At 40.0% G+C, this 144,179-nt stretch overlaps 1 protein-coding gene across 1 annotated transcript; it reads right to left on the bottom strand.

Moving 5' to 3' along the window:
* Positions 1 to 71,847: 71,847 nt before the first annotated feature.
* On the bottom strand, positions 71,848 to 143,211 carry ANO6 (anoctamin 6). The gene is made up of 20 exons (XM_059471706.1): positions 143,045 to 143,211; positions 116,265 to 116,341; positions 106,940 to 107,068; positions 98,950 to 99,015; positions 97,102 to 97,380; positions 96,628 to 96,741; positions 94,658 to 94,773; positions 94,083 to 94,217; positions 92,699 to 92,804; positions 91,422 to 91,482; positions 88,497 to 88,642; positions 86,994 to 87,071; positions 85,311 to 85,536; positions 84,258 to 84,427; positions 83,616 to 83,713; positions 82,848 to 82,978; positions 81,838 to 82,043; positions 77,542 to 77,741; positions 76,979 to 77,084; positions 71,848 to 76,057 (listed from the first exon to the last, which is right to left on the bottom strand). The coding sequence occupies exons 1-20, from the start codon at positions 143,127 to 143,129 to the stop codon at positions 75,851 to 75,853; spliced, it is 2,736 nt and encodes a 911-aa protein (XP_059327689.1). The 5' UTR covers positions 143,130 to 143,211; the 3' UTR covers positions 71,848 to 75,850.
* Between the last annotated feature and the right edge of the window lie 968 nt (positions 143,212 to 144,179).

The raw sequence follows: 144,179 nt of genomic DNA, 5'->3' as shown, positions 1-144,179 counted from the left end.
AGCTGTGATCACCACATCCAGTTCTAACTTGTTACAGGACCACAGTCAAAGAACAGAACAGTTTTATTAACTAGCCAAATGGCATGGGAGAATTCCCAGAAGGTTACTTAGTTTGCTAATCTCTGCTCAAGAGGTTCTGGTGGCTCCATTGCTAGCAAAGGCTTAGCCTTGTAAGTACTGTCTGCCTTTTTAATTTCTATTTATTTGTTTAAGTTTTAAGGAAGGACTGGCTGATGAATGGCTAGCATTTGTTTGTTTTGTTCTCACTTTGCTACTACTGGATTCAGTCAGGTCTGAGAATGGTAGAAGAGCTTTACACAGCTGTATGCTTTATTTCTCCTTACCCCCTCCACATCTCATTGTCACAAAATGTTTGAGACATGTCTTGTGATTAGAACATCAAAGGCTACTCCATGGTCACATATGTCTTTCTTGATGGGGGGGGAACACAAAAAAAACCCAAAAAACCCCAGCCAAACAAGAAACCAACCAACCCCAAAAAGCACAAAAAAACCCCAAAATAAAAAAAAAAAAAAAAAACACCCCAAACCTATAGTTGTGGAAAGGGAAGAGTTTCTAGTTCCAGTATATGATCTTCATATGCACAATTACTGTAGAATAAAGAGGTTTATGGCTTGAATTCAATAATACTGTTATGTAAAAAAATCTTTTCATTGAATACTCCACTGGCTATTTTGATGATATTCTCAACATCTTGTTCCAGGGAAGAGGCAGAAAGAAGGACTTGCTTTTTGTTTGTTCTTGCTTGTTTCAATGACCAGTTGTGGTTCCTAAGTATAGAGGTCAGTGAAGCTGACTTCTATATGCCTGCAACTGGTTCAGTGCTGGCTGGAGGGAATCAGGCACTTCTCAAACAAATAGTTGAAGCAGCTTCAATATTCTTCACCATCTTTCCATGGAAAGTGAGAGGATGCGATGTTAGCAAATTTCTGAAGGAAAAATTGGCAGAGAGGATTCTAAATGGCCTTTTGGTAGCTCAGCACATCTCCCCCTGCCTTAGTATGACCAAACTCCACCAGAAAACATATGCGGTACAGTTGCCAGCATTTTATAAAGCTGTCATGCACATTGAAACACCACAGCTTTCTAGGTGTTTTGAAAGTGGTGTCCTGTTTGATGGAGTTTTGTCCATTGCCACACCATAGTACTGTGCACTGGATGTTATGAACAAATTTTAAAATAGCTAAAGCAAAGCCACTGATCACCTAATTGGTTTGCTACTGCCTTAGTAAAGCTTGCTGATCTTTAATATTGAGTAGCTGTAAATATTAACACCCACAGCTTTGTAAATGCAAATAAAGTTATGGGAAGTTTAACATTTGGAAAGGAAGTAAACAGGCATGTGTAGGAGCCTGGGTGTGTCAGGGGTAGAGGCCAGCTATCTTGGGTGGCACATTTGGAGCACAAACTATCAAACACAGCACTGTACCAGCCTGCTTGTGCACTGTTCTTTGTGCTGGTGCCCCCACCTATCAGCCAGAGAGCAGGAGCTCCTAAAGTCACAGCTTCCAGCATTACTTCCAAGACATGAACTCACTTACCTAAAGGAGGTTTGTATATACATGTATATCTGTTGGAACTGCAGTCCAGGAGTTGAGTGTCGTTTCTCAGAAAATGCTGGATCATCTCTTAAAACTGGAGTACTAGTGTTCTGTGTAATGTCTTATGGATGTTTAAAAGTAGTGAGGATTTAAGTACTGATTAAGCAGTTTGCTTTATCATCCTTCATTCATGTCAAAATTAGTTAGACAAAACTGCTGCCAATTCACTACTCAAAGATGGTAAGTAAAGATACTTGCAAAGAAGCTCACCAGTTGAGCTTATGTTCTACAGCAATGTTGCCAATTAACTTTTAGTAAGAGTTTACAACTTTAAAGTACTTCATATATATCTTGATCTCTAAAAAATGAGTTTTAAGCATTTTTGTAAAGATGGAAGAGAAAAATAGATTGTTAACATTTTTTGGTCTGAAAATAAGATAGAAAGCACAGTTTGAATGTATATACATTTGTAGTGTTTGATCCCAGAGTTTAGCCATACTGAGCTCTTTCTCATATACTCCATGATGAACCACTTAGACAAGAAGTAAGGGTGTGCGAAGAGGAGATGGCAGAACTGCAAGCAAGCAGTAATTGTGTTACTCCTTTGCACGTCAGTCACTTGTGAAAGTACACTGTAATTTCACTAGAACTTACCAGTGTTTTGCACATTGTTATATTGGTTTAAAAACATAAAAGCATTTTATACTTTTCAGTTGTTATTTAACTTACAGACATGAGCAATAAAGTTTTTTTTATTTGAACTTCTGCCTGATTGTAATGAAAGAAGAAGTACAAACTCTGCAAACAGATTTTATAGAAGTATGAAAACAGAGCCAGCAGTTTACACAATCTACAGAAATGACATGTCATTACCACAAACTAGCTACTACAGGAAGTAACTCTTGAGTTATGTGCCAGATTAGGTATTAACTTGAGACTCTGCATATATAAATTATTTGGGGACAAATATTCCATGTTGTTTAAGAGCCCCTTAAACCTCTGGGGAAGAAAAATCCTGGCAGACAACTCCTAACTCTTTTATTGGACAATTTTTGATATAAAAGCTCACATCTCAAAATATGGAATGTAATGTAACTAAGGAGGTAGTTGTTTCGTGGGATCACTTCTGAGACATGAAAGTATGTGTGCCGGGGTCCTCTTGACCAACATGGGTCTCTCACGGTGCTGTTTCCTTACAGGAACAACTGAGATTTTGGGTAAATCCCTGATGCTGAAAACCTGCAGATAAATAATTTAGATAATGATGTTGCTAACCTAATGCAGCAGTTGACTTGCCAAACTAGTAGCTTATGAATTTGTAGCCTTTCTAGTCTGGGTAGCTTCTGAATCTTAGTGATAGCTTTACCCTCCAGCAAAATGGCTTTCTGCAGTTATGCACTAAATACTCAAAACTGATGGCAGGATCTGGAATCACTCCTAGAAGTTAGGTAACAAGTTGTTCCACAATTTCTTAATAGCCTAAACTAGGTGCTGCCTCCAAAAAGAAGCACATCATGCATTTTTGTCCTCCGTTCCTTCCTCTTGGCATTAGCATTAACATTTCACACACCTGTACTGCAACATAGATGAAGATTCATTCAGCTGAAAATTTACAGAAAAAAATTGTCTTTTAAATGGACTTGCAACCACTGCGTAAAGGGCAGCATCAGTGCAAGAGAATGTAGAAATAAGAATCAGAGAAAGACAGGAGTCCTTCTTCCTCTAGTCCTCCTTCAAAGGCTCCAGCATCCACACTAATCAGATAACAACAGGACAGAATGCTGTCCCCCTTGTTATCACTGGTGAAAGAGTGGAAGAAATCTGAAGTCAAGGCAGTTAGGTGCTGCTGGCACTTCCTTGTTGCTCTTTAAAAGGATGATAAAGTGATGACTCTTTTGATAAATATTTCCTCTAGTTTGCTTAGCCCAGTTGTCACAGGCATTTTGAAAGGAGTGCACCTGGCTGAATTGTTAACTGTGCTCTTATTTCTTTTTCAGGGGGGTTGGGGTACAACTGTCATCTTGTGGTGTTTTTAAGAAAACAGAAATAGAAAACTAACTTTCATTTTATATGTAGCATGTCCGTGTGGGATGGACAGAGATGATACAAAAATGAGTTAGGAAAGGTTTTTTGGCTGATAACAACAGTGTTATATTTTCCTTCTGTTGCCAGCTTTGGGTCTGTTTGCCCCCAAACTTTGTGCTGCATCGAAAGACCTAAAATTTGGAGTCTGCAGGCCTTGGAGATGGAGAGAAGTTGAGCATAAAGTGAGTCTGCTGAGTATTTTCAAGACTGAGATTTGGAAAGAAGTTTCTCTCATCCACTTATGAAGAATCTAATATAGGACCTTTTGGAATATGGCACATCTATATTTAGATTTTTTTTTTAATCTATATCCTTTTTTCCCCCCTTTATTTTTATATGGACAAGTTTTAAAATAATTGCATATATGAAATAAATTCCACATCTAAAGTCTTGCAAATACGGGATGTTGTAGGAGTGGTATGCTTCCTACATGTTTTCATATAGATGAGAGGGACAGAGGACATGATATCATAGGCTTTATTTTGGTAAGATTAGTGTTTTCAGTCAATATTAAACCTGAATACTGAAATACCAAAACACTGCCTTGTCTGCTGCTGCCCTCCCATAGACCTATCAGTTTTAGCTCTCTGTACTTCTCATCCATTTTAGAGTTCTTTCCATCTTCCACTTCCTTGGCCTCTTCTCAGTAGCACTTTGCCACTGGAGCTACAGAATATCTATCTGGAGATTCATGACACCCCCATAAATGTGGAGGGGAGAAGGAAAGTGCAGTTAATCCCAGATTTAATTTTATGTTGCAAACAGTAAAGTTAAGCAACTGAAAAAGAAGTACAGACTTTTAACTGTTGATTTTCAATTAGAATTCCTTCCCTTCCCCATGCAATTATATCAAATCCATGCTGTACTTTAGGAAAATGGGAATAGGGAGAGATAGCTCTTCTAACAGCTCACAGTAGAATTTTTACCATTCCAGTGGTGCAGAAGGGTTTGTCTGGAGCCCAGAATAGTGCAGCAACAACATCCTCACACCTCCTCTGTCTTCAACAGCTAATGGCTCAGTTTTTGCAGAATAGTGCAATGGCTAATCCTGGGTAAGAGTCCCAGTACATGTGTGACTAAATTTCTTGAAAGCCTTGGAAGGCTCCAGAAGGACAAGTGAAATGCTTCTGCATATGTATGAAAAGATATGTGCAGTTTAGACCTTGAGACAAGCTCAGAGTAGTCAAAGTTAAGTAAATTAATGTTATTCAGTGAAAAACCTTAAGACATAAAAAAGAATCTGCATTTATTATGTGAGTAAAGCAGAGGATATGGGAAGTCGGGAATGGAAATGAAGAAACAGGATAATTTATATTTCCCTCTTTTAAAAGCAAAAATGTCATATTTTAGGTAAAAGTCCATACTTTTCTAGCCCAGCTGTTGTGCTTCACATGAAACTGAGAAATACTATATAAAGCACTTGCTGTTATGATAGGATTTCTCTCTTGCTTTACTGCAGTTCCCTTCTAAACCAGGGCCTAGTTCTGCAATTCATCTATAATAAAAGGAGCCAGGTGCTTCAGAACTGCCAAGACTGAATTGGGAGGGCGCATCACAATTTTTCTTTAGCTGTAGTCATTGGTGTTTCACATACAGTTAACATCCACTAAAGTTTTTAATTTCACTGAAGATCCTTCAAATAATTTTTATCTTTTTTTTTTCCAAATAGCAATTTGAAGTTTTATTTGTCTTAAGTGGTAGAAGAAAAATCAAGACCAGCTAATTATTAAAAATGGAGATACTAAACATGACTTTTCAACTGATACCAAACTCATTTTCACACAGAGTATTTTCCTATTTCAAGAGAACTTTCCTGTAATCTAAAAAAATAACTGCATATTTTGAAATCTTCAATAACATTATGGGATTTTTAATGTATAAAGTTGAGCATGGAAGTAACCGAAAGAGCTTCGCTTAAGAATGTAAATGCTTCCTGTCAGAGACTCTGTTAGCTTCAGGACCAACAATTTCCCATTACTCAAGCTCAGAGACTTTTCCCTTTTTTGTGTAGGATATGATTTAAGGAGCACCCCACACAAGTTTCTCTTGGGGACAGTGCTGAGGTGAGTATCAGACAGGAAAAGAGTTGTTTTCTGTTTATTAGGCATTCAAGATACGGATGTGCCTCTACAAGTTTTCTCCAAAGGCAACTTTTCACTCAGCCTGGCTAAAAAAGTCTGGGTCCTGCCATCTCCTGTGCAAACCAAGAGCCTTAACTGCTCAGAAGGTCATGTATTTCTGATAAATGTTTAGTTCATCATTATTTTAGAACAAGAAGAGTTCAGGAGCTTGAACAGCAGAATTACAGACTTAGAAAGTTATGTAGACATCATTAAATTCAGAATTCTATGGCCACATTAAATAGCAGGAGCTGTGAACTGACAAAACTCTTCATTGCGGAATCAATATGGGGCCATTTTCCTAAGGTGTCTTCCCTGAAGGAAGCAGCTCTAATTCTCACTATGTCAAGACTTCTTGGGCACGTGAAATTATAAAGGAAGCTCATTGGCAAGTGAAATATGCCAACAGGGAGTCATATCCAGTGCTGCTGCATCTGGTAAAAGCCTATGTGAAGTGACTGCAAATGTGCCAGCCTTGGCACTGGTGAGCCTTGGTGTGCTGTGTGTTCCACGCTGGTGAGTGGATAGGACTCAGTATGAATAAGGCTGCTCTACTCATCTCCAGAGCTAGCACCAACAACCTGAGAATGTCCCCTTAGTCTCCTTGTCCACTCCTAGCCTCAGTAGAGGCGGTGAAGGTAGCACCTGTCACAAGGGGCCTTGGCATCACATTTCTAACCTCCTTATCACATTTATCCTTGAGATATGTTACTAGCCCTTTGCATCAGAGCCACACTATTCCTCAGCACTACAGCTGTGGTAAAGGAACCTTCTCCCCAAGATTCTCTGTGGCAGGTGATAAGGGTATTCAGTTTTTGGAGGTGAAATGAGATCTCTGCTGTCAAAACAGTGAAAGTGCAACTCCTTATTCTATGGAACACCAGGTTCTAAAGATGTCAGCACTTGAACATGGTTTAAGTGCAGAAAATTCAATGACAGTTTCCTGACATAGGTGATTTGTGAGGTAACTAGAGGAGATGCCCTGGCTGAAATTACTTATTACTCATGAACAATCTGTCTGAGAGTGTAGAGGTTGAAGGCAGCTTTGGCTGCAACTCTGGGTTTTTATAGTTTAAAATCCTGAGATAAACAAGAAAACTAATAAAATTGCCAGTCTTGGCTTCCAAAGGACAAATTTCAGCTTGTTTGGGAATCTGTTGGACAGAATCACATGAGAAGCAATCAGGTGCCCTGGTGCAGCTAGTTGAACCTCAAGAACAACCTTCTCAAAACACAGAACTGGTCCCTTCCAAGTCAAGAAAGGTAAGCAAAGGTGATGCAAGGCTGGTATGGATGAACAGAGCACTCTAGACTGACTGCAAATACAAAATATAGCCAGTGGCAGCGTGAGTGTGCTACCTATCTACTTTACTGTGGTGAGAGGAGAGGTCCATGATGGTCAGAAGAAGCAAGTGTCATACCCATCATACCCAAGAAGGCTGAGAAAGAGGATCCAGGGAACTACAGGCTAAGAACTCTAACCTCTTCCAGTCACCTGGAAGATATTTCCTCCTGGAAACCACTTCTGAGCTTATGAACTGCAAGAAGGTGATTAAAAATAGGCAGCATGAATTTACCATGGGCAAATTGCCACTGATGAACCTGATTGATTGATCATTGTGAAGTGGACTGATTCCATGGAGGAGGGAAGAGTTGTGAATTTTGTTTACCTTGCCTTTAGCAGAGCTTTTCCCAAAGTCTTTGACAGTAACTTACCAGCCAAAATATGGACAGGATAAGCAGATTATAAAGTGGATGGAAAACTGGTTGAAATTCCAGGCCAGACAGGTTGTGAGTGGCAGTATAAAGTCCATCCCACAGCTGGTTGCTAGTGGCAGTCCTCCTCAGGGACAGATTCTGGGGTAAGTGCAGTTTGGTGTCTTCACTGCTAATGATCTGATCTAATGGGGGAGCTTGCACTATCAGCAGATTCATGGATCATACCAGCCTTCAGGGTAGGAGTTGATATGCCAGAGGGCAGGGCTGTTGCTTAGAGGGACCAAGACAAGCTGGCAGAATACATTTCCAGGAGTCTGACCAAGCTCAGCAAAGACAGGTGAGATGTCTTGCACATGCTGGAGATGAACTGACTGAAGAGCAGCTTTGTAGAAAGGGACCTGTGGTCCTGGTGGACACGATGAGCACAAGTTGGCAGTTGGGGCAAACAAGGTCAGCCTCATCCCACATTGTATTAGCAAGCTGTAACCAGCAGGTCTAGGGAAGTAATTGTTCCCTCTCTCTGGTGCTTGTGAGACTGCTTCTGGAGTACTGTTTTTGCTGCCCAGCACAAGAGACTGACACATGGTTTTGAGTGCAGCAAAGTCACTAAGATCACACAGGCTGAAGCACATGTGTATGACCTAGTGTGGTAGGGTGAGTAGAGGAAAGAGATCCAAACTCATCTTGGAGATGTATGGTGACAGGGGAAGAGCTAATGGACATAAGTCACAATAGAGGAAATTCTCCCTGTAAGGAAAAACATTTTCACTGTTAATATAATCAAATGCTGGAATGGACTTTAAGTCAATATTGTGGAATCTCAGACCCTGAAGAAATTCAAAACTTGACTAGTCAAGTTGCTTTAGTATGAGATGCTTTGAATGGGAAGTTGAACTAGCAGACCTCCAGGGATCACTTTCAACTTGTCCATCAGAGAAGAGGAGCAAAAACCAGCAAATGGCAGTAATTTACCACTGCAGACCTGCTCGAACCCTTACTGTCAGAGGACTCCAGTGCCAAAGATGAGTCACCTACACATTTCAACACTTAAACATGGCAGCTGAGTTTTCCTTTGAGAACTGCAAGTTTCAATGAAGAGCCCTAAGATCTGAATATCTTTTTGAATCTGGTTCTTAATAGTCAACTTAAAGTAGAATGGATGTGTTTTCAAAGAGTGCAGGCTTCTCTCCTGAAGACATGAAAGACATAAGAGGATGATTGAACAGGATTGCTTTGAGGGACGTTTTCTTTCCTGTTGTCCTAAAATGAGATTGGAGGTTGTAGGAAGTGGCAGATGTTTTGGAGAGGCCCTATTGTTTTCAGGACTTTAAATTGTTTTCCTTTGTGAGTTTCCTATCTGCTAAAATTAAATGCATACTTGTAGCTAGTGTACATGGTTACATTTGGCCCCTTTTTGGAGTTAGATGATAATTGTTTTCTAACTGGTGCTAATTTCCATTTTCAGACACTCTGCTTAACTTCAGCATTAGCAAAACTATATGAGAAGGTGATGTTGCTGTATTCTGTGCTGTGCAGGGCAGTAAATATAGGTATGCATTGCAGGAATAATTGTATAGGTTGAAAAGCTAATATACATTAGGACTTTGTTAAAAGTATGCACATTCAAAAGTATGCACTTTTTTTCCCAAGCACACATAGTGTTTGGGAAAAAAAGTCATTATCTCTTCATGACTGATCAAATTCTATACATTTTATGAGAAAATTTTTGTCACTAAAAATTAATAAACATGTTACATATTTAGTGGACTATATGATTTTTCCTTCTTCTAGTAAAATGATTCCCAGTTTTGTAGCAGCTTCCACAGGTGTAGGTAACAGGATAAGTGAGTGGATAATCGTAATCCTTATATTTAAGAAAAAATTCCTCCTTATTTTTAACATTTGGTAACTTGAAGATGTTTCTTGCATTTTGTCTTAAATACAGCATTTCATCATTAGTTTGATGCCTCTTTCTCTATGATAAAACAGTTAGAATATAGACCTTCTTCCTTTCCTCAGTGGTTTGTTAACAAATCAACATGCTGGCTTATATTTTATTAGAATTGTGGGGAAGGGGAAATGAGATTTGCCAAATGGGGAAGGAAAAAATATTTATCAGATTTCAACCCTTGGATTAAATTAGATCATGGTCTGTAAGAAAAATTATGTGGCTCTTCAGTTTTGTTTTAGCCGAGGTTCTGTGATCCAAAAACATGCTATATTCAGTGCATATACTAAAAGCATCACTCACATGCTGGTCACAAGAACATGGTTCTATTAAAAAAGTTGTCACTTATAAGTCTTTTTCCCTGTAGTTCAGAAAATAATTTCTATTTGAATAGCTTTGAAATTTCAAGATCAGAATATTTTTATAAGCAATAGTTTAAAGCCTGTGATATAATCTGAAAACTATCAAACATACGATCTTCCTAATGTGCCAGCACTTTGATTACATAAAAATACTTTGTTGATTTTTAGTGAATATTCATGAATGGTGTATATATGGTTGGTATGCATATGCACAGTATAAAACAACATTGTAAAAAACACATCTTCATACTTATGGAAAAATTTAAAAATAAACCATTCCTTTCTACCTCATTTTTCCCCCTCATTTTTAATTAATGCCTACTTAATGACTATCTATATTATCTCAGTATAATTTCTGCTCTGGTGATGTATCTGTAGAATCATTGATATTTCCTCTAAAATGAGAACTGGAAAACAGTCTATATTAGCTGCTAGTTTACTTGATCATGTCCTGGAATATCTCTAGCCTTCAGGCAAACTCATTGAATTTCTCTCCTGTTTTAGAGTGTGTAGAGGCAGCTGATAGGCTTGAAGTCATGGTCAATGGGGATCTAGTCAAAACAGTCAATATTATCCATAAAGTGAGTCAACTCATTTTAAAACAGGCATCTACTTTTAGTCAGATGAATCAGTCTCTAAACTTCATTGATGTAGATATGTCAAGGTGGATGAGATGGATCCCACCCTCACATTCCCTTGATATTTCTCCTCACTTGTTTGAGAGTGAATTGAAGCACTTAAAAAGAATTTTGCAATGCAGTTTGCATTGCATTTGCAATTGGGACAACAACTCTCAGCCTTGCTGAGTTAACTGTAAGTTACCAGCTTGGCAACGCCAGCTGTGTATGGGGACTCTACTACGTATGAACTGGTCATGGTCGATATGTGAGTCAGTGGTGCATTCAGCATTTAAATGCAATAAGTGCCTTTGGTGTTCTTACTGAAAAATGGCTCTAATGAGAGCCATATTTACACTTTAGCAAGCTTGCTTTCAGATAGCTCCAGAACTTTTAGATTGAGTTGGCTGACAGATTCTAAACAATTTTCCAAGTGTACCAAATCCATATTGGGTACATATTCTGACTGCATGTTATTATATAATGCATGCTAAGTTCCGTCTGTGAATTTGTTTACTGGCATGTGAACAGAGGAACAACCTCATCTTCTTATTCTGGACCTCCTAGCACTATGCTCCTTCTCAGGAGCAGAGAGGAACTTGAAAAGATTGGGTTGAAGCTGCAAACATACATTAGATAAAGGAGAGAGAAGATAGTTCTGATGAATCAACAGGTACAGGAAAGGGGAGAATGCTCCTGAACTTCTAAGCCATGTTGTTTTCTCCAAACATTGTGCCATTTTCTCTGTCCCTTGTATCAGTTGGTTGTTTGTATAATGCCCAATTCCACGTTTCCTTTAGCAGGTTGTTGGCAGGTAGGTGAAAATGACAAAAGAGTGGATGGCCCAAAGCAGTGGTGAGCAATTGTAGGTCCTTACAGCAACCACTAGCACCATGTTTTGGCACAGATGGAGTGGCCCTTGAAGGCTTTATCTTGCTGATGAAGATTAGAGAATAAATTAGCAGAAGCATTAAATGTAATTAATTGATATCCTGTTTGGTTGTCTGGATTTTTTTAAATCATCTCAAGTAGCATGAATTGGGATGGGAGCTATTCTTTCCTCTGGAGTTGTGTCAACAGGCAGGTCATGATAGGAATGCTTCCACCCCCACTTTATGACTGAAGTGCTGGAGACATGCTGGGTTATTTGTTCCTCTGCCCTGCATCACACTGCATAATTCTGGATGCCCTTTGCCTGGAGGAAGTCACAGCCCAGCTCAAGGTTCAGAGGCTTCCTTAGCAGTGTGGGAGGAGAAGTGGGAGTGGATTCCACAGAAACCTCTGATCAGGAAGCTGCCCAAGCAAGCTGGTGGGGAATGGCTGCATTCCAGGGGAGTTTCCTACTTGCTGTGCCACTGGGGCATGCTGAGGAGCATATCCTGGCCTGTGCCAAGTGCTCTTGTCTTCAGCTGCCTTTTTCCAAGCTGTTGATGGAGGGGTTGTGCAGCCTGCAGGTGAGGCAGGGTGGGAGCTTCCTGTAATGGGAATCTCATTTAGGCCTAAGACATGAGCTAGCAGATTTGAAGGGCTGTCAAGGTAATAAGGCTAAGATTCCTTGCCTTGTGGCAAAAGTGTCGGTTCATAGAAATGCAAGTAGCTACCAACAAGTGTCTCACTTGTTGGAGATGGTGAAGCTCTGCAGTACCTTTGAACCTTCCAAGAACTGGTGCCAAGTAAGAAAAATCTCTTGTATCTCTGCCTTGCTCCAAACCCACAGGTTAAAGCAGGTTGTACGCTTGCAGGAATATTTTTTCACTGCATGAATTCAGTAGGCTGGTTTTGCACCTGTAAGAAGCTGGTGTCCTACTTGCCTTTTCCCTGGTCTTTAACTAATTGCAATTTGAAAAACATTGTTTTATGGTGTCCTTAACATGGGCTTTATAGTAAGTAAACATTACATCCTGTTTACATGGTCACATCCAGTAAAACTCAAATATTGAAATTTCTGCAAATTCATCCCACATTTTATTTAGTTACATTATATGCATTCAATGTGTTTAAAGATTAAACAATGTTAAAACAATTTGTTACAGTGGTTTAAGCAAAACTTTATGGATTCTTTGTCCACAAACTTGTCTACTTTAGAAATTTGCCCCATTCAGTCTTAGGAAGAGACGTGAAAGAAGGAAAAAATGGTAGAAAATGTGATCTTGCTTCTTTATTGTTGGTGTGTAAATATCTTTATGGAATTAATATTATAAAGACAGAAGCTTACTTACACCAGATAATTTTATGGGTAGAACAGAACTGTTACATGCATAGGGAAAAAAGGCATACGAAGTGCCAGTGTTTCAAAAGTAAAGTGAAATTCAGATAGGAATGGTGTGGATTTTTTAAATAGTGTAACTACCAATCCTGTATCCATCTTCAAATAAGAACTCAAACATAAATATTGAAGTAATTACAGAAAGAGAGTCTGTAGTGTAGTCTGTTTGTGTAGATGTGAGACCAAAGTAACTTAGCAGCTTTATCTACCTCTAGAAACTTTGACTATATGTCCAGTTGAGACCTATTAAAAGGAGAAAAATTTCATAGTGAACAAGGTCTGTTTTGCTACACTGTATGTGGAGACACCACGTCTGGTAGCTGGATAAGATGGAATAGCTCATAAGTAGTAGTCTACTCCTCTCATGTGGCCAGCTTTGGTGGTGATGAAGCTTGCATTTTCCAACAATGAATAAATCTTGAGGCTGAGACACTTTTCTGTCTTTTTCCACTGCTATGTATTTGTCTGCCACTGCCTCCTCAACTTCTGTAACTCTGCTCTAGTACCTGTCCTTGTGTCTTACTCCCATTCTCCTAATTTAGTTGATAAGGTTCTTCATCTGGGCTTCTGTTTAACACCTTTTTATTTAGTAAGACCTTGATCTAGGAGCTTGAGGCTCCAGTCATTTTGCCAATCACTTCGAGTTCCTCCAGTCCTTATCTCTGTTCTTACATAGCCAAGACAAGCTGATTTTCTCTCTCACTATCGTATTTATCTCTTTCTGCCTGCTCTATTCTTCAGCCTGTTTTAGCAGCTTTGTCTCTGGTCTTGCTCTGATTTATTTGTCAGGTCAGTCACTGCTTGCTCTGTAGAAAATCTTTTCATGAGATTTTACACCTCTCCCATTTGGTCTCCTGGTTCCCATCCTTCACTGATCACATTATGTACTGTATTTTAAGTATCTAAACTCTGGCAAAGAAAAAAAGGGAGGCCATGTTGAATACCTAATGTTGGATAGTTGGTGGCAGAAATAACCTCCAAAGTTCCTCTATAATCACTAGGAACGAAGGTAGATGCTTTTGAAGAGGTGGTTCATAATAGCAAGACATCTTCTTGAAAGTTACAGTGTGTGTAGTCCTTAGTATCAAAATTACCAGAGTAACTAGAAGCAAATGTGACAATTCCTCAATAGGTTGAAGCAGTTTCTTAAGGCTGATGTACTGTTCAAGTTTCATGGCATTGTTCCTGAAATCCCCAGTATTCAATGTAACCTGAAATATCAAACGCATTTAAAAATAGTGATTTTATAAAATGTTGTCTGCTACAGAAGTTTTTCAAATTAAACCAAATAGAAATACTACTACCCTCTTACTTATTTATGACCAAAATCCTAGAGTCACAATCATAACTCCTGACCGTGGAATTGATATCATCATTGGTGACACAAGTATTCATTCCTTAGTCCTGCAGGAATGAATAAGTAGGCTGACCTTTTGTCTCACATAATGAATATCTTATGTAATCCTTGAGTGGATCCACCTATACACAACAGGATTTATTACTTAAACTACTATAAAAACAAAATAAAGGACAGCATGTTGAATGCAGGATCCGCATATATTTTTCTCTTGGGAGAAGAAAGAAAGAAAGGGAATAGATGTTCTCACATTCATGTCTCATTTAAAACTTTAAAATCCTTTAATACAACAGGAGCTCTAAAATCTCTACACCAAGATAGGGTGTAATAAGGCATTGTTTATATAGCTCACAACTGTTGCAAGGAAACCATGCAGTCTCTTTGAGAAGTAGGGCTTAGGAAATCATGCTGCTGTTTAGAATAGCTGGTGAGGTGGGCTCATGGTAGGGGCTGTTTTGTCAGTCAACAGAACTAGTAAAATCACAGCCTAATCCTGAATCAGCCATTAAAACCTGCACCAGCTGTTTATAGTCCAGTTGCTGTCACCTCCTGCTCCTTCTTCCCCCCGCTACTCCAGCTGTCATCCCTGAGGCTCATATCTGGGAAGCTTCCCTGTTTGTTTTTTTTTTTTTATGAATCTGGAAATATGCTCTTACAAGCAGATAGACAGCACTGAGGGAAAGACTTCATAGGAGTTTCACTTAGTGGACACCAGAAAGCTCATAGAAATAGTGTGATGCTAACAAACTTGAATCAGAGTTTGTGTTTTCTTAGATGTTTGGTCAGTCAGGCTTAAGACACAAATCCAAAAGGAAAACAAGCTTCCTTAGATTGATTTTCAATGAATTGTGCTTTAATTAATCTAACTTTTGACTTTGGTTTTCAGCAGGACAATTACTAGAATGAGAGCTTTGGTATCCTTCTCCTGGTAGATGATTAGCTTCATTATTTAAATAATTAGATGAAATCTGGTACTAACAAATCTTAATTTCGTACTGAATTTTAACACCATGTCCAGTTTTAGACACCATACTTGAGGAAAGAAGACAATTGAAAACAGTCCAAAGGAAAGTGACAAAAAAGACAGAACTGTAAAAATTATAACCTAAAAGGAAAAAAAAAATTATCTTAATTTAGTCTGACAGAAAAGATAGAATGAAGACACTATAATACAAGAGGTTGCTCCAAGGAGGAAAAGAACAATCTATTTCCTTTGCCTGTTGGATAGAACAAGAAGTAATAGGCTAAATTACAGCAGGGAAGATTTATTTTTAAAATTACAGAAAACTTTAATGGTGAGGATAGGGAATAGATTACTTGGCAAGCCTTTGGAGTTTCCATCTCAATTGGAGATCTGTAAGATCAGAGTCCTTGAAAAACTGCTTCCTGCAGGCAGGAGGATGTATTAGGTGTCATCTGGAGGTCCCTTCTAGTTCTTCTGTATATTTTATTCTTGTAGTAAAACTGTAGTTTAAAGGATAGGATTCATGTACACTTCTTACACTATCTTCTTCATGTCTTCAAGCAGTGATAAAATCCTTCTGTAGAAAGGAGAGAAAACAATGCTGTTTCTCCAGTGATCTTGTAATGAAAAATGGAAATGTATCTTGGAACAAAGTACTTTTTGATATACCTTCTTTTAGATAATTGCACAGGAGTACTTGGAAAGGTGGCTGTAATAGGGAAAAAACAGATAATGTGATAAAATTCATTTGTTTAAAATTACTTTTTGGCACCTGTTACTGTTGTACTGAATGATATCACTGTAGATCACTCATGTGGGAACCTCAGAAATCAATTGAATGTCCTAATTGCATTCAGAATGCTAAGTATAATTTTAGATTTTTATTTTATCATTCCTTCTATTTTAAAGATTTCATTTAACTGGAAATATTAGAAGTAGCACTTCAGTTCTCAAAAATTGTACATATCATGTGAAATCCATTAAAAATCTAAAAGGATAAAGTGTAGATTCTTCAGAGATAACTTTAAAAGTCCTTTTTACTGTATTAGTTGTATTTGCAGTTGAGTCTTCCAGAATAAAATGGTTGGGCCAGGGCAGCTGACTAACCACTTGTAAATCACAACTCTCAAACACATACTTGGGACACAAAGTTTAGAATTTATTTATTTGTTTTATTCTGGGCATTCTTTATTTTTCAGATTATAACTTGAATGCAGTTTCTTTACATTGCCTGTAATATGACTGGGACATAGCACTTCTACTGCAGAATGTCACAGAAATTTGACTTGACTATTCTGTTTCTTTCTCCTTCAGCTGCTTAGACCTCAGCAGATCTTGATCCTGAAGAAGGGCACCATCGACCATCAGGGCTGAGCAACAAACTGCACTTGGTGCCACTGGAACCATGCTCATCTGAATCCTGGGTCCTGACTCATGGGAAACACTGCCTGTCCTTCCTTGGGTTCTTCAGGTGTGCACCCTGGGAGACCACTGTCCCTACAGGTTCCAGATTCATGGAACTGAATTTGGCTGGCTGGACTCTTCACCTCACCCAGGCTTGTGTCAAACCTCATTCCTCCCTTCATCTTTCTCATTGGAGACAAGGGAAACAGATGCATACAATTGATATTTTTATTTGTCATTGAAATAGCTATGTTTGGGTCCAGTGATTTGTGAATTATGTGACTTTGCAAGCTGCAACAGTAGAGATTGATGCACTGTAAAGGTATAGGCACTTAATGAATGGGGAAAAGAGACAAAATTTTGGAGGCTTCACTGGACTGTAAATTCTAGACTTGGATACCTATGCTCCTGCATATATACATGCCCTATAGATTTCAGCACAGGGTAGAGGTTATCTGAAGTTAGCTTTAAATAATATTGGTCAGTTATTGGAATGGATCTGGCCTCAGTAACAGGCCACTCTGTCCATGGAACGTACTGGCAAGATGCTCTGCCTTCTCAAAATCGTGTAGCTTCTACTTTTTGCAGTCAGTTGCTTAAAGCAAGACCAATAGGACTGATATTTTTTCAGACTGTGACTCACAGCAAAGTCCTGGAACATATTACAACACTGAGTTGTAAGGCAAAAACTCATTGTTATCTGTAAAAAAAGATAAACAGTGGTCCAGCCCACTGAAAACTGCACCATCCAGCAACCTGTAGATGTACCTAAATTTTCCAAGGCTGTAGCTCTTTAGAATGTGTTTATATGAAAAACACAGTAAAATGAAAATAAGTTTGATAAACAGTCAATAATTTTTTTAAACTGAGAAGCTTGAAAGGAAATAGTTGCAAGAAGCAAAAATCCTCACAGATTTTTGTTACATTTTTAAAATCAGGACCTCTATTCTGGCCATTCATGTTCTCTAATGAAGCTCAGGCACATGTTCAGAGTGGTTTTACAGGTACATTTCCTTACATTCAATAGACACAATAGATTTTAAACAGTTTCATAGCAACAGATGGTTCATTATGACCATTAACCTAGATAAGTGAGTATCAATTTGGCACAGCCTTAATGGTCCATAGTGGTCTGTGGGTAAAAAAATATTTCTCTTCATCTGAGTACCTTCCTGAGAGATACTTTTTCAGTTTTGGTTTTGGCTCCACTCTTTTTCCCCCTTTGTTTTTACAAAGCATGTTCATGTGAATTCTTGCATTCAGGAAAAAAAATTGTACCCAAGAGCTTTGTGGTAAGAACATTTACCACAAAAAAAATATTTGTTTCTCTGAAATGTAGTAGCCATAGTATATCCTATCAGGTAATCAGAAATTTTAAATGTTGAATATATACCTTGACAGCAGCTAAACAGACATTCCTAGATAGCCGAGATTTTTAAATGATTGTTGCTACACCCATTGGAATTTAGAAAGGCTGTTTCATTTGCTGATTTTATTATTAAATCGCTCTATGCTGCTGGGACATGTCATAGCTCTTCTGTGAGACAAAAAATGCTATTAATGGCATGGTAGAGGAGGACCCCATGGCAATACCTAATGATGGAGCTAACACAAAGTTGGGAAGAGCAGAACCCCAGCATTCTGGGAAGTGCAGAACTGGGATATAAGGATCAGAGCTGGTTTGCTGTGTTCCCCAGAGCCACAAATATCTTGACACCAGGCCAGTTGTGTCAGCAGAGGCTGCTGATGGCGGCACGGTGCTGGCTGTTGGAGGAAGACAGCACATCTTGGAGGGAAGGACACCACCTCTCAAAGTGGCATAAGCCGCTGCCCCCTGCTCTTAGAGAGCATGGTAATCTAGTATGTATGAGTGTAATCTAGGGCTTATGATTTACTTACCCCACACATTTGCCATTGGTGATGTAGCTATGTAGGAAGACTTGCAGCACACATGTGGGCTTATTTCCATCCCTGAGATTCAGCTAGGGTTTACTATTAGTAACAGAAACCCTTGTTTGAAAAATAGTGCTTTAATATACTGTGGCACCCTACGTAATATTTCAGACTGATTCTATGGTGATGCATATTTGTGTGAATCTTAATGAGATCCCTTCTCTGTTGTCTCTTCTTCAAGCTAATCAAGCTCAACTTGCTCAGCCTATCCTCATAAGAGGCTAGTATCACTCCTGAATAATGCTCCATTTCTCTTGTCACCTTTGTAGCCCTCTGCTGGACCCTTTCTGGTAGTTGCTTGTCTTTCTCTTGTCCTTGTCTTTCTTGATTTGACATCAAGTATCTTCTTTCACATGGGTTTATCCGTTTGTTTGGGGATGCACATGTGTATGTGTGTTTGTGTATGTGTATGTGTGTCCATGTGTGGCTGAGGTTAATCAATTTTTTCTTGTTTCTACTTGGTCACCATCCACACCTATTCGTACCACGCACCAGGTTTGAATAGTGGCCGCCATGTAGCTGAAAATGAGCGGGGCTTTTAAGGAGCCTGCCTGTGCTAGACACTTTGTTGGCTACTGTGGGATAGTGAGGGATTGTCTTGGCCTCGCAAAAGGCATTTGTATTTGTTAGATGGAAAAAAGACAGTAAAACTTTCTAAAAGTTAATGTGTTGGATTTATGCGACTATAGAGGATCATGAGAACACTTTGGTCATAAGCAGTAAGGAACTTTTAATGAGACTTTTTCAAGTTAGTTTGGACTACAATTTTAATATCCTTAGTGAAGTCATCATGTTTTTAAAATAATTTAAAAAGTTTACTATGACCTTAGCACATTACTAAAATAGAATTATGTAAAAATAAATGAATTTATGTTGGACTGATGAAATAAGATATTTTAGAAGAGCAGTAGAATACACAAGTAGTATATAAGAATACTACTACACAAGTAGTATATAAGCAAAACAGTTTCAGTATGTTTAAGAAATAATTCTTCAGACTTTTCCCCAAGATGACACCTTTGCTTTCTGTGGATCACCTTCTCCTGTCAGTGTAAAGATGCTATGTCTTTAAACCATTTTTGGTGTTGTGGTCTAGGAATGGCATTTCCCAGTTTAGTGTTCTCATTGAAACACTCTAAACCATGTGCCACTCACTCATTCCCCTGTTCCCCTCTCCCTCCCCTCTGGTGGGATGGAGAGGAGAATTGGAAAAACAAAAGGTAAACATCACAGACTGAGAAAAGAACAATTTACTGGAAATGAAATTTAAATTTACTGGCAATGAAATTAAAAAAACACCCCTGCAATGAACTGTAACAATAGCAATATATGGTCACACATAAATGGTCACCATGCAGAGCCCCAACAACACCCAAGCACTCCCTCCAGCACACCAGGTGATCCAGAAGGGACCCATTTTCCCTGGGAAATCATGTGAGATGGTACCGAATAACCTGTGGGTCCTGCCCATGTCCCTCCTGATTACTGCAACAACTAAACCGGTCCCTTGCCAGAACCAGGACAAATGGGAGTGAGAAACCTCTTGCAATGCCCTACTTCCAGTCTACTTCTGGAGTTAGTTTTAGTGAGCAGGGACAGGTGCGACTAGCAGATGTAGCAAGTGTCCATTAAACTTCATACAATCTTAGTTGGATCTGGTGATCTAAAGTCTTTAACATCTCTATGACTTCCACTGTTCTAGATTTGTTTCAAATTGTCCAAGAGGTTGAAAAATTACCAGGGAAATTGGGGTAATAGTTGAGTGAATGGATAATGTGCCTGCATAAGCCTCATTTCCTTAGGACATTATACAACAAAATGAAAAATCTGCTGGATGGGGACATTTTCAATATTTAGCAGTATAGATGTTTTGTTTCAGCTGTTAATCTTACTGCTAGTTTGTGGAGAGAAGTTAAGTTTGCTTAACAGGAAATAGACCTAATCAGTCTTCATCATGCTTGGCTTTTTCTTTGGAAAACAAATAAGAGTTAAACCGACAATATTCTATCTCGAGTTATCTGTAGTTAGCATTTCTGATCAGAACATCCAGTTCTTTCTTCTCTCTTTCCTTTTAAAATTATGTTTTTATTTCAACCACTTTCTACCAGCAGGCAAAGCTGCTGTTACACTGTACCCAGCTGTGAAATCAATATGATTTTCATTACAAAGATAACAGAAACTCTCTTAGAAAGACTGTGAATTGCCAAAGGTCAAATAACAGTCAGTGGCACAGCTTAGAATTTAGATGCACTAATTAAAAAATTCTGTGGTATAAATATATTAATGAAATGCACCCTGAGAAATGTTTGCATTTAAGATGGCAACAATTTTAAGATATTACATTGTTTCTTCAATTACTGTAGTTCATGTAAGTCACATCAAACTGTGATGGGTTCTTTCTCTGGTTGATGATAATTTCTTATAAAAATAAGTATTAGCTCTTGTTTCCTGTTTTAATTCACAAATATTTGAGCTTGATTAGACTAGAAAGTGTAACAGGCACAGAAGACAGAACATATCGAGTATGATTTTTGTCATATTGAATTCTAAAAATTACACATACTCCAAATGAATGGAGTGAGATATGTGACTTCATTAGGAGCAAGAGGAAGTGCACCATCAAACTGAAAGCAGTACTTGAGTCTTTCAGCCGAAGCAGCCTGTTCTATTAAATTAAAATCCGGATTTTAAAATAAATGTTATTAGTCTTTCCAAGATCATCCTAGTCTCTTCTTTTAAACCTCAATTTTTTCAGCAGTTAAGTTGCATTTGCCTTATTACAAATGAAAATATCAGGAAATAAATTCTTTTACTGCTTGTATTTGTTTGACATTCCTCTCTCACATCTCTCTATTTTTAGTTAAATTCTGTCTCTTCCATGCCATGTGCTAAAACAGTAAACTCAGATTGCCAGTTATTGTGGGTTTTAATAGAAAATTTCCTCACCTTAGGGCTGAGGAATTTTTGCGTTACTGTGCTCCCTCTGCTGGATAGTACCTGATAATTTTTCGTTCCCTGAGCTGTACTAGTCTCCATGTTCTGTAAACAAGCAATCATGCTGCGTTAAAGAAAGAGGTATAAAAAGTGGGAATGCGTCATGTTGATCTCCGATAACATGGAAGGTGACATCTGTAGGCTAGGAAAAATCCTATTGTCGGGCAGCTCAAAAAGCCTTCAGCAGACATTTGAGGAATAGTAATTTACTATCTCTTGAGCAAAACCAGATGGACACTAAATAACCTTCTTTCATTTGTATAACTTAGAGAGGGTGACGTTGCTTCTCATACTTTGGTAAGTACAACCGTATCCTCAGATGTCCCTGTAATGTTATTAGTGTCTCAGTCTAGTGGCATGGTTCTCATAACTTGCTTCATCCTTTGGCAAATCTTACAGAGTCGCTGCTGGGCCAGTGTTTGCTCAGTGGAAAAAGCAAACATGCTCTCATGCTCAGTGCCAGCCCCACAGCAAGGTGGTGAGAATACGATCCTTTCCTGTCCCCACTGCAGTGGGGCAAAAAGGAGGAAGAGCAATACTTCAGTTTTGTTTCTAGAGGTGATTTTGGTCTTTGAGGCCTTTGACTTCATGGGGTGCTTTGGGCTTGTTCTCATGCCCACCTTTCTCTGGCTGCTGTCACACAGTGAACCTGGCTTTGTCTGTCCTTCCTTCCTTCCTGCCTCCCTCCCTCCCTTCCCAGTGGGATGTGGCTTGGGTGGGCACTCCCAACGTAACTGATTGAATGTCACAGTCATCTCTCATTTGACCCTGGAACCTCCTGGCACTCCACCCCCCCAGGGCCCACCCCCAGCTTCCCCACGGAGCACTGCCCAGATCAAACTGTGTTTCACAGCCTCCCAGCACTTAGCTCTGTGCTGGCTGACCCAGTTGGTTCTATGGAAAGGAAAAGGAAAGTCAACATCCACTTCAGTTGCAGGTGGATTTTCCCCATCTAAGCTACTTCTAACCAGATCTTGAGCCATGGTTTTGCAAGTAAGCCTGATACATTTGCAGTTTCCTTCAAATTTAATGTAATGTTATAAATGTATAATGTTATAAATGTTATAATTGTATAATGTTATAAATGCTACTGCATATTAGTAACAACAACTGGGATTGTCTGTTCAGCTTGGCATGACTGCCCTTATAGATTGGTCCACATTTCTCCCATATGTTAAAATATATCAGGCTGGTAGCTTATTAATGAAAATAAATAAAAAATTGCCAATTGTTAGGGACAGCAATTTATTTTGTTTAATTTACCATTTATTTAATTTACCATTATTATATAATGGTAACTTAAGTATCATTATTTACTGTTTATTTAATTTAATGTTGTTATATAATGGTAACTACTTGACTCCTGGTTCAACTAGGAGATTTGTTTTGGGAAAAGGCATTATGGGCAAATTCTAGTTAAGAATTTTTTTTCTAAGTTCAGTTTTAAATTTCAATATCTGGACATATAAATTAATTTTCCAGGTCTTTAAATCTCCCAAACAGTCTTACAGTGAAGTAATGAACCTAATTATTTTCTCTGATTCTCACTAATAAATTAAACCAACTTCCATCTACATGTACGCTTTCTTTTACAAAAGAAGGTGCTTTTAAAAACCATTTTTAAAAGAAAAAACTGGTTAGAAGAATAAATTTCCAATCCCTAAAACCTTCAGTTCTTCCTGTTTAGAAGAAAAGAGTTGCTTGGTACATTCTTCTTTTGCTAAATAATAAAAGCTTTTGCTGTCAAATAGATGTTTTTCCTTAATTTTGCAAGGCCTAAATAAAGTCAGCATTACTATTTGCACAACAATTTGTCCTAGGGTCAACTGATGACAGTTTTGCTGGTGGTGGGGCTGGGCTGAGGAGGCTGGGAAGGACTTCTGCAAAAGGAACCCTTAATGCTGAGGCTTCCAGGATGAGGCTGGAAATCTTTTGCCTCAGATGTCCATTGAGTTATAGCAACTAAAACACTTGACAGTGCTTGTCTCAGCATGAACATACACCATATGCTCTGGGACTATTCCCAAACAGAATTACTATCCTCCTAGTGCCACAGCAAGCTCATTAATACCCCAGTTACCCATTCAGTGGGACTAATCCTGCAGCCCAGAAGTCAGTGAGGAGATTCAAGTTATCTTTAGGATGCTTGAATAAAACCTTAGACTGCATTTGCATAATTTAAGTCACACCACAGGAATTATTTTCCAAAGTTTTAAATGCTTGCTAAGTTGCCAGTTTCTTTATTCCAAGGTTCTTGTTTTCCTCCATCTTATGAGGAGCAGTGATATGAACTGGAAAAGGGAATACATTTGTGTATTTGTATATTTCTGCTATTTTCCTATTTTCAAAACTGAGAGTACTTTTCGAGTACATAATTTTTTAAGTTTTTTCCAAAGAACCACTAGAATAAGCTTGCAATGGAATTGTAACTCAAATGCAAATATATATGTTAAACAAGTTTTTTTCTCCAAATATGTGACCAGTTCATGGAAAGATCTGTGGAAATTTCATACTTGATGTGCATAAAGAAAATGCCAGTTTAAGCTGCTGTAGTTCTCAGTCAATTCTAGTCATTCTTTATTGCTCTATGGCCACACAATAAATTTAATTAAAAATTAATCTTATTATATGTAAGAGAAGAAGAACTGGTATTTGCCAAAAAGAACCCCCCTTCAGGTCCCAATGTTTTTCCAGACTATGTTTCTTCATATGTTGGAAAATTTTCTTTTCACTCCTATGCATTTTAACAGCAGTTTTGAGGATTTTTTTGTTGGAAAAAAAGATAATTAGGTATGTGGGAAGTGAGAAGAAATGAACCTACAAGCTATACAGACAAAAGATACTATTTCATGTAAGTATATTTATGGTAGTGGGAGGGAAACTTAGATCAAACTTAGATCAAGAAGAAAAGACTGGAGAGGATCTACTCCAGATTCCACTGATGTGATAACAACTGCTATTACTGTACCCAGCTTTTTGAATTGAATATTGATAGAAATAAGTGAATAAAAGTCTGAGTAAACTGAAATGTGTGTTCTGTCTTTGTAAAGTGCACTTTTTTTCAGCATCTGGAGTACCAGAATCAACACCCTTTTATCCAATTAATAGTACTAAATAAGGACATCAGCTGACAGGAAATAAGAAAGTTCCTATGGCAACTAAAAATAAGCACAGGAGGAAAAATGCATCAAATGCTGTCAGCAGACAGCACAAAAAGTGGCTGTGTGTTGATAATACGATACAAGCAGAATTAAACCCTACTTGTAAATATGCACATTTTAATCGCTTTTAGTGGTACATTTGTTTTCTTTTGTTTTGTGTTTTCCCCCCCAAATCGGACTGTGATACCTTGGTTACGGAGTCTATTTGCCAATATCTCAGATTGGTTGCTGGCATAGGATCCTGGTTTTAAAGCCTACGACAAACAGGGACAGAGCCCTGCATCTTCAGGGGAGCAGCTGTATCCCCTCAGTTTTGGACACTGATCTAAGAAAGCCTTTTGGTGCTTTAAGTCACATGCACCTCTGGCAGTTTCTTTCCACATTACTCTTTGGTTCCTGCACACAAAATGTTTGAGAAAAATTTTGGGTAGAAGCAGAATGTCTGGTACAGCTGTGCCTTGTGGAAGGAATAGAATTGTATACCTCATGTAGATACTACTCACATTCATTTCAAGTTGCACTGAGCCTGAAAAGCTGTAGATGATGAAGTCCCTGGTGGAGGGGAAACCTGGGTATGCAGCTGCACAGCTGAGGCCACGTGCAAGCTGCTCCTTTCATCTCAGTGGGAGAATTAGTTTTAAGGACAGTTTAACTCTTGAAATTCCTGAGTTATCTGTTTTTCCTTCCTATCTAATCTTCCTACCTTCACCTCTCTCATAAAAAACAAACCCAAACCCCTCCCACCCCTACCAGACGTGTGCATGGCAGAGAATTCTGCATTGCTTCCTCTTTGCTCCCTGAAGTTGCTGCCCTTGCAGACACTTCCAGGCTCCCCCTTCTGATGCACAGATGTGCTTTTCATAGTAGAAGTCTTCTGCTGAGCAGCACAGGACCCTGCCAGAGTGCTTCTGTTCACCACAGCTTGTGGGGTTGACAAACCCACTATCAGTTTCTTGGCTAGCTCAGGAAACTTGGTTTCTGAGACAGAATATTCAGCCTTGCAGGTAGCAATGGGATTGTATTTCTCCCCAGTTATTTCTATCCTGTTAAGTGATAAAAATGTGAGAGGATGCCAAAGCAAGGCCAAAAGTAAAAACTGGAAGAAATATGGTAAGACTGTGTTAGTGCCAATGGACATCCCTATATTTACTCACAACTTCTGTAATTTCTGTTTTTTTATATGTCCATTCTGGTTGCTACCCAAATTTCAAATTCAGTACTCAAATTGTAAAAGGAATTCCATTTTTCCAAAGACAACTTCATTTTCAGTTTTAATGTTATACAACTCAGAGGACCTTCTGGGGTGGGAAGCCCACTCCTCATCTATGGTGAGCGGCTATGTCATATAATTGCTTCCATAAAACCATTTTGGGTGTGTTGCTGTATATATATTTATATATGCTTCCCAATCCTGTTCTGTGCTTATATGATAGTGTATGTGAGATGTAACCCATCATTATGTGACTCAGGCTGCAAGTCGACACTTGTAACCACAGGCATGTGGAGTATGAATAGATACCAGGCACTGATACTATTATAGCTTACTCTGCACTTTGGGTATGTACAGGCTGCTGTGAACAATACCAGCCCTCTGTGGACTACACTTGCACTGCCTGCATGTCACTGCATGCACAACTCCAGAGAAATTTAGGAACAGATCATTAGGTAGTCCACAAACAAAACATCAGAAACTATGTGATAGAATCACTCAAAGGGAATCACTTTCTCAAACTGGCTGACAAGAACAAGCGTAAACATGTTGTGTTTTTCTCTGGCACAATTAGCACAGCAAAGAAATTAGCTGTCTTCTGATTGAGTAAAGATGGATACTACACGTAAATACTCCAGCAAACAAAATGCTTCTGAAATTATCTGAACCACGATGTCACTGCAAAGGGAAATTACACATTATATTGTAACGGAAATTCAGGGGATGGCAGCTGGGTGTTGGCAATTACCTCTAGATTGATAACAAACTCATTGTTATTCGTGTCGTGGCTACTGGGGCAGAGCAGCCTGTGTCCGTGAGAGCTGCACGGCTTGTGATAGGAAACATTTGGTCTCTGAGCCACCCGTTCCTGGTAGCAGTGTCAGGCAGGTACAGCCTAAAGCAGGAGTACAATCTGTTCTGTCCTTCCCTCCTGTTTGTGAGCGCACTGTGCTCTTCAACAGATAGAGGAATTTATTGACCACTTGCCTGGTGCTGCTACGGAGCTGGGTAATTGCAGCGATTACAGTGATCAGATTACAATGCAGTTTTTCCTACTGTGCTTGTGAAATGCTGCAGCTCATCCCACCTTTTATTCATGGCAGATGGCAGATCTGCTGAGTGTACGAATGGGTGCTGCAGGACTAATCCTTTTTCCCCCACCCTGCCACAGCTAGGTTATATTCTTCACCTTGCGTGAACTAGCAGGGCAGTAAAACAGACAGCATGTCTACTTTGTTCAAGTCAGACTTGACATTCAGTTTATCCTCTCACGTTCAACAGCTCTCTGCTGAGTTGAAATAACAGCAACCAACAACAAGCAAAAAGAGCGTCAGCAACCTCATAATTTTTGTTCTTTAGGTGAACAGAAACTCTTGATTGGCTGAATCTAAAGACAAGTATTAAGAGAGAAGTAGAAGAAACAAAATGTGTAGTCTGAATATTTGCATCAAACAAGTTTTAAAGAATACATTGGGACATTGGAATTGCAAAGTTAAGTTGGGTTTTCTTTTGGTTTTGGGGTTTTTAAAATACATTTTTGAGGTAGAAAAGGCCACTGTATCTCTTACAAAATTTGCTTAGTTGTAACACAGAATGAACCAAGGTGTTGCACTTATACCTGTAAGACCTATACTAAAGGCTGCTTCTAGAGGCTCAGAACATGATTGTTGAAATGCTGACTGCTCAAAATGCCAAAATGTATGGAGGTTTAGGTCTTAAAAGTATCTACAAAGCACAAAAACCAGTTTTCAAATGAAAAATGTGCTTCAAACAATTGAAGTGCTAAAAGAATTTCATGTCTTATTTGTGGAAGGGCTAAATGAAATGTCTTTCCTCTCTGCTGTGACATTTGTCATCTTTTATTCTAGTAAAGTCTACCTCCACTGGACCTGGTGAACGTCTTCATAACATAAGTATTTGGCTTATTTATGCTCATAGAAAAATTTTCTCTTCTAGAAACAGCAACAACTCTTTTGACAAGTGCAGTCAGATTAGTCTGTCCAGCACTGGCCACTGTGTAGGCCCAGAAGATGAGAGGGAGCCTGCATTGATTATCAGTATTTCAGCAAAGTCCATTGTTGAAAATGTGTCTGGTGTCGAAGAGGGAAAGCAGAGGCACTCACAGAGGGTCTGAAGTTCAGGTAACTCCCACTGACCAAGAATGTGAGCAAACTCCTAAAAGAAAAACACTTTCCAGCTGGAAAGAAGTGAAGATGGGGAAAAAAGGGAGAAAACGGGAATGCCTTTGCAATATTAATGTGTAGTGTAATGGATTTTTCTTTATAATTACTCATGTTCTGAGAATTTCATACTAACAAATCTCATTTAGTAGAGCGCTTGCAGATTATGAATGGCAATTCTCTTTGTTTCGTTGATGAAAATGTCAACAAATTTTTATACAACAAAGTTATGCTAGTTATTTGTGGACATTATACTTGGAATAAAACATTTTATAGTGCCTTTGTGAGCACTTGGAACAAATCTTCTGATATAAAATTGGACAGTGTGCATACAAGAAGTCAGTTTGTGTTGTTATGGGAGATTGCTGAGAAACTGAAGGAAATTCTGAACTTGGCGGATCAAATGTTCTCTTTGTGTAGTCATCCTATTCCGTTGGAATTAACTTTTCTTATTAAAAACAAATGTAAAATTTTGCATGGAACTCTTTTTCAGCTAATTTAGAGAAGGATCTGTCATGTGCTTATTCCTAAGAATGGCAAAACACTTTTGGCTACTACTGAAATGAAGTCAAAGTTGTTTAGTACCTCATAGGACTGAGCTAAGAGCAATCAGGGGTGATTCCACATTCCTGGGACCTCAGGCAATGAAGTAATGTCATCTACTTAGTATAGATATAGCTGTCCCACAGGAAACTTATTGTATATGTTTAACCTCAGAATAATTAGAAATATTTTGTTTTATTAGTAAATTAAAACCAGGAATTCATTGCATTTTCAAAACTGAGAGTACTTTTCGAGTACATAATTTTTTTTCCTTGCTCAGCATGTTTCTGTTTCTTCAGCAAGTGTAATTTGGAAGAAGAAAAATACATGACTGATGCATTAAAATCAATCATGCTAGAGAATGCAATATTCAAGAAGTTGTCCAGTTACTCTGGGAAAAAATCTAAGTGATGACAGAATGTAGTGCAATGATTAGTACTCATTTGCCATACTGAAGGCAGAAATATTTGATAGTTTAATTTTACTCATGATTATAAATGCTTCTTGAATTCACTGGAAAGTCCAGCTATATCACAGCTTTTGAGATAACCAGGTTATCTTGCACATGCAGCTTAAGACACATGTGGCAGAAGGGCAAGTGACATGCATAAGTCACTGTCCTGAGCACAGTGCAGCATGTATCATTTGCATCTCACAAAACATGTTTGTCATTTTATGCTAATATATGGTAAGGAAACTTTTCAAAGAATTATAGCAGGAGTGTTTGAAATCTTCTTATTGTAAATCACTGGATTAATTTATTAAGCGTGGGCTCCAAATCCCTGTTCCAAGTTCAGGCCCTACAAGGGAAGGCACGCATGGGTGACAAGTGCCTGGGAATCTCTTGATGACAAAGGACACAGGACAGAGATGAAGCCGCCAGAAACCTCCATTTTGCTAAAGGCTGTGATGGTAAGAAGGATGAAAACCTTTGGGGCTTGTGTCCATAATCATCTACTGATGGTTTGAGCTGAGGAATGGGAGCTCCAAGGGTGCCAGCTTCCCCAATAAGAGGCATGAACTGGGAGACAGGAGCTAGGAAACCCTTAGCCCCTATTAGCAGTCTGGTCCCTCAGATGGCACAGGGTCCTTGGACTGCCCCTGCACTGCTAAACACAGTGAGACCAGAAGATGCTTGACCTATTGACCACTGGGCATAGGCCGCCCATGTCCACCCTACACTTGGCTCTACAGCTCTTCCAGCTGCCCTGTGGCTTTCCCATGACCCCAGCTCACTGCTGCTGTCTGAAGTGACGCTGTTGCCTTGCTGTGAAGATGAACTTTGGCTTCCCAAGGGCCATGGCATGGTACAGGGAGGCTGTCTGTCCAACAGTGGAGTCTTCTGGGACAGGAGTGGAGACCGTGTCCAGTGGAGGTAGTGCTGGGGGATGCTGGAAGCATTAAAATGTATGGGTGACCTCCAGCCTGGAACCTATTTACCAGGTAAGAGACTCTTAACCAAAGTCTTAGGTTTAGCCTGACTTTTTTTTCAGCTGTCACCTTGTGTTCATGGAAAACCTGCTGCTTAAGAGGATTGCTTTGTGAAATTGCATCAAGGATAGATTTTTACTGTTTGCCATTGGATTGTATTTCACTACTAAATCACATCAACTCCAGAAAGATCTCAGGAAAAATGGAAAAAGTTGCTGCCATCATCCCAAATTTCATTTGCATTTCTTTACATTAAAGCTCTGATTCTGCAAGAATTTTGAAGCTGATCTTGTTCTTGTATGTTCTAGGTTTCAGGAACATATTGTTAGGTACTAAATCATATCTTGGTTTTGCATGTACTATGTTTATGTATTGTAAAATCATCTAGTCTAAATGGTGTTCCTAGGGAAGCATATCAGCACTTCAAAAAATAAGATTATAATTTTCACTGTAGCCATTCTGCATTTTGTTGCTATTTGCATGTGTTAACATTATGTATTTTAAAAAGTGTTTAAAGGACACAAAGTTTAGAAAATCAAGCAGTAAAACATAATTCTGTTTCTTTCTGGCAGTAATCTGTGCAATTTTAACTAGCTTCCTTTGGATTTATGCACTGTGATTAGTCTTTAATTAAAAGAACACACATTTTTTTGTTCTTGTCAATGAACCTCTTCTACTGGAACTCTTTCAAGTCAGACCCCTGGCATGGAAGCATGTTTCATATAGATGGTCCATTAATGAACTCACTATTTGATTTTACCCTTGTCTTCAAGGAGCATCCAATGCTGATTCATTTCACATTGTGCAAGACTGATGTAATGCAGAATTATTTGTTTCCTTACAACTGTTTCTTTCATGTTCATCATTAGTGTACTCAGCTGTTTCACAAGCAGTAATGAACTTCCTGCCATACTTGTTTGCTGCAATGAAGAGTATTATTAGTCCCATTTTTCAGATAATAAGCTGAAGCAGACAAATATGAATAATAACTTTATTTACAAATTTTGGACACTGAGTTAAAAAACAATAGACAAGTATTATTCAGATTTTATTAGTTCACAGTACAGCCCTCCCTGGTGTCAGGTGTGGGTGTGAGAACCCCACACTTCTGCAAGACCGCCACAGTCTTTTTCTCAAGCTGATGCCTGGCTGAGGAAGGATGCTTCGGGGAATGGCTTTGTGAGGTTAGCTGGCTATAAGGCCTGGAAAGGAGATCCATGCCTTTCCTTTACCAACCACAGGGAGTGATCCCATTGATGCAACCACCTTGTGTAACATCCACCTTAGTTTGGTTGTGTCTTCTAGCACAGCACAGCTGGGAAAGGCAATTGTGGAGATAGCCTGGGCTTAGCCTCCCTTATCCTGGGGTCAGAAAGAAAATAGGCTTAGCATTGACAGAATCCTTGGAAATGCTATTTATCAACTGCTACTGAGCATATGCAATCAGATATTTTCTCATTTATTTATAACTTGTCTATATTTGCACATTATACATAGATGTGTACCATACACATAGATGCACAACAAAAGACTTACACATCACACAAAGACTATTCAATGCTTAATTCATTTCCTTGCCTCAAGACATCATACTGCCAGAAATTATTTACAGAACTGTTGAAGTAATCACTGGTAAATAGCATGATTGGCAAATAATATATTTTCTGTTGATTTTATTATTGAAAACAACAGGACAATTGATGCTAACACTCTTTTGGATATCAGACTTGGAACATTTCAGCCCCAACAGTTAAATTCTGGAAGAGTTTTTAACAACTGAAATGAAGGGTTTCTACTGGGAAGAGTTTGACAGCATTAACTCCAAAGAGCCTTCACCACTCAGTCTGTGATTGCTTCTCCCAAATTGTGAGTTGAAAATCATCTCCACCCCTAATTCTTGCCAGAGTTACAGTCCCTAGTAAGCAGGGAATGCAGAAGTTTTGATTTTTTTAATTGGATCATGGGGGTAGAGAGATTGAGTAGCTCTAGTATATAGTATTTGTATGAAGAGGTTGAGTAGCTCTAGTATATAGTGTTTGTATGAAGACCCCACTGCAAAAAGCATTTATGGAAGTATTTGATGACAAATTAAGAAGCAGAAATTATTTGTGTGTATAAAGTACACAATGCCTGTAATGAAATTTTTTAGTTTATTAATCTTTCTGGAATGAGTAGGAATAGTGTTATCTGTTATTTGCATAGCTGATAACTTCCAGCTGTAGAATCAGTGTGTTTACAGTTTTGGTTTGATTTGGTTTTAGTCATATGAATTTAATGTGAGAAAGACACAGACTTATGTTAACCTGAGTCCTGTCACAAATAAAAAACCCAGTGTGTACTTGTCAGGGCAAATAAGTTATAAAGACTGTATACAAAGGAGTATGCATCATTGTGATACAAATGGTTTCGGGGTTTTTTTTACTTTGTGCTCATAGAAATACCAGGTGCAACAATGCCATTACTTTTTTAATAAGGTTATCATTCTGGTAGTCTGGGCTTAAAAAGAAAACCAAAGGGCCTCACCTTTGAGGTGTTTCTTTAGCTTCAGTTAAGGGCAATACTTTGTAGAATCCATGCAGGAACTACTTTAACAGCCTGGGGTTAAAATGGGCTTATTTTTTCCATCTTTGAGAATTGTCAGTCATTTTCTATCTGTTTATTTCACAGTCACATTCCAGTTACAACAGGTCCATAAAAGCTGGAAAATGCAGCATGGAAGACATTATTGAGGTATTTATTAGAATATTTGGTGTGTCTATTTGGAAGGGGGTGAGGAAGAGCATCATCACGGAAGTGTTTTCCTTACACTTGCAGGACATGAGCCAGTGAACTTCTTGTGACTGGAAAGCTTATACCAGCACATTGCAGAGAACAGATTTTCACTATGAGCACAGTCATCCCCCAACTGCAGGTGTCAGGGGACAATAGAAAAGCCAGACTTTTGTGATTGATTATGCAAAATTGATTGGACATATCGTAAGAGTCAACATCCTCAATCATGTTTTACCAGTGTGGTGGTAAAATTATTGATATTTAAGAGTATTGATAGTTGAGAGCTCTGGCTAAGAAGTTCATCCTAAGTAAAAGAACAGTCCTTTCAACTAGGAGCTTGCAGCCTGTTTGTTTCCCCTCCCCTGTGCTAATTGTAGGAGATACAGGGTATACCTGATGGTATCAGCTCCATGTCCTTACCTTATTTACTGTGTGAGTCCTTCTTGGAGCCATGGCAGCCAGCAAGCTACTGAAGAAGTCTGTCCTCCTGTTGGAGATGGATACTGGAATTTGTTAACACCACAATGACCTTTTTTCTCACCTATTTTATTTATTTTTTTATTCCCTGACATAGCCTCTATTAGAATGATTACAGGCTGCAATAACTGAGCAGAGCCTATGGGAACAGTGAGGATGATACTGTTCACATGTTATCTCACTGTGATCATAGTTAATAAACTGTCTGACCTGTTCCAAACTGTACAAGTGTTATTACACACTTGGATTGTCCAGATCTCCCACTCCAACCTGTAGCCCCAATTTTTATGATAGAAAAATAAGAAAATCACTTGTATATTAAAAAGAAAAATCTGCTTTGTTTTCCCCTTCTCTTCTTCAGTTTTAAGTCTTTTAGAGGTCTTTGCATGGCATTCCAGTAATCTTTATCTTCAAGAATTCAAGCAGCTTTTTTAGCCCAAAGCAACAACTTTTAAAGGCACTATTTTTCTTAGCAAGACCACATCCACTCTGAACAGAAACATATTACTTGGAATTTATAATGTAATATTGTTTCTCTGAGTCATCATAATGAATCCACATTAGTTTATTATCACTTACACTCAGCCCAAACACATTATATAAATGTTGTTGAGTTGCTTGTGTATCTGAATACCAAAGTCTACTCCAATGTTTCTGTTGTCCTGTCCTGTGTTGATTAAGATATTAATTGCTGCTGCTCCTGGAGTAATGCTGTTGTCACTATACATGTACCTAAAACTGCACAACATCATCTACTCAGACAATATGGAACAGGCTACATTTAGATTTGTAGATATTATCACTTATGATTAAAATATTTGTAGTCTCAAGGTACAACCCATAAACATAAGAGTTTATGTTCATGCTTTTCAACATAAAAAAATCCATCCTTTGTTCTTTAAATCGAAAGGTCTTAGTTTAAAATAAGAACACTTTTCTTTAAAAATGCTATTTATATTCATGCCAATGACAGACTGTTCTAAGGCATAATTTTACTCTTACTATTCTCAGATGTTAATGAGTTCAAAAGTGCATTTGGCCTAATAAATCTTCACATTGTATAAGTCTCTCAGAAAAGAGGGTTTGTTTGGTGTGTTGTGGTTTGTTGATTTTTTTTAAACTTTGGAGCTTTTTCAGTTTCTGCTGCATTGGTTAAAGCTTTCCTGAATTACTTCCAGTGGAATTTTTAGTTGTGAGTTGCAAACACAATATTTTCTTCATTTGTGTTATTTCAGCTAAAGCTGATAGACTGAGTTAAAAAGGCAGAAAAAGGCGTTTCTGTCTTACAGTTTACAAACAAACTCCCAAATGGGCAAAAAATAATCAGTTGAATCTGAAAATTAAAGAATATATAGACATATTTGTGACAATATTCTTGCACGTATGGCTGCTTTTCAGAAGTGCCTCAGCATCTTAATGGCACTGATTTTGATGGGGAAAAAGCAGCTGGCCTATTGCAGCAATTCTGAAATCCCACAAAGTAATGAACTCCTTTATTAGGCAGGGAATACCTTTAGAAGTGAGGCCCATTTTGACCAGAAGCAATATGTTATTTCATTAACTGCAATTAATATTTCTTTTGCATAATAATGTCCTTTTAAATACAAAACATAGTTTAAAAGCTTCATTTTTATGGAACAGCAGTAAGGGGTCATTTATTTTACCTGTAGAAGCAATTTTAACAGGCTCTTTTCGTGTATTCTTAAAATTTTAGTTCTATCTTTCGTCTTAATACTGCTTATAAAAATCTTAAGACAAAATAATCACCAGGAGGTGTGTCCATCACTATTACCTGACATAAATAGATACATATACATAGACATAGACATAGACATAGACATGGACATGGACATGCACATACACATACACATACACATACACATATACACATACATCTATATATGTGTACAACTAATCATCTAAATAAATGTACGTGGGACAGATCAAAAATATGTAAACAGCTTAAAAATACTAAGTTCAACATAGCATAGCATAACATAACGTAACTATAACAAAAATTGAAAATGAACATGCCAACCAAGGAAAATGAAACTTTGTGGTCTGCTCTGGCAGTGCCCATAGTTGGAGCTGCTGTAGGATGCTGCCCAAGCAGGGTTGGAGCCCAGCTGTGCAGCCAGCAAGCCAGGACACTGCCAGTTGCATCCCCCTGGGCACAGAGAGCACAGCCTGTCATGGGGAAGGGCCTGGGTGGTCTGCATGATACACAGGCCTGTTGAATAACAAGCCAATTTTCACCTTTTAGCTTCAAAAGGTACTTTCTTCTTAGTAAACCGCTCAGGGGTTTTTTTGATATTTTATTCTTAGTGACATCTTTTTGGGGGGCACAGAAAGATAAAAATCAAGAGACATTTACTATTTGTACAAACACTCCATGCTTATTGCTCATAAGGAGCAATTTAAAATGATACATCATTATTCTATAAATCAGATATAGACAGACAACTTACTGGACTCCTTCCAATGTACACTGAGACATGCACCAAAATATCAGAGTGTAATTACTTTCATTATATATTCCAATTAATCTGAAAACAACTGAGTCTGTAAAGATTGCATCCTGCTAATCTTTTCTCACATAAACCCCAATATTATTTATAGAATTGGTTGTCCTCTGTTTACTTGATTAAAATATGGACTAATCAGGCACTGCTTTTCCAGAAATAGTTCTTGACTATGATAATTGGCTGTTTTCTGAAATTTTCTTTATTTAGCCAAAACACAAGTGCATATTTTACTTCATGTCAATACTTTAAACTTATCTCTGTCTTGGAACCAATGACTTAACTAAAAAAACCTAAATAAGAAAGCCATTTTAATATGTATCTGAAGGAATATTTTTTGTGTGAACCCCTGTTCTGATACTCCAAAGATGTTTTGTTGTTTGAGCACAGTTCTTTTCCAATAAGCATTATCAATTCCTTTATTTTGAAGATTATTTTATAATGAACTCTTCTTCACCTTTGACTTTGCTTCAGTCAGGAAAAGGATATGTGTCTGTTGCAGGCATATAACTGTTTCTGACCCTGTATTGTCAATGATTTAGACATTCTTCTTTGTCTTTCAAAAGCAATGACTTTTCTGTCTTTATTGATTGTTTCAAAATCTACTTCCTTCTTCCTTTAAAATGGAGATTCATTTTTGCCTATTTGGAGTTCTCCATAAAGGGGAAAGAAATTACATGAATCTTAAAATGTTGTAAGATATTAAAATGTTAGCTAAGAATATACTATTAATGTAGAATTTTTTTAATAAAAAGCCTTTAGCTCTCATAAAGGATTGGAAAGTTAAAGGAAGAGGCTCGATTGCACTTCCCTGTATAATATGTTGTGGTGATGGCAGGGAAGTGTATAGCAAAACCTGAGCCCTGGGATGATCAGATCAGGCCTTGGGGCAGTTGAGAAGGTGAGGTACAGACCTGATGACAGCTGGTGCAGAGTGCAGGCTCGAGCCAGCCCTCCTTTGGTAGCTGGGCTCTTCCTGGGCAAGCGGTACCTGCATGGAGAAGATCACTGAAAACAAGGATGTCTTGCCGTGGTGGCCAATGTGCAGCAGGCCATAGAGTTCTTCTGTGGAGGGAGGAAGGATAGAGCTTTTGCCTACTCCTAATCTCCCAGCTTCCTGAACACTGAATTAATTAATTATGCCTGTAATCCTCTCCTCCTCTGTCAGTTTCAGTCTTCTCTTCTGACCTTGTTCCTCCCTCTTGGCCCCTTCTTCACTGGCACCATGCTTCATTCAGTGCTTAATTACTCCGCTGCACTTTATATTCTCTAGTTCGAAGCCCCTGTTCTTTGTTTTGTCATATTCTGGTAATGCAAATAATCCTCTTCCTTTGAAGGTATTTGTATTCTGTGATCCTGTCTCCCCTGAGACTTCTCTTTGGCAGACTGCAGAAACTGAGTTTTGTCTGTCTAACCTAAGTCACTAGATACCTTTGAATGATGTTTTCTCTGTATGTGTTTTCTGCACTTTCATGGCACTTCCAAGCTGTGGGGAGCAGAATATACCCCAAAGAAGGTCCCAGCGCACTTACCTACATAAAGCATGCCATATCCCGTATTATTTTTACAAAAGAACAGTGTACAATCACTCATCCCCCTGGAACTTTTACTGCAGCTCTTCATGTGAAGGAAAGTACCAAGGAAAAGAGGTATCCATTAATCTACCAGCAATTTGTCAGTTTAAAATCTCTGCCCAGTCTAAAATCTGTAAGTCTATGATTCACCATGCAAGGCATTACTGAGGCAATAACTGTTCAGAGACCTTTTGGCTGTGCCTTGTCTGAAGTGCACTGGCTGAACACATTGATATTAATAAAGCTATTTGTGGCTTGCATTGACTGATGAGTCTTTTTGTCTTTCCTAAATATTTTATTACAGGTGCAAAGTTGATAGAGAGTTATGATTCATGGCAGTAAGGATACACTGGAGAAGATAACAACCAGAAGTTGTAGGGCTCCTTCATGTCCTGGATCCTTCTCAGCAAGGGACCGTGTAATAATGTACAGAATGAGTTAATTGAAGAAGCTATGGAAGTACAGTGAGCAGAAAATGTGCAATGGTCTCTGATGCACAAAGGTACTGTCTGCAAGCACTGATGCCTCAGCTGGTTTTCCTCCATTATCTGGTCTGCTATTTATTTTTGACCCTGATGGTTTAATCAGTGCCATGCAGATTGAATGCTTCAGGTACCTGGAGCTCATGGAGGGCTACAAGAGCAGGTGCAAAGAGGCTCATGGTAATGACTGCCATTCAGCTCTGTGCAATCTGGTTTTATTGGAAATTATTTGTTACAGATAAATATCTTGAATCATTAATCATTTTAAATCCCTTTTGTCCAAGGTATCTTGCATCCACTAGTAATGACTCCAAAAGTTAAAGAATAAAACTTGTGCCAAAAAATACTTAACTTTTTTTCTGTGTGTCTCATTGTTTAGAGAGTATTCCTGGAAAAAGTAAAAGTAAACTTAGGACAATGCTTTTTCTAGAATACTTGTTTATCTCAGTACATCCTCTTTTTGCTTTAATATCATAAGTGATAATTGCACCCCTAGGGTGCATCTTGGCTGATATCTAGACCACATCTAAAACTGTTTTCATTTTACTATGAAGAATTGTTTGAAATGAGAGGCTGTGGATGCTTTAATACCAGGGCCACAAAATGAGCTATCAATACATCTCTATCATTTAAAAAAGCTAAGTGATGATGAGATTTATTAAATACCAAATATAATTTCACTGCTACTGAATACCATGACCACATTCTGTTGCATTAAAAACAAAGGAGAAAATATAAAAATTATTTGCTTTATGCATTCAGAAATCTCATAGAGCCCAAATATAACTCTGGTCTTTACTTGGTAGTACACAAAGGATATACCCTGTGCCACAAGATTTCCCAAAAACTTCCTGCTATGAACAATGCTTAATGGCTTCAGTGGAAGGAAAGTTACTTTTTCCTGCTGTTATTGCAAAGTCTAAACCAAAGAACTTCGTTAAAATGACGTTGTGCTTTCCAGCACAAATGATGATATATTTTGCAGGCTTCTCCGTAAGAGGTAAGCAGCATGGATGGATCTTTCCTAGTCCTTACAGGAGACACAACTTGAGAATCCCACAATGTGCAGTAGGCATAGTACAATAAGTTGTAATTAATCATCTGCCAAGGAATGCCAATAGGCAAATACACTGGAAAACACCAGTGTGGCTCTAACACACATTTTGCTGTAACACAAGTCCTCAGGGGACAGGTAGGGAAAAAACGAAGGGAGCGCAACAGGTGAGTTCATATTTGCGAAACCAATCTCTTCCAAGCCTGGCTCTTGTGTCATAAAGAGTTCAGGATGTCCACAATTGCCTCACAAGCTTTGTGCAGGCTCTGCCCAGGAATGTGTTCAGTGTGAAGAAGATACTCTAAAATATAAATACTAATAATTAGTCTCAGTCCCTCTCTTCTAAAATTATAGGTGTTTCTAACTGAACAGGGTTGAAACAATCTTTACATGCTGGTCTACATAAATTCAGATTTACTATGGAAAAATATGAAGTCGCTTTTCCTTATGTACAAGATTTTGTGGATTCCAAGACAATGGTATGTAATTCCACATTCTGTTCCAAATTCCATTCTTCTAATATCAACACATTAATTGACTAGAACAGGTTGCAATCATTTCTCTTTCCTATCCTTCTCCTGGAGGAGGGGGATGAATAAGAAAACCCATGCAACCAAAGTTTATGGTTAAGTGTATTTTCTTTGACATGACATTTATTAATGGTTTTCCCGCATATCTTCACTTCTTCACTTGGAAGACAATTTTTTTCTTAATATTTCTGACAAGAGGTAAATGCAAAAGGTGGCTGAGCAGAGTTACTCCCCAGGATGTGGAAGCTGTAGATTGCTTTTCCTGCTAGAGCTGAGCCCAGGGTCAGCACGCTGCCAGTCAATTGGGTGCTGTCTGGCACTGCCCTGCAGTCCCAGCTCAGGGTGTCCATGCAGAGGAAGAACCTCTGCTTTTTGTGCTTTTTGGAATTAACTATTTTTTTGGTACAGGGTCCAAAACCATTACATTAAAAAAAAAATCCAAAAACACTTTTAAAATTTTATATCTTTAAATATTAAGCATTAGGTTTTGGTGAGCTGAATTACCAGAAAATTTGTGGATTTTTTCAACCCATTTTGTATGCAAGAAGATAGAAACTTGCATGTATCTGCTTGTATCTGATGTCAACAAGTTGCTTGGTGCAATGGGAAAACTTTGAAAATGTCTCTAGTCACAAATCTCAAGAATGCAAAAGGCACTCCCATCGATCTGCATCAGTGATGTAACAGTCCACTCTTTTTTTTTCTAAATAATAATATGTTTTATAGAAGCTAATCCAATGCATTCAACCATAAGAGTATGAAAGGAAAAAAAACAAAACAAGTATGGTATAAAATGTGTGCTGGGCAGTCTTCTGATGAGTGGGAAAAATGTGAAAAGAAAGTACAACTTTATATTCTGTGCATTCCAGTTCTTAAAAGCCATCTGAGCAAAATGTCTACTATTAGTTGCCCTATAAAGAAGAATGGGAAATGGGTGGGTAAAATATGTGAAAGGAACAATAGTCTAAAAGCTAATTGCTCTTATTTCCATATAATTCAAAAATATAAAATTGCCTTAGCAAAATTACTGAAGTGATTTATTCCTAGCCTGTGAATAACCTAAAGCTTACTTTTTCCCTATTCTAAAAATGCTTGTGTAGGAAAGCTGAAACAGGAAGATCGTGTACGCACTTCTCTCCAGGGTGAGGTTTGCCATTCAAAGATGGTAGGTAGCTCTCCAGCCTGAGCAGGGACAGGTGAATCTGGAGATGCATCCTTCCCTTGCACAGGCCTCAGACCCCCCACCACAGCTTAAGAGTCAGCACCCCCTTTTTATACAAGGAAGAACTACTGCTGTCCCCAAAATCATCCTGGAGAGGGTCTTTGCGCCAGAATATGTGCTGCACTGTCTCCCCCACAGCATGGGTGTTTGGAGTGACTGAGAAGCCAAAAGTTCATGGTGCCACAGCTTCCCTCAGCCGTGGTCCATCAACCTGATTTGCTGGACCTCTGCTTTGTCTCACCAGAGCAGAGGACAGCATCTCCTGCCTTAGCAGGAGACTCCAGTAGCAAGAAACACTGCTTTAACTGAAAGTAGCAATTGAACTCAATAATGGCAGTGCTACATAGCAGGACATCAAGCTTAATAGCTCAAAAGTTAGGACACTAAGCATCACTCACAAAAAAAGCACGCATCAAATGCATTTCTTGGAAAAACTAAAACAATTAATCTAAAATTACTGGGATAGAAAAAATTAATTAAATCTATAGAACTGAGTGAAAGGCAGTATTGTCACTGCTGTCATAGTATCGTAGATTCGTAGCATAATTCAGGGTGGAAAGGATCTCAGAAGGTCACTAGGCCAGCCTCCTGCTCAAAGCAGAGTCCCCTTGAGCCCAGACCAGTTTGCTCAGGAATATGCCCATTTGGGTCCTGAAGACCTCCAGAGATGGAGACTCTGCAGCCCCTCTAGGCAGCCTCTTCCACAGTGTGCTGGGGAATACCTGATGCCTTTCAACTAACCTGAGTGTCTCTATTTCAAATTCTGTCCCTTGTCTCTTGCTCTCCTTCCATGTACCACTCTGATGAGCCCAGACCTCTCCTCTTGCTAAGAACTCCCACAGAGGTGTTGGGGGGCTGCTCCTGGGTCCTCCTGTAGCTTTGTCTCTTCCAGGCTGACCAAGCTGGTTCCTTCACTCTGTTCCCAAGGGGAAAATGGTTCAGTCCCCACCCAGCCTAGGAGCCTCTGCTGAACTCAATCCAGTTTGCCCATGTCCTTCTTTACTCAGTATCTAGAACTACTGACTAATGCAGCCCAGGAGAGTTCCCAGTCACCTTCTCCTTCATGTGCCACTCCAAGAGTACTCACTGAATGATTTCCCAAGGAAACAACAGTAGGCTGAGCAGTCTGCAGTTCCCTAGGTAGGTATTTTTGCCCTTTTGAAGAGGAATGAAACAGTTCATGTCAAAGGAAGTGAGTAGAGGGAATAAAATAGAAGAATTTAAGCTCTGGCTTACTGTTTTTCAGCTTACAGATTTTCAGCTAGGTCAGAAAGAATCAGAACCAGAACCCTGAAAGATCTATTGTCTTCTGGAATATGAGAAGGACAAATTAGGTCAGATTATGACTGCTACATAATGCTAAATCTTACAGTGATCAGTGTAGGATGCCTAGGGTTTGAGTATTAGAAAGAGTATAAATGAAGGGTTCTCCTGTGTAGAGCACCATCTGGTACCCCAGGACACCATCTCATCTTCAGCAGTCACTGAGTTTGGACTGGTGGGGCTCTCAATTCCACCTAAACCGCTCTGCTAAACAGTCCTGGTAATCCCATTGTTTACAAACTCACTAAATTCCTTTATAGATCATTATAACTTTGGTAGCAATAAATTACATCATTAAATTCTCTGTTATGTTGGAAAAAATGTTTCCTTGTGTTTGACTTAAAGATAGAGTTGAGGCTGTCCCTTAGCTCTTGTGTACCAGGAAACAATGGGAAATGAACAATTCCCCATTCACCTTCTTTCCATGGTGTGCAGTTCTCTTGGGTCCCATCAAAGCTGCTCTTGAGCATTTTCTTTCCTGATGAACTTCCTTTGGGATACATTTCATATGTCCATCTGTCTCTCATCCCCTTCCCATGTGTCTCTCCCACAAACACCAGTTTGAGAACTGTTTACAAAACAGTCCACAGATCTCCTGGCAGACTCTTAAGAAAACACAGCCTCTAGCCAAAGTCTGTGTTTTGGAAACTGTTTTTCCTAAGTAAGTATAGTTTCATTTTTATTTTATTATCTCCATTTGCTAAATGAGGTTAGCTAGCATTTTACAACAGCTATATTTCATCAGCTGGAAAGAGAGGAGAGACTCTTGTGCTGTATTTGGAAATGGGAGTGAAACATGTCAGGAATGGCCTTCACCAAGGTCTTTCAAGTTTTTTGTATTCAGAGTGTTCCCCACATCCCATGTCAAGGTGACTGCCCCATGGAGGCCGTCGCTGCCACTCAGGAATTCAGGTGGGAGGCTTTGGAGGAGGGCTTGGAGACTGGAAGGGAGAGGCAGGACAAGGATGTTGGGATGTGAGTGCCTGCTCACAGTCCTGGCTGCCTCATTCCCTCAGGAGCTGGAATCATGCTTTTCACACCCCCTTTACCTTTTCTTGGGGTTGGGTGCAGCACCTTTGCTGTGCCAGCACTGGGTGCAACACTTCCTCTATCAGTGCTCCTGCAGAGCACAAGACAGTCTTAAAATATTACTCTTGGTGCAGTCAGTATTTTGGTTTTAGCAACCTTAGAATCAATAGTGATATAAAACAGAGGTGGAAAACTATTTCTTGCTGTGAAGGGAGAGTTTCAGCATACTGAGGTGATGGAGTAGCATGTCCTGGACTGACTGTACCCACAACTCCATGCACTGTTCTATAAGGCTTTAGCATCCATCATGTGGCAGAGAACCTCCTTTCCATTGTTTTTATCATATGGAACTGATAAGTTGCATTTTTCCTTTTATTAGCAAGCGAGGTCCACCAATAATTTTAATTCTGCGGGGAGAACTTACTTTAGGGGTAGTCATTCAGTTCAGAGCTGCACATGTTGTCCCTACAAAGCAAACTCCTTTCTCTGTGTCTCAGCCTGTCTCTGGTAAACACAAAGCCCACCAACTAGAGACATTAATCTAAATAGAGCTGGGAAAGGCTAATGTATTGTTTTTTCCTTACAGTGACAAATAATGGATATCAAGTATAAAAAAGAATAACAAGGCAAAGCTACTGATTCTGTCCTGGGTGATATTTGGTTTTAGTCTAGGCTTTGGAAAACTTAGAGCATTTTCCTCAAGTTTATTGTATTTTATGTGTATCTAACTTATTTCTCAGGTTTGCGTTTGAGCAAAAGTGTGGGCCTTCAAGACATGTTTGTAGTTTGTGGGTGGATAGAACCAATGGGGAACTTCCTCAGATGAAGCCTCTGAATTTTCTGTTTCAGGAGTCATACACTCTTTGACATTTCCTTTTTATGTAGTTTGGTGCAGTAAGGGTGGGGCTGCTCAGCCTGGAGAAGAGAAGGTTGTGGGGAGACCTCATCTCAGCCTCCCAGTATCTGAAGGGGGCCTGCAGGGGAGCTGGAGAAGAACACCTCCTCAGGAACTGCAGTGACAGGACAAGGGAGTAAAGGGGACAAATTGAAAGGCTTTAGGTTTAGATTAGATGTTAGAAAGAAAATCTTTACTGTGAGGATGGTGAGACCCTGGAACAGGTTGTCCAGAGAAGCTGTGGATGTCCCATCCCTGGAAGTGTTCAAGGACATGTTGGATGGGCTTTGAGCAATCTGGTCTAGTAGGAAGTGCCTGTGCCCATGGTGGTGGGGTTTGAACAAGATAATCATTGAGGTCCCTTCCAACTCAAACCATCCCAAGATTCTATGATTCTACATCAGCACTCCAGCACTTATGTTTTCTCTTCCACAAATAAAGCCTTTTGTTATCTAGCAGCTCCATTGCTGTGACAAGCCACACAGACAGATAGTGTCTGGATCTAGAAAATTGATACTTTTCTATTTTCCTGTCACAGTAAAAGGAGCAAGCTGAAGGTGCTTAATGAAGCTGATGTGCATTTTGTTTGGCAGTAGTGTCAATACTTTGAAGATCTTTCACTTTTATTTTTTTTATTCAGCCATTTAGTACATTGTATAAGTTTGCTTAAAACCATTGTGTGCTAGAATGTTTCTTCTTTTCTTATTCAGACTTCTCTTCTAATGGCCACAAGCCTTAACTGTGTAAAGAGAAGAGAAGGCCATAACACATTTGTTTAGCCAGTGCAGATAGCACACAGAAGATAAGAGCATTTACCTATGGCTTACTCCAGTGCAATCTCTTACAGACTGTGCTGAAAATATGCAGACAGGCAATCTGCATAAGGTTTCCGTGTGTGTTCTGGACAATATTTCTGACTAGATCCTCAGCTAATTTAAATCAGCATGCGTATGCTGACTTTAAAATTATGTCTGTTATGTGCAGTGAATATGTTTATCCCAAATTTAAACAAAGTTTAAAGATGGCCAAACATCACAAGCTCAATTAGCCAAGAACCCATTTATTCCTACTTGAGTGATAGAAATTTTAAAGCTGGTTAAAACTGTTATGCAGCCAAATGGTTTTCATTGGGCGAACTTAAAAACTTGATTCAGAAAAGCTTCCAGTGTATATTCAGTCTCTTTGCTACTCAGTAAAAAGGATTGATACAGTACAGAAAAGTTCCACAAGTTTCAAGAGAAAAAAACCCCATATTAATTCCACAGAATTCATATGGGGGAAAAAGAAAAAGTAGAATTTGATTTAAAATAAATTTTCATGTGACCCATAAAATTACAAACCCACCAGTGAAAGAAACAGACAAATACTTAAAATGTTCTTTCTGTAGGCAGTGTTTCAGATTATGATACTTTGTTTCAAAATTTGTCAGTTTGAAGTTACAATTCCTATGCACTCTTACTCTTTGTAGTAATTCTATTTTGCTACATTATGATGAACACTAATAGGATTACCATGGGTATTTTGAAAAATGTTCTCTATAGCTGTCTGTATTCCATTGTGTGTATTGTTACATCAGGTTAAATTCTGTTAAATACTATCTCATAACTCTACGGGTGATCTTATTTTCATTTATGATTAAAAATTATTGATGATTCCTGTTTTCAAAATTTTTCAAGACATAAATTTATAAACCCTAGTTCATATACATATTCATCTCTAGTACTAGGGTTATAATTCATTAACTAGAATAAATAATGTACACATTTATTTTGCATACTGTCTAATTACACTTACTTTATACAATCTAAATTACTTATGCTAATTTTTTTTCTCTGAGATATACATAACATTTATTTTCCGCTTTGGTTAGTTTTATTTAGCAAGTAACTATGACAGATTTTATTTATTCACACCTCTGTTTTTCAGTGAGGGTATTTTCCTCTCAAAACTACACTTAGACATTTTTTCATGTGTAGCTGTAGATGTACTTTTATTGCTGGATAAATCAGAAAAGTTGAGGTATTCTCCTTCATCAGTGTTCTTGGTGGGCATACTTTATTTTTAAAGGACCTGTGGAAAATGTGGATATAATTTAAGGAAAGAGTCAGTTTAGGACTTTGTTAGACATTGAAAAGAGTTTGAGGAAACTACAGTACTTAATCAAAGTTCTTGAAGATCCTATTTCCTGAAGTATGAGAAAAGAAAGAAATCAATATTTTATTAAATAAGCTGTTAACCACAAAGGTTTACATCATCCAGCATGAGTTTCTGAACAAGGGAAATGTAAAAAAAAAAGCAAAAATTCCCCTGCTTTACACCCCCGTGGAGGACGTGGGCAAATTCCTGCCTCCATGGTGAACATTTCCCTTGTGGCATGGTGGGAACTGAGAAAGCAGAGCCCCCAGAGCCAGTGCCACTGCCATTGCTGTGCCCCTGCCACTGCTGTGCCACTGCCACTGCTGTGCCACTGCCACTGCTGTGCCACTGACATTGCTGTGCCCCTGCCACTGCTGTGCCACTGCCACTGCTGTGCCCCTGCCACTGCTGTGCCACTGCCATTGCTGTGCCACTGCCACTGCTGTGCCCCTGCCACTGCTGTGCCACTGACATTGCTGTGCCACTGACATTGCTGTGCCCCTGCCACTGCTGTGCCACTGCCACTGCTGTGCCCCTGCCACTGCTGTGCCACTGCCACTGCTGTGCCACTGCCACTGCTGTGCCCCTGCCACTGCTGTGCCACTGCCACTGCTGTGCCCCTGTCACTGCTGTGCCACTGCCATTGCTGTGCCACTGCCACTGCTGTGCCCCTGCCACTGCTGTGCCACTGCCACTGTTGTGCCACTGCCACTGCTGTGCCACTGACATTGCTGTGCCCCTGCCACTGCTGTGCCACTGCCACTGCTGTGCCACTGCCACTGCTGTGCCACTGCCATTGCTGTGCCACTGCCACTGCTGTGCCACTGACATTGCTGTGCCCCTGCCACTGCTGTGCCACTGCCACTGCTGTGCCACTGCCACTGCTGTGCCCCTGCCACTGCTGTGCCACTGCCACTGCTGTGCCACTGCCATTGCTGTGCCACTGCCACTGCTGTGCCACTGCCACTGCTGTGCCACTGTCACTGCTGTGCCACTGCCATTGCTGTGCCACTGCCACTGCTGTGCCCCTGCCACTGCTGTGCCACTGCCACTGTCCCTCTGCCCCGTCCTCCTGCCCCTGCCTGGCTTCTGCTCCCTCTCCTGCTCTGGGAGCAAGTGATAGAAGGTCGATAAAGAAAACTGAGCTGGGCCTCTCTCCAGCAAGGATTACCTCTGCCTTTCTCCAGTCTCTGCAAAGGTTGTAGTTGAAACATTGTGTTTAAACCCACATGAGTACAGGACAGTTGAATATTTATCTGGCTCTATTTATTTTGAAGAAGGATAGAATAGAATCTGATGCATTTCTAAGTGATTGCAGTATCTGGAAATACTTCTTTCTTTCCTGCATGGAGCTGTTGTATATCCATTCTGAAGTACATGGAACAAGATTTCTGCTTCTTTCTAATTCTTCTTCTGACATTTTTCATAGTCTTACTGTTTCTGGAAAGTCTCCAATATGGAAACTGCTAATTCACAATTTTTTGTTGCGTGTTGTTAAATTTTTAGTTTTTGGCAGTTCTGAAGAATCAATCTTCAATCAACAGCTTAGACATTTTCCCCAATGCCTATATTCAGAACTGTTAAAATATTCTATATTTATATATAAATATATATTTATATCACATATGCTATATATCAAACATAATTCAGTTCTGCTGGGTTTTTCTCAGGTCATCTGCTGTGGAAAGTTCACAGTTCTGATCAATCTGTTAGATCTACAAGTCTTTCAGTGTTTTCTACCCTTTGTCATAGTTTTCAGTTTCACAGTGAGTTATTAGGACCCTTTTAAGCCTCTTCCCTTAAGCAATGCCCTAGGCTCCCTGTCCTTGTGCTAAAGCTAACTCTGGATGCTTAACCTCAGCAAGGGAATGTGCTTCCTTGAGATTCACACACAACAGCCCAGCAAGAATGCTCTCTTTCTATTTTGACACCATGCTGTTAGAGGGTTAAGAAACTATGTTTATTTGACTTATCTTCCATTACACGCAGGGATTCTCCAAAATCCACATATCTCTCAGCTCTCTGTTTGGATCCTTCACTGTGCACAGCCTTCCCGGCAGTTCCCTGCCTCTCCAGTCACGTGTTGTATGGTTTTAGCTCCTTTTAGCTTTCTGTTTGTTCTCTCAATCTCTAGTTTCCCCTAAAGGTTGGAACACGTTTATGATGTTCCCACCCACACCCTGCTCCTGGGATCTGGCTGCAGTGCCTCAGTGTTCCATGGTTAACACTACCCCATGTACCACATGGTGCTGTTGTCCACATGATGCCTGTGACAACAAGCCAGTTCTGACATTGATAGAATTGCAAGAATGAATAACCAGCATCTTGTCCATACCACTCCTCATTTCATTCCCCTTAAATATCTTTTTGCACATAATGAGTTCTGCTGGTTTAATATTTCCCCATTTGGAAGATATTCCCACTTCTGGACCATCCCCGCTGTGTTTCTCCTACACCTGTACCATCTCTATGATGATTTTTTAAATAGCTGGACCTGAACTGTCACCAGTAAGGGTAATTTTACCTCATCTCAAACACCATAATTTCTAGTTTTACTGTTATTCCTTTCTTACATATTGACATAGTCTCTAGGCTGGCTGGGTGCAATCACTCGGCAGAGCAGAGGGGAGCAGAGAGACCAATGCTGTCCAAATGTTTGTTCCCTGTGGTCATGGTTAATAAACTCCCCTCTGACCTGTCTTATGTTATACTTATGTTATGAAGCACTTGGTATCCCCAGATATGACACTTGACAAAACTATGTGTCATTCTGATTGCTATTAACAGTGAACTGAGCGCTTCCCACAGACCTACCAGCAGTGACTCCTAGGTCTCTGTTCTGTATGGTAATAGCCAATTTTAAGTCCATTAATTTATATATGCCTAGTTAAAATTGTTTGCCTCCATATTCATTGGTTTACATTTATTGCCATTGAATTTTTGTCTGTTATTTTACAGCCTGCATATCCAGAGCCTGTTCATCAGAATAAATGTAGGAAAACATCATCTGAGCCAGGTACCATGTGTTTCCATTATAGGCAGCAGAGAGAAAGAGGCATCTCCAGGGCCTTGATTCCTCCAAGTCTAATGTACATATCCCAAACAGACCAAGGGAATCCAGCCTGTTTCTCTCCACTGAGTACAAAACGAGCCTCTGGTGGTTCTTTGTTTCTCTAACAGCTACGCTGTTGTTAGGTAAAATAAATCCCACCTGTTGTGAGCTGTCTCTTTCACATTGCAGACAGCCCTTTTTCATATTGTCCTAAACTATTTTGTATCATCTACAAACACTTCTATGCTGCTATTTGCTTTTCTCAGGTGATTTTTGTGTGAATGGGACAGGCACACAAGTCCACAGATGCTGGTGGGACTGCCCTGGAAATGTTCCTTTAAAAAAACCCAAGAAAACCCCCATGACAATTTGTTCCTATCCTTTCTTTCCGACTGTAAGAGCTTTATCTATTTAACAATCTTTTAGGAAGGATGTTCTCAAAATCACTTCGGAAACACAAGCATGCTTCTTTAACAGCACCACCATAATCTTGCTCTCACTGACTATTTCCAAGGAGCTCAGTGGATTTATGATGTAAGATTTACTCCCTACAGAAGTTCTAGGCTTTCTTATATGTTTCCTATGTCGGTGTTCCTACATCAGCATTACACATCTATAGGTGTTTGAACCTTTTCTAATTTTCTTTTCAATACTGAGTTCACATTTACCTTTTAAGGGGAGGGTTGAGCAGTTTAAGCAGTTCTTTTACAATTCTGGGGAAATACCTTAGGGTTCTACTGATTCATTGCTACCTATTTTACTGTTCTGTCCTAAGTAGTCCCCTACTGCATTTGAGCTGCTCCTATCTGCTGTCATTAGGAAAGCCTATGCAGTGGGAATGTCCCTGAGTTATTCTTTGTGGTCACCAAGCCCACCTAGCTTTCCTCTTTCTGGAAACCCCATTGGCCCTATTGATTCCCTGATTGCCCACAGCAAATTTGAGAGATATTTCACTACATCTTTTGGATTTTTTTAGCAAATTGTCTTCAAAATGTTTTTCAGACTTGACTCCTTATGATCTTACCTTTTGCTTAGCAGAACACAATCCACACTTACTTCCTGGAGATTTGTCTTTGATGTTGTTAATATCAATAAAATATTTTTTGTTTTGTTTTGTAGAAAAAAACAATATTCCGATAATAGTGGATTAGATTAAGTGAAGCTGTGACCTATATTAGGCACATATCTGATTATTATGGTGAAGGTGTAGTTTGCCTATTTCTGCTCATGGTTGGTAGTTTTGGTAACAAGAAAGAGAGTACTTTCCATTAGTTTGGGATGGCCCAAGGTGGGCAGCAGAGGTATTTGTTCTTTGGTACCCATCTTTTTCATGGCATTTTTAGAATGCTCTCTGCTTCATTAAAAAAAGAAGAAACACCTTCCATTTTAAATTAATTGAGTTAATACTGTTTTCACGAGAGAGGAGATTCCTCAGAGGAAGGTCAATAACATAATTAGCAAAATATAATTAAGACGGGGGTGCTGAAGAACAAGAATCAAGCCACTGGCCAAATGCTTCCCTTAGTACAGCTGGTAGGCTGGTTCTGTCCTTCTGTCCTCTGGCTAAGGCTTGTGAAAAAGACAGAATTTAACAAGAAAAAGAAAGTTCTTGGGTCTGAATATCTGGCACTTGAAAGTCAGCATGTACTACGATTTGCTTTTCTAAGCAGTCAATTTTTTTGAGCTTTGCATCATGAGCAAGAAAAAAGGCATAGTTTATGTTCTTCATTTCAAAAGTTATTTTTACATCACATACTAATTTGTAATATTCCATTTGCCCTTTCACGTATATTTGCAGATATGAGCCCAACTGAAGCCTGAAACAAGGCCATTAGTATGGCCTACCAATGCATCCATACTCTCAATTACTTTATCTTAATGAATACTCTGATCTCTGGGACATTTAATAGAAATAAAAACTAATTTTAAATAATATTTGAAAGTTTTGTTTGGGACAGTTCATAAAGAGAAGAATCAAGAATTATCCAGTAAATTACTGGCAATGAGTTATTGTTCTTGCTCTGTTGATAACCAAGGGAACAGAAGAATTGCTGTAGTTTAGCAGACATCTACTGTGATGAGTCTGTTACCAGTGATCAATTCCTTATGTTTCAAAGGCATCTTATGTAGTAACCCACACAAAGGAACAGTTTTAAATCTCTGGAAACTACTGCCTGATTTAGAGCCTGAAACATGGCAGTGAAAGTCCCAAGTGTTTCAACTCATCTTTTCTTAAAATGACTCCTGTGAATACCTGAAATGCCAAGACCTGGTTCTACCTGCACACGGTGGGTTTGGTTCTGTTCTTAGTTTTTAAAGAAGAGTTAATGGGTTTTCATGTATTTACTTGGCATCTTCAGAAAAAAGTGCATCTTTATTTATCTCTTTGACAGGTCCTGGAAAGGCAGGAGTTTCCCCACACAGCTTTATGGGGGCAAAGTAATCACAGCATTAACAGAGGAAATGAAATCTTTCTTACCTCCTCATTTTTGTTTTGCAAACTCCAGATGTTTTTCCATCAGAGCACAAGATGCAGCTAGCTTCTCACTGCTCCTAACTGGATTAAGACTAATTTTACATACAGGAAAGCAATTTTCCAATTGCTAAGCACTATTATCTTTCAGCAGGTTTGTTTTTATTAACAAGGGGAAATCTATGTGTATTTTTAATTGTTTGTAACCCTTTTTCTTTGTATGATCCAATTCTCACCTGGGTATATAATTCCAGAAAGACTGTAAACTCTAGTAATTCAGTCACCCTGAGTGCATCTTTAGGTGTTTAAATGCTCTAAATATGCTTTCCTAAAGCTCATTGATTCACATAAGGCTCCAGATTTTATTTAGTGGCCAGTGATTGTTTCTATAAATATGTTTTTGACCATGGCTTTAATTCTTTTGGAAACCTTACTTAGGCATGGATGAGTGATGGACCATTACAAGTCATTCACTGTGGCGAAGGTTAATCAGACAAATCCTCTCATTAACCTGAATCTGATTCTCTTCTTTATTATTGAAAGACAATTTACATTTTCACAGTGAGGTTAAGGAATAAGTTTTTATGCTATAATATATATCCATTTATTGAGCATGTGTGCAGTTTACATGAGAGTTATTAGAATAAGGAATAAGGAATATATTTTGCAAAAGCATTTTGTAATGCTATTCAATCAGAAACAAACCCACAGTACGCTTAAATGAATAGAAGACTGTTCTTTTCCAGTGTACAAGTGCATAAAAATGACCTTGATAGCTCTTTTCTTTTTTTTTCTATTTCTATGTTCCTGTCTTTTTTTTCCATTCTGCCAATACCTTTTTCATTGTTTTGTATTGATGTTTCATTTTCATTGGGCTGCCTACTTGCTTAAATACATGACTTTCCACTCCCCTCTGTGGTGATCTCTATATTACCTTGTCTAGCCTTTTCCCAGACTTGCATGTAGCCCTAGTAACCTTATAAGTGGCACAATGTTGTCTCCAAATAGTATGTTCACATTTTTGAAAGAGATCTAAACATGGTGAGCTTTATTTCTCAGACTAATGGGTAAACCCCTATTTATTTATCTTATTTGGCAAACATGCTATGCCAGTATGCCATGAGGAGTGGTATGTAGATTGCAGGGCAACTCATTCCTTCTGTCATTCAAAAATGACTTACTTATTTATACAATTTTTAATTATGCATGGCAGTGTGCTAAATGTATGCCTCCATCTACATGTGGGAGAGGGAAAGAGACTGAATCCTCTTTTTTTGCAGTCACTGGACTTTCCCTTAAGATTCTCATTGTGAAATATGGAAGCAGCAGGATTTCCTAGCACATCCTACACACTTATAGGGATGTAAAACTGCAATTTAAACACTTAAAATCTTGTTTCTCTTGCTAGCTGACCCTGGCAGAATCATAAGTCTCTAGGCATCTACATTTCTGCCAGAAAAATCCTTAATTTTTTGAATGATATGTTGGGAACTTGACTGACATCATCTCATTGCTGAGAGTAACTAGGTGTTCTCATATATCCACTAAACATAGTAATTTCTTCTGTTAGATCAGTGCTTTGATTTCTTCTCCAATCAATATTTTATATCAAAAAACTGAATAATTTTGAGAGCAGAAACTGTAATGACATAGTCTTACATGCTTTCTCCAAGTGACTCGATTAGAGTCATTCTCTGGCTTGCTAGCTCAACAGACGTGCAATCATTTAAGTAAAAATTACCCTGAAGAAACTGGAGAATGACATACAGATATATGTTGCTGGCCACAACAAGATTTAAGTTAAAACTGCCTTAGCAGATGTGAGTGGGCAGGGCTCCCACAGACCTGGATGGTTGTCCTCATTGCTCCTAGAAAGCAAGGAAACCAAGAAGGTTGCATCAGCAGCTTCCCGGGGCTGAGGGAGAAAAGGTGTTCCCCCTCAGCTCAGTGCCAGCTAGATGAGAGAGTTCTGTATTCCTTCTGGTGGCTTTCCCAGATCCTGTTCAGAGACACATGGATGTCCCCACATATACAACAGGGAGCATAGGCATATAACTCAAGGCTGGATGTTTCTATGTGGGAAAAGATACTGGATTCATCCCATGTAAGAGTCAGCCTGAATTATTGCTTGGAATTCTCCATTAACTTCAGAGGAGCTCTGCAAGGCCTTTGTTTCTGGCTAAGGTTCCCAAAGTTAGTGGGATGAAGCCGGCTGAAAGTGTCAGAAGTTCAGAATTGCGACACTTGATATTGCAACTTCTAAAGGCTTTTGTGGAATGACCTGGTGGGGAAATTTTTGGTTAGGTAAATGCAGTGATATTTTACGATTGACTTTTATAGCCCTGGAAGTAATTTAAAGAATTCTGTAAAATAGCTAATGCCACTACTCTAGAAGCTGGTATTAACTGCCTTTGGTCCAATAATATTGAGGGATCAAAGCCATTCCTCCTAGGTCTTGCTGTAATGAAAGATGGGGTTTTAACCATTCTTTAAAAGCAGTGAATCGTTTCAATTCTTTCTCTCCTGAAAGCTCTTTCTATCAGATGTATTTTGATAGAGTTAGAATCATGTCCCTGTTTTCTTACTAAATGTTCCTATTTATATGTTAAAAAAGCTGGCAGGTTTGCAAGTACTGAAAAAAAAAAACCTCAAGGGGACAGCATTTTTTAAATGGAATGGGATTCAAAGTGAGAATTCATGAATATGCCTTTGGCTGGCTATGACTGCAATTCTTAGAGAGATCTGTGACACTCTCATTCAGCAGAGTCCAGCTGGGAACTGGCATGTTGTGTCTGTGTAGCCCTTTGCTCTCCGCATCCGTAGAGAAGGAGGTCAGTCCCAAGCCCCGTGGAGGGGGAGGACGTGGGAGCTCTGGTGCAGTTTGGGGAGGGGCTGTGGTTATAGCTGGAGAGTAGAATCTCTGCAGGGGCTCATGAAACCTGGACCACTGTCAGCCTTTTATTTGGTTCTTGATGAAGAAACTGCGTATCGGGGAAACATTCCTGAGCTCAGTACTAACACACACATCACTAGAAATCTGTTCTGGCATTTGCTGGTTTCTTTTCTTTGAACACTGACTCTACAGAATAGAAATTACCATATTGTGCTGTGCACCCTTAATACAGAAAGCAATTATAATCATTGCCAAGTCAAAAACATCTGCCTGAGGGAAGATCTTGCTGGTCCAGACCATGAAGCCGTTGCTGTGAGGTTATTCCAGCAATAACCATTTATGGTTATTCCAGCACTATTCTGTTGTGTGGCTCAGTTCACTTCTTCTGATGGTGCTTCCATCTCACTCTTTTTCTACATTCCCATAAACTGTGGGATGAAAAAGGCCTTAGGAGCTGAGAGGATCTGGAAGAAATACTGCCAGCTGCCACAGATTAGATTAAGTGCTGTGCAAGAGCTATAGGGTGGTAGGAGAGATGGCACCAATCAAGACACTGGTCTAAATTTTTTGCCTGATTGAAAGTCACTAAAGCCTAAGGACATACACAAAGATAACTCATTATTGTATTTAATGGGCAGTTGGTTGTATTGCACCAGGTTTCCTTTATTTTACAGAATAATTGGACAAAGCAGTCTTGCCATACCAACAGGCGTCATCTAAAGGCCAGGAAATATTTCTGCATATAGAGATGGAGGGACCACAGCTGCTTGATTCAGAGAGCGAATTTAAAAAGTAAATGTATGAATAGAGTCAATATGGAATGGAAGATGCACAAAAAATATTGTTTAGAAAATCAAGGTCTCCTATTTATTCTTGAGCATAATGCCGAAACAAGGTAATTTGAAATGGAAGTGAAAAGCAGCATATCCTGAGTGGTATATTATTAATTTATGGTATTGATTGGCTCATCAAAATGAAGGATTTAGTAAAAATAAAAGCAAGGAGAAATCTCTGTATGGATAATAAGAAGATCTAAAACCTGTCAGGCAGCACTGGATGACACAAGCCACGGGAACAAAAGGCAGGGCCTTAATTAATCGGCAGTAGATTTCATGTCCCTTCATTTTGGCAGCAATCTGAACAGGAGTTTCAGATGGCCAGATCATTTCTCTGGTCACGTGTTGCCATGCTGTACAGTCAAGCTTAGGCACAATTTTGCTAAAATGCTCATGAAGGCTTTTGTGTATCCACATTTCCAGCTAAAATACATTTAACATGACTTCAATTGCATGTGCCATGGACAGCCTGGTGTCACCACAGTTGCTTTTCACAGCCTAAGCAGCATTAAGGAATGTGAATTTGACAAGAAACAGCTGAAGAGGAGTACACTCATTCCTAAGGTAACTCCACTGACCTTGCTCGAGCTGATCCAAAGTTCAAGCTTAGCCTTGACCTGTTTTCCGGTAGTTCACAAGTTGTGTGCCTGGAGAACTGCTTCTACTTCTGCTCTTCTATCCATCTTTGTTCAAGGTGATAACAAAAGAAGTAAAAAAGGTTCAGGGAATGGTGACAAACATACTTGGAGCACAGGAAAACTCTCATATGAAGGGAGGTTAATAAGGTTGGAGTGGTTTCTCTTAGAGATAAGACAAATCAAAAGGAAGCCCACAAAAAGAAATCTAGAAGGACTCATCCATGTACCCCTTGTGACGTACTAAAAGCCCTTTAGAGGTCTACAACCATGGAATTGAATTAAACTGCTGCTACCTGCTGCTCCCTGCCAGCTGGATGAAAGTTGGGCTCTCTGCCTCGTGTCTTTTGGGCTATAAAAGTTAAAAATCATCCATATAGGGAAGTAGCAGCTCTTGTCCCTGTTTCCCACACAACAGAAAATAGGGAGAGCCACAGAAAATCTGGGAGTATTCCAAGTCAAAGGAAAGGAAGATACCTTTCAACGTGGTATATCCATATCAAATATCCATGGAACCAGGCAATTAATAGTGTTTGAACTTATTGTGGTTTGTAACAAGACTTCTCTGGTTTATAAGAGCTGCTGGTGAAGCTGAGTGCAGCTCTGCAGCCTAGGGGATGCTGCATCTCCATGGGTGGAAAGGGGACACACAAAGACTGGCAGCGAGCACGCTTCCCAGGAAAAGGCAAGGCTCAGGTGTCTGAGGCTTCAGCCACCCTGGGGAGTCAGCTGCCCGAGTCCAGCCATCATATGCATCATCTGAGCCAAGAGAGTCAGCCCAGCTTGTGAACGTAGCCTGTGGTCAGTGCGGACAGCAGCATTCACAGAGGGATGAAACTTGGTCAGAGTGAGCACAGTTTCTCATGCATTTGCAGTAGACAGGCAGCAGAAACAAGCCATCAGTTACCATGGTTAAGCTGGTGTTTACTAACTCAGGGGTGATGGTGAAATATCACAAGACCAAGTCCTAAAAACATGCCACCTCGTGCCTCTGTATTTCACAGGCAGCAACCATTGTAACCATCTCTGAGGAGTCACCAAACAAGTTCCCTAAGCAGCTGATGATAGTGCTGTACTTTCTCAGCAAACTCAATTTCATGGCAGTGTACTTTATTTGATGAGTATTTCTTTTTTGCTGCAGGGCTTCAGCAGCAGTGTGGATGGAGACTGCCATGCCCTTGCTTCCTACCATGTGGTTCACTCACAGCACACCTGGGTTTGTATCCCAGCAAGCCCCAGAAATTGTATAAATCCATCTTTTGTGCCTGGGCTGGGTACTCTGGCATGTTCCTCAGTGCCCAACAAAGACCTACAGACTTGGCTGTCATTTGGGAAGTGGGAGGGATCAAGGCAGTTCCTTGATCCTTGGATTGTGGGACCAAGCCCCAGAGATGACAGAGGATCCCTGCTCCCAAGCCTGGTGAGAGATCTGAGTCTCTGGGGCTCTTCTTTCTAACTTCTCCTTCTTCCTTAGAGAGTCTTTCAATTCCAGTTTATTCTTCACTTAATATGAAGGGATTTACACTGATCACTCTTGTTAATAGCTGTTAATGGGAATTTTATTCTTGAATCTCCTGTGTTTGGAAGTATAATTTTGTTTTCAGAGCAAATTTAAATTTGTAAGTATTCATGGGAAGAAAAAGTTATCAGACCACCCTCTGCACTTCCTAGCTGATGTTATACGGCCTTCTCTGATTAGCTTTTAAAATCTATTTTTAGCTTAAATATGTAGCATAGAGCCCTAGACACAAAGCTTGATGGTGCTTATCACTTCAAATACGCTATCAACAACCTCCTCCCAAAAGGAACAGATTGTAGGTGTGTAAGGGACTCCCTTTTTTCCTCCTGCAAAGTCTTCACGTTTGATATCAAAAAGCTTGGCTGCAGCGAGTCCCCCAGCTGCTTCGGCCTGACTCCAGAGATGGCTGAGGCTGCAGGTGAGCTCCCTGCAAAAACTGGGGCAACACCAAGTTCAAAGTGAAGCAGCTGGAGCTGGATGGGATGCATTCCACAGGCACTTCTCCATTTTTAAAAATTCCCTTTGCTCTATTATATTATAATATTTCTCTTTTACTTCTCATTTTCCTGACCCAATTAATGTCTTTGCACTTGAAATGGTTTGTAGAGTTAGGATTTGAGGAGAGGTAGCAGAGTAATGCTGTAAAAGCTGGGAGATTTTATCCTGTAGCCCTCTGTGAGTGCCCCTGTTTGTGGTCCCAGAGGCCTTTGGACATGGTAACTTTACTTAGGGGAGTTTATCTAAGGAATTGAGGTTGTCATACAGATCTTACTTTGTGGGGATGGTTGGGTGGATTTGGGATGCTTGTGTGAAATTGAGTGTATACACGTGGGTTAAAATAACAGTAGAATAACAGAATATGTAAAGTAATAGCCTTTCAGATGCCCAGGCAAAAGTAACAGGTTTGTGTGTCCTAAAGCACATAGGATGAGCTTTCTGGTGACTAGGTGTAGGAATGTTTACTTATGCCCCAAATATCACATTGCCTTTTGTTTTTTTTTTTTTTTTTTGTTTTTCTTTTAATGCATGTGAAAATTATTTGAGAAGTCAGCTCTAAAAATAATAGTGTTGTGCAACAACTGCAGTATTTTTTCAGGTGAGCTTTGAAATCTAGTGTTTGTGTATATAGTTAAGAACACATAAGTTCTTCCATCCCAGACTCTCACATCTGTTGAGCTGATGTCTTGTGTATTTGCTCTTTTCTAGGATAAAATTACTTGCTTTTAGGTTGAGCAAAAGTTTCTCAAGGACCTTAAGTAGGAAAATGGTAGGAAATATGGCATATTCATAATTTTTTCTTGCGACATTTTCCCAATTTGAGAGGTTCCTAAGCTACTCTTCAGAATATGGATGCAAAGGTTAAGTTATAAAGGTATCTGGCAAATTATTTTTACAACGGATTTAGAAAACTGCCCTGCATTGCTCAAGTGAGGAGGGATAGGTATTTACCATTTCTGCCATAACAGCCAATCTCTAGAAATGGGTCTGGCCATTTCATCTTCCTTATTCTGATAGAAGAAGGAAGACAAATGTAACAATCTGTATTTCATTAACATTAAAAGTTGATTGGGTTTTCATGGTAATAGGCTTTTAATGATTTTGCATGGGAGAATGTTTAATGAAAGAGGAAACAGCTGTTAAGTTCAAACATAGGAAAAATAATTTAATATAAGTCATGTAGCATGGCAGCATATTGAAATTTTTATTGTAACTTGTGTTTCCTCAGTTGTGAAGTGCCCTCATCTTCATCCCATTCCATATACAGTTTAGTACTCAGCTGAAAGACTCTTGTTAGTAACTTCTTGTTAGTACTCTTGTTAGTTGATTTTTAAAACTTTCACTAACAGCATTATTTTGCAGCCCATTTTCAAATTTTAGGAATAGATCCTTTATTAGATCACATCATATGAGTCTCTGTTCCAGAGGGCAAAAATAAGAAGCGTAAATGACTTTATTTTTGCCTCAGTGGATGCTTGTACAGGCTGCTCTGAGGCATCAGCTGATGGGTGTGGATGCTGTGGTGGGCAGGTGGCAGTGTCTGCTCCCTCTGAGCAGCACCCATGGAGATGGGGAGGGATTTCTCACACAGCCCTGCAGCACCAGCAACAGTGCCCCGCTGTCCTGAGCTCTGCTTCACTGGGGGACACACTGATGGATGACAGCACGTTTTCCTCTGATATAGAGACATTTCTGAACCTTACTAAAGCTGCCTTTTGCTTCAGCCAAGGGACAACTAAATTCACTTAAAAGGAAGCACCTAAAATCAGAAGTGCCATAGATAAATGAATGCAGAAAAAAAAAAATTCAGTTGCTGCCTTGCTCTTGTTCACCCTATCTTTTGAAATTGTGGTGAAACTCCACACTGCACTTTCAGGTGAAGAGCAGAGCTGTCTGTGACTTACAGGCTTTACTTTACACAAGGAGGGATTGCTCTCCTAATCCATCATCCAGGTGAACTGCATTGCATTTAGCCAGTAAAAGGTGGATACTGGAGGAAATAGCCCATTAAATTACCATTACCTAGGCCTAGAGAGATATTCCTGAAGAAACAGATCACAAAGGTGTGAAAGAGTAACCAAGTCTCTCCTCAGCTCCTAGTTTTTTGGGATTGGAAACAGACAGCAGTAGTGCCTGTGTCTGGGTGAGTCATGCGGCTTAGAGCAAGGACTTTTAAAATCTTCTTATCCATTACAGAGAGACACGTGTGCTACACCTGCTGTGTGTTACATGCAAGCTGTAAATCAGGTGCTGTAGAGGACTTTTCCACAACCTTTGCGAAGCAATGCAAACCAGTGCTTCATTTCATGCAGTATCTGTACATCTCCTTTTATTTGTCAGCTAAACTCTCATTCACAAGAGGAAGCTAAAGATCAGAAAGTATTGCATACATTTGTAAATGGTGTAAATAACCAAGTGATTTTTTTTTTCAAATTACAAGATTCCTTGTGAATTGTCCTTTTCCCTAATTTAAAATCCTGGAAATTTGTTCAGTTAAATTTGGCACGTTCTTAAAATCCAGATCCAAAAACGCTCAGATGTCTTAGCTGAAAATTCCTCTAACAATTAAGTTGACAATGATGAATCTTAACATCCAGCTAGCATCTATGTAGCTTTTTTTACTAATCAATTCAAAAGTGATGGAACTTTACCACCCTTCTACAAGTTACACTACACATACAAGGCAGGTTTTCATCAAGCCTTCCAGCAAGAATAAAACACACTTCTTGACAGCTACAGAGCACTCAAAATCAGCCTTAAAGTGAAATGGAAACAGTAATAAAATCGACTTTTTTGACAACTAAAATTTTTAGTCCTAGCCAGGATCTGGCTGCAAATGGTCTCAAAACATATATCAGTGTCACTAAGTGGACAGGGTCCCATAAAACTTGATTTTTCAAAAATTTCCATCAAATTGCATGACAAAACTAGGAAAAGTTAGGTCTCAGCTCTTATCTGCTCTATGTTGTGGACTTAGATGTGTCTTAGCAGCAATGTTTATAAAATGATGTTAATATTCACACTGTGAGATCTTTGGGATAGCACGGCTTTTTCCACATTGACACACTTTCTGAGGAGTCAATCACTTTCACCTTTTTTTTGTCTCTTAAACCTATCATTCTAAATTGAAGCTGTTAAGAAAAAATATTCTTTTTCTTATGAACACACACAAATGCTTACAGAAAGGCTCCTGACTAAAGTGAGGTGTTTCTGGGCCAAGCTAGGAGGAAGAGTGAGGAGAGCAGGAGGGAACATTTCTCTTCTTTCCTTCACTGTGGGGGAGTATCCCAGGCCCCTCCCTGGGATTCTGAAATCTTTGACTGAAGTCATGCTTCCCTGGTTTCAAACTTGGCAGGAGCGTGCCCAGATGCTGGATGGTAGCTGGGATGGAATTAACTGGGAAGGACTCACTGAGTTACTTCTAATGAAATAATTTTGTACCATAATTTTAGATAATTAGACATTGGCACAGAACCTCAGTCTGCTTTCCCCAAAGCCCTGGTGGAAAAGCTTTACTCCAGCCTTTTCCAGACTTTTAAATATGTTTGTGGAAAGCTTCCCAAGGTCTTGGGTTTTCCTTTGGTAGCAAAATATGTAAGTTTGGACTCTTAGAAACTATCTGGGGAGGAAAAATATTTCCTATTCAGCTCTTGTAACAAAACAAAACAAAAAAGAATAAAATAACTTTTTCTTTTTTGCTTAATTATAAAGGTTGCTAAGAGATAGATACTTCATTCCTTAAAATTGCTTTTTCATGGTACAGTACAAATGTTAGCAGACAAACCAAGTGATCTTGCTGTATTGTAAGGTGTTGCAGAAAACAGGCCAATAAATAGATTGAAAAGAAAAAATGGTGGGAAATGCTTGCTATCAAATTAATTAGATATTTAAATAGGAGGAGCTGATTTCTGTAAAAGCAAGAGGATTTCTGTAAAACCAAGAGTGCCTTTTAATCTTTCATAGTGGTTCAGAGATTCAGTCCTTGAGTGAAGAAGTCCTAGAGGACAGCTCTAATGTGTTGGCAAGCAAAAATCATGGACCAGTGAATAAGAAGGCAGTATCTGCTCTATAAATACATAGAGACAGCTTCACCTCTATAATGTATTCATCATGAAGCATTAAAAGCACTTTGGCCCCATGTCTTGAGGAACATTAAAGTGTTACTGTTACTGCAGTGCATTGCCTCTCCTGCTTAATGTTACGGCACACTCAGGGTATCTTTTGGGCTTGTAACGGTGGTATGTTGCAGGGTATTTCTTTCTATTTAAATAATCATGGCCCTAATTTTCAGAGAGTGACAATATGTCTGGCTGAAATGGAATCAATGGTACCAAACTCCTTTATGTTACCTAAGGAGCTGGTCACGTGTGCTTAAAAATAACCTAATGAGGGAAGGACCGGTCTGTCACTGAGAGGTTTGGTGACCTACTTCTGCAGCTCTCATGCTCTTCTGGGAAAGCTCTGCTGGGCTTCTGGTTCTTCATCTCCTTGGTCTCCCCCAAATCACTCACAAAAGCAAATTCCATGAGAGAGAGAGGGAGAGAGAGAGAGAGAGAGTGGCTTCTTCATATATGAATAATACACAGCCCTATAAATGATTAATAAAAGCTAGCAGTGACTTTGAATGATGGTGTAGTAATTCACACTAAGCTGTTTAGATGGTTCCCAGCCTTCATCCTGGCAGTGCACGAGGCACCTGGGATGAATGATTATCCTGTCATACAGACTGTTGTTTCCAGTTGCTTAAATTGAGCTCTGCACATATTGGACAGCATCATGCAGCTGATTATGGCCCACCACATGGATAGTCATAGTCAGAGTTATTAACTTTTTAAATTGCTCAAAGATGCATCTGTGGGAATGGTGTCAGCCACAGACTGAGAGCTTAATGCTTTGACATGCTGGAACTTAGAGCTGGACCAAACAAACATCTAAACTTGATCATATTTAATTTAATCACATGTGCAGATAGTCTGGTGAATCCTGTGGGGTGTCTAGTACAGAGCAAAGTCCTGTTGCTCCTCTGGTGGTGGATATGTTCATGTTATCATTGTCCAGCTGTTCATTCGATGGAAAGTCATTGCACTCTCTGCTGTGCCTCCCTGAGCTCTCTATGGTGTTACATTTGTGTGAGATCTATCCCTAAAAAGGGAATTACAATTTTTAAAAAGCCTTGCAAAAATGAGACTGTATTTAAAACCAACAAACAAAAAACCCCAAAAATTAGAAGCTGGGCATTAACTGAGTAGCTGGGAGCTGAGTAAGAGAGGCTCTCCATGGGAGATAGAAGAGGAGCAGAAACCCAACCCTGTCTGGTTACCTGCAGACAACTCAGCCACTTCTCACTTACATCCACCACATCCCAATGTCAATCAAAATGGATCAGAAAGATGACATGTGAGAAGTGCCAATTTTTCTCTGTTAATTACAAATGGATCCTGAGGTGGCTTGCTCAAGTATAGATGTCCACCCTCCAGAGCCCTAAAACTCGAGGAGGTGAGGTTTACCTTTTAAATGCCTGTATAACCTGTTCTCTGCAGTGTTTTGTTAGGCTGCCAGTACACAGAAGAGTAAAAGGCCACAGCATAACTAACAACCTGTTGATCAAATAAATGTGCTAAAATGCTGTAGTGGAGAAGTGGCTGCTGATGTGGAGCTTGCAGGGGTGTAAAATCTCCACAGACACCTTGTCTCTGACTATGGCCTGCAAAGGGGAGGTGGAAAACCTGGTTGGCTTATCCCAGATAGAAGGAAAAACACCAAAGTATTTAGATCCACAAGTGAGGCTTCCCTCCTCTTCAGGGGAAAAAACAGGGCCCCAGAAGGAGTTTGGTGCCTTTGTGCTGGTTTCTGAGTGAAGCAAACCTTTGAGGGGAAACAATGCTAATAGAGTCATCGCTTTGGCACATGAGCCCTGCTAGAAAGGAAGCCTGTTAATCCCCTCTATAGCCTCTCTATTTATACCCTTAGGCTGCACATAAACTGGCCAAGTACAGGAACAAAAGCTGACTAGAAAAATCACTCCTGTGATTGTTGCTCTCATGAGCTATTATCCCCTTTATTAAGGACCAGGCTCAGAACAACCTCTCTTAAGGACAATGTCTGTGAAGAAATGTGATTATTATGCTGATTTAGGTGAAACTTGGCCCTCCAGCAGCCTCTCCCTCTGCCCTCCCTGCCCATTTTCCTTATTGTGCTCTTAAGTGGCGGTGCCATTGTCAGGCTGGAGGAATGCCCGGTCCCCAGCCCTGCCCTTTGCCTCTTCGGGAGATCGGTACCGACCTACGACGTAAGTCTGTGTTCCCAGCCATTACCTAAAGACATTTGGTTATAGAAGTTTTGCAGTAAAAAGAAAAAAAAAAAAAAGGATTACGAATTTGTGCGTCATTTTAGAGGTGGGATCTTCCAGAGAAGGACGAGGTGTGGAACTGTTCACCAGACTACTGGTGTCCTTTCTGATATTCTTTTACTTACGATAATTTAGAAATCAGTGTTTGAGATATTTAGTTTGTTTCTTTAGTATATCTGAAGCTCATTAATATTTGGGATTATCCTCTCTGCTGTTTTTACTTAATAAAAATCCTCCTCAATTTTTCTGTCACATGTTTCACTGTGACTGAATGGAGATGCATCTTCTCAACCTGGAAGGCAATAGAGCCCAGGTTTGTTTGTCAGTCAAATTACAAGAGTAAAAAGATGGCTCTTCTGATCTTTCTGCAAAGAACATGTCCAGAGGCTTTTGAAGAAACTCATCCTTCATTGAAATGCCCTTGACTGAGAAGATACTTTGAAAATATAGAGTGCAAACAACTCCTCCAGTGGTTTTGTTGGAGGAAAGGGAGCAGGAGGGATTCATCATACTTGGCTATACCGAGCATGGAATGTCCTCTTTGGAAAACTGTCTGCATCAAGAATAGCTGTGTTACAGCTTATATTCCTGCAATGAAAATTGTTAAAAAGATCAGGTTAGACTTACCTGTGAGAATTTTACAAATTTTGACTAAATGTAACATTTCCATTAATGTATTGCCAGTATGATTGAGAATAATTCATTAGGTTAACACAGACTTAAGGGGCCTATGAAGTGAATAATGGAGATTCTTGAAGTAAAGTTGTAAATATCTTTTTCAGACTATGTGCTTACAGTTTGCTAGCCCTTCCAGTCTTGGGCAATCAAAAATTTTATCTACAGGATACCCTGACTTTTGAAGTCACAATCCTATTTAAGGTCAGACAACAGGAATAAATGAAATCAATGTAAAGAACCATACATTATTCTGTCGGATTGTTTGTACTCCATAAGCTATTTGTGAAATGAAATTAAGTTACTCTAATAATGGTTTAATTATAGGTAGGCCAGATGAGACTGTTGGTATTTAAAGACAAGGCATGTGTATATTTGAAGACATGAAATTCCTGTCACACTGGAAAGATAAAGAAAAAAAAAGGATGAAAAGATAGAGTGGTGTTTAGGCTTATGTCTGAGGCTGACTGGAGCCAGATGTTGGATTTAGATGTGGTGGTGGCTGGATTCTTATGAGCTTTCTGCTGCTGAGGGTGCACCAGAGTGGGGCAGAGAAGAAGTTCCCTCATGCTGTTGTGACCATAAGCTGCAAAGCACAAGTATAGTCAGTCCTCCTTCTTTTGAAGACCAAGTAAAAGCCAGAAGCAACAAGAGAAATCAAAGGTTTGCGAAATTTTGCACAAATGTGACTCATTATGGGATATGTAAGTGGTCAAATTGGGTGTTTCTAATTTTTTCAAAAGCCAGACAAATAAGAGGATGTTTATTAGGTCATATGTACAAATCTGGCATTTCTGCAGCTGGAGGGAAGGAAAACCTTTCTGGTTCAGAACTGAGGTTTGGGCACACTTATATCTTATTCCTGGATGAAGAAGAGGGAATTGGGAGACCTTTTGGCCACCATGCTGAATACACATGGGCTTGGCTGTCTGAACCTGCAGATCATCTCTTGCACATTTAACCAGGAATAATCTTGGAAGGTGTTGCACAAAGCTCCGACCACCCATGTAGAACTTACGGTACGAAATATGAGAGAAGAACCACTGGGGATGTCCTGACTCATTATTCTAAGAATTTCTTTTTCTATTAAAATATCTATTTAAATATTTCAGAAGTTTTTATTTTCATGAGAATTCAACTTTAATTGAAGAGGGATATCTGAAAAATGAAGTGGTATTCCTGAGCCAGATGTTTGCCAGCATTATTAGCGGCTTTTTGAGAAGCCAGTCATGAGAACAGGGCTTGCTCTGTCACAGGTCCTTCAGTATTCTCCTGGCAAAGCCTTGGTAGATGTTCATCTTCCTCAGAGGGCTTGAATTTGGTCTCCTTGCACTTTCCTTCTGGCCTCACTGATGCATTTTGAAGATGCATATTCACAAGTTAAGACGTCACACATTGCTTTCTCCTGCTCTAGGACAAGCAGGATTTAATATTAATATTTTTTTACTTAACAGTGTAAATTGTTTAACCTAAGACCTGTTAATCTAAAACCTGTTAAATTTAATACTAATAAATTGAGCACTTTCTTAATGTATGTTCACATTCATTGAACATTCATACATTCACAGTCACATTTATAATCTATTATATATATGCAGTATAGATGTGATGCATTGGCTTTGTAAACAACAACAAAAAAAAGACAAGAATAAAAAAAGCATTTTCAAGCCAAGTAACTATTCTGTGAAATAATGGAACTCTGAGAGCTGCAGTTCATTCCATGGGCTCAGTTGATCTAATATATCATAAACCCTGACAGGGCTTGATCCCCCAGCTTTTGACTCTGTGTTCCTTCAGCTCTTGCTCTGGTTCTGGTGGTGTTTGGGTCTGTAATGAACCAGGTTGACTCACTTATCCAGAATAAAATTGAAGAGATGAAAATGGGGGGATTTTGACTTGGGTTAATGAGTTCAATCATCTTCACAAAGGGCCTGAGGAATGCCCGTAGTGAAGGTTGATGGAGAGGGAGAATGATGACTCTTAAGTAGTAGAGATCTGTTAGACCCCCTTAGCTGCCTCTTCCACCTCCCCAGCCAGGACACCAGGATCTTCAAGACTTTAAAGCACTCCAAGTGGGTCTTGCTGTCCTACCCTGCTCTGCAGTGACATGGTGCCCTGCTCTTTCTGTGCACCAGCAGTTGTGTCCACTGGCCCTGTGATGAGCTGGTAGAAGAATATTCAGTATTTGTATGATTTTAGTTAGGTCTCTCCCAGTTTTGCATCTTGAGATGATTCTTCAGGATGTCAAGTAAACACAAGTGATAGTTGAAAAATGTGCAGAAAAGCATGGGGACACAGGATGTGATTGAGCTCTAACAGGGGTGGTTTAGATTACTTGAAGCTGTAGGCTTTACTGCTACAACAACCTGTTTTCTGCATTTTTGTTTCCCCTTTGCTTGGGTGGATTTGAGAGGCAGTTATATTTTCTGAAATGGACTGATTTTTTATCTGCACAAAGCCATTTGTATACAATGGACCTAACTGATGTCTGGGTTGCAAAACTCTCTTTGTACCCACAAGATACTGAGAGCAGCCTACAAGAAGGAGAATCTATCTCAAGAACAAAGGTACATTAATAATTTTAATAAGATCGTACACAGACATGACAACTAAAACCCAAATCACCAACTCATGTTTGCTCATCAAAAATATCTGCAGCTGGTCTAAAGAATTTGATGAGGTACAGAAATCAGCAAATAATTTGTCATAGACTCTGACAAGACTAAATGAGATTGCAAGAAATAGATGGACCTGTATTTCCAGGCTGATCCATGTGTCAAGTACAGTGTTATGGAAAAGTTCCAGCTCTGTTCCCATACGTACCATAGATCATACTTTCACTGCCTGCTACTTTGGGCACACCTCTTGTAGTCAGGTCTCTGTACTTGACTGGGTTTGTGGTGTGGGTGTGAACTATTCACACCTTCTGTGTGCCTGGGACTGCTAAAGGCCATTGGAGAAGTAGAGCAGACATTGCCTGTGATTTAGCAGTAAAAACTGTTTTCATTACTAGGTCTCAGGTACTGAAGACAGCCCAAATCCTCCAGTACTAGAGCTTTCAATGAGACATTGTTTGTTCTGCTGCACTGTCAATAAGATGTCATTACTTCAACTGCAAGATAAGAAAGAATTTGTTAATAGCTCCTCTTGGGGGATGGCGACATTTTTTTTCCCCCTCATAGATCACTGGGGAAAAAATACAGGAGCAGGCTGACAAGGAAAGAAAATCAGTTTAGCACTTTTTTATTTTCTTTTGTTTTTCCATTTAAACAAAAATTATCTATGCTTCTCAGTAAAAGCTGTAAGCTATGAAAAACACAAAATCACCCTTTTTATTTTATTTGTAGTCATGTGCAAAACCAGTGATATAATGTTAAATGTTCATGTGCCTATACCTTTTCAAGAGATAAAAAGAAATACTTAAGCGTATTTTAAAAAGAAAGCTGCTGTGAGCAGTAACAGGTCTATAACCTATCATTAATCTGGAGGTACAGTAGTCCAGGGAAGACAGATCAGTTTTTGCCTTTCCCAGGTCCAAGTAAGTAGTTATTAATTAACAGCAGATATGGCAAGAAGTGTTCAGTCCTTGCTTTGGCATAGCTGTCAGTGCTGTAACCCAGGGGCTGCACGGCTGGGCAGGGACTGCATGGCTGGGCAGGGACTGCATGGCTGGGCAGGGACTGCATGGCTGGGCATGGGGCTGCATGGCTGGGCATGGGGCTGCATGGCTGGGCAGGGGCTGCATGGCTGGGCAGGGACTGCATGGCTGGGCATGGGGCTGCATGGCTGGGCATGGGGCTGCATGGCTGGGCAGGGGCTGCATGGCTGGGCATGGGGCTGCATGGCTGGGCAGGGGCTGCATGGCTGGGCATGGGGCTGCATGGCTGGGCATGGGGCTGCATGGCTGGGCAGGGGCTGCATGGCTGGGCATGGGGCTGCATGGCTGGGCAGGGGGCTGCTGCTGCCCTTGCCCTGAGACCTCTGCCTCTGGCCAAGACCTCCTGCAAGTCCCCTTGTGTGGCGTCCCCTCTGTCCCAGGCTGCACGGCTGGCTCCTTCACTTTGCTGCATGAAACTCCCACATTGTCCTGGGCCTTTGGGAGTCCAGGTGACATTCTGGCAGTCTCTGATAGAACAATGACATATTTTTTGCAAAACTACATTTAGGACAATAGTAAAGGGCCCGATCCTGTGAGTTTTTAGCCATCTGTATAATCTTCTATATAGTTAAAGATATGAGCACACAGACAGCATGTCTGAACTTGGAAAATTCATTTGGCTTCAGGTGAAGGCTGAGCTCAAAGCACAATAGCTCCACCTGAATAGGGATATTCAGAGGACACAGAGCAGGTGCCAAGACCAGACCTGCTTGTTTGCAGCTGCGCTGGGGATTCTTAAAGGTACAAGCCTGCCCATTCATCTGTGTAACCAGCTCAGGCAGGCAGGCAGGTCCCTCTTTTTTAAACTCATTAAAATAACTGTGGGATGAGGAGCCCATTTGGCTGTGCTTTGGTAGAGTTTTTGGGCCAGAGGCTGCCCTGAAACTGGGCTACCTCTCCCACCATCTCATCTCTACTTCCCACCCTGTGTGACCCCCTGTGGCCACAGCCACCCATGCCAGCACAGCCACCGTGCCAGCACGGCCATCCATGCAGCCACCCTCCCCTGCCCAGTGCACAGCTGCACAAACAGGAGCTTGGCAGCAGGCAGCCCCAGGGCAGCAGGGAGAAGGCAGAGCCCCTGCCTCCTTATGCTGGCATGGCTGCCAAAATATTTTCACAGGACAAGTAATCTTAACCCCTGGCAGCCTGAGTACTCTGAGCTCCATAAAACTCAAGAACACAACAAACCCCAAGCACCCTCAGTCCTCAGTGGAGGGGATGGGTATTGAGGGCTGAATGCCAGGCTGGGGGTGCCAGTCACAATTTCCATTGGCTTTCCTGGCTCCAGCAAGCGAAGATCCTGCAGTGCCCATCCAGAGAGGCTCACACGTTACTGCTCACTCGGAGCAGCCAGACCGGTTTGGAGCATGACTGCATGAATGAGCACAGTATGGCTGTAACAGGACACCGAGTGGGATCCCAGAGAATGGGAGGGTAAGGCAACAGCTGCAGGGGGCTGGGGATCACAGCACAGCTTACTTAGGCACTTGTGGCAATCATAATTTCTCAAAAAGCTGAGAAATTATATGAGAGACTTACATGGACACTATGCAAATACCTAACATCCCCTGCCCTGATATTATGTTAATGCTGTCAGAGTTGGTTGTAATTTCTCTTGTGTAGCACAATTTAAGATATGATTTTCTCCCTCACCTTGTTCTCCCCCCAACTCTCTCTTCATATGCTAGAGGTGGCTTTTTGCTGTCCTGGCCTGTGCATGCTGCACTGTGGAATGCAGAGGGATTTTCTCCTTGGTCTGTGTTGTGTACTTTTTCTTCTTTTTCTTTCTCTTCAGCATTTAGGATATTACCATAGCCCACGTATTTTTAGAGAAGAGTATATCTTGATACAATTGATACAATTCCTGACGATTAACTGTAAGGTTAATCTCAGCAATTAGCATTGTTTTTACAGGATATATCAGAGAATGCAGCAGAAATTGTAGAAAGCAATTTTAAAAGACTCTTGTTTTGAGCCACTTCCAGCTTGTAAATAAAAACCACTTTCTTCAACTTTCCTAAAAATAATTTTTTACTATTATCTGGCTATTAAAACACATTATTTTCTTACAAGGAAAATACTGCTCCAAGTTGTGTTGAGGTTATTACTAACTACATCCATATCTTCTCAGTGTTTTGCATACCTGCTGCCGATCTATGCTTCAGGTCCACAAAAATGCAAATAAAATAGAACTTGCAGCCGCCATCACTTGCTCCCCTGTATTGGAAAAGCAGCCTTATGTAACAGACTGGAAATGACAGGTAGGCATACCAGAGAAAAATCTAGACTTGGTGTGAATTGCTCATACCTTTGCTGACATCTCTGGTGATGTGCAGGCAGAGCACAATAACAGGGTTGGGTGTTCCAGGTGGGGCAGAACACAGTGTGCTTTCCTCTGGTATAGACTGACTATCCAAAATCAGTGCACTTCATCTGTTCTATGACAGAAAGAATTACATTCTAACATTACCAGAAATAAAATCCTATGCTTTGGCTATTTATATTAAGTAGAAAAATAACTAAAGGCTGTTGTTTGAACAGTTTTAAATGTGTAAGTCAATTCAAAACTGCACAATCCTCATATGGATTTGGGCTATGATGATACTTTATCTTTCTGCTTGTAGGACAATAATCCTTTTATGCTTTATTCTAAAGTTTCTGCTGTTCTTGCTCTGACAAAGCCACACTGAAGCAAGAATGGCAGGGCAATGTGGGTAGTGGCATGGGTAAGACACGTAGCCCTTAGTCAGCAGAAACCAGGTTGGAAGTCGTGGTACTTCTGCTTCTACAACTGTCATAAAGCTGCTGGAAGCAGATCCTGAGAATCTCTGTGTGAAATAAAACCAACACACTGCAGTGCAAAGAAGATACCTATTTAAAATTACCCTCTAACCTTTCTGTTCTCTACATCTTAGGAAAGGATTTCCCAGAAGCAGAGAGCAGGACCCAGAGCAGAAGCAGAAGAGAACTGATGGCTGGAAGGCAGGGAGAGAGGGACAGAGTGGGTTGCCTGGAAATGGGAACATCCCAGACTCGATCCAGATGAAGAAATAAATGATGACTCTGAAACATAACACAGGGTTTATCATGACAGGAGTGAAAGGTTATAAAGACCTAAACTGTTTATTTGTATGAGAACATAATGGTTCTTGTCATCAATGTGGTGTTGGAAGGAATGACTTCCATCTAGGGGATGCAGAAAAACCCAGAAGATAAATTTCAGCACTAGTAACACTTTAATGGAATAAGATTGAAAAGGAGGATGAATATGGAAATTAAGACAGGGATGACACTGTAATAATTTAAGTGTAGCATTTGGGAGCAGCAGTATCATTCAAGGAAAAACAAACAACACTAATCAACATCAGATGTATTGATATTTTAAAATAGACTTTATTTAATGACAATAAATATAAAGAAATCTTAATATTCAGAAACTAATTGCAAACATTCTTAGAAAAAATAAAAAATACACTCTTACATTCTAAATTTTATTGACATACACAGAGTCTAAAACAGTGGTGATAGTCTGTAATTTATGGTGCTTGGTAAGGCAATGAAATGGTCACTGGTCCAAATTTACCCTGACTTCAATAGATCTGTACAAGGTAGGAGTCTGGTCTACGTATCAAGTGTAGAAAAAAGTAAAATGGAGTCAGAGTTTAAAACAAATGCTGATTTTTCCTTCAAGCAGATCTTTAATTAAAGTGACAAAGGCTAAAAAAGAAAAAAAAAATTACAAATACTCATATGTTGGCAACTGGCCCCCAGCATTTTGTTCTTAAGCCTCCGCAGAGCTTCTGGCACTCAAGCAGAGCACATTTCAGCAGCTGGAGGTAGAGGCTTCAGAAACTGCACAGCTTAACTCAAACTATTAAAATGCAATTATTAGGCACTGTGTTGGTTTCCCTCTCCTTTCTCTGATTCAGAACTCTGCTGTGAATAACACTGAGCACATGGCAAACTGAACTGAGTTCCTGATGTAATGTCTTCTGAAATGAAATGTTACAGCTACATTAGCAAGGAGCATGGCATTTCAGAAGCAAATCACTCGAGCAAAAAGTTCATGTTGGCTGGGTGATGCTCATGCAGAGCTCACCACTCTTCAGCCCAGCTCTGGTTTCAGCAGACAAAAGGCCTGCTGGTGACCATTAAGTGCATATCTAAAAGCTGCCTTCTGGGTCAGTTGGAACCAAAAGGAACTCAGCCCATGTGTGCCCAGACTAACCTGTGATGCCTCCCAGAAAATGGAGACAAGTGGAAGACCGGTTTCCAAAGCACATTTGTCATCTGAACAAAAAAGGTTACATAGAAACACACTCAGGGCTGATTAGGATTTTATTATGGGAGTAGCCCAAGCCACAGGCACATAGGCTTTGCTGATGTAGCAGGTTTTTTAATTGTTATTTTAAAGGCAGGAATATAAACTCTTCATGACACTGAGGGCGAACTCTCCCTTTAGGAAATGATGACAACTGATGCAGGAAGAAACAACTTGGAGACTCCCCAGGTATCACACAGGGAGCATAATTCTAGGCACTTCTGAAAATCAGCCTTCAGCCCTGCCACTGCTCACAGTATGACAATTAATTTGTTTCCTAGTTTCTTTAACTCTCAAAGAGCTTCCTTAAGACCAAATAATAACCTGAAATGGTCCATTTTGTGCTGCATTTCCACCCCTTTATCACAGGATGCCTCCTTACCTGCCCTCTAACACCACACCTGGAAAGGTATTTAAGGCACACTGGTACTGTGATCACTGATGAGGGAATAAAAATGGCATCTCTCATCTGAACACAACTGCAAATGAGAAAGGTCCAGCTGAAAGCTAAAATCAAAAGCTCCAAGTATGAAAGGAGCCAACTGTCCTTTTTAAACCAACTCATTTTCTACAGGGAAATCCTGACTACATCACTAAAATTGTTCCTTAATAAAGTTTTTGGACAAAACTTTGTTTCAACTGAAAATTTGGTATATTATGCAGTGACAGGACAAGAGGCAGAAACTGAAACATTTTTTCACTATGAGGATGACTGAGCAGTGGCACAGGTGGCCCAGAAAGGTTGTGGAGTCTCCATCCCTGGAAATATTCAAAAGAATATAAAGAATATTTGACCAGCCTGGCTGAACAGGGAGCTTTGGCTGGAACTGGTAAAAAAGGAGAGTTGATGACCTTTGGAAGAAGGGGCAGACAGCTCAGGAAGACTAATGCTATGAGGTTTTGCAGGAAGAAAATTAGAAGGGCCAAAGCCCCACTAGAACTTAATCTGGCTACTGCTGCAAAAGACAATAATAATGTTTCTATAAACATATCAGCAACTAAAGGAGGGCTAAGGAGACTCTCAATCCTTTACTGGATGTGGTGGAAAACACACGGACAAAAATGAGGAAAAGGCTGAGGTACTCAATGCTGTTTTTGCCTCAGTCTTTAGTAGTGACACCAGTTGTTCTCTGAGATCCCAGCCCCCTGGGAGGAGGGGAGACAGGGGCAGGGAACAGAATGAAGCCCTCATGATCCAAGGGGAAACATTCAGTGACCTGCTACACCACTTAGACAGACACAAGTCCCTGGGGCTGAATGGGTGCTGATCTGCTCACAGCTTGGGCAGACCTACTGCTGGCTAGATAAAAAACTGGCTGGGTGGCCGTGCTCAGAGAGTGGTATTTAAAAGACATGTAGATGTGGCACTCAGTAACATGGCTTAGTTGTGGTCATGGCAGTGTCAGGTTAATGGTGAGGCTTGATAATCTTAAAGGTCTTTTCCAGTCTGAATGATCTTATGATTCTATAGGGTTGGCTTCAAAAGACAGGCTTGAGTTACATGGCACTGAGTATTTGGGGATTTTGCTGCAAAGTTCATAGGTGTAATTCCTTTTGATTATTGACTGGATAAAATGCATCTTCCAAATGCTATTTAATTTCTGTAAATGGACTTCATACTTAAATAGTTATATGAATAATCTGCCTAAAAATTCTGCATATCTATTGCATTTAAGAAGAGTACAAAATTACAAACATAATCACCTGGTTTATAGAGCACAGGCATATTTTTCTTTTTTTAAAAGGTTTTGGTTTTCATGATTTATATAAATTTGTTCATTAAAACTGTTAAAAGAGAAAGCAAGTTAATAATCTGCAATATCACTTCTTCAGGCACAAAATAGCATTCCACATGCTTAATCTGTAATTCCCTAATTCCCAGTTTGCATCTGGAGCCAAAACAAGGGGGGAGATCAGCAGCCTGATTTGAAGATGACTGATGGCTGTAGCACATGCCTCCATACCCCTGACATCCTTCCATATTATTCAAAGCTTCACAGCACGGTTAAGGCCTATGAAATGGTTTATTCCAATCTCCAATTCCAACAGATTCATAGTCTTGTCAGAATTTACTTTACCACGCATTGTTGTATCAAAATGTTCAGCTGCACATTCGTCCTATGTCAAAACCTCAGGGAAGAGCACGTTTTGGCGTGAGAGAAATGCAAAAGACAGCCCTCCACAAATATTGATTTAGTATGTGAAAAGACTTTTAACACTTATTGCTTTTACAGGTAGGAGACCTTCAGGGCCATGAGCATTTAGCTCAGAATGGGCGAGTGAACTAATGAAAGAACATTGACTGCAGAAAGATAAAATGCCTGAGTTTTCTACTCACTTGGCGTGCTGTAAGGTCAGTTTGTATGCATTGATTTCAAAGGCAATTCTCCTGTTTACACAGAGATTGATGAACAGAATGGGCTTACAGTCCTGTTGCTTCTTGTGATCCAAGTCCATGATTAATTGAAATATCTTGTTATCCATTTAAGTCTCAGTATGCATAGCTAATTCAGAATAGCAACCAACCATGCTTAGTATGTCAACTCCAATGGCTTAACAGTGGGATTTTGAGTTGTATTTTCTTCCTTTTTCCTTCATGTTTTGGCTTTTCCTCTTCATTTTATAGCTGAGGTCTGTATTAGCAAGCAATCAAAACTCCTTCATTGGATGTGATGGTATTCTTATAGCAAATCATTCTTGTTCTTAAGGTTTATTCAAGTTAGACTAGTTATCTAATAGCTGATGCCTAAGAAAAGTAGAAAACAGCCTAGGTGTTTGGGAATTAATCTGCATCTTCTTAAGAGGATAAATAATTTTCCCCTTTTTCTTTTTTTTTTTTTTTTTTAAATGTTCTAAAAAGCTGTTTTAAAAAATGATAACTCCTGTCTGCATTGCAGTGGTTGCATTTGTCCAAGGGAAACTGGTAAATGAGCATGTAAGAGCTGCAAGAAACAATGTTTAGTACATCCAAAGTGCTTGATAGCTATTGGTAATATCTGGACAGATATTAGCTGTCCAAGTACTGTTGTTCCATATGAAAAAGTACTTATTCATCTTTAGGTCGGAAAGTGCTGTCTGCTCCTTTGATGATTTTGTCAGCTATTTTGCCCATGGTTCTTTTCACACCTTTGAGATCATTCTCGTGTAATAGTTTCTGTGTGAGGTACTTCTCTCGTTTGACCTTGCTCTTGGTCTTCTCCGATACGTCCGGAATTACATATGAAATAATAAACTTCACAAAGTATATGACATGCTGGGAAAGGTGAAAATGAAAAAAATGTCAGTCAGGCTGAACAGGACATTATTATCATTATAAATGAAATGTCACTTTTTATCTTAAGACACTGAGCTGACTCAGTGCCAGTATCTAAAACTGTAGAAAAAGATTTTAAAAAGACATGACTAATAAGATAGAATAATTATCTGATAAACAAGAATTTTCTGATTTTCCAATCCTGATTTGAGCAAGGACTTCTCTGCCTGCTTTGGGGAAACCCTGGTACACAGCGCTTCCTTCCTGCATGGAAACACTTTTTACAGTTTCCTAGATTTTTTATGTTTGTTCAAATCACTCTGGGGCAATTACTTTTCTCTGATACAGGAAATCTGCTCTAACCAGTTTCTGATGACTTCAGTAGTCCCTGTATCAGGACCTAAACACATTTTATAGTTAAATAATACTCAATATTCCTCTCTCTTTGTCTTTGACTGATTTCCATCTTTCGTAAGCCCAGGCTGTAGCTGCAGAGGAAAGAGCAATTGTTTTTTGATGGTCATCTAGAGAAGATCACTTCTTGCAGGGACTGTCTTTATAGACTTCACTCTGCCATGTATTGTACCTGCATTATGTACGTGCATTACAAACAGGTATCGTGCATATGCACTCAGGACGCTATGTGCAAACTTCCTCTAAATACATGTATTCTATTTCTGCCACTAAAAATTATTCTACAGTTCTTGAGAAAAGAAGCTGCAGCTCTGTGGGGCAATCTTCAGCTGATGTCATGATTTCAGGGAATTATTTTTCCAGTGTTGCTACTCTTAATTTACATCTCCCAAGTTCTTGCTCATGCTAGCACAGATCACAGCTGTGCCTGGACCGAAAGCCTCTGAAGGATTTTCCACAGGGAGGGAAGAGACTAAATAGGCATTGCTCAAAGCCCCATACACTGACCTCCATGACGATGATGAAAGCCAGCTTGGCTGCAATGACATGCCAGTAGTATATGTTGTGCTCGTACTGGTGCTGGTGACCAGGAGGGTAGCGGAGATCCCGGTATCTGGAAGCAAACCGGAAAGTCAGGAGCCGTCTCTGGCATCTCTGCAGTACGGCACTGTGGCCAGAGGATGGAGCACGACATGGCCCTGCTTCACGTGTCCAGAACAGTCAGCTCGGGGAACTGCTGCGATGGGCAAAACCATATCTGCCAGATAAGCTATATTTGGCTGAAACGTCGTGGGTTTTTTGCCATTTTATTAAGAATTACTGATAAAAATTGTAAGGTGCTTTTTTTTGAAAACTATCAGCTAGGAGAAAGCCCAATTTAAAAAAAAAAAGAATTTTCTGAGTGGCACTTTTGGGTGAATACTTCCATTCCATTCAGCCATTCAAAATAAGCTGGGTTCTCCTGTGTTTTAATGTTTCTTAAGGGATATTGTTTTCTGAATTAGATGGCCCAGAAATAAAAACAACTATTTTTGTAATTGGAAAATGACAAATACTTATTTGACACTTGCCTGCATGTTGTTTGTTTCCCGAGCCAAGGGGAAGAAGGCTTGCTTTCATTCTTGAAGTCTGATATATTGAAGACAGAAAGTGTGCTGTTTATGTACCCCTCCATAGTGTGAGTGCTGTGGCTCCCGTAAGGAGGGACAGAAAAGGACCAGTAATAAACCAGACGAGGAATCATGTCAGATGTAAAAGCAATGATCAAAGCCTGCGTTTCAGACAGAGAAGACAAAAAAGCAGAGCAGCATTAAAGAAATAAGCTTTAATATGCATTCCTTTGCCATATACTTATCATCTCAAAAGTTAGCATAGGAGCTAAAAATAGAAAATATGTTCTTTTCCCATCAGTGGCTGTTCATTCTGTAAATGAGCATGTAAGTCTCTCATGGGCACAAAACAATCCCTTTCTGGCATGTGTACTCTGTACAGTTCCTAAATTCTGCTAGCTCTGCTGAATGTCTTAAAACAGCTATACTGTAAAACACTTCTTTCACATGCATGCAGAGAAGATCAGCAAATGTGCTTCTTATGAGTACTAATGAGATGCTTGAAGAAATTCTGCCTGATGAAACTAATGGAAACAACAGAGGAGTTTTTCAGTAATAGAGAATTAAATGTCACCAGGTTCTCCGATGTCTGAGTAAAGGAATTAAATAAATTAGATATATAACTGATCCATCTCTGATCCTAGAAACCTCCCACCCTTTCTGAGGTGCTAGCCAGCCCAAATTCATCTTGGTACTTGTTGCCTCCTACTACAGCATAGTACATGTGGAAACTACTCTTGATGCCAAGATAATTTTTTTAGCAGCAGCTGCACAGTGCTGTTTTACATGACGTGACCATTTGTTTTTATCTTGCTCCCAAGAGAGTCCCTGTCCTACTCAGTCTGCTAGTCACAAACTGGGTAGGAAATACGATCTGTGGGTTTGTTGTGGGAAGTCTTTTCTGAACTCATGAGCTTCCCAAAACATCCTATTCTGGAGGACAGGTTAACTATGTTTAATCCAATTTCCTCCCCTGCTACTTCAAGTTCAAAAGGTTTCCCTGTGAGGAAGACTTTCCACTGGCAAGATCTGCAGCTGAGTATTTAGCAAGAGGCTGCCCAGCCAGCTCATGACAACAGGCGTCTCTGGTGCCCGGCACCTGGCAAGGAGCGACCAGCTGCACTCAGGCAGCCCCAGAGAAGTGTTTGGTCCCATACCAGGTTAAAAATACCCACTTAGCAACATGGATGGAAAGAACCAGGGCAGAGACATGGAAGAGAAAGGTGTGAAGTAGGGATCTGATGAGATCAGGCGGGAGGAGTTTTAGGCACAGATGTATAAAAGAGGCAGAAAAAACTACAGGAAAATTATAGGACAGAATTAGGGGCAAAGTCAAGCAATAATGGGTAACAGAGGAGCACAAAAACTGGTTCATATCTGCTTCCTATTCCCCATCATGCCAGTCTGTAACCAATGAGATCTGTATTTCCTTATTTTGATGACATAGGACAAAAAAATTTCCATTTTTGTGCAGCATTTCCAGCCAGACAATCCCAGCCTGAGGAGGTATTTGTAGCAGTTGCTGAAAAAGGGAAGGGGAGAGAGGGGAAAGGGTGAAAAAAAAAAGTGGATAACTCTTCCACAGTTCCTTGAACAATGCTTTGGTGGCAGTGCTAGCTAAATCAACATCCTCTATCTGCCTCCAGCAGTTGACTTGTGCTCTGTGCTGGCTTGGGCAGTCCTGGGCCCATTCAGCAGACCAGATGAAGATGCTGATCTGACTGGGAATCACCACTGGATCCTTTCCCTGGTCTGATTCATCATGTGTCTATACAGCACTTGTGCCAGCACAATGCAAGAGGCAGGACCAAGGGGGAAGGACAGCAAAGGGAAAGAGCAGGGAGTTGAAAAGGGGGCAAGACCCACCCTACCTCAGGTAGCACCACTGCCAAATGATGAATAATATCCTAGTGTCTGACCTTTTGAGTTGGCTTACTTTGAAGAACTGGAAAAGCTAAACTGTAGTTAAGATAAAAGTTGCAGAAACATTCTTTCTGAGACTGTGGCCTAAGATCTGTATTTAGTTCTCCAGAATATGGTTACAAGTGAGTTCAGCTGAGAGAAAGTTTGGCTGATAAGAAATAAAAAGAAGGCATCCTAGGTCTAAAACTCATTGAAAATTTTCAAGGATAAGGTGTTTTTCTTGTACTGCACTTTGGCTTAAATCAAATGTAGTTGGCATGCACTTTTAAAAACTGTTTTTAAGCGTTACATGCCAGTGTGAAATGAAGTGAAAATTATGTGTTGTTTATATTTACACGCCGAGTAGGAGTTTTTGACTGACAAGAAGTATATAGTACTGTGTCTTGCAGCTGCAGGGAGACGACCTCACAGGTAAATTACTCTGTTTTTAACTCTGAAGTCAGAGTTAAAAGTAGAGTACAAGTAGAGTATTTGTAGTCTGAATTACAAGCATAGAAAATTTTTGTTAAATAAACTTTGTTTCTGTTCATTAGCTCATCTAGTCAGACCATAAATGAATTATTATCAACTTAACAGTAAGGCAAAAAAATTTCTTCTCCCTTTGGACCAAATGAATTTGATGCTGCTTCTTTGTATCAGAAAGACGCTGGAATATGGTATTTACAGAGCTTAATATTTGATCTTACTGAATCTTTTTCGCAAGGCCCCAGGTCTCTCATCATCCTAAATCTGAGCCTTGTCTCACTCTCCTCCCTCTCTCAGAATGATCTCCAGATGTGCTCCAGAGAGCTTCAAGGACAGAAATACGAGAACTAATCCTACGGCATCCTCTCAAAGGAAAAACTTTTTTCCTCTTGAATTATGGGCTGCGTTTCAGACTATTGCACTGGAGAACTACAAACAAACAGCACATTCTTTGCTTCCCAAGCCTTACTGCACACAGTTTTCCATTTATACCATAACTAATTAAAATCAGTCTTCAAATCAACAACAGATGCAGTAGCAAGTCCAGTGCCTCACGGCAACTCACAAAACTGGTAGCTTTGTGCAAAAGTTGATAGCAGCTGCTACAAAGGTAACATGCATGAAGAAGAAGATGCACCAAGGGGAAGATGATACACTACCCAAGTATAATTAGCTGTAACAAGTCATGTAAAAGACAAGAAACATGTTCTATAAGGTAAGGCAAAATCAAGGCAGGGTTGTTAAAGACTGGTGACTTGGATCAGTTCCTGGATGTCAAACAAGGAAAGAAACACACTCAAAGGAGGAAAACAGCTTCTAGCATTTGCTCAAGCACATGGCTTCATGGCCCACACTTCATTAGCAATAAATACCAATCTCTTTGAGGTCCTCACAACACGTGCAGCGGGGCTGTTGGAACGTGGCAGTCTCTGGAGCTGAGCCCCTCGCACGCAACAGCCCCCAGAGTGAGCGGCCGATGCCCTGCTTGCACACTGACATCACCTGCCAAAAGCAGGGCACAAACACATTCCTCACAGAGGCCTACACATGGCCAAGTCAACGTGAGGTCACCAAAGCCACTGTAACTCTGCCCTGAATATCATGAGAACTGTGATAAGGCACAATATTTTAAAGTAATCTTAAGATACATGTTCAACTTCTAGTTTCATATTGGTATTACAAGATCCAGCTGGACTGACTAGGAACTACAGTTATCCAATAGCATAACATATTTGGATCTCTCTGAAAACAGAAGAAAACAGTGACCTTGTTGAAAAAGGCTATTATTCCCCATGGATAGTCTGAGGTGTTATTGTGCCTGCAGAAGAAACCAGTGGTCATTATTCCTTTAAAAAAGGCCAGCAGCAAGAATTTTCTGTAAGTTAATACATACTAGCTCCTGTTTAGTAATCCACAAATAATCCACAGTGATAAATAATAATGGCTTATTTTTCTTCCCACAATGCAGCCTACAAATTAAATAATGGTGAATTGATACAAAAAAAGTGAAATGTCTGAATTTCATTGTTAGAAGTATATTAATCAGAATTTTTTTCTTAATAATTTCAAGAAACTATTGAAAAATTCTCTTAAAATTCAGTTTATTGTGTACTTAAAAAATTAAGTACAGCTGAAGAACAGATTAGAGTCCAAATTCTCAGAAAATTCATTCTGATACACAATTTTGAACACACGTGGTATTTTTCGGCACACAAGAAAGAAGCTGAATTTCTGTTTTAAGAACAGAAAGGATCTGAATGTGCCTTAAGGATCATTTCAGTTGCACTGCCACACACAGCATTCCCACATTTGGATGTAGCACCTGCAGAGAAGGCATTTTCTCTTTAGCAGCTGCTGCACCGTACTTACGTTGGTGACCACGGCCAGAATGGCGATGCCCTGCAGGATGGGCTGCCAGGCTCCGATGTCCTGTGCCTTCTGTGGCACCATGCGCCTGAACTGTGTGGTCAGCTTCCACGCATCCAGCCGGATTTCCAGCATGTTGTTCATGAGAGCCAGCAGAGGAGCCAGGGGGAACGACGCCACAAACAGGGTCACAAAGCCAAACTGAATAACTGTGAAAGGGAGAGGTTACATGCATTGATGAGGCTTTCATTTCCTGGAGATAAGCAAGTGCAGGCATGTATGGTTTTTATACTCCAAATTCAGGTGGAAGAAACAAGAAAGCGTAGCTCGATTCCTCGTGACTCTTTGGGATGAGAAAATAGTAGCACAACAGTACCGGAGAAACTTGCTAGGTGAAGGCAACAGGAAAATATTACAAATCACAACACAGCATGAGAAACTATTCTGGGTATTCAAATATCCATTTCTTTCTGACATCTTTATCATGAAGACCTGGAAATCTCATGACTATCTGTCTCTGTACCGAACTGGAAGGCCCAAACCAACAATCATCAAACTGGTGTCTGGATACTGTCTTAAGCACACTGGCAACGTTGTCATACAATGGATGGTGGCAACAAACCAGCCACGGCCTGCCAGCTCCGAGGTTACCAGCAGCGACTCCGGGTGACTGCAGAGCTCCAGCAGAGCAGTGTGACACAGGGCTCTGCTCTGCAGCACCAGAACGTGACAGGGCTCTGCCCTCTGAATGCATTTCTCACAGGATTAGGCAAGGAAGCAGCAGCACTCCTCCTTGTACAATCACATCCTGCTTCCTAGTTATAAAATGGATTAAGGCTTAGCTGCTTAATAAAAGCTTGTAATACCACCTGTAATGGCTCAATCAAAACTTGTCTCAGAAAACATTAATGTCTCCTCTGGCCACCATATTCCACACTGCTTGTGTGAAGATTTTCTTTAGAACATGTTTGTACCCAGCAGTGGTAGTGAATCCAGACTAAACTGTTCCTTACCCATTTCAAGATACTCATAAAATAGTCCAAGTTTTCCAATGGGTTGGAGGTGGTAGTCATGCTCCCAACGGGGAACAACTTTTTCTGATCTAGCAGCTGCAGAATATCTTCCAATTAGATTCTTGACCAAACTATCAGACGGGGAGAAAAGGAACACTAACATTGGTAAAAGAACCTAAGAAGTCCAGTAAACGCAAAAAAAAAAATAAATTGGCATTTCTGCTTTTACATTTTTGGTTGTAGATTTAAACAACAGATTTATTTATTTATGAATTATTCAAAACTTTCTTCCTAAGAAAGGAGAGTTTTGTTGCCTTACCCTTCAAGTGGGTTTTTACAAGCCATAAATAAGAGTGTAAATATACCAGAATCACAGTGATTTATATCTACTAAATGAGTTAAAATAGTAACTTATACATGACTTTTAAAATCCCAATGTATAACAACAAATCATTCCAATCAGTATTAAGCAAGTCTTCAGTTTAATATTGTCATAGCTTTTACTACCTCAGTTTTGAATATGCAGCCTGAAACACATCAAGTTTGACGTGCAGAGGAAGGAAGAATTTCTGATTAGAATTAAAATCAGTTAAAACAACAGAGACAGCAGCCCAGACTACCCGACCAAAAAAGACTCTGAAGACAAGTCTTATTCTTTCAGAACACAATATGCACTTACCAAACTCAGTGACTAAATGCCTGAAGGCATCAAGCAAAACAGTGTTTTTCAACTATGAAAGAGCAGATTACTTAATAATTTGAACTTACGGAACAAGCACTTCCTGAACGTTGTTCCAGATAGCTTTCCCTCCCACTATGATGGCAAGCTGGGTTGTGAGCTCCAAGAGACATCCACCTGGATCACACTGAAGGTTGGGAGAGACAGGAAAATTTTTTTGAGGTTGGGTAACTTTTCAAGTATGCATGAAACATTTAAAATTATGCATCCCTGATTTATTAAAATAACATTACTGAAACCATTCAAAGAAGACTGTCTAGGCAAACTTTTCCAGTAATGTATTCAAAAGCCAAATCCAGGCCACATATGGTAGGTTGACAGAATATCAGTGGAAGAGTGAAATACCAGGTTAAGTCATGCAGCTCTGTGCTATCACCAGGTCAGGGTCACCCAGCAAAACAGGAATGCTTCCACTGATATTCTCTCTTTTCTGTGTGCCTAGTCACAGATTGTAGGACCATGGTAAAATACAGTTTTCTGAGTATGTGCAATACATTTCTAAGCCCAACTGGTCTTGTGCCAGACTCTTTCATGCTAGGGGTTTGTAAGGAGGTAAGTTGGGAGGCAGTCACTTTTAAACCCTAAGGTTAAATATGTACAACTATGTTTTACTTTATACACTCCAAACTGCAGCACAATATCTGGATTAATTACACATTCTACATTCTTACCTCTTCATTGCGATACTTTCCCAGCCAATAAACTGGGCTTCCAGGGTGACCCACAAATTTACCCTTAAAGAAGGCTATGTAGAAGCATGAAGAATAGTAGTTGACAAACTGGAACAAGAACATCTTTGTGGTCAGACTGTTTTCATAATCAGTCTGTGTCCTTGGAAGTTCTGCAATGGAAAAAAAGTAAATAAATTTTAAAAACCCCAACCCAATCTACAAGTAACCTACAAGCTGTTCCAGAGCCTCAGCTGCAAAGTATCTGTAAGCCTCATATTCCTTTATATGACTGAGAGCATTATCATTTAGATTGTACCTAATCCCCATGTATACTGTAACCATTATATAATTCTAAAACTCTATGGGTTGTAAAAAGAAAAGAACTTGTTCCCTGACAATAAAGAAAGAGAAGAAGCAAAAATTCTAATAACTCAGGGGAAGAAAAAGCACCCAAATCCAACGGACTCGACAAAGATGCAAATGTAACACTTTGAACTGATGAAACAGTATTAAGTGAAAACACCAAACTACTACACACATCTAAAGTAAAATAGCTACTTTGATGTTGATGGTCTGGGTATAGAGAATAATATTATTTGTTACTGTTTATCTGTTTAAGAACATCAGAGTGGTATGTAACTTTGGAATGGTGATCTTAGTTCACTTATTTACAAGAAAATAGCTATTTTCCCCATAAACAAAAGCTAACATAATTGAATGTGTTATGCCTTACTGATCTGTTTTCATAAAGCTTGGTTGTTGTAGTAATTTTCTTTGTTTTGTATGTTTCACAAGCACAAAACTGTAAACAATCCATCTTTTATGCTGTCTATGTAAGGCCTTTTCAGGCAAAGAGCTGAATATCATATTTCTCTGATATTGAGAAAATCTATATTAGAAAATTTCTAGGTGGTATCGTGTGATTTTTGTGGGAAAATTCTGGAAGATGTGGTACAGGTGTTCACCTACTGCAATACCTACTACACATATAAATGCTATTTTTTTCTAGCTGTTTTACCCCACGTTTCCACCTGAGGTAGAACAGCAGCATACCAAAGTCAGTGATCAGGATTGCCACTTTCTCGTAGACGATGTTGAGAATCATGATGACAACGAAGCTGATGAGGGAGGCGGTCACTGACGTGGCCGTCTGCGGAGTCAGGTACTTGCGGAGCGCCTCCGTCCCATTGACGTGCTGCGACAACTTTGAGGAGAACGCCAGGAAAACTGAGAGCCTGTAGACAATGATTCCAACAACTGAAGCAATAATCAAAAGGATCTGCCAAGGGAATGCAAGAAAATATATTCATGTTCAACCACCGACGTTAGGAAAAAGTGAGTTCAAAACACTTTTTATGATAGGCAAAAGGAAAGTAATTTTGTGCCTGTCACTCTATTGCAAGAGGATGATCAAATAAGATACAAAGCAATAAATAGAGAATCCATGAAAGAAGCATTTTTTTCATGTAACACAGTAAATCTGCAGGAAAGAAAAGAGATGGTCTGTTTTATCACTAAGAACAAGGTTTTTTACTGATGTAAGCCAATGTAACAAAAAGTGTAATCAAATCTTGCACCTCGAGGCATGTGATGGGAGAAAACTCTTCATACCGGACAATTGGCAGGATGGCAAATGTACTAGTGAGTCTACATTGATTGTGGAGGGGGCTGCACCTTCTCTTCCACATGATACTATTACAGACTACAGACCCCATCAAAGGAAAAGAAAAAATTTAAGCCAAGTCATGTAGTCTGCAGGAATTGCAGTAATGATCCAGGTACCCCATCTTGCTTGCCATCTCCTCTTTCTGTGTCTCTTCCTGCTTTTATTTTTTGCTAGTTCTCTAGATATTGTTCAGTTTAAGCTCCACAGGCTGTGTATCTTCTTTTCACTATCTCAGCAAATTGCCATGAACTACCTTCCCTGACCCAGCACTCAGTAACTGTGCAGTAACACAAGTGACAAACCCAGAACAAATCTCTTCCCTGCAACACGGAGTCTGCCCTATTTAAATCCAACTGCAAATGGGTATTTCTTCCTTTGTGTTTAAAATGTGCCAATGCTGAGGCTCTCCTGGGCTGCCAGATACCACTCTATCTCCTCTCTGCATCCTTTCACTGAGAATGAGGTCTTTTCCAGCTGCTATATGTGCTACAGATGAGGAGCATGCTAAAACACAGAGCTTTTCAAGGCAATCTCTCTAGGCCTGCTCATTGTGTTATATATTGTGTCATGGTTGACTGGACTGCTTTCAAGGTTTAGTTTTAATTAAAGTAGCAGCTCTGGAAGATTAAAGAGCTCCCAGCTTTGCTCTGTTAAGTGAAACACAAAACCTGAAAGAGGTCATGGACTGTGAGACACAATATGGAAGAACACAGCTGGAACAAATCAGACAGAAACTAGCAAGGAGGAGAGCATATAAACCAAAGTCTTCCCCTTACTGCCCCCCTAAAAGCAAAGGCATTTGTCTTAAAATAATGAAGGAAAAATCAATGGACCACCTTCACAAGCATAACTCACAAGCTACAGCTGCAGGATATTTTGATACTGTATGCTAATGACTACTAGGTGACCACAGCTACCTTCTCCATGTGGGTCCATACCTTATGGGCTTGATTTATGCATGAGATGGAAATCCAGCTGAACATGCTCCATTCTCATTTTTTGTTCAGTTCAGGAGGACAGTTACTAGAAAAGTGAATTTATGAGGGGAAAGAATAAGAGAAGAACTTTACCCAGAAGAAGATGGCACTTGTACAGAAAGTCATCCGCACACACTTCCCACATGCAGTGTATGGCACATGTTCTTCTTGCTGTAAAAGATTAGGAAACAGATCAAGGAAGCACACAATCCTCTTTCATTTTTTTTTTTGGTGTGCTCCAATTGAACTCTTTATTATACTGAGGGAAGAAAAAAAGGAAAAAAGTACCTTTTTTTGGTTTCCTGGAAACTCAACATTTATTCACAATTTCAGAAGTCTTGCCTGATTATAGGTGTCTTTTTTGCTGCCCCTTCTAAGACAAAAATGACTTCCATAGAGGTAGAGGGTCCTCAGATCTTATTGACTTCAGTGATTACAGAGTACATACTTCTTTTGAATGGACCCATCCTTCTTGGCTGATCATGGCGTCCAAAGTAATTATCTTTCAAACTTCAATGGCTAAATTTAGCAGGCACTAAAAATTTTGGTCCTTGATCTCTGTATTTCTCAATGTATTCCATACGAACAATGGAATGGCTTCCCCAAGGAAAATGACTACCTCAGTGTGGTACTGTAAAAATTCACTGAGTCTTTAAAGAATCTCTGAGGATCAAAATAAAATATTTTAGCATATTCTTCACTCTTTGAACTGTCTGGAAGGAACTTTCTAGCTATGACTTTATATATTCAAGGTGGCATAGGTTTACAAGCTTTTTGATAGCACAAGATATAAAAAGAAGACCTGTATAGGATAGTTTCAACTATGGCAGTTAATTTTGAAACTTTTCAAGTCCCTCTAATAAACATCACTATAACGTGGATGGAATGTGAAAGTAGTGCAAATGATTACACAAAAGACAGAGTAATCTATTGACAGAGAATAATAAAAAGTGAAACTGAACTTGAGTAAGCTGCCAAAGCTAAAGCTACCGAAATGTATAATAAATAGAAATCTAAAGTAAGATCCTCATAAATATGAATCCTCTGTCATTGAAATGAGGCTTATCCTTGTCTCTGCAAATTTGTTGTTATTAATCATAATTTCATCCATATGCACTTAGCAACAATAGCTATTTATACATGTTTCAAACAGAAATATCTTCGGTTAAAAAACATTCCTGGCATAATATACAATAATGCATTGTTTCCCTTTATTCACCTTTTTTTTCCTGATGCATGTCTAGGTAAAGATAGCAAATGCTGTGTGATCTTGGCCTCTGGCAGCAACAATTTACGATTTCTTGGGGCATTTAATAAAGTAGACTTAGTCTTCTAAGCTGGGGATGATGCCTACTTCTGTTTACTTAAGACAGAGGAACCTCAGCAGTTCAATGTCCTCAAACAGGCAACTACTTTAAAGTGCTTTCAGTTAGATTTCAATTCCCTCTCCCTGCATCTGTACTTTATCAAGTCACTCTTTTCAGACCAGCTTACCAATTTGAGGCACTGCTGATTTATAAAGCTCCAGTCCTGAGTCACCATTTTCATGGTGTCTGCTCACAGCATGCCTACACCAGTTGTCAAAATATTCCTTACCTGAGTGATTTCATTCATCACTATGTGAGTGCAGCGAGCTTCGTATTCTGGGCGGACCTGCTCCTCTTGCTCCAAGTACTCAACTGTGTCCCATTCATACTCCAGCTCAGCCTGCCGTCGCTTCCAGAACTCCAAAAAAAAGGTAACTACCCAAAGGACAGACAAAATGAGCAATAACACATGAGTACTGGATACTGTTTGCCCCCTCTGGGCTATAACACATGGCTCAGTATTCCATACAGCTTTTCACAGACTGTTTTCCTGGACTGTGCTCCTGCAGCTGGAAGTGCTGAGGATCAGGTACACAGATGCCTAAGTAGTAATGGTTAAACATGAATGCAGCCAAACTCATGACCTTGTCCCAAGACACTACACAGGCAGATCTGGCAGCAGAGGCAATGACAAAGCCAGATGGGAAGGCTGGGAGGAGCTCAGGATGCTGGGTGTCAGTACCATGCTCCCTGGCACACACCTGGATGCTTCATTCTTGAAGAGGGTGCAGTCTCAGATTAAATGAGTGGTGCAGCTCTGCAGCACTGTTTCCAGGAGTAGTACCCAATCACTGCACTTTCATTGCTGTCATTGTCTGGGAGTAATTAGCCCTACAATTTGGGGTTTTTTTCCTAGTTTGGCTCTTCATTCTGAATGATGAAACCTCAGCAGCATGCAGTTACAAGTCCGAACATTAAAGGTTATGTCTAAAATCAGGTGTGGTTGAAAAATCCCAAACGGAAACATTTAAAAGCCAGGAAACTCCATGGGCTGGGCTGTGAGATGACCTTGGCATCTGCAAATGCAAAACTCCAGAAAACCCTGCTCCCCTGATTCCTCAGGGGCCGCTTTCACGAGGACTTCCCCACCCCTTCATGCTTGGAAGCAGCAAGGAACTGCAAGTGGAGGACCAGATTCTCATCTGCTTTCTCTTGCAGAGCAAGGACATTAGTTTTCCATAAAACTTTAATTGCTGCCCAGCCCAAATCACAGGAGTCTACAGGCTACACTGATTTGCTCCAGCTGCAAATTCAGCTGCTGCTGGAGAGCCCAGAAGTGCAGGGACTCCTTCTGTGATGATAGCCTCACATGCTAACCGTGACAGAAGGGCACATAACACAGGGACAGCTCTCCCCTATTAGCTGTGTTGTGTCTTTCAGAGCAGGAAAGGAGCTCCTGCTGGATTTGCCATTTCCCTTTTATTTTGAAGCAAGACTGTTTCAACAGTGGAAACACATGACATTTCAGAATCAGGAGATCAAAGCAGTCATTTCATGTCATTTTGAATGGTGTCCCCTTTTGTGTGCTCCCCAACACTACCCTTCAGGCTGGCCCAGGTATTCTGCCTCTGAAGCTGTGCCACCAAGGTCTGACAAGAAGTGCCTCCACTAGAGAACACTTCTGGGCTTAACTGACCTTCCTCAGGGAGGGGACCCAGGAATGGCAGCAAGCGAAGCAGAAGCTGCCTCTTGCTCATGACCTCTGCCAATCTAGTCTCACCAGCAAAGGGAGAATTGGCAGAGCATCAATGTATAAAAAGGGCTAACTTCTGAGGCCAAATTTCCTGGTGTTTTATAGTGCTTTAGGATTTTTGAAGGGAATACACACAAGAAAATATGCTCTTATTAAAGTGTATTGATGCTAATGATGCAATAATATATCTAAGATTCTAGTATTAATTTTAATTGTTTTGGACAAGGAGGTCTAAAAAAGTAATAGAGCAAGATGAAAATTACAGCTGGAATTACACCAGGACCATGGGTCATTTGGATGCAGTACAATTTTGGCTGAATTTCTGTAATATAATTCACTTCTTTATATAGTGGACTTAACAACAAGAATACTAATAGACCTTGCAGCCATCTCTATAACCATGAAGCTTAACTTTGTAATTATTGCTCCTGGAACCATTCTTCAAAACAGGAAGCACAATTTTAATTAAAAACCAAATTGCCAATAAATTAACTCTTGACGTGATGGGAGAAGATTACATTAGTATCAAACTTCTAATAACTTTTAATTTAGTGAACTCCCTGCTGGTATTTTGACTTCAGCATATGTTCAGGAAAAAACTTCCTTTTAAAGTTATACATTTCATCTTACATTTCTTTAAAGGAAGAGTTATTTTGAAGCACTTTAGGTCATCATAGGGAAATAAAAATAAAATATGTTTTACAAAGAAAACAAATTTTGCATTCTTGTCAGCCTATATATGAATTCAAAATATTACATGAGATACATTCTCTATAGCACCTGGTATGCAGACCTAACATGGAACTTAACTTCCACAATTACTGGATAAGACATTGCAATAAAAGCCAATTAACAAAGCTGCTAATATGAATAAAATAATTTTTTCCTAGGGAAATAAACCTTGCCTAATCCCTTGAATATTAGCACTAAGTGTTTTCACCTGTGGGAAACATCCTCGTTTCATATATATTTTCTCTGCTAAAAGATAAATCTAGTGCTTATAACCTACTACACTTTTTACAATCAACTTCTTAACTAAAGACAGAAGGAAAAAATTCCTGGGAAGTATAACAAATGACTATTTTTCAATTGCATTGTGCAGTTACACAGCTGTTAATAGCACAAGCATCTCCATAAGTCTTTGGGAAAAACCCAGCTCTTCTGACAGATATACTTAAGCATGTGGCTGGCTCCTGCTGGATGAACATGTAGCAGTATTGACCACCTCCCTCAGACTTTTCTTCAAGTCATCCAAACAGAACAGATACTGATGACTAATTAAGACTACAATTTTTTGTTTGTTTGTGATGAGTTCCTGTGAATGTGCTTGTTTTCCATGGAACTACTTTCCAGTGAATTCCTAAATGCTAGCAAATGAAGTCAGTGCAAATTTATCTTAGGCTGATGCTGGAGGCTTGGCCAAAATTAGACAACAAACCACAGTTGTTGAAACTGACTTACCCCATATTCCCATAAATACTGCAAACACCAGTGTTCCATAGCTATCAAATATACAGAGTTTCTGGAAAAGTGGAAAAGAAAAAAAAAATCTTAAAATATAACTGACCATTTTTTATTCTTCTACACTAACCCAGAACAGAACCCAGAAGATGCTTACTGAAAATGTTGACTTTCAGTTTTTGTGTAGTTTCATAAACAACCCTTGTGGATAGTGTTTCCTCAATTTCTGTCCATGCACACCACTCTCCAGTAAATAAAGGAAATTAAATGCAAAGTTCAGAATTAAAAATAAAAGCCATATATGCATTATGAGTGATAGTAAAATGGAGTGCTATCAAACTTCCTTCCATTTGGTGCTTACTAAGAGGAAAAACAGTGCTTCTGGTCTGGGAACTCAGGATAGAATTATGGATTTTTAGTACAGCCACTAAGGCCATGGGCACATCTGGTTCTCATAAGCAGGATAACAAATAAGTTAGTAAAACCACACTGATGAAATACCTTTGTGGTCACTATCTCCCTTTTTTTTTCCATTACAGCTTTTTCCCTACAACCTTATTTCTTTTACTATGTAAGTGTGCGGATGCAGCACATTAAAGTTGGGCAAAATATTTTTGATGAATAGCTGAAAAATTGCAGTTTTGGGACTGAATCTACAGAGAGGAATGATGAAAGGCTAACATTAGCTTAGTGAGACAAGGTAATGGGGAAAGAAAGTGAGGCTCCTTTTGACAGGAATAAAGAGCAGGCAACAGGACATGGCTGAGTGACAGCTTCTGTCATAGCCAACACCAGCCTCCCCTTGTACCCATCTTCTCCTTGGCAACACAGATCAAATTCAAGGCATGGATCCAGATAACTTCTTCATGCAGGGAGGAGGCAGAAATTAGAAATGTCAAAACAAGCTTTAAATGTTTCCTTAGGAAAATTGATTCCGTTACTGGATCAAGGCTTTAACTGAATCTTTCCTTCCCTCAAAAAGAAGTACCCCCAAATGAAACCAATTTTCAATTGAAATAATTTTATTCTCCTATCAAATAGTGGTAACAATGTTAACTAAAAAAGATTAAATTTTTCATCTTAGATTGAGTTGGAGCAATTAATGTTGTTGTTGTTACTTTTTGAAGTTGAGTCACTGTATCAAAAGGAACAACTATTTGCACATTTTTAGCAGTTCTGCAGGATACTGATGGAGGACCAACATTGCTTTATATGTAGCTCTAGGGAAAGTGCAACTAAAGATCAAAATCATGTCTAGAAGCTGTAAATGGAGTTACCTTGGATGATTCACAAGTGATGGTGAGGTTCCAGTAGGTACATGCTCTATCACACTGAGGGCACATTATGATATTACCTCCTATGTTGGGGTCACATACTTCTTGGCTAAAAACAAAACTAGTCAGTCACTCACCAACACTAAATAATTCTTTAGTCCTTTTTCACACGTGAAGACAGTGCAATAATCTCAGGGAATTAGGGAATAATTTACCAGTAATCTCCACCAAAGAATTCCACCCCTTGCCCTGGCAACACATCCCCATTTCCATTCATAGTCCTCACCTCAAAAATGGATGACACATGAGGAAAATCATTTCCATCCCTTGTACATGGTGATAATTCTCAAAACTGCCTACACTAAAAATAAAACTCTTAAATAAAATTCTTAAAAGATCTAACTCTCTTCAGTAGGAAGCCCACAGTTGCTTGCTATTGTGGCAAGTCTAAAGGGAGAAGGAAGAGCAGCACTGCCCAGCAGAACAAGGAATAGCTGCAGAGCCCCAAGGGCTTCCTAGGCCCTGTGGTCTCCTAAACAGGATCAGACTGGAAATTGTGCAGAGGGGAGCTGCTGCAAGGATTCATGGGTTTACAGATGTATCTCCTGAGAGATGGCAAAAGAGCTGCCATCTCACACATGCTAACCCAGCATGGTGGAGGCCAAAGGTAATGTAATTACTTCCTACCTTACATCAGGGGGGTGAACACCAGGGAGGGAGCTGAGCTGCTTAAATGAATTATAATTCTGGCAAAAAGCGAAATGGGTAAAAATTGGGCACAGGAGTGGAGCTGTGGAATAGCCCTTCAGCATGGAATGTGAGCACCCTTCCAGGAGGGATCTACAACTGTATATCTGTAGGTCCTTTGACACAATGCCATCATTTTTTTTCCCTGGGTAATTTGGCCATGATTGAATTTTGTTGTGTTCTGATGAGAGGATCTGTGTCATGGCTATGCCTTGCATTCCAAGGTATCCTAAGCAGCTGAAGGCCCCTGTGCTGTTGCTCTTCCTATATTTTACCAAATTAGAGGAAAGAAACTTTTAACATCTTTGAGTATCCAGTGTAAGGATTACCACAGTGAAAATTATGTATTATGCCAATTCGTATTGACTTCTGATTGTCACTCTTTTCTTTGTGTTTCTACATCAGGTATGGTGAACCTCATGCAAAACAGAAATAAAATTATGAAATAGCAAACTCCCAGATGTCTATCACTGTAATGGTCCATGGATATCCATTATTTATCTAATATTTTATGCCTTTGCTTCAAATCCACCATGGCAGTTTTTCTTTGCTTCCTTTATTAAGCAATGTCTTGCAAGCCCTGTACTGTCCCCCTGTGTACAGGACTGACCAAAATTGTATGTGATATTAAACCAGGTACCTCCATGTGCAGTTGTCCCTTGTCAGGTATCCATAGAGAAAACAGCCAACTCCTACAACTGCAGCCACAGTCAGCATATTTGTGTAAAAGCCCAGCCAAGCAAAGTAGATGCCAATTTTCTCTCCATAATATTTCCTGTGGAGGAGAAAAGTGTTGGTTTTTGTGTTTTTTTTTTTTTTTTTTTTTTTTTTTTCCTGAAATGCAAGTAAATTTGCATTTCTGTTTCAAATGGCTCTTCAATTCACACATTTTATGCCAACCCATATTGTCATAGTCCTCTGGTTTCAAGTTTGGGGTGGAATAGCATTGCATGCTTTTGTAAAAGGATAGAAATGGTGGGGGGGGAAAGGAAAAAGAGAAAAGATCATGGCTTGCAAAGAAAAATTTTAAGTGGTTGCCTTTTCATAAATCAGCTCATCATGAAACCAGTCTCAAATTATGCTCCTGTGCATGAGCTGATCTGGGTGTATGTATCTTCCCTCAGAACTGACCTGTGTCTCTGACTTCCCCAAAACCAGACCTATGATGTAGATTTCTCTTTCTCCCTGCATTAGTCGAGCACCAGTCACACCAACCTGATGAAATCCAGGGGCTGCAATTTAAAAATGTTTTTAGGATGAGCCCATTCTCTGTAGAGGAGATATCGTTCGCTTGGGCAGCTGGGATCAGTCGACAGGTGCCTAAAACTTGACTGCAAAACAGAACGAGCATGAGAAGACAGCACTAAAATCTAACCAGAGCTGCTCCTCTCTCATCTCTACAGATGACTTCTATGACACAAAGCTAGAGTCTGGAGTAGCTTTTAGACAGTCTTTCTGCAAGCTAGGAAAAGGAGCAGCAGCTCTGAGAGCACACCAGGATTCAGGATAGAAGATTGTCAGAAAGGCACTGAATGCTAAAGTAAATGCTGTACATATGTGAGCTGAAAATAACAGGGACTCATCATGAACTTAATCTAAGCACATGTCAGCATCTTGGCACTTAGGAATAGAAAATAAAAAAGGATCCATTCTAATTAGAGAACAGGACTGAACTAAAATGGATTTTAAGTAGCTTTAACATGCTACACATGCTTTCCTTCAATACTGTACTAGAGTACAGGCTGGAAAGACTGAGAGAAAAATCCAGGGCCTCTAGTATCTGCTTTAAATTTAAAAAAGAGTTCATATGGAGATAATCTTTGTATTTCTTAGTAGGCTATTAAAAAAGCTATTCCAATAAAACCTGATTTGTTTGAGATATTTTCCATTCTATATCTGTAATGCAACAACGTGAGAAATGTTTGTAGAAATTTATCTGCTACTTTTCATTTTCAGCATAGCTGTTATGTATAATTTCAACTGTATAAAAAGACAGTCATTAATTACTAGTCATACTGAGTCCAAATTTCCCGTGCTATGATAGAAATATCCTGCAAGGCAGGTTTTAAATCTTTAAAAGGAAACCTTAAAAATGGCTAGTCACAAATCTATTCTGTAAATCTGATTACTTACAAGAAACATGGTTTATCTTGATTCTGCCTTAAAAAATTCTGTGAAAACCTTGGAGGCCTCCTAAATATTTTAAGCCAAGTCCATGCGGCTGAAGCAGTTATCATTCCTGACCTCCCATGTTCTCAATGTCTCCTCGACAGAACACACCTTGGACACAGAATGGTGGCTCTGAGGGGGACAAGTTGGGATGTTGCAGTTATGCAATAGATAGAATACAGAAAATTAGCCCTCAGTCTTTGCTCACTTTGCATTCACAGCCTCAGATGGAGTTGTTTCTTTGTCAAATATTCTGAAATCTGATTTTTTTTCTCCTTGATTTTTTTTTTAGTGCTATTGCTAGCCTCAGTATGCAAAACAATTTTCAGAATAACTTTCTTATTCAAATTATATAATTTAAAAAGCTTCAGAAGTATAGCTGCAAAAGCTGGATTTTTTATTATTGCAAGGTGAAATTGAAAGCAGTGAAGCTTTTATCTGCAAGATTCTGACAACACCTGCGAGGCACTGGACTGGCTGGGCAGTGTCCTCCTGTAGAAACCTGAGTCTCATGCATGTCTGCTGCAATGTTTGGGAACCAAGGGACTGCTTCTCGCTGTGCAAGACTTTCACACATCCTAAAATGAGATTTGTAGTCTACATCTTTATTAACAATGTTGACAGAAATTCTAATATTGGAAAATTGCATACTAATGAAGCATTGATTTAGGACTGATAATGCAGTGTGTCATGGGAACTATCTCTCAGTCCAGGTACTTTACTGAAATACATCTCCCAGAAAATACAAGTCTAAGAATTCTCAAGTGAAATATATTGTTTTTCATTTATAGAAACACATTTTTAACCAAAAGTGCTTTGGAAGAAAATCTCTTTAGCAAAACCACATCCTGTTCTTCTATGTAGATATAATACCAGTCCAGGAGTAAGGCAATGAATAGTGCTTCTATTCTTTGATATACCTCGAGGATATATATATCTAGATACAGTTCAGACCTCTAGATATAGTTCAGACCTCTATTTCAAAAGTGTATTTTAGTTACAAGCACCAGACTTACATCATGAAGGGGAAATGCTGCTTTGTAGATTCCAGTCTCCAGTAATTTGTTAATGCCAAACTTTTTCACATTATTTTTTGTTGCATATTCCACACGGGACAGGATAAAATGAACCTGAAATTAAAAAAAAAATAAAATTGTGTCCTTGCAACCTGAAAGAAATCATATACAGCTATACCTGTATCAGCATACAATCAAGTTAAGAAAGAGTAAGCAGTGTAGACAAAAATAATTGCACAGGGTGTACAAACCATTCAAATCCCTCATTAAAATTCAGGTGGAAGAGAAATAGGATAAATGTAACTAAAGTTTTCCTTCTGGATTGCCCAGGCTATGTAATAAATCACAGAGGACTGTTGCATCCCAAACATTTTTAATTTTTTAGGATGTTCCACTGAAGGTAATTACACTGATTAGATAAAAGGAATAGTTTCTTTTTTATGGGTAAATGCTAGAACTATTCTATTGACTTACAATTCGGCTTCTGGTTGCAGGATTGAAAAATGTGTCCTTGTCTTGGATGTAGAAGTTGGACAAATGTTCCTTTTGAAAAGGGGCAGTGAAAAACTCTTGCTCAGGTTTGATGATATTTTCGTCCACCCTGAAGAGTCTACTGAACCAGTTGAAAGCTGACTTTCGGGTTTTCAGGTCATTGTGTTGCAGGGGCAATTTGATGTGCATAACCTCTGCGTACGTGCACAGCACTTCCCAAGGTGCATGCACCTTCACAAAAATAAGTTTCTCATCCAAAACCTGAGATAAAAAAAAATATTGAAAATAAATATGTAAGCAAAGAACTTATCATTTTAACAATGCTTGAACTATCTAGAATTTTCTTTCTCTTTGCAGCTCATAGATGACCCACTCAAAGTTGCATTCATTGTCCATCCCAGCAAATATATCACTGGCTTCTGTAAAAATGCTGACATAAGGAAACATTCAGGCAAATGAAGGTATATAAAGGTATATAAAAAAGACAATTAAATCTTCCCTTAATGCTTAATGTTTACATCTCTGCAAAGTACTTTACAAAGCAACTTAAGTGTAACACTTTGCCCATACAGGGTCATTTGGACTTTTTTTACTTGTAGATTGACAGGGCAGGCATGGCAGGCAGGCAACTCCCCTGCAGCTCAGTTACAGCCCAGTGTGATGGGAGCAGGCTAGGCACTCATGGGTGCTCCTGTGCAACAAGAATTCCAAACCTCCTACAAAGAATGGGGAGAGGGAAAGGGAAATTAGATGGAACTGCTGAAAAAGACAGCATGGGGCACATTTGCTTCCAGGAGAATGGCCAGACCAGCAGGAATATGCAGTGGGAACCCTGACAGCCGCTCCTGCCTCCTGTCCACACGTGGCCTGTAGTCCTACGGCTGCCCTGCATTAGTGAGTGTCAGCCACATGAAATTTCCTTACATAGCCCATTGGCTCAGGGGCACTGGTCAGATATCTGATCCAGCCTGGGGAAATGTCCAGTTTCAAATGTTTTCCAGTCATAATCACAGCAGAACTATTGAAGCAACATATAAGTATCACACCAGGTCTGCAGCAGCCTTCCAGACAGCAAGCATTTACTTTTTTATGAATGTGAAGAACCAGACTGCATTCTTGGACATGCAACAGGAGCCCTCACAGCAGACAAATAAATACTGTGATGCCATAGATTCTGGGTAATTTGGGAGGAAGGGGCAAAGCACCCATCTCTGGAGCTCACTATAGACTACCAGAGAACAAATTTAGACTGGAAGTGATTGTCCTGGAGAGGGAGACACAGCTGGAGCACTGCAGCCCTGCAGGGTAGGAAAAAGGAGAAGGCATTTGGAGGGGGCTATAATCCTCTCTGCCAGAGACAGCAGCCCTGCAGCTGGTGTGCATTACCTCAGTGCTCTGGAGCTGCCTGCAGGCGACATCGCAGCCTTTCGAGAAGCAGGGTCACCCCTCTCCTCTGGCAGGGGCATTCTGCCCCAGACACACACTAGCCTCCCACCTGTACTACACAACCAGAGTATGGGAAGTACCTCTCTGCCGGGTATACACAGTAATTTTTATCTTGCAAGCTCTGAGCAAACATGACCTATGTAATCTCCAAGTTTCATGATGTAATCTTCCAGCTTCCCTTCTTTTATTTTGCAGAGGAAGGAGCAGACATAAGTTTAAAAAGATTTTGCATCAGATCTCAAAGAAACTGCTAATGGAAGAAAGGTGGGCCTTTTTTTCTTGAGAGGAGAGAAATCTTACAGTGAATTACTATACCCAGTTTCCTTAATCCCACAGGGCAGCTCTGCTCTCAGAACAGCCATTCACACAGAGAACAGCACTCACCGACCTCGTCGCTTCTAGTTGCAAGCCATTGTTTATCAGGTTTGATTCATATACTTGTCTCTTCCTCTGTTAAAAGATATTGAACACTGTAAAACATCTGTTCCAAATTTCACAAAAAATGTATGCATAGAAAAATGGAATTGCTTCCCAAAACCATCATTATGTTATCTCTATAACACTTGATAGCTACCGTGGTAATATGTACAGTCCTACCTACTAATTAACCTGGATCAGTTTTTTTGTCTGATATGCAATATAGTCCTCAAATGCAATTGTGTACAACTTATCCTCTCAGTTTCTGGTACATTTCAGAGGTGTAAGTATGACTCAGGTTTTGAGAATTTGTAAATCTACTCCTGAAATTTTGATCTCTTTCACCTTTAGTCACTAAGTGAACTACATTATTCTTCCTTTAGAAAGTCTTTATCTCAAATGCATTCCACCCCATTTTCCTTCCAGAAACCTGTAACTTTATGATTCTTTCACAGTAATCATATGTGTTCACACAGTGGTTCAAACTGTAATATCCCACTATATTTTAGTCCATGGGCTACATCCCCAAAGGAAGAAGCTGAGAGCTGTAGCCTGTAGCACTTGTAGAGTCAGTGGTGATATTCCAGGAGCCTTTAATGTCCCCAGAAGGACATAAGAAGTTTTTCTAAGCAAAAATCAAAATTGTGGATCATTTTAATTTTATTTCATAGTTACCATCACTTGGCAGATAGTTAATTGCAAAAAACCTGAAATGTCTTTCCAATCTTGAATCTGCTTCTCCATATAGATGACCTCCTCCCAAGAAACACAGAAACATCCCCTTTTCCCTCAAATAAAAAATGTGCAAATCCATATGGGATTTACAAGAAATTTTGAAACTCCATGTGAAGCAATCAAATTTAAAGCTATCTACACCAAATAAGTAGTTTCTCAATGATTTATTTGTTTATGTGAGTCAAGGGTAGCCAGCTCTCCCTGAACTACAGACTGCATGTCAAAATACCAGCCTGGGTAATGGGGGGCACCTGTAGGCAGCTGGGGCTCTTAAGTGAGCAGGTTGCTGGAAGAAGATGAATTTAATGTAAAGCTGAGAGCTTTATTCCTGTACCAGGTTAGACTAGGGCTGCAGTGAGGTTCTCAGAGTGACCTGGGCATACTACTTTCTTTCTCCCAGATTCCTTTCATGCCAATTTCTTTGTTGATTAATATGTGCTTAAAGGAATTGGCATCTCCCACTACAGGAACTTAAAGAAGAGGGTCCCAGTGCTTTTTGTCTTGTGGTTCTCTATAGCAATTCTAGCTGCCTTAACATCTGTGCACAGGATCCAGACCTGCTGCTACCATGAACAATCAGAGTCAATTAATGACCCTCTAGATAAAGTCTTGGCAATTTTGATAGGTAGGTAGAAAGTGGTCCTCAGGGCTAGACTCAAAGCTCACCCAGTCTAGGGGCAAAAAGATGCTTCAGCAAATGGGTAAAAGCCATTTCAGAAAACTTCTTCAGAAGTTCCACAGGAACAGGTCAGTTCTTGTACCCAAATAAGTTTCTGTACCCAAATAAGTTTCATCCAGTTCTTGAATATTTTAAGATGGTTATAAGTCCCCAAACAAGAAAATGCTATTTTTCCAAAACTCTAGCAAGTCTTGAAATTAATAATTATAGAACTGAATAACAATATGAACAGCCTACCCCATTTATAGCTCATCATTTCCCAGCTGCAGCAGCTGCATGAGAAAATGATCTCAATGGACTAATTTCGTATTTTGTGAAAAGTATTTTTCTTATCTGTTTTGGGTTTTCTGCCTTTTTGTTCCAGTGAATATCACCTTCTACTCGAGCTAGGCACAAGAAGAGCCAAATATTTCAATCTGTTATTTTTTTTCTCTCATCAACACCTATCACTTTTCTCCTTATTTCTTGCTTTTTTCAGGACAAAACCACAAACCCAGACTTTGATAGCACCCTTCATTGAGGGATTTCTCCATGTCTCAGAAATTCACTTGGCTATTTGAGAGAGTATTATGCTGTTTATATTTTTTCTTGTATATATATATGTATATATATATATATATATATATTTATCTGTGTGTGTGTGTAATATAGACATTTATGATGTGTGCATCTAATTATCTTTGTTGTATTTAAAATCACAAATGTGAATGAGTGTTTTTCTTGCAGTAATACATTTTCTTGCATTTTCAAGATATTCACTATCTCTTTCATAGATAATAATGTTCTCCAGTCTCCTTTAAAGCTAAAGGTTTTCAGCCACCTTGGCTTTTAAGTAAACTATATAATTATTTCCTCTGCAATTTTTTGTTTTATCAAAACTCAACCCTCTTCCCAGTTCAGTAATATATGTAGTACACAACACAGGAGTTTGTCACTCTAGTAGTAACTCTTCTGCTATTTCATCCCACCACTTTGCTTCTTCCATATTCACGTGGTTGTTTTTAAAGTGAACACTACCCAGTCATGAATGTATTTCAACCCAAGTTCTGCTTTGTTCCAGCAAATCAAATAGGCACAGGGCTAAATACCTGTTTGATTTTCTTTCTAAAGAGCATAAAAATACATGTAGAGCAATTCTCATTTGTAGAAGTCTAATACTATTTTTAAAAAACTTTTAATCAGATTCCTTTAATAACTGATTATGGCAATAAGTTCCCAAAATTAAATTTGCCCTCAAAATCTTAGATGAATGTTGACAATATTAAGGTTTCTAATAATGCATAAATTCAAATAGTGAGAAAAAAAGCCTCTGGGAGCCTTTGCTAATTAGGGGCTGTGCTATTTTATATAAATGATTGAATTATGTGTATAATGATCTATGGAGGAGCTAGACTTTTACCCAGAGGAGTCTATAGTGGTTTTGCATTGACTGGGGAATAGAATATATAGATATAACAGTTTATTAGGCTGGAAGGTGGAGACCATCCAAAGTTTACTTTAGTATTTGGCATTTTGCTCAGCTACCTGCAAGGCTAAGTTGCAATAATAAAGTAATCATGGCAATGCTGCTGATTCAAATCTGACACAGGTTTTGATGATTGAATGGCTAGTCAATAGACTAAGACACCTAGGATGCATAATCATACACAGTCTTAAGAAAACAAAAGCAGAATGTAGCTAAATGCCAAGTATTACAGGCATGTGGAAGGATCAGCTTTTGTGATCCTTGTGAACCACGGTGTTTTCAATTTCTGGTGATTGTCTTGCCAAGCTGAGGAGATTAACAAGATTGTGGGTCTGGAAATTGGTAGCAGACCAGTGGCGTCTTTCCCCCTGTGCGTTGTAAATGGTAGGGAAGACTTGCTTTGATTGCAGTGACAGAACACCAACTCATATCTTTGCTAAGTTTCTTTTGTGCAATGTGGAAAGTTCCCTATCACAATATCCATGTGGGCTCAGGGAAAAAATCCTAAATAAAAAAGAGAGCTTGAATAGCCTCCTCTGCCTCATCTGACAGACAACAGATAAATCACAGTCAATAAGAGAAAGTACATGGGGCCCAAAGCCTCCCCTATGAAAAACAGCTGAAGGAAGTGAAGAGGATCATTGTAACAATATTAGCTGCCTCACAGTTTCTTTGATGGTGTTTGGAAGCTTTCCTCAAAGTCCCAGCTGTCAGCATCAGAAAACTAATTGACTGAGCAGCTCTGCTCTGTAAGCTTCTTTCCCTTATGTTTGAAGACAATCATAAAAATTAGAAGCAGGACATGCTATAGAGAATAAGAACCCAAAGAACTCCAAATACATATTTTCTGATATACCCTTTGATTTTAAGCCAGCTCATGTTTTTTTGCAACCTGATCCATGACCACACAGAACTGGTGATACTGCAGTCCAGCCCTGCCCTCAACAACAGCTTCCAGGCACACTGTTTGGAACGAGCCATTTCTCTTACAAATGAATGTAGTAACTGTAGAGTAACTCCCTCCTTCTATCTGTCTTCATATTTTTTTGCCATCCTTCCTTCCAAAGTAGTAAAATTTGGGTTTGTGGTTGCCTCAGGAGCAGAGGTTTTATTTCGGTGAGTTTCTGCTTCAAACCAAGCCATCCAGCTGAGATGAAGGCAGGTGTGACCGCCCTCCTCCCAGTGCCAAAGGTCCCTTCCATACTTATCAGACTTCCTGAGTAGGTTGACTGAGCACACCACAGGCATGCAGAGCCTGTCATTCTCTACTGCTTCACATCGCCGCATAAAATGGCACAGAGACACCCTTTTACTGTAAACCCGAGTGCTGTTCTCTCACTGCAGGTATGACACATGCTAAGCAGCGGGATAAGTATAATTCTTGTTTGAAAAGTTACCCAAGCTTATTTTTGGTCATGTTTTTTCTTTTTGTGGTTTTATTGTTGTTGGTTATCTGAACTAGACAAGTATAGAGGCAGGAACTGTTTGCTTATGAGAACAAAATTCTCCAGCTCTGATGAATTTGTCAGAAACACTGTACTTAAAAACCCAAACAAGATGTGTGCAATATTCTCCATGAGTGATAGTTTCATTCAATTTGGAAAAGAAAAAAACAATCCATCTATTTCTGAGAAGCACAGATTCCTCCATGGCTGGAAATGAAGGTTTTGCCCACATTCCGATTTAAATTACTGACAGTCTTTCTGTTTATTTCTGTTGGGGGGGAATAGATGGACTAAAATGACATTCTGCATTGATTTATCTTGAATTTACCTTTCTGGCCCTGATCCTTTGACTTTCAACAGTGAGCTCCTTGAGGATCTCAACAGATGAAACTGGTATTTGGGAGCATTCCTGAAGAGACTGGCAATATTTAAATTCTATTCTGATGGTAAGCTATCCTGACAAATAGGCTACATAAATTGTAGATTTAAAAGATGTGCTTTGGGCACGAATTTCAATTGCTTTCAAGGTAAAGTTTCTGGAATCTTCTCCTGGCAATCTCATTTTTGCTAGTGCTTGCAAAATTAATTGTATACCAACTTTAAAAAGTTTGGAGTTTGAATTGAGTTGCATATTTGAAACTTACTGACTATCTTTTGGATCTATAAATTATGTTAGACACTTCCCTGAGGCTGTCATTTCATTAGTTTGACTTTGCCTACCCAAAACCAGATTTCAGAAACAGATGAAAATAACAGAAGCCCTGTGGATCTCCAAGAGCTTCAGAATCCCATATATTTTTTTCCTTCTATCAAATCACACCCATGTTTTATTTCCTGCTGTCCTCCGAGCTATTTCCCCAAGAATATTGCTTACTACTATAAATTAATGCTGGACCTTTCCATTACATTCATGCAATTATTCAGAAAAAGAGCAGAAGCCATTCAAATCCAATACAATGATACTCCCAGGATCTGAGTCTTCTCTTGCTGCAGAAGAACACGTGGATCTGTGCCCTGTTTCTCTGAATCTGGTCAATTGGATACCTAGGTTCTGGCCTGATTTTCAAATCCTTCTGTCTAAATTCAGTAGGAATTTGGGGACTTCTCAACATTCATAATGTATCATAAAAAAACACCCAATGCAGCACACAAAACATTTCCCTTCAGAAATCTACAGGTGTCCACTGATAATTTGAATTCTGAAGTGACTTCCACATCATTCAGTTGGGTGGAGTGCTGTGTGTGTCAGATTTTTTCCCAGTGACAAATCTCTAGATTTCAGAGACCTGTAACATTGCACACAACCAGTGCAAAACTTGCTCCTGACTCCAGTGACTTGAGGATGTCACCCTACAAGAACAGACTTCACTGAATCTTCCATATTTCGGTAATCTGGACTTTCCAAATTCTGTGCACAATAAAGCTCTATAAAACTGTCAGGGAAGTCAAAGAAAGTAGCATGGGCAAGGAACCTATTCATGCTTAAAGCACCCTGAATTACACAAGATACTACTTATAAAATTTGGCGTTTTCAGTTCATCATTGATCAGACAGTGATGTATGCAGCATTTAAAACTGATTGTACATGGCAATGCTCCTTATTTTGGTTCCATTTCATCACAAGGGTGGAAGCAATTTTTCTCAGAAAAATTACAACCAAATCAACAACAATGTCAGTAAAGACAAGCTATAAAGTAGGTTTTATGCCAACATTGATGAAATCTGAGTGTATCTTGGGCAGCACCAACCCCACATTATTCTGGGAACTGTGATAGGCCAAATGTTAATTTCCTTCCTGGAATTCTAAGAATGTAAAGCTGCACCATAAATATAATCTTAATTTCAATCTCAGATATAAATTATATGTGCACAGTTCCCCTGTTGCTTCAGCTTCTACTTATGCATGGAAATACTAGTTTTGGCTTCCTTCTGACACATCCCAGTCACCCCAGGCTCGTGTGTCACCCTCCTGGCTGTACTTCTGTCCATACAGGTTTTGTTGGCCACTTTGTTGTCAGGCTGCACAGCTGGCTCTTGTTCAGCTTGCTCTCCACAAAAACCACTGGGGCCTCTTCCACAGAACTGCTCTCCAGCCACTCAACGTTCCCCTTATCTGGCCACTTGTCTGATATGGTCTTGTCCTCACATGTGTTGCATGTGGGTAGATTGCTTCCTCTTCCTCAGCACCACAGAGCCAACCTGGCTGCAGATATTTGTGGAGCTAAGACCTTGGAAAGTAAAATTTTTATGCAAGCACCTACCCACAATCTCCTGGTCTAACTATTAATGGTTTCATTCTGGCTAATGTCTTAACATTAATGCTGCACTGAAAATACTACTCCACTGCTCACATTTAATTTCCATCACTACTTAGAAAAGATGCTCATTATATTTTTAATATATTTGGGCAATGGCCAAGCATTACAAACATAAATGTAAAATGCTAATTGATAAAAACAATTCTTTCCAAAGGGGCAGCTTTTTTGTCTAATTACCCCCTTCAATTAATTTATATTGCTGATCCTGTGATCATGTGTAATACAACACCCACCCACGGCAGGACTCCCTCAAACCCTACTAACGACATTCCTTATGGCTGTCCTCCTAATGCCAACAACAACACTGTGTAATGAGTATCAACCAGCTTAGCTACAGGCCTTCTTACTCCTACTCTTCTGTTTCCTAACTGCAAATTATTATTTGTATACGAGCTGCTTTCAGTGATATCTTTGTCCCTGCCTGTCTCTACCAGAGGCTGCTGCTGGGACATGGACTATTACTAAATCAGAGGAGGATGTGGGTGGGTGGGGGAGTGCAGATGCCAAGGGAACAATCTCATGGATGCTTACTTCTCAGGCAGTTCAGTGGCATAGCTGAGCTCATTTTTGTGACCCTGTGTGCCATAAAGAATGTAGTCCTCTGATGGAACTGATGAAATTATTAAAGAATAATTCTTACTCTATTATTGTGCTTCATTGCTAAGGAGCTATGGAGCTGTGGATGCTAAGGAGCATCAAGAAGTCACTGGCTTGAGTCAGAAACTTTGCAAGGTCTCTAGCAAGGGTGAAGCTGCTGAAGGGCCAAGGGAAAGAATTATCTAGATTTATTAAGAAAAATTCTGGTGGCAGATGTGCAGTTATTTCCCTTGAACAATTAAGCTATGTTATCAGAAGTCAGCAGAATGTCAGCAGCTGTGTTTATAACTGTGATCTGGAGCAACTGGTCATCTCCCTCCTTTGCGTTCCTCTGAATACTCTGATTTTATTACCAAAGTCCATTAGGGGCCTAATTGAATCACTGTAGGTACAGAAAATTTTCCCAGTGTGAAGATCTTGGTGTCCAACTCTAACCTGACACGGGCATTTTCCTGCTCACATCTTCCGAAGGGGGGCCTCCCATCCAGGAGGGTGCTCTGAGGTCCCAAGCACACACTGGCAGACAGGATGTGCAGTGCTCTGCCCACCCTCACAGCAATCTCGCACCTCGAGCCCTGTTCTCTGCTCATTTGATGGGCTTCAGCCTCCCAGCTCCCAAGAGTACTCTGAGGATAAGGCAAAGCAATTGCTGTTCCGGGTGAGGGCACTGTTCTTTCTGCCCACAGCTCTAACACCCAGTATATGAAAAATAACTCACCTTTTGCTTTTTACGATCACTCCTCCTATGAGTCATTTTCTTACTTTCATCTTCATACACCAAAACAAAGTCAATTCTTCGCTGCCCATCTTTGAAGAACAAGGAGTCAGGCTTGTCATCAAAATCCACCTGAAGGGCAGGTGCCATAGGTTAATATGAAGATCTTTGCTCACTAGTTCCTTACTTGCTTCCCTTTACACAGTATTTCACTGAACATAGAAATTCAACATAAATCAGCCTTGTGTAACAGGAAGCCCAAAATAGCAAAATTGCACAGAGTAAAATGAAGAAAAATAAATTATCCAGAGGAATTTGTCAGGTCTCTGCATGACATCAAACCAACAGAACCTTGACCTAACTTACTTCTTTAAAAATGGTACATTATATTTTCATAATGAGAGAAGCACTGGGAAGCAGCACCAGTACCAAATAATGCATCTGTCTAGTAATTTGTACACCATCATGGACATAACATTAGAAAGTTTGTCTAGAAAATTGTTGTTGCCTGATGGGAGTCTCAGAATTAGTGCATTACCATCTGTTCCCTTACCTGAACAAATGTAAGCATCTCTGCAATTACTAAAAAAAAAAAAGCAAAAAAAAACAAAAAAAAAAACCAAAAAACCCCACCAAAAAAAAACAAAAAAAAAAAAAAAGCAGTTGTTCCATGCATGCTTACTTAAACCCACCACTGCCAAGAGAACAAAGAACATGGTCAGAGCAGAGATGAGATCTCCAAACAGACACATATTATGTGGATTTATTTCTCATTTTATCTGCAACAACTCAGCAAGCAAAAACACATTGTTGTGTGCCACACATCCATCATGTTATAACAGATGCCAAAATCAAAAGTTTTAATATATCCATAAGCCATTATCTAGTCCCTGGAGGAAAGCAGGATAGATTGTCATATCCACTAATAACATCTTAATGTGTTATTTCATGCGTGAAATGATACAGACACTTTGGTGACAGGGAAACCTGAACGCTTGAATAATGATTCTGTAGTTTCTTAGAGTACTCTGGGGCAATATCACACATTACCACCCCCCTCCTTTCAGGTAATGTACAGCTGTAATGTTATCCAAGTCATGCTATGTAATGTGCACCAGCCTCTCAGGTACTTGGCCAAATCTGTCCATGGTGTAAACGGAGGTGGTGCCACTGGAGCTGATCCCAAAAGCCTGAAGTGGGACTCAGCATGGCATCAGAGACAGGAACATCTTCAAAGCTGGGAAGGCTCCCACTCAGAACTGCAGAGGAGCCTTGGCCTCCAGCCGACTGGGCATGGAGGGTTGGCCAAGCTGGGATCAGGTCAGGAAAAATGACACAGAATAATCTCTTGCATTTGCTGTGCATGTAGCAATGATTCCCAGATGTCCCATCCCTGGAATTCCCCTGTCAGTTCAGACCAAATTTCGTGAGACATGCAAAGTCAGGTTTTGGAGGTCTAGGATGTCTGGTCCACAAAAAGACCACAGATATGTGGTTATGGTGCCAGAAACCCCATCAGTGCAGCCTGAAATGGCTGTTCTTCAACTGTGAAGAACCAAGAAGAATGTCAGTCTTCAGTCAGGAGCACCCAAGTTCCAGAGAGCATATAGCGTTTTAGGAACCACGTGTCAGTTTTTCCAAAACAAATTTTCTCATGTTTTTTTGCAAAACCTCTCCGTGTAGATTATATTGTAACAGTTTATTGGCTGAACCAAAACAGGCAACCAAGATATGTCCTCCTGCAATTATGACGAAATTTCCATATTTTAAATAAACTTGGGGTAGTTTAAACTCACAGTTTTTTTATGTTGCATGTGCAAAGGCTAGGACCTGCTGCAAACAGGTCCTGTTGACTTAGTTGCTTCAAAAGTCTGAGCAGATTTTTTAATAGAACAGTTTTCTTTGAATGCCACCTGTGTGCTGGGATTTGTGACAAACCTGACAGCAAGCAGCTGCTGACACACATACACATATGGCCAGTGTACACACATTCTGCATGTTAGTTTCACAGCCTGGGATAGGATTTAGAGACTACCTAGGCAGTCGCCAAATCAACATACAATCGCATACTGTGGAAAAAGTTTTAGGAAAAAAAAGGCATTCAATTTCCAGATGACATCACCCAACCACAATGACACCAAGTTTCTCTATCAGCCAAAGCAAGTTACAAGTGTGAATTTCTAAATTCCGGAGAGATGAAGTTGGCATAGTCCTATCAAGAAATCAGAATTGGCCATGACAAGCTTTCCTCCTGCTGAGGACTAGTCACAGGTGTAAAACACACCTTTGCTGCTATAATTGCCTCTCGGGATCTTTTGGACCCCAAGATTGTTAAAAGTCTCTTTTCCCAGCCCGAGCGCTTGAAGAATGAGTCAGAGCCCTTCAATTCTCGGTCTCAAGGCTGTTTATTGCATCTTATCTATAAAAAATTTTCTCCTGCCCTGCCAAGATCCCTCCAGCAGGACAGTTCCAGGCACACTGCCTGCCCCTAGGGCAGAGTTATGTCTTTATACTAAAAACTACGTCTACAATGTTTACAATTACTTTCCAATACCTATCACCTATGTTAGATAGTGAGCTTCTACTCTAAACCAATCTGTAAGTGCCAACATCACAGCAGAAGATGGAGGCCAAGAAGAAGAAGGAGAAAGGCTGGACAAGCCCATCTTACCTCCTGAACCCCCATTCCAGAAAACTCAAAATCTACTTTTCCACCCCGTGATAACTTCACTGTTATTCTACCTAAACTGTTGTGGCTTGCTGACCTTCATACAAGGATGGTAATTTGCTCCATGGGTCATAACCAAAACCACAGGTATTTTGGGCTCTGTGCCAGGGCTTCTGAGCCCCCTGCAGGGGTCTTGGCCATTCTGGACAGCCAGAAGGATGTTCTGGGTTCCCACAATTTCCAATCTCATTTAAAACATAGCCACGATGATTTCACGTTGACAAGATTCGCTGTTAGGAGGAAAGCACCAAAACCAGCCAACAGCCCCTGTTGGGACACAGCCTGGGAGGTGCCTGAGCAGCGGGCACAGAGCCCAGCCTGGGAGCTGCTGCTCTTCCCTGGGACCCCAGCAGGCTGTGGCACATCACGAGCTATGATGGCTCCATGTTGCAATGTGGAAACACAGGGCCCAGATCCCGTGAAAATGAGTAACAGGGGGAAGGGTTGCCACTGCATAAAGCACAAGGTCTTTTAACTGGGCTTTTTCCTCTTTGGAATCTTAGAAACATCATTATAATACCTTCTGTTTAAAGACACGCAGTCTAGTTGTGAAAGTCAAGCACTCAAAAACATAAAAGTAGTAATAGTTGTAACTTTTCTTTCCACTGCAGCTTTTAGCACATTTTCTGATATAACCTGTCCTCAGGATAAAGAAAGACATGGAAAAGAGTAAACATCAAATCAAGTTTTGATAGAGGAAGATTTGATGGTAATTTGTGTTTGCATAATTTCACTGAGTAGTTTTCCTTTAAATGTAGTCTTTTCTAAGGTTAAAAAAGCAGTGATAACTGGATTATCAATAATAATTTATCATATTAAAAACCATATATACAATAGTTATAAAAAACAATTCATAAAATAAAATCTGCCTGTTAGCCAGCATTCTGACTGATAAATTTACTTACATAAGTGTTGACATTCACATGTATAACTGTTATTGTGTGCATACACCTTTATCTCTCTCTTTCACACACTATGCACATATAAATTGAATATAGCTGAAATATTATTAAATATTGGACTGCATGAATTCAGATACACAGAAGTTTATACTTATGGAGCTAACTTCTTATATGTAATCTCCATTGCTTTTAATCACAAGGACATTGTTCAGTTGGCCTTTCCATGGACACTTTATATATCAATAAAATAATAAAGAATTGACTCATGAAGCCTGAATACTTAAGAGATCAAGATTTAGACCTATAAAAATAGATTGTTATGTAGCTCATAATAAATTAAATATTGCTCAATTAAAATTAAGAAGTAAAATGTAAAAGAGAAAGTAATAGCCAAGTTTCCAACAGCCACATTAACTTACATATGTGGTGTATTTTGTAATCCCTACTGGATAGTTGGTAATGAAAAATCATATATTATTCAACATAACTACCCAGGGGAAAACAGGACTGGAAACCAAAAAGATGTAGTGTACTTTGAAGTTAGCATTTCCTTTGAGACAATGTTTGTTTTGTTTTTTTTTAATATGTAATATTATTTGACAGTTTTACAAATGTTACTATCATACCAAGGCACACAAGCTTGCGTGCATAGACAAATTAATGGGGCTGAAATTTCAACACATAGTTTTTTAAAGTATCAGTAGCAAATTACAGCCCCAAATAACCAACAGGCCCATTGGCACCTCTTCTAAAACACAGGACTATTTACTGCACTATTTAATTTTTTAGCCTTGGCATAAAGGCATTTTTAAGTACCGATGGGGGCAATGAGTTGTGCACTCTAATGTTTTAATAATACTCTAATGGACAGCAGGTTAATACTGATTAACACCACTAATAAAAAAATATATATCTATGTAGCTGTGAAATACTAATTATACTTAGCACACAATCTGCAGCCTTTAATAACTGTCCAAGAGCTGCACAACCAACTGCTGCCTACCAGGGAACTATCAGCTGCTTTTTTAACAGAGGGAATCTGAAGGAGAGAAGGACCTGGTCATGAATAAAGTTTTTTGTAACACTGAGGTTACACTTTTGTGGGTTAGTCTAGAGGCAGCATGGCCCCGTCCATGTGGCTGTACCTCTGTGTTTAAGTTTGGAGCAGGTCAGATCAGAGCATCACAGGCTCTTCACTCCAGAGAATGAGACCGGAGGAGCCTGTGGCAACCAAAAGTGCAGAAATGTGTGCAAAGCAGACACCACCTCCTCAGCACCAAATGCTTCTCCACAGCCCCACTGCTGGGGCCTCAGTGCCAGCAATGCACACCAGGTGGTGGGTGTGGGATCCTGCTGCAGCTGGGACGCGCTGCACTGCTGCAGCCACACTGAACGTGCTGGTCATAAGCAGTGCCATGCCATCAGTGCCAGAAGTGCCCTGCCATGCACTCCCCTTCCCTTCCACACCTTATCCTCCTGCTCCCTGAGTGTGCTCCCCTGTGGCCACCTTGGCAGAGGAATAAGGAGCTTCCTGCCCTCTGATAATCCAGCACAAGCCATCACCAGCCAGCAGCACCAGCTCTCCCAGACCCGGGACACAGCAGCACTTGGGAAAGGGCAAGTGGGACAGGCAGACAAGCTTGCCCCAGCACAGAAGGCTGAGGGAGCAGTTTTGGCTTCAAAAGCCCACCCCATGGCAGGTCCCCTCAGCCCCTTGACTCAGAGTTCATCAGGAGGGAGATTTCTGCATGCCCTCCTCACTGTAACCAGGCTGGCAGGTGTCTAAGGGAGCTGCGGTGTGTCACTCAGAGCTGCTCCTGTAGCCATGGCTACACACGGTGCCTGCAGCACATTACAGGAGAATGTGCAGGCAAGAGAGCTCCTTTCAGCAGCAGCTGTGTTCCAGAGAGGAAAAATGGCTGCACTTCCAAGAAACCTGCCCCACTTTTCCAGGCTTCTTTAGACATGATATAGTTAAATATTCAGTGGGGATAATGGTGGGATGGGCAGCACAGAGACAAGCATGAAGAAAAATATGTGCACAGGAATTGCAGCTATTTATTGTTTACTATACCCTGAACAAGCACAGTATTGTAAGCTGGATTTTTTAAATAACAAGAGATTCTGCAGGAATGATTTAGCTAACTGGAAAGATGGTATAAGTGCTTTATTTTGCCTGCAAGAGCCTTTGGTGTGACTGTCAATAGCGCCAAATGTAATCATTACTGGAGGGATAAACTGCTTGTCTACAACCTCACATAATATTCAGATATGCTTCAAAATAGCATCCTGCAGCATGCCAGTGAATAAATCAGTACTAGGAAAGAGGAGAGCAGAGCAGAGCCTGTGTAACATTGCCTCTGCTGATAGGCACCTGTAAAAAATCCTCCCACAGGCTCAGAGACAGGCACATGGGGGATCTGCAGGCTGCACTTCAGTTGTGGGTTTCATGACGGGGAAAATTTCAGAGTGACTAATTAGGAGCACAGTTATTTCTCTCTGTCTGCTTCAGGAAACTTGAAAACAAGTAAATAAAAAGAAAACAATCTATATTACCGGGGTGTCAGGAAACATAATTATTTATAAATGACTTTGAGATCATCTGAAGAAAATGTTACAGAAGTACAAAGTTCTTCTTACTGTCACAGCCATATAAAAAGATTTTTATTGCTTTAGGTTCTGAGCAACCTATAGAGACAACTTTCTACATTAAGACCAACACAAGCATTTATTTCTGGATTATATTGATATATATAATATATGAGATAGTACTGGAAGATGTAAGTTTATTTGCATATTGCATAATAATGTTGGTCTGTCTCTGGAGGACCATAAAACTGCTGTGCCTTTAACATTTTCCTTTATTATTCATATTTTTTAATAACAGAGGACTGTTTTTATTCTCTTTTTAGCAATAATGTGAATATTAGCAAGCACTTCATCAGAAGAAGGTTTTTTTTCCTTTTCCTCAACACTCGAAGGAATTTCAGCTATGTAACAAATTGAAATAAACTGAAACTAAAGAGAAGTAGCAAAAATATGGGGTGTCACTACAGTCATGCATTTCTGTCAGCAGAAAGCAGCTGGTAACTGGCCAGGCATTGGGATGCCTCGTCCCCTGAGCTAAGTTTGGACCAGACACCCACTTGACTTCCTGTCTGAGCGTCAGGTTGCTGCTGCTGCAGGAGGAATTCCAGTCACTCCTGATTAGAGAGAGACCAAATGGCCTTGCTTTTAAAGAAAATGAAGAAAGTGCTCACTGAGAACCTGCTTTTCAGCAACTCCCATCATCCATGGAATGCAAGAGCTGGGAAATTCACTCTTTTGAGCTTCCCAGAAGCCTTCTTGCAAAAGAAATTGTATGTGAGGGGCAGCAGTAATAGAAAGTTTGAAGAAGTTAACCCTGCAGATATTCACTCTCAAATTATTGTTACATGCCAACTCAAATTATCTACCTACAAAGCAGATAAGCTGCAAAATGAAACACTTCAAGGAAAAGCCTTGAATTAATGAATTAATGTGCAGTTTTGTCTTCCTTGTATGTGTTGTTTATGATATATTATTAAATTGTAGCATCACATACCATATTTCTGTGCTCCCTGTAGTAGCTATGAAATACTCCTTATTATTGTTTTCATTTAATGTCTGGTAGGTTTTTTTTGGTTGTTTCTTTTTGTTTGTTTGTTGGTTTTTGTTTGTTTGGGGGGTTTTTTTTGCTTGTTTGTTTTTTTGGCTACACCTCATTTAAATAGCTCAAATGCTTAAAATAAGGATTTCCTTCTGACTATGCTTTTGGTATTCTCCTCATAGAATCTCAATGTTTTGCAAATGTTGTGAAAATTTTACAAGATCCTCCAGGACAGAAAGCAACAGTATAACTCTCATTTTAATGGTCATAAGGCATCTAAACATCAACACCAAAACCTGTTCACTGTCTCCTAAGTTTGGAGCTACAGCTTTATACAGCAGGACAGTGACGTCTTTCCAGAGAGCTCAGCAATTGTCTCTCTTCAAAGAGCAATACACTCAATTCCAGGTCCACGTGTCACTCTTCTGCAAATGCAAACAGGGCCATGATGTTCTCCTTTGGCACTCAGGAAAAAGAAAATCTGGCTGCAACTCTATAAGTCTTGCACAAAAATCCTTTAGCAGGGATTACTCAATTATCTAGGACTGAACTCAGTTTTTCTAGTGGTAAGAGCCTTTCATTCCTTTGATGCAATTTCCTGCCACATTTAAAGCTTTATAAAGTACCACAAACAATATCCTCACAGATTTTTGGCTTTTTGGAGATAATTGTCCTATTCATGTGCCAAATGAGGCAGGGATCCTGTGGCAAACTTAGCTTATGATCCTGTAATTAGAGAAAGCAGCATAAGAAGAACAGAACTGTTTCTATTAACCAATAATTTACTTAGTTTTGGCTCCTCAGAAGAACTTGCAGAATCAAATCAAGTTTCCAGAATACTTCTGGCTGCAACACATGATCTAAGTTTAGACAAAAGGCACAGTACTTCCCTTCTATTCAACTGTTTCAGATCAGGCTTCCTCTTCAGCCTCTGTTTCTAGCTACAATTAACTAGAAACAATATGCAATAATGCATTTAGCAGAGGTTCAGCAGCTGTCAATTATATCTTTCTGTCTCCTCCAACACACTGAAACTATCTAGATCAACAAGGAGGACTTGACCCAGAAGGAGCAGTGCAGAAATGCTGCTAAAACTGAGAAGAAACTACAATTGCTGGTAAACATGAGTTACCAAAAATAAAAATCAATGTTGACCATCAATTTTCAGTAGAAATAAAAATAAATTCTACCAAGACTGTTCAGAGGAGACTGTTCTAACCGCAAGGTACATGACATTCCAGCTGTTTTGATGCTATTTCACTTAATAAAAATACATTAAAAAATCAATGAACCACAAGGAGACTCCAAGAAGGATTTTTATAACATCAAAGTCTAGGCCCTCATTTGGGAAATGGAAGCTCTTGATTGCACCTCATGCTTCAACAATGTTTAAACAGCTTCAAATGAACATGTTGCTGCAAAACACAGGGTGAGGGGAGATGAGGATGTCTACCTCCCAGAAGGAAATTAATTTCCAAAGTTACTTTGGATATTGGCTTTTTATGAGATCTGAGGCAGGGGTTCTTGTGCTAGAGTCAGCAGCCTGCTAGCTGCAGAAAATCTTAGGTGAGCTGGGAACCTGGAACTTTGGACAAAGGCAATGGACACTTCCAGGTCTTTTTTTTTTGTCTTGTCTGTTCAGTCTCTGGAGTAAGGAATTTCTTAGTGTCTCCAAGCTTTCTTAGAGCTTTCTTGGGTACGTGTGTTTATATGTAGGGTGTGTTCAGAAACATTTATTCTTGTACACACACACAGAAATCCTGTGCATTTGTGAACAAAACTACGTAGAGAGAGGAGGTGAATGTGTATGTATCAGTTTACAGTGAGTTTATATGGGTCACTAATAACTGAGTCCAGTGCCTGTGACAAGCTGTGCTTTCAGATCTGAGCCAATTACTTCAGGTGCCTTTAGGGAAATGGGGATTACAGCATTGCAGATTTAATCAAAAGATGAACTGCCTATGATGCAAATGCAAAGGAATGCTAGTCTTCTGGAAGAGCTACTGGACTGCTGCATACCTAAAGAGAGAATTTTACAGGTATTCACAGTTAAAGTAAACAGGTACCCACCCATTCAGGTGTGTGAAGGTTTTGCTGGTCCGGCACAGTTCCGTAAGTGGGAATAATCACCTGGTTCAGTTCCAAGACTAAAATTAAACATAAAAAATGAAAATGTGTTAGCATTTTTTGTGTTATGGCTTTTCATGGGTTTATAGTTTTAAAATTATTTTTTATTAATGCTTGGTGGAGAAGCCAGTTAATTGCACTTATTTAGTGTTTCAGAAATGGAACAATTGTGTGTCACACTTCAGTTACAATCAGCAGGTGGCAAGAAAATGAAACACCAGGATGACAAGGTAATGCTAGGAGAACATTTTGGCAGTGATGCATCCCTACAGTGATGCAAACAGCATCCCTTTGCTAGTATTTTACTAGTTATTTAGGGTTCCAGAAACTCCAGGGACATTGTAGCAGAAGTTTATTTTTCAATGAATAAAGGTGTCAGCACTGGCTCCAGCTGTGCCTTTAACCCTAGCTCATACTGGCTGTACCTGTCAGGCAAGAACAAATAACAGTAGCAAAGAAGTCTTCACGAGGCTTGGAATGGGTGCTACACAGGTGTGATGCTGTAACATTCACTCAGTAACACATAACCTAAAAACACACATACAACTTCAGTGGGTATTGATGCCTCAGCTACTCCTCACCCATTCCATCAGAACTTGTTAAAAACGAACAACCTGGAAACTGAACTGGTTTCCTGATATTACAACATGAACTGAAAATGACTTTGTCAAATATGCTACTGCCTGAAGCCATTATCAAGCATACTGGGAATGCTGGCTACCAAATCAAGCCCCAGATAACACACAAATCCATCCTAATAAAACTACTGGAAATAAGGTGCAGAAGCTCTACAATTGCTGCAAGGTATTTGCAAGGTTTTGTTTCTTCACAACTATTTTTGTTTCTTAAGGAGAAGCCAGATAATATCCTGAGGCTGAAGATAACATTAAGTAGCTGAAGGGAGCAGGCTGCTTCCTGCCTATGCATGACAGGCAGATGGGGATCCCATCTGTTATTTTTAGATCCTTAAATCTGAGACATATCTTAGTTAAGTCTGTCCTGTGCTGAGGAAGGGCCATGGATAATGCAGGTACTTAAATGCCAGTGTTGTCTGGAAAGGATAGCCTCAACCTACCAAAAAAATACTATAATACTAAAAGAAGTTCTCCAGACTCTAAAATAATTAGCCTATAGTACTTTTAGAATAGCTCAACACCCATTAGATACAAACCCAGGAAAAACACAACTGATATGCCTGGTTATGTTTTGGTTTAGTTTAGCTTTTTTTTGTTTGGTTTTGGGGTTTTTTTTGGCTTAAAACCTTCATTGCTAAATGGCCACATTTTCAAGACATTTTAAGAAGCTTTTCTTTTTCACTGATGATGCTCATTTATACCAGCTGAAGATATGTCAAAACTCAGAACAATAGCACAACAAGATTACAAATCAACAGAACTCTCTCATGGCCTCCAAGCAAAAAATTCTTGTTTAAGTACCCCTTCATAGAGTTTGATAGGGACTCAGTTCCAGGTGGTGTTGTCAGTTTCCAGATCTCTGCTCTGGTGATAGTAAATGCTCCAGGGAGAAGACAAAAGCAAGTCAATTAATTTTTTCTGAAATATTAGAGCCATAACCCAAAGGTCTGTCCAGTTGAATAATCAAGGTCTGTGAGCTCTCAACAACATTAAAATGTTCAAAAACATTCCCAGAATTAAAAAAAAAAAAAAAAAAAAAAAAAGAGAGATGGAAAATGTGGAAAATGTGGACTAGTGCAGCATTCAAACGTCACATGGTGAGACAATACATTCAGACTCAGAAAACACAAGCACCTCTCAGCAGCTACTGAAAAATTGCTGAGCATGTGCATCATTGTGGTTTAATGGATTCAGCTTAGACTGGGGTGAGAAGGGAAATATATAATCTCAATGTCAGTGTAATGGACATCTCCCTGCATTTCCTTCATTCTTTATTCTCTGTGTGGACACAAAGATATCCGGATACAAAGTATTTCTGAACACCCACAGAAGAAAGAATGTTTCTGCCCACATGTAATGAATGGGCAGAGGGAAGCAGAAATATAAGCATCTTGTTTTGAAATATAAACAGCTGCTCTGAAACTCTGTGTGCCATTACACAAAACATGCAGGTGTTGACACAGACATGACAACTTCCAGCCACTGAACTGCAGAATCAGGAGTTAAAGTTGCCTTTTTGCTAAGTAACCACACCCCCATCACCAGTTCTGTCTAGAAAACCCTTCAGACAGAACTGAAGCTGGGAACATGGCATTCACAAGAATTCCAACTCTCCCAAACCCTGATGGATCTGGGGCTGGTCAGAAACATCTCTGTGAAATTTGTGAGTACAGTTTGCCTCTGCATCAGGCTCTCTGTCCAGGATACCTTCCTCCTGATATGCTGAATGTCATGGAAACTTTAAAATTGGGTCTATATTTAACACCTTAACACATTTGTACTTGAAATAATACTCAAGGGAGTCCCTGGGTTATTGTCCCTAAGGAAGAACTTATGTAAAAGGGGCCTGCCACTCTCACCTCTCATGAGACAATAGCCAAGAACTTCTCTCAAGTTAATCACAGCTTAGCATTCATGTGAATCCAAAATTACAAAGCCTTGACACTACTTGAATGGGTACTTAGATAAGATTTGTTTTGACAGTGGTTTGCAAGGGCAGCTGTGCCAATTTGTGCAGTTTTTATCTGGAAGAGACCATTCTAGTCTCTCAGAAATACAAAAACAGTACTGCAAAACTCAGCTTTGCCAGAAAAAGGTGCACCCACACAAAGTCATTTTATACCCCCAAAATCACTTAATTTATTTCTCCTCCCTCCCCTCCAGCATTAGGGTAAAGTCAGTTTTAAGTATGGAAGGAAAAAAACCTGCAGCATAAAAGTTTGGTGCTAGACACTAAGAAAACCCTCCAACAGCAAGAACAGTAGAAGAGAGTGCCTGGGAAGGCAGGTGAGGTCATGTGAGGTCTTTAACATCAGAGATTATTTAGCAGAGATGAATTAAATACCCTGGAACAATTTAGGCCATGCTGAATCTGGCGTCACCTTTATGAGGTTGGCCTGGAGGAGCTTTCGAGGTCTCTCCCCAGCCCCAGCTTCCTCTAAGTCTGGTCCTAGTGCTCTCATAGTTATGTCTAAGGGCGGCTGTGCTCAGGTTTTATTCTAAAATAATAGTTCTTCTTACTGATATCTTCTTCAGAAATGTTACCACTCCTGTTAATATTTGAGTTACAGTACATCGAGGCTGGATGTTTGTGTTCTACCACCCAGCCAATTAAAGCAAAGGAGGTTCAAGGGAACAAAGAAATCTACTGGCTTTGTGCCAGCATACTCTGATTTTAATTGACAGATACATCAAATTCTGTCTTCAAGCAATCCAACAACATATGCTTTTGTCAGAACACTTAACCTAATTTCTTTCTATTGTAGTCATAATTCTGAGTGTCTGCTCAATGATACCAGTTGGTCTTTGATCTAGTCCTCTCAAAAGATGCTGTTGTAAAAATTCTAAGTACTGAAAATGTGCAAACTGCTTTACAAGAACATCTCGGTGGTATTTGAGCTGCCAATTTGTCAGGGGTATTTCCAGCTGCCTGGAGACTGTTCTTCAATGCAGGACACTGAAGTGAGCTGTCACCACCTCACACCTTCCCTCAAATATGCCTATGCAGAAGGACTAAGTAGTCCATGTTAATCCCACACTACTTTTTTATAACCTGTGTGTATCCCTTCTTTTGGCCAGGCCATGGGAGATGAATCCTGCTGTTTATTCTACCAGTGATTTTTAAAATGAATTTTCTCTACAGCTTTGCTTTTTCACAGGTAAGCCAGAATTTCTGACTGGATTGAATAAAGACAAAAAATTCCTTGATAGCCAACGCAAAATTTCCAGTCTTTTCATTAGTTAATTGTTATTGACAGTGGATGGTTTTGTAAGTTCGGTGATTTCTCATTGCATAATTCAAATTTAAAGGCTTTAATGATCATTTCTACTAGCAATCTCTACCTATAGGTGAGAGGCTATGGCCTACTGATAATCATGGATGATGATCTGCCTTTGTAAAACTATAAAGAAGAATTCAATATAAAGAAATAAATCTTTCCCTGGGGTCTGAATAGCAAAATAATGGAAGCTGTCCAAAGCACATGCAGTAGGGATGAAAGGATTTTTTGCATCTGTAAATTAAAGAGGACTGAGAATGAAAAAAAGCAGTATCCAGAAGTGAAAAATGATGCTGTCCAAAAAAAATTAATGACAAGAAAACCACAAAAATGTTGGATAAACTGATGTTTGAAAAGACCACTGGGCTTGGCTTTGTAACAAGGACATTGTCAAATGTGCCTGAAGATGCCAATCTTTTTGTGACAAAGAAATTCTATGTATTTGTTATCACTGATTTCCTCTCAAATGAAAACAGTCAGAGGCAAAAAAGAGCTGCAGCCCTCTTTTGGCTTGTAAATAACCTGCATGAACCCAAATTAGTAGGCACCAAATTATTCTGAGAGGTCAAGAAGATTTCACAACACTAAACTCATAGTGCCTGGTATCTAACAAGCCTGTGAGGCATTGTTAAGGACAAGATCTCAGCCCTGGCACTGAACATGGTACCTCATGAGCAACCAAGAATGCAAAGCCAGGAAGTGACCTCTGGAATGCCCAGGCTTTGCTGCTTTGCTATGGAGATCACATCACCTCTCACTTCCCACAGAGTTTTGGGAGAGTGATGACAGTCTCTCACAGAATTTTTAAACAGTCTAAATTCTCTTCTTACAGGGAGAAAAATAAGTTAATATAACACTGTGCTCTCCGAAGTACAAACCCAATGTGCTCAAGAACATCTGCTCAGCCCCTCAGTGGGACTTGCCTGCAGCATGGAGTTCCTGTTCCCAGAGAGGGAAGTTTACAGTGTGGTTACAGAAAATGAGATGTTGCAAAGCCAGGCCACAGTGCTGGGGCACAGCAACTGCTCTGCAGTACTGGTCAGAAATATCTCTGCACGCACAGAGCAGCAGGTGGGAATGCAGCAGGGCAGGAATGGGCAGCAGGCGTTTGCTGAAGGAGAACTGAGTAGATGGTATTTCAAACCCCCACTCAAGCTTCCTCACAGTCCTGTCCTCACACAGCCATGCCTGGAGCAACAACAGTCACTGCACACAGAAATGTGTGAACACTGTGTACACAATTGGACACGCTCAGGTCGCTCAGGCCTCAAATAGATTGCAAAGAAAATCAGTATAATAACAAAATACATCACTGACTGGAAAATATCAGGAAATATTTACATGCAATTTTTATCTGAATTGACACATTTCCTGACACATTCGACAGCACTATCACCACATTAGAAAAGAAAAAAAAAAAAGTGATTAGTAAAGTCTACGTGTTCTAATGAAAATCAAATGAAAAGATCATATCATGTTTGCCACAGTGAGGCTCAAATAACTGGATGGAGTCAGATTGTTCCCATCTGCTGGGATGAATAAGAAGATCCAAAGACTGTGGTCTTTGCCCAGATGCCGATTTTTCTTGACTAGTGGTTCTCTGGGCTATGATATTTCCTCCATGCACATATGAGAGCAGACATTATAAAAGTATCAATGGTTTCACCCCATCCCACCAAATACTACTGGCTTGCATCTAGTAGCATTCATTCTGCTAAGTTCTGTGATTAGAATATGTTTAAATTAGTTTCATTTCATACCTCATTGAAGAATGATTTGATAATTTCTTAGAAAGAAATTATTCAACAATGAATTGAAAGTCATGCTACTAAACCCCACATTCTTCACTTTCAGAAAAATTAAGTATTTGGAGAGAAATTAAATTATTTTTATATCAAACTATGCTTTATAACTTATCATTTACAGTTAATAAGAGATTTACAAGCTGCCTTCCATGTGAAAGTCTTGCTCACTTTGTGTCACCTGCAGCCTTACAGCATGTGAGAAACATGGTGACAATTAGTAATGTTAAAATGTAGTAATGCCAAAATGGCTTTCCAGCTGTCAATAAATTACATACTTTGTACACTTGCATAGAGCAGATCTGCAGGTATCATCAAACCAAAAACCTAATCTATGCCTCATAATGAGGAAAACATTGATTTTCATTTCAGAAGCCCGAGGAAACCTAATAATGAAGCTATAGATGCTGCTGGAGAACAAAGGAAGTGAAATGGCTGTCTTGGAAGATGATTCTTTCTTGTTTGAAAGACTATTCTTTCCATTAAGTTTTCTTCTTTTACAGCTGTGCAAACAAAGGATGGGGACATGTGGAATGACTTTAAAAAATAAATGCTCTTTCATGGCTAACCCTAAACAGGAAAACATTCAGTTGGCTATATAATAGAGGCCATTGCAAGTCTGGGTCATTGTAGTTCACCAAAAATAATAAAGTAAATGGCAGGCAGTTATAAAACCAAGAAATGTGACTTTGTGGAAATGATTCTGCTGATAGTAGTACCTAAATATTTAAGAGATACTGAATTGCAAAGTTTAGGGGGCTCAGTAATTGTAAAACAGTTCTTATGTGTTCAGAACTCAAAGAGGGCCAATTGCCCAAAATCTGCGGCAAAAATCCTAAAACATTTCAGTGAGACCTGGACTAGCCCCAGCCTCAGTTTCAGAAACAAAACACTGGGCTAATTATGTTTTAGTTACAATTCTGTGATTTCAGAGTAATCTGCTGAAAAGCCAGTGTTGGCTCCTGTTTCTCACTGCTGCAGTGCATGCCAGAACCAACCTGGCTTCATCCAGTATCCACATCCAACTCCAGCTGACCGTAAATCACTGCAGAAATTCAGCTGCTAATTATAATATTCCACATGGTTTTTCTCAAGCTAAACAGTTTACTCACGTTCAGTTGGAATGGCTGTCAGAAAGAATTATTTTGGCTCTCATCTGTCAATAGGCAATTTAAAGATAAACAGCCTTTGGTTTTAGAATGTATTAGCGTGTCTACCTGCTATAATTTTAAACAATATTTGGTATGCTTTTCAGTGTAAACTGATTGTATGCATGGCAAACACATGGCTTGCTTTGTCAAAGTAATGGAATACAGTGATTAAGTCAGTAGGCACCAGGCTGATATACTTTTCAGGCATTAATATCAAGTCAGACTATGGGCTTGAATCATTTTCTCTTCTCCACATATATTTTTTTATAATTGAGTAAGTAACTTAAATATATTAAAATGATGAAACAAACAAGCCTTCTTAAAATTTTCAATTAAGGGCTGCTGTGGTTTAATTATATATGGAATCAGGTAGAAAACTACTGTAATGTTGACTGCCAAATGAGCCTGTTTCATGATTGATTCTGTCACACTCCTACAAACTGAGGCATACTTAATGCATATGTATTTCATTTCTTTCATTTTTAACAATAATGAAAACATTATAATTCTTACTGTCAAAAATGTAGGTTCATAGTTTCTAGAGCAGACAAAAAGAATGACCTCAGTCACATTAAGAACATAAGGCACAAGGGATCAGCTGGGTCACTGAATTCAGCACCAGCTTACAGACAACTTTGACTTTTAGCTCTGTTAGAAAGTTCTGAGAGAAAAATTTCTTGACTTGGAATAATCTCTTTTAGCCTGAAAAAGGGATCAAGAAGAACTGGCTGCATTTTTTTTCCTGTTGCAGTAAATAAAATCCAGGTTGCAAAGGGTGAGATAGACAAATTTTAAGAACCCAAAGGGCATTAGGACAGATTTGCAGAACATAGTAGGCATTTAAAGTTACAGATAAATTCTTGCTGATGTATTCCAAAATGCCCAAGCAGATTGAGAGTTTTTAAGCCAAATTGTATCAATCATAGCATATGGCCCTTAATGACCAGAATGAATCAATTTCATTAATTGATACACCAATTTCATTATTATAATGAAATGAAATTACTAATGTTTCTCTTGCTTAATAAATTATTTTAAATGCAAAATGTTTCATAAATGTACTTTTAAAAAAGTATACTGCATCTTTAAGTCAACTAATAAACATATTTTTCTCTATGGTATATTAACTCTACTTACCAACAAGATGCATCTATATACAAGTTTAGAGTAAATAGGAATTATCTAGTAGATTAGAAAGAAATTATTCATCAACAAGTGGAAAATCAAAGAAAGTGAGCATTGAGCCATATACTTGCTGAAATTAATGTGTGTCTATGGAATTAAAGAAGAGATGTAGGCCCCTAAAGCAGGACTTGGGAGAAATCAAAACATTCAATTCCAGAAGTACAAACTGAAATAATCATTTTGCAACTGCTGGCTAACAGGAATTTCCTGCCTTACTGTCAGGTTACCAGGAAATTGCTATACCCAGACTGGGTACAGCCCCTGTGGTGCCCTCGGAAATGTCATTACACAGTAGAACACAAGGGGTTTACTGCCTTAGCTTCTTTACCAATAAACAAGAAAAACTTCTTTTTCTAAGAGAGCCATCAAAATAAAAATTCAGGTTGCTCCATATTACAACCCATGAATTAAATCAGTAACTACAATCATTCCTCTTTGGTTAATGTGGCTCTAATGGCTTTCAGGGTTCTTCTGAAAAAGAAAATTATAGAGAGATGTGGCAAGCAAGCAGATCAATAAGACTCCAAACTCAAACTCATGAACACTGAAATAGTTCTGGTTCAAGACTCTTTGTCATTGCAGATCCTCATTCTAAAGACACAAAGGAAAGGACTGGATAGACACAAAGGAAAGGACTGGATCCTGGTTTTTCTGTTTCAGAATTTTTTGTGACTACAAAAAAGGTAAAAGGTACAGTGTAATACCACTTGATCTAGCCCAGGAGATGTAAGCAGATTTTAAGGCAAAGAAAATAATTTTTCAGTATAAACCCCAAAATTTTTTCTCCAGGACCCTACCTTCTTTTGTATACAAGATGGGGCTGCAATGACGATGACTCCAGGTTTGGCTAAGTAAAACTTGTCTGTCTAGAACTTTGAGTAATTTTTGTAAAAGCCAGATAGCATATAGGGCTGTTGGAAGATTGAAAGAAGAAAGATTATCTCCTTGTCAAAGAATTTGCATACAGCCGCAGAGAAGGGGCCTGTGTCCCTGCGTCAGGATGTGATACACGTGGTGCTGAGCAAGCTGCTCAAACAAGGTTTGGCCCAGAGTTTTCAAGCCAGCTGCCCAGGGTGGTGCTGCCAGGGAGCTCAGCACTTCTACAGCACAGCTGGGCGCTTGTCACTGAGAGAGACCATTTACAACAGCATGTAGTGACCAGGGGGAATGGCTTACAACTGAAAGAGAGAGTGCTTAGATCACATTCTAGAAAAAATCCTCTGCTGTGGAGGTGGTGAGGCACTGGAACAGGTTCCCCAGAGAAGCTGTGGATGTCCCATCCCTGGTTGTGTCTGAGGCCAAGATGGATGGAGCTCTGAGCGACCTGGTCCAGTGGAAGATATCCGTTCCCATGGCAGAGGGGTTGGAACAAGATGATCTTTAAGGTTCTTTCCAACCTAAACTGTTCTATGATGGTTCTATGATGAAGTGTGGTATGGTATTTATAATGGCGAAAGTGGAAAATGCTCTTGTTTCTGAAAAATGTGTCCCAAAGCTTTTGGCATTGGTGAACATTTTTAGACAACTTTTTAAGAAGAGCAGGGAGTTTATAAACTATAAACACAGAATGGGATTAAGATCTGACTGTACAAAAGTGGTTAAAAATTAATTATTTTCTTGTGGCCCTGCAGAAGATGCATTCCTGCCATTGCAACTGCACTGGATTCCTGCCAGTGCAATCTGGATCTCTCTGTTCAGCATCTTGTGCTTGCACAATCCATTCAGATGTGTTTTACCTTCCCCACATCTTAGTAATCACTTCAGCATCCTACATTCCTGTGAAAAGAGCCTGAAACTCCATGACTCCCTAAAAACAGGAGTTTTAGGCAACCTGACACTGACATCCCTGTTGGATATAGCATTCAGGTGTGGCAAAAGCACCATAGAAACACAGAGGATGAAAAAATGAAAATGTTCTGTGCAATGCTTGGATAATTTGAGTTAAACAAGATATGGAGCCATGCTGTTTATGAGGAAGATAAAAAGAAATCTGCAATTGCTACCAGTTTACTAAATGAGGCAATGGACTTAAGAGGAAAAAAAGAACAATGATTGTGTACATAAACACTGTAACTTGCATTTAAACAAATGGCAGGGAAATGGAAGTTGTCTGGGCAATACTAATGCTGACACTGCCTAACTTCTAAGTGCTTGACTTCATAGCCTTAATGTTAACATTTTTTAGTCATAATATATTATTAGCTGCAACCAATTAGGGATGCTATGGCTCCTGCCGGTAACTGGTAAAATTTGCATTTAAATACGGAGAAAGATTACTACTGGCTATACTGTATAATTTAATTATACAGTCAGTTTAGAAATGAAATTCTATCTGAAGCATTTGAGTGATTCCCTTGAGCAGAAATGATGTAATAATTATTGCTGCAATTGGCATGAGGAAACTTTGCTGAAAGTCTAGAATTTCACCTAATCAGGCAATTTGATTAGTGGTCCATACGCAGCAGCACTCTGTGCTGCTGCAGAGTAATCTCAAAATGCACTGCAAGAAAAGTAATCACAGTAACTATGGACACTTTTTCTCACGGATCAAATTTATTAAGTTTCAAAAGTCAGTTCAGAATAATGTAATTAGTGTAAATTCAATACCATGATGGAAAAACCCACAACCAACCAAATATGGTTGGTTTAGCTCATTACAATCACCATGAATAAAAATTCTGGTTTCTGCTGAAAATTCTATTTGTGATGCCCAGTAACTGCAGCTGGTAAGGTCTGACAGCTTCGTGCCAGACAGAAGATCACATACCACAGACCCTGTGGCTTTGAAGACACAGAGGTTTCTAAGTTCCTTTCTGGGAAAAGAGGCATTAACAAGAAGGATGCATGTGTGCACACAGCTTTCTAATAAAAGTAGTGTGGGCAGTCTGATGGAAAATAAGAATACGCTCCTTCTGCCTGGCATTGAAAAGTCCACTCTTCAACTAAAACTAAAAAATAAATGCATATGAAAATACCAACTCAACAAATTTATACACAAATACATTCAAAAAACACAAAGGCAATAAAAGCAAGTTCTAGAGACAGCACAAATTTTTTTCCCTGGACTTTGAAAATACAGAAATAGAAGGATGTAAGATCCCAACAGCATTACAGTCTCGTAACAAGACAAGGATGGAAAAAATTAAGTATATTTCTCTGGAGAGAGAATGGCACGCTGAAGACCCTGGTCATTTTAGTCACTGGTGAAGAGCCCCCAGGTTTAGGTGACTGAATGGACAGATCAACCACTGCACATTCACAGGCCAAGCCCTGAGCTTAGGCAGGGTTGACAATTAGCTTTCTAAAGTGATGCCACCATCAAGCCCTGCCTTTGGCTGCAATCAGCCTCTTGTTGGGATGGGTGCTCTGTCATCTGGTTTGTAAGCCCAACTGCTGGCTTGTCCTTTCTGTCAGATGATGTCACACTACTGCCTCGTGGTCATTCAGCTGCAGGGCTTACTGCTAGCTCCTGGCCCTTGTCCTTGGGCAGAATGCCTGCTCCCAGACCCCAGCTTTATTTCACAGGAGTCATTGGCCTGCATCTTGCCTCCTGTGCAGCTCTTACTGCCCCTTTTCACCAGCCAGTGAACACTCAGGCTGTTCCCATGTTTTACACAAGGTCAGTGGTACACCCAGCCCAGCCTCCAGGCCCCAAGAGAATCCAGTGGTGCTTTGGGTCAGAACCACCATTCAGGGTCCCAAAGTGTAAAATGAGGGCACAGAGGCAGGGAACCTCCCACATACAGAATCAGACAGAAGTAGTACATTTTTTTAGATCATAAATGCTTTTGAGCCTGCAGCTGCTTCTTGCACGTCTTGGCTCTGGGGTGAGAGAGGAGCAGCAGGTTTCTAATCACCTATCCATGAATGGCACATTAGAAATATTCCCAGATATATTACACAGTACTACAAGCTCTGAGATGCCAAAGATACCTGAGAAAATATAAGAACAGTGCTGACCATGGGACAGGAGAGCTTTTTGATTGCTTGACGTGCAACAATGTTAATAAAGAATAAGGTATCTAGCTGAAGTGCTTACGAGCAACCCAAATAGAAGGATTAATACCTGGCTGGAGTTGTACTTCAGACTTCAGTATGGTCACCCACCACCATTGTGAACAAGCCTCTCAGAGTAGGAGCAGCAGGACAGCTTTAGACCCAGCAGAGTAAGCACACGATAGTCTGGCGTAAAGTGCCATTTCTAAATTTCTCTAGCAATTGCTGCTCCTTCACAGAAAATTAGCCATCCTAGATTGAGTAAATTCTCTCTATCAGTAAAGAATACTCATTAATTTAAAAATACAAATCTCCTTTTACTTAGCACAGAGAATAAAAATGTGTATTTTGACAGTGTATCTGAGGAGGGAGCTAACAGAGCTCAGGACTATACTGTAATGATCCTGATGAAAAATTACTAGCATCAAATCTTAGATACTGTTCAACTATAACAAAACCAAGCAGCAAGAATAATAAGGAGGAAAAAGCCAAACCCTTCCTTTACTCCTATCTCACCTACACCATAGTGTAATTCCATGAAATTTTTTAAAAAGCCCACAGAAGAGGAAATGCATGCAAGCAGGGAGAGACATTTTACTTTGGTATCTAGAAAAGAATTGTAAAGAATTGTAAAGAATCCTGCTAAACTGTTTTACGATGTGATGAACATACCAGATGGCAGTAACACAGGAACAGCCACAGGGCTTGCTCATTTTGTACAACATTACAGATCTCCATCAGAGAGACCAGTGCTGAGAGACCCAGCGATGGCCCTCGCCACAAACTCATTTCCACTGAGATTCTAATCCATTTCTTCAAAACTGTGGAAGGGAGAAAATGTAAAAAATCAGTTTTGCAATGAAATAAAACCAAAATCCAACCAGCAGCCTCTAGAGAGTTGTTTTTCATTTAAGCTGAGTTTAGAATGCTTATGCATCTCGTTACTACAGTAGGGAAAATGCAAGTGTGATGGGCTGTTAGGAGGTTAGTCATTATCCCTTATACGGGGATAATATATATGCTGAGATTTGTTCTGTTTTTGAAAAGGCTTTACTGCAGATTCCATTTTTTGTGTCAAAGGTAAGAAAAATGACCTTTTAAAATGTGTGGATCCAGCTCCTAGACTGCAAGACTAGGAAGGTTCTAGTCATCCAGTGATCCCTGCAAGGTCATCCAGTCTGGTCCCTGAACACAAACCAGGGGATTTTACCTCCAGATTTTAATTTAGTTTAGTATCACCAAACTGGAGAAAAACAGAAACATGAAATCATGGAATGACTCCTCTATCCCTGCTTGCTCCAGGCTGGCACTTCAGCTGTGCAGTTTGGACCTGAAGAATATCCTATGCCACTTGTAAGTGACATTTCTCTTCTGCATGAGCCAGATCTGGTCATATGGACTCAAACCTGGCATTCTGAATGCCAAGAGAATGACTGGCCCTAAAGCTGGCACAAGAAAACAGCAAAGAAGATTGTGATGGATATGGAAAAGAACAGAAAGACTCATCATGAAAGCAAACAGGATTTCTCTAATGTTTATTTTTGCATGCAAGGTGCTCCTAAGGAACATTCTGATGAGACAAATGGTTAATGGGTTTGGTTGGTGAACTACACACAGTGAGAGATGCAGAAGCTCTTCTGATGGACACATTTGATCTTAGAGCACAGGATAAACATCTATCCCCAATGCATTTAATTAAACTCTCCTACATTCTGAAGAAACAAATGAAAATAAAGCAACCAAACCACAAATGATAAATGGAGTATTATTATTATTTATGCTTTCATAATGAAAAATGTTGGAAAATAAACAACTGAAAAAACCCCACACTGAAAAACACCTACTGAACAGCTACCCCCAGGCTCTGAGGACTAAGACTGCAACATTTACACACTTAGATAACTACATAGACTCTGCTGGATCCACTCATCTCAAAAGAATAATTTTCATGTTTGACTTGTAATCCTTCCCTACATGGACTGGAACATAGAAAGGAGCAGCAGCCTGCTACCTCAGAAGTTTAGGCTGTTGTGTGAGAACTACAGGAGCAGGCTGCAGGTAATCCTGTAAAAATCAGTATTCCTACCACAGCCTGAGACAAGTACATGGAATGGTGGCAGTGTAACAGCTATCAAAAGGTTGAGTCCAAATTTGAGCCCAAACTCCATAAAATATCATTGGTTTTATGTTTTCTTTCCCTGAGTAATTCCAGTAGAGTTAGTGACATCTTATCTAAAGCAGCTGCTAAAACACAGTACTGCTGATACTTTAAGAAGTAGAAAGGATGAAACCAAGAAGCAGCACAAGCTGTTTACTGTTTCTGTGTGAACACTCTCCCTCCCCTACGTCTCATGCATGCCCAGAACCATGGTACACATGCACATACTCTGGAGGCTGACTCGCTGTAGGACTGTCACAGCTTTGGAGAGGACTGTTGAGTTTGGCCTCCAGTCAAAAGTCTGATAAGCTGCTTTTATACCTCCTCCAGGGCTGAGGGTCCCCAAGGGCCTTCTTGAATTAGAAGGTCTTTTCTTCATTGCTTAAAACAATGTGGTTCATTTTTGTTTGCTTGTTTTTATCCCAGATCAACTAAAAAATCTGTCCTGAAGCAGGAAATACAAAGAAGACAAGCTACTTCTGCTTTTGTCATGAGACAAATTTGCCAAGATCAACCTCAACCATACTGTCAAAAACACTACCCCTTTACAGAGGGAACTAGCATACCCTGCCTTCCTTGTGTTTTCCAGGAGGGCAGCCCTCCCACAGCAGTTGCCCCAAGCTCCAAACATAGCAGCCAAGCTATGGATTTTTAGCAGACAAGCTGAGCCCTTGGTGTTCCTCACCAATGCCAAATCTCCAGCCAGCAGCTATGGAGACTTTTCACTGGGAGCTGACATAATTGATACAATTGTAATTGCAGATGGCTGTTTGGTCAGCCTTCAATGCCTGTGGATCAATGAACTATCTAATTAGAAATCTTGAGTTAGATTTATAAAATTATACCCACTGCTGTTAAATTTGCATGTCTCAAAGGAGATATATTTGAATTTCTGTAACGAGATGCTCAGCATGTTTGCTTTAAAGTATTTCCCACACTCTAATGTTAGACAGTGTGTTTATAGAAAGGTCCCAAAAAGATACTTTCAATTACTTTAAAAACAGTGAAAATAAGTCAAAATCTAGGTGTACTTTTTAGCTTGTGTGTCGGTGCAAAGACTCTGCCTGCAAGCATTCTTGGTGTTGGACCCAGAGTTTAGAAACAAACTGTACTTTTGTTTCCTAATGAGTAAATTGTAGTTTTAACAATTAAAGGACTCCCCAGATTTTACTGTGGTGACCAGTGACAGGACCCAAGGGAATGGCCTGAAGTTATTGTCAGGGGAGGTTTAGGCTGGATATTAGAAAAAGGTTCTTCACCCAGAGGGCGGCTGGGCACTGGAACAGGCTCTGCAGGGAAGTGGGCAAGCACCAAGGTTGGCAGGGTCCATTTCAACCATGCTCTCAGGCACATGGTGGGATTCTTGGGGCTGTCCTGCCTGGAGCTAATAATAATCCTTGTGGATCCCTTCCAAATCAGCTTATTCTGTGATTCTGTGAAAGATGAACTTTGCTTTTCTCGTAAACTCCAATAAACTTACAAAAACATCTGGAGCTCTCCTTGGCTGGACTGCATTGCCCTTGAAGTTTTCTCTCTCCTTACTTGGTTATCAGCAAGGAAAAAGTTAAAAAATATATTCCAGCATTGATTCTTCTATTCTTCAGGTCATTAAAAAAAAATTTATTACATATTTAAGCCTTACCAAATATTGTAGGAGCAAATGCTGGGTTGTGTCTTAAGTACTACCATCATTTTATAGATTAAATTGTGCTTTAGTGCAAAATTCCTTCTTGTATTTTATAGACAGCAGAATGAATAAATGAATTTAATTATTTTTCCTAGAATAAATCAGCATATATGGAGATGATGAAATATTTAATAGAGATATTACCTCGATTAGGGAATAATTCTGCTTTTGCAACATTGTTTACAAAAATGATGCTATTCCCACTCTAGTCAAAGGGACTGCTCACAAGGGTAAAGTGTGCCTTGCTTGACCTCATCCTTATTCATTAATGCCTGTAAAAACTCCATTAGACCACTTACAGAAAAAAACACAGAAAAAGAATACCAATAATCTTACTAATATTGCACACAAACTAATAAAACTCTCTGGCACTGCTAGAGCCCTCTGGATTATCATCTCAGCCTTCTTATTATCTCTAACTGCGGTGCCAAACCTGCAGCAGTGGAAATTTTTTGCAAATAACTAAGAGTATAAAGATAGTAATTTTTTTCCTGCTAATTTATCCTCATTTTAATCAGATAAATTACTGATGAACACATTTCAATTTTTGCTATATATTAAAAAATACATTAAAATGGCACAGATGAATTATTTCAATTCACTGCACCCACAGCTATATTATCTTAGTCCCTTCTGCAGTTTATTTGCCTGATGAACTCAATTGGAAGAATCTTTATGCCACTGCTTAATAAGTTCCTGACCAGACAAATAGGTGAATATAATTACGGAATCATAGAATCACAGAATGGCTTGGGTTGGCAGGAACCTTAAAAGCCATCTAGTTCCCAACCTCCCTGCCACGGACAGGGACACATTCCACTGGACAGGGTGCTCAGAGTTCCATCCAGCCTGGCCCTGCTCACTCCCAGGCATGTGGCACTCACAGCTCCTCTGGGGAGCCCCAGTGCCTCAGCACCCACAGCAAACAATTGCTCCTTAACAGCTGCACTGGCCAGCCCTCCCCAGTGAACACTGCCAGCAGTTCTTCCTCTTTCACTTTCAATTGCTTTCTGTCTTTCTCACTCTGTACCCAGAACTCACATGTTTCGTCTTCACTTCTATTTCCTCATTCTTTTCATGACTTCAACACTTTTTATTTTATGAGAGCCTTCAGGTAAGACCCTGCTTTGTGCTACTTGAGTCTCTCCACTGATCTAAGCTCAAGTCTGGTGCTTTTCTCAGGCTTTCTTGAATCACAGTAACAGACCACAGCTTCTCCATAGGCTGTTTGGTCATGGCTCTTAACTCCTCCACTGTGTTAGCACATCCTTGGATTACTAATATCAGTTGCCAGCATCTTTAGCAGGATTGCTACACCACCAAAATTTAACAATCACTTCTCATTCTTTCCAACCTGATCTGCAGCCCAGATGACATTTTTGAGTTACTATTCCTCCCACAAAGGAAGGAAAGAATCCACGATATTTCACCCACTGAAAAGTCACTAATCTCATCCCCTTCTCCTGACACAAGTCCATTAGTATCGCCACACCATAGGAGGTGCAGGGTATCTCAACAAAAGCTCTTCCTGCTCCCACTCTTCCTAGACAGTGAAGATTCCTTAACTGACTGCAATTTCCCAAACTAGTAGAGGGACAGCTCAAGAGTCTCTGCTGCAGCCATGGAAAAAGAGCCAAAAGCTTTCGGGCTTAAGAGAAGGCTCTGGGGAAACCTTATTGTGTCATTTTAGGACAAACTGGGGGCATATAAGCAAGATGGGGACAGATTTTTTATCAGGGCCTTTAGAGACAGGACAATGGGTGATGGTTTTAGGCTAACAGAGGGTAAACTCAGTCTACCTATAAGGACCAAGTTTTTAACAATGAGGTTGGTGACACACTGGAACAGGTTGCCCAGAGGTGGTTGATGTCCCATCCCTGGAAACATTAAAGGCCAGACTGGATGGGGCCCTGAGCAACCAGATCTGGTTGAAGATGGGGCTCACAGCAGTGGGGCTGGACTAGATGAGTTTTAAAGGTCCTTCCAACCCAAACCATTCTGTGGTTCCGTGATCTATCTCCACCCATGCTGGAAGCCTGCAGGACAGGCACACACCAGGGGAACTCAAGTTTTCCAGGCATTTATCCTGCTGCACCAGCTGGTCTCAAGCAGCACTGAACACACAAGAGGTAGTAGCTGTTTCCTACAGTAGAGCACTGCTGCTCAGCTCATTCTGATGACTGTAATGTAAGCAGTCTCTTATGCAAATATTTAATGTCCGATAATAAATCATATCTAAAAAATGCTGGAGAACCTGACTAACCAGATTAATGGGGCCAGATGAATTCCATCTACAAAAAAAAAAAAAAAAAAACGAAAGGAAGGGAAACAGTAAAAGCAAAGAAAAATCTGCTGTTGGTGGCAGTTCTTACAAAACTTTAATTTTCAGTTGTGTCAAAATGATGTTGATGAATAGTGGTTTAGTTGGAAATTATTTTAATTGTATTTAATGTAAAAACTAAATTGAAGTGCCTTTACACTAATTGAAGTGCCTTTACATTCTGAAACTAAGCTGCTGTTTCTACCACATGAGTCACAAAAACAATGAAAAGAATGTTTATGGTCCAGCGGACTTGCAACTAAACTTCTTAAAGTTCAGTTTGCAATTTAATATATTTTAATAATTTTCCAGTTTGAATCTGGCACTCATTAAGGATGCCTCAGAAGCTCACTTCTCAAGTCCCTGCAGGGAACCCTGTCTATATATCTACTGCTGTTATCAAATACTTGAGAATGGGGCAGGTAAGAAGAGAGTAATTCCATCAAATTAAGCAAAAATGTATTTCAGATGGCTGTGTATTCCCTTGGGATACAATCAAGGGAATTGATTGTCTTCTGTCACAAAGCCTTCAGAGAGATGTGGGATGCCTGAGTAAATTGTGAGGGGTGGAAAAGACAATAGATCTATGCTTAGATGCTTGCATTCTTAGACTGACTACCAAAACCCATCCATTGTTTGGTGGCAGTGCACATGACTGCCAGTTTTCATTTGCCACAGACAGCAGCAATAAGAAGATAAAGTGTGCAGTGTCCTTCCCTGCAGCTTTGCATTCCTACCACACTGGCACTGAGACTCCCCAGTGAAATACAGGGCTAGAGTGCCAAGGAGACCTGGGCTGCTGCTGTGGGCTGGCTGGGGGTGGGAATACTTTCTGTAGCCAAACCAGTTTGTGCTGCTTCACTCGTTTGTGACATTACAGCCTCCAGTTTTCACTTCAGCTTCCAGATCCATCAGACTGGAACCAGAACACCAGACAGCAGCAATTCCTGAGCAGTCTCTCCTCACAGCCAATGCAGCAGATTAACTCACTCTCTTCAGAGGTAAGACTGTTCCACCTACACTCACACTAAGAATGAGTTTGAAACAGAAAACCCTAAAAACTGCAAGTGGTATTAGGCCCATTGAATATTTGGCCCCTAGTGAATATTTTTAGAAATTTCATATTAAAATATATATACCAAATATCAGTTTAATAATATGTATTTTGTACAGCAATATTTCAGACTGTTAGAAAGGACCATGCCAAAGACATGCACTGTAGCACTAGTGACAGTCCACTAAAAATAATCTGATTTTTTCTATTCATCAGGATACAGAGCTCAGCACTTGCATAATATTTCTCCCTTCACCTTTGTTTCCTCAATATGAGAACAGCACATAAACCAACCCATGGCACCTTCTCTAGAGCTGTCCTCCTTGACATTCACCCTCTGTTAAATAAATTATCATGTTAAACACGCAACTGTAGCAGTTCCATATGCTTAAGGCCTGAAGCACCTTTTCTAAAGGTTTTCTCATGTCAAGCAGACAATATTTAGTTTTATTATTTGTGCATTAAGTAAAAAGCACAGCAGTCAGTAACTCCTTTTCCTGGCTACACCAGTTAATCCCAAGCTTAGGCTAATGCTACTTTATTTGACTTTTTTAGGGGGTACAAGACTATTTAATTTATGCCATGTAAAACAAAAGCACCCTTGTGTTTGGTTGTATTTTGTTTTTTTGTAATCACAGCAGAAAACACCCATTTTAGTATCAGATTCCCCTTGAGGTTTGCCACATGTCTAGTGGCAAACTATATCTTAAGTGCACAGCACCAATCATTTCCAAGGAATTGGCAGGTATGAGGAAATAGCATGATGAGGTGATTTCTGTCGTAGACATCTTTTTGTGAAAATCTTTTCTTAAGATTTTTTTCCCTTCTGAGAAGCTGAGGCCTCAGAAATAAAATGTAAACAATGGTTATCTGCTGCTGTGGAATGCATCAGGTGGATTTTTGATTGGCCCATCTTAGATGTTTATAATTAATGGCCAATCAAGGCCGAGCAATCTCGGACAGAGATTGAGAGAGCTGCTTTTGTTATCATTCTTTGCTATTCTGTTCTTAGCTAGCCTTCTGAAATGAACCTTTTCCTTCTATTTCTTTTTAGAATAGTTATAATGTAATATATATATATCATAAAATAATAAATCAAGCCTTCTAAACATAGAGTCAACATTTTCGTCTCTTCCCTCATCCAAGAACCCCTGTGACCACCGTCACAGATTTCAATGATAACTTTATTGAATGGCATAAATTATAACAACTTTATGGACAACAGAAAGCTGGAAGGAATGGCTCACACCCCAGAGGTCTGTGGAGCCCTGCAGAAGGATCTCAAGAGGTTGGAGAGATGGGCAGAGAGGAAGTGTCTGAAATACAGCAAAGGCAAATGCAGGATACTGCACATGGGGAAAAATAACCCTCTGCACCAGGACAGCCTTGGGGCCCTCCTACAGGGAAGCAGCTCTGTGGAGAAGGACCCGTGGATCCCGGAGGACAACAAGCTGCCCATGAGCCAGCAGTGCCCTTGTGGCCAGAAGGCCAATGGAATCCTGGGCTGCATTAGGAAGAGCGCTGCCAGCAGGTCCAGGGAGGTGATCCTGCCCCTCCACTCAGCCCTGCTGAGGCACATCTGGAGCGCTGTGCCCAGTTCTGGGCTCCTCAGGGCAAGAGAGACATGGAGCTCCTGGAGTGGGTCCCACAGAGGGTGACAAAGATGATCAGGGGAAGGGAGCATCTCTCTTACGAGGAAAGGCTGAGGGAGCTGTGCCTGTTCAGCCTCAAGAAGAAACGACTGAGAGGGAACTTTGTCAACGTCCATCAGTATCTGCAGGGAGGGTGTCCAGAGGGTGTTTCCAGGCTCTTCTGGTGGTGCCAAGCGATAGGACAAGAGGCAACAGGGAAAAACTGATGCACAGGAAGTTCCACCTGAATACGAGGAATAATTTTACTGTGCAGGTGACCAAGCTCTGGAACAGTTTGTTCAGAGAGATTGTGGAGTCTCCCTCACTGGAGATACTCAAGAACAATCTGGACACAATCCTGTGCAATGTGTTCCAGGATGACCCTGCTTGAGCAGGGAGGTTGGATCAGTGACCCACTGTGGTCCTTTCCAATCTTACCCATTCTGTTTCTAAGTATTTCCGAGGCATATAGTAACAGATCTTATTAGTAATTCTTCTCTAATTACTCTTGAAAGGCACTTTTGTGTGGAAACACAACATCTGTTATGGCATGTGTACATCTTCCCTTCCAAGTCTCTGATCTCTTCAAATTCAAGTTCTCTATCTGCATTTTCATATTCTGCCTAAAGGACAAATCAACTCATATTAGGGCAGTTTTTTGTGAGCTTTTGATTGCATTACTTTTAGTAACTGTAACATTATAGAACTGCTGGAGTTCTGTACCACATAACAAAATTCTGGCTTTTCCCTACATATTGAATTTAATGAGTTTTCTTTTTTACAAATGGTAATGCTTCAAAGGTAGTTTTAAAAAATCTTAAGTTGTTGAGCATAACAGTGTAGAGTATTCCTCCTTTTAAAGGAAATTGTGGCTTGTGTAAATAGAGGAAAAAATTCAGGGAATGACATGTGATAAATATCCACCATAACATTTATAACTTAATAATTAGGAAAAGAAACAAAACAATAACCATTAAAGTTGTGCAATTTGCACAACCTAATACAGTGGCAAATTAGTCCTCCTACAGTTTGTAGACTTACCTGTAATATGTTCAGTACAGCTAAATTCACAATACAGGAAGAAAGAATATTTTCACAGTACAGGAAGTTTTTAATGGACAACTTTGAATTCAGGTATGGTAAAAACACTTTAAAAATAGATTTAAATTTGGTATATGTATGAAGGTTGTATAAATTTCCTAAATTCCCACCTGATTCTCTGATCTCCTCCAGAATTTATGAATTATAAATAGCTGCAAACTGGTAATTATATTGCAATTAAAGATTTATATTCTCAGTATTTGGTTTTTCAGAGTTTTGCAGAAAAATAAATAAATCAGCCTTAACAAGTGAGTGGTACCAGCAGTGTACTTTCAAATGGGACCACACTTGGTGACAAGGTCGGTGTCATTGTGTGGCTTGGATTGTATCCTCATCTGTGGCCTGGATTCTGCAAAGGTGAAGTGGCAGAGAGAGAAAAATGACAAACTATGAAGAGACAAAAAAAATGTGGGTAAACCATCAGTGTAACAGATATAAGAGAAAGGACATGAAGGCATGAAAAGTGGTTTAGATGTTGGCCAGTGTAACACTCCAGTGTTTCCTGGACCTGTGCAAGTCCCAGCTCACCAGGAGGAGTTTCTTGCTGCCCCAAGAGTAACTCCAATAGTAATTTAATAGAATAACTGAGACTATGGGTCTACATTCCTGCTTGTTTCTGCAGGAACATACATGCATGAGATGTCCACACAAGAGCAGGGTCCCAAACAGAGTGCAGGGAGCAGAAATTCTTGATTCTCAGCTCATCAGACAGTTTATGCCATCTTCAGGAGAATGGAGAATTGCAATGTGCCTCAATCATTTTTTAAGTTGATTGCAAGTATGAGAAGCAAAAGAGAAGAAAACCAGGTGTGAAAAGACACCACTGGGGCAGTTTTACTCCCTACTACTGTAGGCAGACTGAAAAGGTAGAAACTGTCCATTCAGAAACAAAACTACTTTTTTAAAAGAATCTACTTTTAAAGTCTTGCGTGTTAAGAAAATATAAGATCTGGCCCCTTTGAAATTTTCCAAAGGTGGGGATTATACTTAATAAATTGCAGGACAAAGCCATACTTCTGAGAAAACGAATTTAAGTGTTCAGGCTTTCCATTGCCTTTAGAAGAATTCTGTAGAGAACTGCCCATTTCAGAGAATCATGAAGGAAAAATGGAGTAATTTGGAGGACATTGTGGGTATGTTGTATTTTCATATTGGAGTACAGTATATGATATCAACAATATTTGTAGGGTCATACAAGGAACATCATGTTATTGGAACTATTGAAATGGAAAAAATAAAAGCTCTGGGCAGGCAGCATGACTAAATGCAGTATATGCCATGAGGAAACAAGAGAACATAACAGTGAGCAAAAGTAAGGAGGCGAAGAATAGCTATTCTACACCATTTGGATTACAACATCACCCCTCAGGGCAGGGCTCCAGTTGTACAGTGGGCTGAACAAAACTGCTTGTCTTAGGCTCCACAGCTATTATGTTGCTTGAATAAACCACTACTTTTGTACATTTTTATTGTAGTTGCTGAAAATGTGTCCAGAACAACAGCATGAAAGCCTTCTTAGAAAGAACAGCTGGAATTCCCCCTGAATCCTCATCAGCACACTGTGTGAGAAGAAAAAGGCTGACATACGAACGAACATCCTTTTCTTGGTCATCTAGAAAGCACAGTCTGGTCATTATTGCAGCAGTGTCAAAAGATGACAAGATGTAGACTCTAGGCTCAAGAAGCAAATAGGATATATATTTGAGTAAAACCAAGACCACAAAGCGTAAGCAAGTTGCTAACATATCCCTATGAAGACAAAAGCAAAAGCATTTCTTGTTGGATGGGTAATCAGGAGGAATGCCTCTGGATATTGTCTGCACAAGTTAATTTTTCTGGAAAGCATATTCAAATATCCTGTAAATCCTCAAACACAAGCAAACCAATTTGGATATGGTGTGAAGTTTGCACTAGGGAAAGAATAAATTATGGGGGAGGAAAAATGCCACTGATGTAAAAATCCTCTTGAAAACAGCCTGAGTCCAAATAAAAAAGTTGTCCATCTTGTTTAAGCATTGGAAAGAAAAAGTTGCAACTTGCCAAAAAGTCTAACCTTAGGATAAGACTTTCTTCCCTAAGCACAACTCTGATCCAAACAATTAGTGTCAAAGCTCTGTACCACAGGCAGAGCAGCTCTGGTACCTCCCTGTGGACTGGGACTCGAGTACAGCTCTCTCTCTGGATGCCTGCCCAACACTGCCTCTGACATGAGTGGCTTGCTGGTCATCAGCATGGACAACCAAAACCAACTGTATGCCAAAACGAGACAGATCGCTCCCTTTATGTGCCATGGCTGCAAACTTTGACATTCCATAATAATGCTTTTCTGATGAGATATAAACACTCTGGATTAACCTTGAATAGAACTGGAAAGAGTGCAGAAATCCTGCTTACTTACTGAACCAGGGATGATGTCCTTGGGAAAACTGCAGATGCAAGTTGCAAAATAAAACTGGAGGTAAATGGATGATTAATATATTTGTCATACTAATAAAACAATTCTCCTGTAATTATACCTAATATAAAAACCTTAAGACAGTTACACATGCATTTTGCAAGGAAGAGTAGCAAATGTGACAAAGCCAGGTGCTGTGTAACAGGCTCTGCATAACACAACAACTCATGAAATCATCACTGCACAATTTTTAGGCAATTTTGCCACATAGTATGAGTTGTTCCCGACTGTTGTATACAGTATATGAAACTCATGATTTGCTGGCTCTGAGAGCTGAACTATCCCCAAGTTGGATAAAGAGTTATGAGTAGGAAAAAAATCAGTTGTTCTCTGGGGTGAAGAATGGAAAAGACAGCTGTTGATTAATACACTGCAGTGCTGATCCACCCTTTAAATTCAGGGAGTGGAGTCAAACAATACCTTTGCTGCACTTCATATGGAAAACTGGATTTGTCTTTGGACTATTACTGTAAGTCAAGGGATACTCCCATCTGAAACAAAGGCTAATAATGTTGGAGGAAAGACATTCCCTGATTTCCACAGACACTGGGTGAGGCTCAAATTTTATGTACTTCTGGAGTGAGCTAACTGAACAAATGTGGCAGGCTGTATCTACCATTATTAAGGATTAATATTTGGAGGCAATGAAAAAGAGAGAGTTAATGTCACTAAAATTTTTTACAAATGCAGAAACTCAGACCAAATATTTAAAAAATCATCAAAATATGTGCTTTTCAGCAAAAAGATTCACAGCCTTTTGGAAAATAATGAGCAGAAACCCTTTTTATTTGTTAAAATTTATATGTACAGGCCCAGCTTCTACTTGCTTGTCTAACTGACTTTTACCTGCATTCTTTATTTGTTAGATTTATTTTAACAAGTGAACTAGAAATAAAAGGCTTTAGAATATCTTGGCTACTGCAGCTGAAAAACAGCTTCTGAACTGAAGTAAATCTGTGTCTCTTCAGTGAAATGAACAGACCCCTTCAGTCTGAACCAGCTGAGAAACAACCCCTTTTGGGCTGTTTTCTGGAAATACTTTAATAGAATTCATTCCCACAGTAAATACAATGTCATTGTCCTGGGCTACTGGCATTGGAACAAGACTTACATACACTTTGAATTTAAAACTCTCTGTCCATTTTAATGTCTGCTTTTCTGGCAGACACAATATGCCTTTTTTTCCCCCCAGCAAAATCACTATCTTTCTTTGCTTTGCCAATTTCCTCCTTACATTTTACTTTGTTTTGTTGGATGTTTTGTTCTGCAGGGAGGGAGTGGTGTCGCTGAAAGAGGGTAGGTTTAGATTAGATATTAGGGAAAAGTTCTTTACTGTGAGGATGGTGAGGCACTGGAAGAGGCTGCCCAGAGAAGCTGTGGATGCCTCTTCCCTGACTGTGTTTGAGGCCAGCTAGGATGGAGCTATGAGCAACCCGGTCTGCTGGAAGGTGTCCCTGCCTATGGCAGCTGTGCTAGAGCTGGACGACCTTCAAGCTCTCTCCATCCCAAGCCGTTCAGTGATTACCCTTCTCCTTAGCTTGGTGTGAAGCTAAGGCACCCCAGTCGGGCAGCGCGGGGAGCAAAGGGATGCTGCGAGCGCCGGAGGCCGGAGCGATGGCACCTTCGTGTTTTCCTAAGGACCGAGGCACCGGGATGGCACCTTTGTGTCTTCCCAAGGACCGAGGCACCGGGATGGCACCTTTGTGTTTTCCCAAGGACCGAGGCACCGGGATGGCACGTTCGTGTTTTCCCAAGGACCGAGGCACCGGGATGGCACCTTTGTGTCTTCCCAAGGACCGAGGCACCGGGACACGGGCTGTGAGATCACTGCCGCCCCAAAGGTCTCCGGCACCGCGCTCCCTGCAAAGCGCTGCTTCTGCCCCCTCTCTCGCGTTTCCCTCAGCTCACAGGGAAAGGAACAGACAAAGTTTTCGGTGCTTCTCGCCCACTGAGCCGTGCCGATGCTATAGAAGCGGGACCATCGCCACTGCGCTCCGTAAGGCAGCCACACCTGGCGCACACCCGCCAGCAGGGACAAAGACATCCCGAATTTTCCGCGGAAAAACGCTCAGTAGTTTCAGCGGAAGGAGGCGAGCGGCAGCGCGGCTCGCTGTCTGCCGGCGGCTCCCGGCCCCGGCCGGGCCCAGCCCGCACGGCCAGGTGCGCTCCCGCCCGCGGCCCCGGCAGGGACTGCCCGAGCCCCGCCGAGCCACACCGCCCGCGATGAGCCCGCTGTCCGGGGAACCCTCCCCGCGCCAGCCCCCACTCACCGATCTCCCCATCATCGTTATCATCATCTTCCTCCTCCTCCTCCCCCTCCAGATCCAGCAGCACATCCTGGTTCTCCACGCTCATCCTGCCGAAGTTGCGGTGCCCCGTGCCCGCTCCCCGCCGCCGGAGCGAGCCCGCCCCGAGCCCGGGCAGCGCCGGGGGCGGAGCGCGGGGGGCGGCCACCGGCACCTTCCCGGCAGGAACGGCCGCCCCCGCCCCGCCCCGGCCCTGCCCCGCTCCAACCGGAGCCCTCTGAAAGCCTGGGGCTTTCAAAATGTGCCAAAATACGCACCCAGGCACCACTGCTAAATACTGCTGGAAACGTGAAGCCTACGGATGGAAAAAGCTCCAAAGCAACAAGTAGAGTTATTTGGAAAAGGTAATGGAAATTGAAGGGAGAATGCTCAAGGACTGAATAACAAGCCCATCTCTAGACCTCTAGTAATGTGTTCAACTCGTTGTTGATTATTTCAGAGGGAAGAGGTTGTTGTCATCTCCATCTTAGCCTCCAGACACAACCTAGGGGAATTTTGCAACACAGAGAATGATGAATCGTCACTAAGCAGGAGTACTGTGGGGCAGAAGTACTTATAAAAGGGGATTTAAGTGCTCCTCAATATACTCATCTACTCACATGTGTTGGTTCCATGAGCAAGTAAAGCGATACTAAAACTGCAAGACATCTGGAGGAGTGCCCAGACAGGAACTGGACTGAGGTGGTATAGTGGGAAGAAATGGAAATAAGACTGTAAAAATGGATTGAAGAAATGGAGGAGCAATATTTGGGGAAAGGAGAAGATAAGAAGCACAAGATACCATTTGAGGCATTTTTTCCTGCAGAAAGCAGTAAAAGCCCTATAAGCAACCTATTTTCACTCTCCAGTCTGTTGTTGATACCAAAATGACTCACAGGACTCAGGATGTTTAAAGTACAAACAAAAAACTGGATGAAAAGCCATTTGTCAGATAAGCTTGTTGCTTGTTAATATGGTTATCTGTTGTCAGGCAGCTGTGGTTAGAGTCACAGCAGGGCCTGGTATTACAGCAAGTCTAAGTGCAAGCACTTTCAGCAAAATAATAGTTCAGAAATTTAATTGCAGAGTTTTGAATCAGCTGTGCTTGGCAAAGACCTTC

This window comes from Ammospiza nelsoni, chromosome 5 (genome assembly GCF_027579445.1).
Source record: "Ammospiza nelsoni isolate bAmmNel1 chromosome 5, bAmmNel1.pri, whole genome shotgun sequence".
NCBI lineage: Eukaryota > Metazoa > Chordata > Aves > Passeriformes > Passerellidae > Ammospiza > Ammospiza nelsoni.
This window is presented reverse-complemented; position numbering and strand designations above follow the sequence as displayed.

What these genes read in the sequence shown, in the direction of transcription:
- ANO6 (XM_059471706.1), bottom strand. Translation starts at nt 143,129, where the DNA reads ATGAGCGTGGAGAACCAGGATGTGCTGCTGGATCTGGAGGGGGAGGAG. An exon ending in CTGCAACCAGAAGCCGAATT is followed by an intron (nt 96,742 to 97,101) that starts GTAAGTCAATAG and finishes TTTTAATTTCAG; the next exon opens with GTTCATTTTATCCTGTCCCG. An exon ending in AGTATTTATGGGAATATGGG is followed by an intron (nt 88,643 to 91,421) that starts GTAAGTCAGTTT and finishes TCCTTTGGGTAG; the next exon opens with TTACCTTTTTTTTGGAGTTC.